This window comes from Eschscholzia californica, unplaced genomic scaffold (assembly GCF_041429995.1).
Source record: "Eschscholzia californica isolate CP2 unplaced genomic scaffold, dmEscCali1.0.p SCAF_6, whole genome shotgun sequence".
Classification (NCBI taxonomy): domain Eukaryota; kingdom Viridiplantae; phylum Streptophyta; class Magnoliopsida; order Ranunculales; family Papaveraceae; genus Eschscholzia; species Eschscholzia californica.
In genome coordinates, this window is record NW_028238483.1 from 5,209,596 (window position 1) to 5,337,711 (window position 128,116).

General features: G+C 36.1%; 6 protein-coding genes and 2 long non-coding RNA genes across 12 annotated transcripts in view; 4 read left to right on the forward strand and 4 right to left on the reverse strand.

The window, feature by feature from the left end:
• LOC147530952 (phosphoenolpyruvate carboxykinase (ATP) 1-like) overlaps positions 1-6,911 on the forward strand; it is a 7,710-nt gene extending 799 nt beyond the window's left edge. The window contains exons 3-13 of the mRNA XM_086647191.1: positions 457-635; positions 1,813-1,966; positions 2,068-2,152; positions 4,497-4,597; positions 4,826-5,124; positions 5,264-5,437; positions 5,550-5,615; positions 5,703-5,881; positions 6,008-6,177; positions 6,254-6,422; positions 6,538-6,911. Coding sequence (XP_086503317.1) covers positions 457-635; positions 1,813-1,966; positions 2,068-2,152; positions 4,497-4,597; positions 4,826-5,124; positions 5,264-5,437; positions 5,550-5,615; positions 5,703-5,881; positions 6,008-6,177; positions 6,254-6,422; positions 6,538-6,681 — 1,720 coding nt within the window. The 3' untranslated portion in view covers positions 6,682-6,911. The remainder of the gene's footprint in view (positions 1-456; positions 636-1,812; positions 1,967-2,067; positions 2,153-4,496; positions 4,598-4,825; positions 5,125-5,263; positions 5,438-5,549; positions 5,616-5,702; positions 5,882-6,007; positions 6,178-6,253; positions 6,423-6,537) is intronic.
• Positions 6,912-46,917: 40,006 nt separating this feature from the next.
• Positions 46,918-50,358, forward strand: LOC147530953 (glutamyl-tRNA reductase 1, chloroplastic-like). The gene is made up of 3 exons (XM_086647153.1): positions 46,918-47,614; positions 48,332-48,573; positions 48,853-50,358. Exons 1-3 carry the CDS (start codon positions 47,344-47,346, stop codon positions 49,981-49,983), a joined length of 1,644 nt encoding a protein of 547 aa, XP_086503279.1. The 5' UTR covers positions 46,918-47,343; the 3' UTR covers positions 49,984-50,358.
• Positions 50,359-53,760: 3,402 nt separating this feature from the next.
• Positions 53,761-58,275, reverse strand: LOC147530954 (uncharacterized). The gene is made up of 4 exons (XR_015227962.1): positions 58,137-58,275; positions 57,340-57,620; positions 57,086-57,226; positions 53,761-54,954 (listed from the first exon to the last, which is right to left on the reverse strand). It is a non-coding gene; the product is annotated as an uncharacterized LOC147530954 (long non-coding RNA).
• Positions 58,276-74,031: 15,756 nt separating this feature from the next.
• On the reverse strand, positions 74,032-81,318 carry LOC147530955 (myosin heavy chain-like protein). 4 transcript variants are annotated; one of them, XM_086650988.1, is made up of 6 exons: positions 79,015-81,318; positions 76,590-76,651; positions 75,823-76,031; positions 75,355-75,717; positions 75,044-75,104; positions 74,032-74,428 (listed from the first exon to the last, which is right to left on the reverse strand). In XM_086650988.1, exons 1-2 carry the CDS (start codon positions 80,005-80,007, stop codon positions 76,604-76,606), a joined length of 1,041 nt encoding a protein of 346 aa, XP_086507114.1. In that variant the 5' UTR covers positions 80,008-81,318; the 3' UTR covers positions 74,032-74,428; positions 75,044-75,104; positions 75,355-75,717; positions 75,823-76,031; positions 76,590-76,603. The 4 variants fall into 4 exon arrangements, with proteins under 4 accessions (XP_086507114.1, XP_086507113.1, XP_086507115.1 ...); XM_086650987.1 differs by lacking the exon at positions 74,032-74,428 and having other exon boundaries at positions 74,782-75,717; positions 76,860-81,318; XM_086650989.1 differs by lacking the exons at positions 74,032-74,428; positions 75,044-75,104 and having other exon boundaries at positions 75,513-75,722.
• A 3,379-nt stretch (positions 81,319-84,697) lies between these two features.
• Positions 84,698-85,137, forward strand: LOC147530956 (uncharacterized). Its single transcript, XR_015227185.1, has 2 exons — positions 84,698-84,783; positions 84,863-85,137. It is a non-coding gene; the product is annotated as an uncharacterized LOC147530956 (long non-coding RNA).
• A 1,605-nt stretch (positions 85,138-86,742) lies between these two features.
• Positions 86,743-87,333, forward strand: LOC147530957 (uncharacterized). Its single transcript, XM_086649699.1, has one exon. The coding sequence runs from the start codon at positions 86,743-86,745 to the stop codon at positions 87,331-87,333; it is 591 nt and encodes a 196-aa protein (XP_086505825.1).
• A 20,208-nt stretch (positions 87,334-107,541) lies between these two features.
• On the reverse strand, positions 107,542-108,525 carry LOC147530958 (uncharacterized). The gene has a single exon (XM_086649700.1). It carries the CDS (start codon positions 108,523-108,525, stop codon positions 107,542-107,544), a length of 984 nt encoding a protein of 327 aa, XP_086505826.1.
• Positions 108,526-110,216: 1,691 nt separating this feature from the next.
• On the reverse strand, positions 110,217-113,415 carry LOC147530959 (protein RMD5 homolog). 2 transcript variants are annotated; one of them, XM_086649371.1, is made up of 3 exons: positions 113,185-113,415; positions 112,739-112,779; positions 110,217-111,761 (listed from the first exon to the last, which is right to left on the reverse strand). In XM_086649371.1, exon 3 carries the CDS (start codon positions 111,754-111,756, stop codon positions 110,602-110,604), a length of 1,155 nt encoding a protein of 384 aa, XP_086505497.1. In that variant the 5' UTR covers positions 111,757-111,761; positions 112,739-112,779; positions 113,185-113,415; the 3' UTR covers positions 110,217-110,601. The 2 variants fall into 2 exon arrangements, with proteins under 2 accessions (XP_086505497.1, XP_086505498.1); XM_086649372.1 differs by having other exon boundaries at positions 110,217-111,757; positions 113,185-113,400.
• Between the last annotated feature and the right edge of the window lie 14,701 nt (positions 113,416-128,116).

Consider the following 128,116-nt stretch of genomic DNA (forward strand, 5'->3'; position numbering starts at 1 on the left):
TGCCCTAATTTTTAGCAAGTCTGACAATCACTTACTTTTGTTATTCTTCTTCTAAATCTACCTTGGTAGATGTACTTTTGACGTCGCCGAGTTGTTGCGTAAACAACAAAATCGTAGTATTATATATAAATAAGGAATATTAATTTCCCTTAATTCAGGTTAATTAATTAATTAATTAATAAATAGTACTAATAAGATTCCTGGTTCATCAAGAAAAGTACAGAATCTTGAGTCTTGTCTCTGAAACCACTGTAATTCGTGAAAGGTAGGCCCCACCAGTGTTATAGGCGCCCCTTCCTTGACAAACTCCCTCTCAAATTTGCCTTAAGGAAGGCGCTTATAATAGTTATAGGAGGCGCTTTAATATCTTTTTAATGAATAGGACGTTATATTGAATGATATATTTGAGATTGATTTAACGTTTTTTTTGTTATTGTTATTTGGGTAAAAAAACAGTGCGTCATTGGCATCACTAACAAGGGAGACAGGACCAAAAGTGGTGAAAGGAGATCCAGCAAAGAAATCTGAAACCCCTAAAGTTTCAAATGTTTCTCATCACCATTTTACTCCTACTCTTAGCATAAGTGACAGTGCTTTGAAGTTCACCCACATCCTTTACAATCTCTCACCTGCAGGTAAATTACCTTTTTTTTTTTTTTAATGATATTTGGGAGTCTAAGAATGTCATAGGCATTCAAATGTGGATATCTAATGAAACTATGTAAGAAAAGCCCAAGATTTGGGCCCAAATACGAAAAAAAAACCACTCGGGAATAATAATGTAAAAAAAACCCAATTTTTAAACTGTTGGCAACACTTTTGAAACTATTACAACACTTTTGAAACTGTGACAACATATATAATTATGTGTGAACAAAAACAAATTTGTTCATACATTTACAAAATTGTTGAGAGCAAATACAAAATTGTTGAGAGCAAATTGTGTTTTGTTCCGAAATTTTCATAAATGTTTTGTAATTTCAAATTTTGGGTTTTTTTGCATTATTATTCCGGGTTGGGCTTCATTTGCTATTTTGATCCGAATTTTGGGCCTTATAATTTTCCTCTCATATCTAATCCCTACTAAGCATTCAAATCCAAAAATACGAGAGTTCATGATGTTTGTGTTTGAATCGAAACATTTGAAAGTCCACCAAAATGTTAAGGACATTCAAAGATTTGGACCAAATGGAACTAAAATATTTAATTTAATTTGCATTAATCAATATTTTTAAAATCATTATTTATTAATCAATATTTGATAATCTTGAATGAGTTTAGGGGATATCATCTGATTTGACTTTTAAAAATCCACGTCATATCTGAATCATTTGGATGTTATTGACCCAATCACTAATCTTGTAATTAATTAGGGAATTTGTTTTTTCTTATGTCTAATTTAGAATATCTTTTTATGCATGTGTGACAAAAACTAATTAACATATCTGGTAAGGATCCTGTAAGAAAAAACTGTTATCTTTTTTATATTTTTAATCTTTTTCTCTCTCGCGTCTTCTTTGTCTTTCTTCTTATCAATTACGTTACCTTCTGGCTCCAACTATTGAAAACGAAAGTGTGAATATTTATGTTAGTACAACTTTGATCCGATGTTTCACGTCAAATTACATTATGGGATGTCTAATGTTTGTCCTCTTATCCCTTCACGGATTGTCCGCTTCGAACTTGTTAGTAAAACGTGCCTCTTTGTAAAGGACGCCTATGTTTATTCTCATTATGAATTTTGGAGTGTGAAAGCATTAAACATAAGTTTTTTTTGACTAAAATACCCTTTGATTATTTGGGTTTTTGTAGAGCTTTACGAGCAAGCGATTAAGTATGAGCATGGATCTTTCGTAACTTCAAGTGGAGCGTTGGCTACCCTATCTGGAGCCAAAACGGGTCGATCTCCAAGAGATAAGCGTATTGTTAAGGATGATACCACCGAAGATGAACTCTGGTGGGGAAAGTAAGTTCTCTCTCTCTCTCTCACCGTCTATCTCTATCTAAATTTTTTCTTTCGTGATTGATTTCTTATAGAATTATTATTACGTGTTTCTTTCTTTGTAGGGGATCACCAAACATTGAAATGGATGAGCACACTTTCTTGGTTAACAGAGAAAGAGCTGTCGATTACTTGAACTCTTTGGATAAGGTAATATTCATTCTTATCCACCGTCTTATTTCTTTTGATAAATATTAGATTGGATCCTCGGTAATAAATAGTTAGGCCTTTTTATCTCCTCCCAAAATTAGGGGTAACGTCACCAAATGACTTCATCTGCAATTCATCTCCCTCTGCTCTATTGTTATCTTTATATTTTTGCGAGGTTCTATATGCGCCCAAATCAATAGGTTCCTCCATTTATTACTATAGGCGCCCCTTTCATGGGTATGTTCCTTCTAAAATTTGGAAGTATGGGGCGCCAAGAACAATATAGAGAAGCGCCAATAGAACTCCCTTATATTATAGGAGTATTTTTTTGGCTTTTAAGGTGATGGAATCTTTCTTGTCTCTTTCGAAAATGACAAAAATACCACCACTCCTTTCTTTGTCATATTTAGGACGCTTGTTGACGAGCTAAAATAGGCCGTTGAATAATGCGCACTTTACCTCCTCCATGATGTTTGTTATCTATTCCCCGTGTCTCCAGGGTCCCCAAAAAATTTAATTGAGTAGAAACCAGAAAAAGGTTGAAGAATTGTTTGAATTAGGTCAGAGATTAGAGATAGAACTGTTGATAGGTAAAAGGATATAAGATAACACTGACTATTTTGTTCATATCCCAACAGAAGCACAAGAGAACATACATATCTCTCTCTCTTTCTCTCATCTTTGTACATTGTTTTGTGTGCAATCTAAGTAGCCAGACTGTTATTTATGCCTCTTCTGCTTTGTCAAAGTCACCTTTTGCCATGCCTTTTGAGTTATCCAAAACAACCGTGATGGACTGAGTCTGAGTGCTCCAGAAGTGGGACGAGTTTGGATTCTAATATGACGAAGACGATCTGGATTTGACTCACTCTTGAAGAGAGAAAAGTGGAGGAGTGAATACAAGTCGGTCGACGTCATATTCCAGCCATGATTCGTTCCACTTTTTCTTTTTTTCCTATCCAAAATCATTAGAATTCAACGATTGACAGTCTTTTTTGAAATAATTCATGAAAAATATAAATCTAAATCCTATCGGTCTAAATATCATAATGTCAAAAAAAACTCATTTTTTAAACTTTTTGAACAATTGGACACCTTTTTTTTTTTGTTGAACTAACTGTTGGACACCTTTGGTGTAACGGTTGGACATCCCTTTCAATTTCATGAGGTTGTCATCCAAATTTATCCTATGTAATTTAGGTAATATATAAAGTAAATATTGTAATAAATTTGTTGAGCATTAGGCCTCTTTCATATTGTCGAGCTTTAGGCCAAGACAGTCATATTTTTTTCATAATCTTCTTTTACCCTTCTACGTCAACAACGTATATAAATATGTTGTTATAAATTGTTGACAACATATATAATTGTGTTGTATAAACGGTTGACAACATATGCAATAATGTCTTGACTTGTTATAAATTGTTGACAACATACACAATTAGGTTGTTAACAATATATAGAGTGCATTAGCCAAAATGTTATTTGTCCGTTATTAGGTTTGTCCAATACAAAAGGTAATATGCATAACATTTTAGTTTTTGTGAAAGACAAGTAAAAAAATGCATTAATTTAAATGTTTCTATCGAACTAAAAGTGTGGAAATCATTTTTTTTCTTTACAAGACAAATCGAAAAATGTTTTAGCTAATATATAAATATCAATCTGTGTTTGTCAAATGCAAAAGACAAAATCCGAAACATTTTTCCAAAATAATTTTTGAGCAAAACCGAATTTGTTCAGAAATTTGAAAATTGTTTATAGCAAACTACGATTTGTTCAGAAATTTTCAAAATGTCACGTTGATTTTGAGAGTCGAAATTGTACTTTCACAAAATGTTTTTTTTTCAAATATTATTTAGATTTGGGCTTGATTCTCTATTATACCCAACTTTTAGGCATAACAGAACCAGTGATCCCCTCAAATCACAAGAGTATCCTCAAAGAGCAAGATGCCCCCATTTACCAAAATAGAGGAAATTATTTAACAGTCTAAAATGATTTCACTACTTTTCCTTGTCAATTTTTTGTTTATTTTCTTAACGTATTTTTATCCTAAACTTTTAGTAACAACGAAGGACCAAACCGGACCTAAATACCAATTCAATAAAAAAAGGACCGACCATTCTAAAGTGGGGTTTTTTGGTCCGGTTTTCTTTGGTTTGGTCTGGTTCGGTTTTCACCTATCTTCGCTTGTCTTTTGTTTCAGCCCTACCAAATTCTCAGCCATGCCACTATCTACTTATGGTTTTATGAATCAATGTCCATATTGACTGGGTTTTCAATTAATCACTAACTTGTATTCATTTAACTTGAGCATGTCTGTGTCTTGGATTGGTTTCAGGTGTTTGTGAATGATCAGTTCCTGAATTGGGATCCAGAGCACAGAATCAAAGTCCGTATCGTCTCAGCTAGAGCTTACCACTCCTTGTTTATGCACAACATGTAAGTAAAAAAAATCAATAAACATGTCTCAGCAAAATCTTCCCTCAATAGAAAGGCCAATGGCTATCCAGATAAGTCATCCTAACATTAAAACTATTATGGAAAGCTTGAATCTAAATCAGTAGCAAAAAGAATAGTCAATCTGAAATTAGTAAAGAATTTCGAAAGCCATGAGCCCATGATTGTGTGTATGACTTAGTGTACAAACAATAACTGTGTCGGTGGCAGGTGTATTCGACCAACACCTGAAGAGCTGGAGGATTTCGGTACTCCGGACTTCACCATATACAATGCCGGGCAGTTCCCGTGTAATCGTTACACCCACTACATGACTTCTTCGACTAGTATAGATTTGAATCTTGCTAGGAGAGAAATGGTTATCCTGGGTACTCAATACGCTGGGGAAATGAAGAAGGGTCTTTTCAGCGTAATGCACTACCTCATGCCTATGCGTCAAATTCTCTCCTTACACTCTGGTTGCAATATGGGAAAAGATGGCGATGTCGCCCTCTTCTTTGGATTATCAGGTGAAGTATCATCAGCCAGTAACGTCACCCCATCAATTACTACCCTCTGATATGCCTCTTTACTCTCAACTCAATCAACTTCTTATACATACATACATATTTAAATTACAACCGGGACCTAATACCATGTTTTTTGTAGGTACCGGGAAAACGACCTTGTCTACTGACCACAACCGATACCTGATTGGAGACGATGAACATTGTTGGAGTGATAATGGTGTGTCAAACATTGAAGGTGGATGCTATGCCAAATGCATCGACCTCTCGGGGGAGAAGGAACCTGATATTTTCAATGCCATTAAGTTCGGAACTGGTATACTATATGACTTCCTCTCCTTTAAATATTTTCTCATCACCACCATACAAATTTGTGGCCCATTATGTTCTTACGGGGTTTGTTGGTGACAATTTTCTGTGTTTGGCAGTACTGGAAAATGTTGTGTTTGATGAGCACAACCGAAATGTGGCCTATACGGACAAATCGGTTACAGGTGAAAATGATTTTGGAAATCAATATTGTTACATACTAACATATTAGAAAGGTTTTCTTATCATCAAAAATGTTGTTTCTGTTACAGAGAATACTCGAGCGGCATACCCTATCGAATACATCCCCAATGCTAAGATACCATGTGTTGGCCCCCACCCGAAGAATGTCATTCTTTTGGCATGTGATGCCTTCGGCGTGCTTCCGCCCGTGAGCAAACTCAACCTGGCACAAACCATGTATCACTTCATCAGTGGTTACACTGCTCTGGTACAACTCTTTAATACTTCCTCTCGAGTCCAACTATTAAAACTAATTAAAAACGGATAAACTGATCAATATCTGTGCAACTAGAAGGGACTTTTTCTAATCTAATGACTTAAATCATTTAAACAGGTAGCTGGAACAGAAGACGGCATCAAGGAGCCAACTGCAACATTTTCAGCTTGTTTTGGTGCAGCATTTATAATGTTGCATCCTACTAAATATGCATCTATGCTTGCCGAAAAGATGCAGAAGCATGGTACTACCGCTTGGCTCGTCAACACTGGATGGTCTGGTGGAAGGTGAGCCTCATTTTATTTTTACCAACTTGAAAAATCATATCCCCAAGAGTTAGTTTAACTGAAACATCTTCTGCAGCTACGGTTCTGGTAACCGTATTAAGTTGCCATATACCCGAAAGATCATCGATGCTATTCACTCTGGTAGTCTCTTGACTGCGAAGTATAAGAAGACAGAAGTATTTGGACTTGAAATCCCTACTGAAGTTGAGGGTGTTCCTTCCGAAATCCTGGATCCCGTTAACACTGTTAGTTCTTCCTCCCTTTCTCTCTTTCCCTCTTGTATTGATTTAACACTTATCTAAAACACGATTCTTCAAGATCTTTACAATGGAAATCGTTGTTTTTGATTTGGAAATGCAGTGGACAGACAAGACTGCATACAAAGAGACATTATTGAAGCTTGGTGGGCTATTCAGGAAGAATTTCGAGGTATTTACGACCTACAAGATTGGAAAAGACAGCAAACTAACTGAAGAGATCCTTGCAGCTGGTCCAGTATTCTGATCATCCTCTAGTAGAGGAGAAATGAAAGAAGTGATATTGAAATCGAAAGAGTAAATAATGATGATGATGATAATAAAAATGGTAGGAAAATAAAAAGATCTTGGTACTTGGTTGTGGTTTATATTAGGATGGTGTTGGTTTATTGTTAATGTTTTCATTTATGTTGTGTCTGAAGTTGATTATGTTAGTCTTTAAGTACTTTAATATTTATTGGAAGCATTCTTCTGTTATCTTTCCTTTGTCTTGTTTACTATTAATAAGTTTACATTCTTTTGTGAAGAAAAAACATTTCAATCTCAACTTACAAAAAATAACAGAACAATCCACTTGATCTACCTCTCATAGAGCGAGAGATTCTCGAAACGAAAAGTTAGAAAAACAATCCCTCAAGTTTACTGTAACTACAAAAAGGTCCTTTTCATAAACACCAACACAGCAACACAGCAACACAACAGCTTGTTTCTCCCGTATCTTCTTTTCACGAGTTTTTGCCTTCTGATGAGTACGTACGATCATTTATGAACAGCTAATGAGGTCTGCTGGGTGAGCATAGCTATATGAGTTCCTCAGCAGACAACTACGCGGTAACCGACACGATAAAACAGCTCAGGACGTGGATCTCGACTTACCTTCCTTGGGCTGGAAGTACTTCCTTATCACATGTCCTTCCCAATTTATGTGGCCGACTCAACAGCCTTTAAAAAGAGGACCAATCTTCACCTCAAAGGTACGCTTTAATTATGCAGGATTCGTGAAACTCTCCCGAGTCGTTAAAGAACATTAAACTGTTCATCACAGTTGAGAGGGAACCCCGAAGCACACCTCGTGTCCCTTTTTTTTTGCAGGTCATCAGAGCACTACATAAACAACGTTCCTTTCCTTTCTGCCAACTTATGGGACGTACATGTTGAAATATCTTTCTATATGTTAAGATATCCCGTATAATAATATTAGGAAATATCAAATATTAGTAACTAGTAAGAATTAGGAACTAGTAAATTAGCATAAAACTATTAGGAACTAGTAAGATATTAGGAAGTAGTAAATTTAGAAACTAGTAGTATTGTAACTCTATAAATAGAGTCTTATATTTCTTTTGTAAACCGTCAAGGAATAAAACAAGTTATTTGATCAATTTCAACTTGGTACCAGAGTCAACGGTCTTAAATTTGTTTTGTGAATTTATATTGATTGGAAGAGAAAGAGCCTTCATCTTCATCTTCATCTTCATCTTCATATTTTTTCCAGTTCAGTTAAAGTGAAGGGCTATTGATGCTTCCGTAGTAATGACTCGCAATAAGGCAAAGTCAAATTTTGCTAAAGTTGTAGGTCCATTTGACAAAACTACTTATAAGTGAACCCACTGCAATAAAATTGGTCGTACCAAAAGTCATTGTTATGAACTGTTAGGCTATACAGAATGGTGGGATTATAATCGAAAGAGAAACTCTAAGAAGACCCCAGATCCGACTGTTAAGCAAGCTTCATCGACAGTAGCCACTACAGGTAATGTAGGCAAGACTTTAAATATGTCTACACATGTTTCGAATAGTACTTGGATAATTGATTCTGGTGCTACAGATCATATGATTTTTATTCTAGACAGGTTTCAACCATTAAGCAATCTTCACATAAATATGTTTATACTGCCAATGGCACCTCAGCCCCTGTTGTAGGGGAAGGACCTATAACTCTAACAAATACATTAAACTTAGACTCTGCTTTGGTTGTCCCATCTTTAGATCATAATTTATTATCAGTGTCTCAAATAACCATTACTCTATATTGTGTTGTCATCTTTTGGCCTGAATTTTATGTATTTAAGGACATCCGGACAAGGCAAACAATTGGTCATGGTGTTAGGCGAGGAAAGTTGTATTACTTGGATTTAGTATCTGAAAGCTCTCGTAATTTGCGTCAGGCATTAGCAATGAACAATTCTGAAATAAAAAATAAAAATGAAATATGGTTATGGCATCGGCGTCTGGGGCATGCCTCCTTCGGTTACCTTAAGGAATTATTTCCATTGTTATTTATTAAATGCTATGTTTCAAGTTTTCAATGTGATGTTTGTGCACTTGCAAAAAGTCATCGTGCATCGTTTCCGTTAAATTTAAATAAAAGTCCAACTCCTTTTATAATCTTACATTCTGATGTCTGTGGTCCATCTACGGTTCCTACTTTGGGTGGGGCACGGTGGTTTGTTACCTTTATTAATGATTGTACTAGGGTGACTTGGGTATGTTTGATGAAATCTAAAGGTCTTTGGTAAAGGGACTTGTCTCTACTTTATTGGGACACGATTAGTAAAGGGACATTAGTCCTTTTGGTAAGTAGACATTTTTCTCTTAAAAACAAATAAATCATCATATATTTACTTTCAAATGACAATATTAATATTACTTTATATTTAAAATTAATCACAAAAAGATAAAATATTTTAATATAAAAAATTTCTTTTTGTATCGAAAAACACGGAACAAATAGTGAAATAAAATTTGACAGAAAAAATTGGGCGAAGTAATCGAAATATGTCCAAAATTTCGACCGATATGGTCGAAATATGCGCAAAATTTCGACCATTATTGTTGAAATATGAATATTGGTCGAAATTTTGGGCATATTTCAACCACGATGGTCGAAATATTAAAATATTTCGACCACAGTGGCCGAAATTTTGGCGACAAAAAAAAAAGGTGATCACGGTAGCCGAAATATTTACTTTTTGAGAGAAATGTTCATCAACATTATACACTAATAGGATTAAATAACAAATGTGTTACATAGGAAAGAGAGAGATGGAAACCACTTAAATGTAAATAAGAATGTAGTGTTTATAAGTGATGGTTAGATTTATATAATATGTTGTCTATAGGTCATCGTTGTTTCTAGGTTACAAAAATGATTTTGTTTTAAGATATGTAGATCTAAGGAAGGACATGAAAATAAAAGAAAACTTCGATATTTGTATTAGTTCAATCTTAGTTTTTATTCAAATAAACATTAATTTATTCGATTTAAATATCTAAAAATAATGTCTATTTTCTAATTGGTAAAGGGACCTCGAATCTAAAAATATGATATTTTGGCCATGTCCCTATACCATGTATCAATGTCCTTATACTAAATCCCAATCCAAAAGTGAGGTAAAGTTATTGTTTCAGAAAGTTCATAAACTGTTTAGTACTCAGTACAACGCAAATGTCCAGATACTTCGTAGTGACAACAGAGGAGAGTATATGGATCCTATGTTGTCAAAGACGCGCTTAAGCGCGCCTGAGGCGACCAAGGCGCAAGGTGTTTGAAGCCATCGACTCGATTCAAATACTCTTCCCTTGGTTTCCCCTGGTATTGACTAAGCGCGCTTAGTCGATCGACTTAGGTCGACTAGGGGAGTACTTAAGTCGATTGGGAGGCGACCTGGCTGCCTTCAGATTTTTCTGTTTTTTTATTGGGTTGAAGCCAAAAAATTAGGCCCAAACCCGACTTCTTATTCGCTGGTAGACCGAAATAGGAAAATCTAGGGTTTTCAATGTTCAAAACTATCGAAGAAGACTCTCTCTCTCTATCCACCATTATTGAAGACGATTTTCTCTCTCTGTCCACCATTACTGAAGACAACCTTGGAAGTAAAGCTCTAAAAGGTACCATCTCTCACTCTTCTCTTTGTTTTTTTCTTTTTCTTATTCATTATATCGATTGCAACAATGCCCTTTCTCTATTTTCTTCTTCTTCAGTTCTTCTTCAACGATTTTCTCTCATTAATTGTTATATTTTCTTCTTCTTCTTCTTCTTCTTCAAAGATTTTCTCTCTCTAAAGCTTCTTCTTCTTCTTCAACTAAAGCTTCTTGTATTATAACTCTGTTTTCTCTGATTTAGAACTCTGTTTTCTCTCTCTAACAATAACTATAAGTCTATAGCTCTGTTTTCTCACTCTAACAGTATGTTTTCTGTTTTTATGCTATTCAATTTATGTTTATAGAAAATTTATGTTACTGTTTTTTTATTAGCTTCAACTAAAGCTCCTTGTTTATAACTCCGTTTTCTCTCTCTAACAGTAACTATAAGTCTATAACACTGTTTTCTCACTCTAACAGTAAAGTTTATGTTTTTATGCTATTGCATTGATGTTTATACTTTATAGAAATTTTATTCTACCGTTTTCTCTCTCTAAGAGTAACTATAACTCTGTTTTAAGCTAATGTTGTCCACTTTTTCGACTCCTCGAGTGAAACGGTCGAGTGATCCGAGTTGGAATTACGAGCAACCTGTGAATGGAGATAAAAATAAGGTAAAATGTGACTTATATGGTGTGACTTCTAATGGTGGAATTACAAACAAAAACAACATTTAGCCGGTGGGTATAAAGATGTTAGAGTATGTGCGAAGGTTCCTAAAGACGTACAAGATTTGATAAAGAATTATATAGCCGAATTGAAGAAAAAGAGAGAGGAAACGAGTCTTATGAGAAAGACTTTAATTCAAGGGATTAATATATTTAGTTCATCTTGTAATCAAGGGTTTGAAGATGTGGAAATCACAGGAAGTGGAAGTGGTACACCAACATCCAGAATGCCACCTGGAGAGAAGGTAAAGGGACCGATAGATATCGCATTCCCACCTGACTTCTCAAAGTTGGTACAACAACAAATTGATGCGAAAGATCCTGATAGGAAGATAGCGCAAGATAATGTTCATGATTATATAGCTAGCTACTTTTATGATAATGGGATTGCTTTTAATGTGATAAAAAGCACTAGTTTTGCCATGATGCTTGTAGCTATTGGACAATATGGACCGAAGTTGAAGATTCCTACATATCATCAGTTGGGCGTTCCGTTGCTGGTTAGAGCAGTCAAATCTACTAAGGGATGGATAGATTCATTCAAAGATGAGTGGATTAAGTTTGGGTGTTCTATCATGACAGATTGGTGGACAGATGGAAGAGGTAGAACACTCAATAACTTTCTTGTGAATTCTCCAAAAGGAACTATTTTTTTTGAGGAGTCTTGATGGTTCCGAACATGTCAAGGATGCAAAACTGATCCTCAAATTATTGAAAGAAGTCATTGAAGAAGTAGGCCCTAAGAATGTTGTTCAAGTAAGAACCTTGATTAATTTTCAATTATTATAATTTATGTATCCTTCTTCCTTATATTTTTTGTTTGTCGTACTTGATTTTGTAGGTTTGCACTGATAATGCATCAAATTACAAGCTTGCGGATAAATGGTTAATGGAAGATGAGAACTACAACTTCTATTGGACTCCATGTGCATCACATTGTGTGAATCTTATGTGCCAAGATATTTCCAACCTTCCAAGGGTGAGTGGAATCATGAGAGATTGCAAGACTATTGCTGTATACATGTACAACCACGGTCAGGTACTGCACATGATGAGAAATTTTTGTAATAATCGGGATTTGGTAAGGCCTGCAGTAACTAGATTTGCTACTAGTTACTTGTCGATGGAAAGTATTTTCAATCAAAGATCGGGGTTGAGAGCGATGATGATATCCGAAGGTTGGACGAATATCAAATGTGCCAAATCAGTTGATGGAAAGAAAGTTACAAAGATTTTGAAACGGTCAGGATTTTGGAACAACTTGCATTTTTGTCTACAAATCATTGGACCATTTGTGGATGTGATTAGGTTAGTTGATAAGGAGGAAAAATCTTGCATGGGCTACATCTATCTTGCAATGAATCAATGCAAGAAGAAGTTAAATGCTCATTATCTCGAGAAAAATGATGAGGTGATCATCAAGTGATTAAGATTTTTGAGAATAGGTGGGCTGATCAACTCCACCAACCTTTACATGCCGCAGGCTTTTACCTCAATCCTAGCATCTACTGTGATCCATCACTGGAAAAACCCATGGAAAGAAATTGACAAATAAAAAGAGGGTTGATGAATTATATTGATACTATTATATCGGATGATGTTATTCGTTCTCTCGTTATTGATCAACTTGCAGACTATCGGAACGAAACTGGATTACTAGGCTCGCCTGCAGCAAAAGTGAGGAGAAACACACAGTCACCAGGTATAGTTAACTTGGTTTCAATTAGAATTTATAGTTAACTTGGTTTCAATTTATTCATCTACAAATGCAGTTCAGTGGTGGCTCTAATGGAGTTCCGATACTTTCGAGCTTCAAGATTTTGCCATGAGAGTTCTTGGTTTGACTTGTTCCGCGTCTCCATGCGAAAGAAACTGAAGTGCATTTAACAGCGTAAGTGAATGATTATAAATTTATAACTTCAATTTTATAACTAGTCAGTAACAATGTTTTCTTTTATGTGTAATAGCTGCATACAAAGAAACGTAAAAAGTTAGATCATCAAAAGTTGAATGATCTTGTGTTCGTCCAGTACAACAACAAATTGAAAGCTCGATACTTAGATCGTACTAGCCTTTTTGGAAGAGATGAAGACCCAATCATTTTGAAAAGTGCCGAGCTCGATGAGTGGATTGTTCCTTTTGATGCTGTTGATGATCGTGTAGGTGACACCGACCTAACATATGGTCTTGTTGATGAGGCTGAAGGAGATGATGATGATCATGTTGGTCCAAGTAGCGCACGAGGACTTATAAGAGAAGAAGGGCACAAAGGCAAACCCATAGTCGGAGGAATGGACCAGTGCTTCGAATTGTTGATGAGGATTCTGAAACAAATGAAGACGTAAATTTTAGTGAAGAAGTTGCTCAAGAAGGAGATAACAACAACGATGAAGATGAAGATCAACTATCAAGAGATGAAGATATTGATTTCTAGATTTATTAAGTTTTTCTTAAAAGTTAGAATTTAAACTTAATCAAAACTCAACTTAACTTCAACAATTCAACTTTGTTTGATTTTGTTTAGTTAACTTAGTTGTTTGATTGTGTCATGTTATGTGTGAACGGGGTGCTTTATTTTACTTTGTTTTGCTTTAAACCAATCAATTTGGATGAGTAGTTAATAAAAAAAAAAAATTGTAGCCGTACTTGAGTATTTGCAGGTTGGCAGGTTCTGCCAAAACCTGAAGCGCTCGCCTAAGCGCGCCAAAGCGAGCTAAGGCGAGGCGATAACCTTGTCGCCTCGAGTCGCCTCTCGCTTAATACAACATAGTATGGATCATGAACTTCAAACTTATTTGGATTCTCATGGTATTGTTCATCAAACTACTTGTTCAAATACCCCTCAACAAAATGGGGTCGCAGGGAGAAAGAATCGTCACTTGTTAGAAGTTATCAGGGCTATGTTGATCGAAGCACATGTGTCAATATCTTATTGGGGAGAAGTACTTCTTGCTAGAACCTATTTAATTAGTAGAGTACCTTTCTAGTACTATTGAGTTTAAGACTCCTTTTCAAGCTCTATCGGATGTTACAACCTCTCCGACAGTTTCCAATTTACCTGCCAGTGTCTTTGGGTGTGTAGCATTTGTTCATTTTCACGGGCACCAACGTACAAAATTAACTTCAAGGGCATTAAGATGTGTATTTGTTGGATACGCTGCGAATCAGAAAGGCTACAGATGTTATCTCCTCCAACTAAACAAATATTTGTTACATTGGATGTTATCTTTCATGAAGATTCTAAGTATTTTTCACCTGAGTTTGAACTTCAGGGGGAGAAAACCAAGCAGGAAGTTCTGGCTCTTGATTATGAAGAAACGGATAATCATGTAGAAGAGAACAACATTGGATCTAATATTGAAGTAAATTTGATTTCAGAAGAAATAATTAGAGCTAAACTTGAAATTCCAGAATTACCACCACCAGAATCGGTAATGGAAGAAAGTGTTAATGAATTCGTTGGACCAATTGTGGATTTATCTCCAATTGAAGTTGTTGAACTAAGGGTTAGTAATACACCAAACCAATCAGTTGTCGCGTTTCTTCGGATGATATCATGGGTCAATCATTTGCTTCATTGGTTCCAACGGTGGCAGCTGCGGAATCTGTTATTGGGTCAGCCATTTTCGTTATTACTTTCGAGGGGTGAACATTCTGTATCCGAACCGACCAATCCAAACCAATCCAAACGGTTTTGGCCGGTTCGGATACTGATCCAAAGGGGGTCTGGATTGGCTCGGCTGTTTAATTCACAAAGCCGAGGGGTTTGGATCGGTGTGTGGATGAGGGTTATAGATAACCGCTATAACCGAACCGAACCGAACCATTTCACATCAAATAAATACTAAAAAAATAAACAAACAAACCCTAAGTAACCAAATATCCCAAATTTTCCAAACACGAACAACCACCATCAAAATCCTCTCAGTCTCTCACCGTCGCCGACTCGCCCTCTCAATCTCGATCTCGATCTCAATCATCTCTCTTCCTCTCATTCTTTCTTCCATTCGAAAATAAACAAACTCAAGTGCAGTAGTACTCTCTCAACTCTCAAGCTAAGGTAAGACAAGTAGACAACTCTCTCTCTAGATTTTGGTTTATTTTTTTGTTTAGGTTTTGGTGTTCTTGATGAGTTAATTCTGTTTAGTTTATACTTTCTAGGGTTTGATTATGTATCTTTATGATATAAATTTCTTGATGAGTTAATTCTATTGGATTAGTGATTACTAAATCTAGCCATCTAGGGTTCATTTAATGGTTGTCTTTATAAATGATTTGAAGAAATAATTTGCTTAAATTGATTACTAAATAATTTGTTTAGCTTTTTAGGTTCTGAATTATTGATTACTAAATCTAGCCATCTAGGGTTCATGTTCCTAAATTGATTAAATTGAATTTAGCTTTTGGTGGTGGTTAACATCTAAAACTTCTTCCTTTTTTTTTCAGTTCATTGCACTTTGTCAATTGTATGTGACTGCTGACAAGGAGATAAATATTGTTCTTGCTCGTAAAGCCAGTCAAGAGGTTGCGGAACTGCTGAAATGTAAGTGTTACTATTAGACGTTGGATAACGAATATTGGTTGAAGTAATTATTGGTTGTTGCTTTGTTTCCTACAATATTGCTCAAAGAATTTGAACTTGCTTCAAGTATACATCTTTAAGACTTCTTTTTTTGCCCAAAATACTAAAGGTTTTATGATGTGGTTTTCCTTCTTAACAAGTTTGTCACTGGTGAGTTTATTATGAATCATCTTAGTTTTGGTTAATTGAGTTGTAGTTGAATGAGATTTTTGTATTTGAATGTTTATTATGAATCACCTTAGTTTAGGTCATAAGGTAAGATGAATGTTTGATTGGTTTCATAGAATCATAGTATTCAATGTCACAGTATTCAATTTCACTAAACATGTTGGAATGGTTTCATAGTATTTAATTTCACTAAACATTGTATTATAGTAGATCAAAATTAGGTCATAAGGTAAGATCAATGTTTGTTTATTCCTTTGGATAACTGATAAAGTAATGGATAAAGTTGTTTTTTCTTCGAATCCCATGTCACAAGAGTTGGTAGCTGTAGCAATCTTTAGTAGTTTAAAAGGGAAATTGGGTTTTTATAAGGAGGAGATGAATCATGGACATTTATTGAAGAAGCTCAATTTGATTCCCAAGATGTTATATATTATAATAACTCATTCTATACTGTAGATGAAAAAGGATATCTAGCAATTTATGATGTTATTAGTGGTGTTCCTTCATTAGTTTCGACAATATAATGTCTTTGTGTTTGTTTATATTGTAGCTTAATGAATGTGGAAGAGGAAGTAATCGACGTGGAGATTGGAAGTAACATTCTTAGCACGAGGAAGGAAAGGATGGAAGAACTGAAAAATCTACGTCTGAACTTTTTTGTTGATTCGCATATATGTTTATCATTTTCTTTATCTTACTCGAATGTTGAACTTATGTTAGATCCTAAACGTAATAGTACTCAAATGTTGAACTTATGTTGAACTAAATTTCAGTATGTTCCTAGTGTATTCAGTATTATTGCTGCAGGTTTATCAGGAACTAAAAAATTTATGTACAGAAAAGTACATCAGGTGGTTCGGTTATCCAACCGAAGCAAACCGTTCATGTATGGTTCGGTTGGATAACCGAACCGCTCGACCGACGGTTTGGCTCGGCTTTCCATTTGAGATAACCGAGAGGTGCGGTTCGGATTATGGATAGGGCTAAAAAATCGGTTATCCAACCGATGTCCAGCCCTATTACTTTCCGTGTCCGAGGGACTATTGTTGTAGAATTTATTAATAGCATTCAAGGTTAAACATGACTCTTAGAGAGTTTCAAAATGCGAAGTTCTGTTCTCGTTTCTTTTTTTTTTTTTTTTACTGGGCGGGGACAGGGCCTTTAGAATGTTCCTGAAGCACCTTCTGAACCACCTAGAAAAATATTATCGTCGCGTCAAACCAGAGGTATTCTTAAACCGACATATGAACCTGAGTTGTCTAGTAGAGTCAAATATCCTATGAGCCAGTATGTGTCAGATCATCAGTTGTCAGAATCAAATAAGTCATTTGTAAATCAATTCTCTACTGTATATATTCCTAACAATGTGCAGGAAGCCTTATCTGATTCAAAATAGAAAGCAACTATGAATGAGGAGATGAAATCCTTACAAAAGAATGACACTTGGGAGCTAGTTGATCGTCCAGTTGATAAAAATCCAGTGGGATGTCGGTGGACTTATTCAGTGAAGTATAAAGCAGACGGTACAATTGAACGTTACAAAGCGAGACTAGTGGCAAAAGGCTACACTCAAACTTATGGAGTCGATTACACAGAATCATTTGTTCTAGTTGCAAAAATCAACATTGTTCGCGTCTTGTTATCGTTAGCAGGAAATTTAGATTGGCTACTACAACAATTTGATGTAAAGAATGCCTTTTTGCATGGAGAACTATTAGAAGAAGTCTATATGGACCTTCCACCGGGATGCAAGATACCAGAGATACATAACCATAATGTATGTAGATTGAAAAAGTCATTGTATGGATTAAAACAATCACCAAGTGCGTGGTTTGAAGGTTTACAAAGGTTATGAAGGAATTCGGGTATCGCCAAAGCAATTCTGACCATACCTTATTTATAAAAAGGCAGAAAGGAAAACTCACAACACTTATTGTATAGGTTGATGACATGGTGGTTACTGGGGATGATTTTGAAGAACAGAAGGCTTTACAGAATTACTAATCTAAAGAGTTTGAGATGAAAGACCTTGGTCCGTTGAAATACTTTCTTGGAATTGAAGTATCTCGATCTAATAATGGAACTACCTATCCCAAAGAAAGTATACTTTAGATTTGTTACATGAGGTGGGTATGTCAGCGTGTGAGCCGATTGGTACACATGTTGAAGAAGGATTAGAGTTGTTCGTGGAACCTAATCAGATACCGGTTGATAAAGGAAGATATCAACAACTGGTTGGAAGGTTGATGTACTTTGTGCACACGAGGTCAGATCTTGCATGAGCCTATAAAGTTTCCTAAAGAGGTCAACCCCCCCAAGTGCACGGGTGTCAAGTTGTAATAAATTCCGGTAAGACCGGTTCGTTCCTCAGGGACTAACTGAAATCTATTCTAAAACTTAGAACTTAGACGTTTTCTTTTGAAATTGATTTTGTTTTGGAAAATTAAAATAACAAACAAAACACTAAAGTGAGAGAATTGATGGGGGAGAGGTCTAGAGATCAGAATCCACCTAAAACAATCATAAACGATTTAACTCTTTCCTAACATGATTCTATAACCTTATAACTCAATATCTAGAAAAATAACCTTTTCTGAAACATCAGAAAATCAAACCTTTTAAACAAAGATACCCGAAATGAACTATACTAGATTGAAGTCCTAAATAATCCTATCCCAACTATCGTTTATCAAATTAACAAGTATAAACCATCAAAGAAACATAATTCTAAGTATGACTTATCAAGCTCTATAAGTATAAGCGATGAAGTTACTAGACTTATTCGATCAAATCAACTAAGCATAGTTAAACAATGATGCACGTTGGTGAGAATCATGACAAGAAAGATAAAAATATTTACTCATATCCTAAGCTTCATCTTCTCTCTAGAAAAGAAAACTTAGCTACTCATGTTTATTGAAGAAATCATAAACATTTACATGAAATAATGATTGAGATTAAAAGAAAAGAAATCACCAAAATGATAGCTTTGTTGTTGGTGATGAGTTGATGGAGGACTTTGATGGTACGATTCTGAATTTTCGATCAAGTCTCTCTCACAAAGACATAAGGAAATTTAAAGAAACACCATTGTACAATATGCTCTGGTTCTTCCTCCCTCTCTACAACTTTTCCTGATTCCTTCTAAAATATTCTCTCTTTAAAAGTTTTTCAATAATTCAGAAAAGAAGAACAAAACAACATCAATCCAAGAGAAGCTCTCTCACAAAGAATCTCTGGACAAATTTTTCTGTAATTTTTATTTCTTCCAATCAAAACTACAACTTCCTCTCTCTCTACAATCACTCTCTGTAAATTCAGAAAAGAAGAAAATGAAAAACATATGAAGAGTGTTTTGTTTCTATCACTCTACTCTGTTTCTCTCTAATATAACAATAAAAGAAGAAGAAGATAACTCCTCTCTTAATTCTATCTCTCTCTAAAAATTATAGCATTGAAGCACAAAGAGAAAGTATCACGGATCATATATCTGACCCACATGGTCGGATCAACAACCCGGTCGAACACCCAAGAGAAGACCCATAGACTTAGTCAAATAACAAACTTAGATTTGTATCTTGTGTATCTTTGAATATCTTAAGTATATCTTATCATAACATAAACTATAAATACTTGTAACCATAATACATTTTTGAATACAAGAGAAACATTTCTCACTTATCTCTTTCCTTCTTCTCCTCTACTCGGTTTCTCTCTTTCTCACCATTAACAGTAGATAGATCATTTGATCTATCTCCCTCTCTCGGTTTATTAAACTTCACATGGTATTAGAGCAACACTAAAACTTTCGATTTTTTTTAATGGCTTCATCTACGGATACTTCGATCACTCAAACCACATCTCCATTGTTCGATGTGCATCACTCCGATTCCCCGACGACCATACTTATCACCCCACTTCTCTCGGGTGATAACTATCCGTCATGGTCTCGAGCAATGAAAATGGCACTACGTGCCAAAGATAAGTTTGCTTTTGTCGATGGGTCCATTCCTCGACCTACATCTCCAACCGAGTTACACTCATGGGATCGTTGTAATGATCTCGTAACTAGTTGGCTTCTCAACTCCGTTGATCCCGATATCCGCCAATCCATTTTATATGATGAAAGTGCGGCGGATATATGGCGTAATCTCCATGAACGTTTCCACCACACTAATGCTCCCAAGATTTTTCAGTTGAAACGTGCCATTTCGTCTATGAAACAAGACAACTCCGATGTATCTTCATACTTTACCAAGTTGAAATCAATCCAGGATGAACTTCAATCATTAACTGCAGTCGAACCATGCATATGTGGCCATGGGAAAACAGTTCTTGATCGTCTTAACCAAGACCGTGCTATGGAGTTCTTGCAGGGCCTCAATGATCGATTCTCTGCAATCCGTAGTCAGGTCTTACTTATGGAGCCATTTCCCTCGATTTTGCGGATTCACAGCCTCATCAAACAGGAAGAAGTCCAGCAGAACTTGATGATTGATTCCTCTATTGGATCGGATGCTACTGCCTTAGCCGTCTCTCACTTTGGTTCAACTAACACTATTCGTTTTGATAAGTCCTCGGATAGGTCTATTCGATCTGACCGTTCAGACCGATCAAGACCCAAACGTCCAAGACCATTTTGTGATCACTGCCAAGTTCATGGACACACGGAAACCACCTGCTACAAACTCCATGGATATCCACCTCGCCAACGAACAACCCCTGTTGCTGTTACTGTCCAGCAGGTACCTGCCCCTAACGCGGCGCCTTTAGCCACTTCGATGACAGCTGAACAGTACGCCCACATCTGCAACTACTTGGCCCAGCAACGTCCGATGCCTCCTGCCTCCTCTAAAGGCACCTCTGTGAGCTCACCAACAGCACCCACGACTGATCCAGTGGTCAACCTAACAGGTACTTCCTTTTCTCCTACTCCTTGGGTCATTGACTCGGGAGCATCTCGACACATTTGTTCCGATCTCACTTCGTTCTCTGCTTATTATATTGCTCCTCCTGACTTTTATGTTCGATTACCCGACGATACTCGTATACGAGTTTTACACATTGGTTCGGTAATTTTCAACAAATCTTTTTATCTCAATGATGTTCTTCACATTCCATCATTTAAGTTTAACTTAATCTCTGTTTCTCGTATCTCTCGTTCACTAAATTGTAATGTAACTTTCAATTACTTTTCTTGTGTCTTTCAGGACCTAGTGACGGGACAGAAGATTGGACGTGGTGATCCTCGAGATGATCTCTACTTTCTTCACACGGAGCCTTTAGTCGGTCTTTCTAATTTTTCTAGTAGTAGTGCTAGTTCGAACATATGGCATTGTCGTTTGGGCCATCTTAGTGTCTCTCGTTTTAAATTTTTAACTAGTAAATTTCCATGTATTCCATTTGATTCAATGAATAAAGCTCCGTGTATGATTTGTCCTTTATCTAAGCAAACACGTCTACAATTTCCAACTAGTTCTTCAACGACTAATAAACCTTTTGAACTACTACATGCCGACTTATGGGGGCCCTTCTCAATCCCATCTTTTTCGGGTTGCCGATATTTCTTAACTCTCGTGGATGACTTCTCTCGATGTACTTGGGTATTTTTCCTTTCATCAAAATCCGATACAAAAAATTACTTATCCAATTTCTCTACATTTATAAAAACTCAATTTCATTCTAAAATATCAACTCTTAATACGGGAAAAGGTGATGTTGTTTTTCCTCCTATTCAAACCCTCCGTTCCGATAATGGAACCGAATTTATGAATAAAGAAGTACAATCTTGGATCCAACATAATGGAATTATTCATCAACGCTCTTGTCCTTACACACCCCAACAAAATGGGGTGGTTGAAAGAAAGCATCGCCATATATTGGAAGTGGCTAGATCTCTACGACTACATGCTAACTTACCACTCGAATTTTGGGGTAAATGCGTCTTAACGGCCGTATACATTATTAACAAACTTCCCACACCTCTCCTTGATGGGTTGTCACCTCACGAACGACTACTTGGTTCTCCACCTTCTTTCTCACATTTTAAAGTCTTCGGTTGCTTATGTTTTGTTCACGATCCCCATCCGAAAACAAAACTTGATGCACGTTCTTTACCCGGCATTTTCGTCGGCTATCCTCACGGTAAAAAAGGATACAAAATATATTGTCTTTCTACCAAACGAATCATCGTCTCCCGCAATGTTATTTTCCACGAACATCACTTCCCATTTGCGTCGGCTTTTCCATCTTCATCCTCACATACTACTGTCCACCCCTTCATTAATCTTGAAGATGACGGTTCTTATAAGCACCCTCCTGTTTCTATTCCAACAGTGTCCCCCACTTCCCTGGACAATCACACGCCTGCTATAGGCACCCCAAATTTGGATAACACCTCACACATGACCTCTTCTGTTTCGGGCTCCTCTGTAGGCACTCCCACCTTGCCTCCTGAATCAGCCGACACTAATCCTTCTCCACTTACCGAATCTACGTGTCCTGCTGCCACCTCATTAAACTCTCGGCCTCGGCGAGATCGCCGACCACCATCTCATCTCAATGATTATGTATGTACCGCCCTTCCTTCTTCCGCTCCTTCTTCAAATAATGATATCACTTATCCTCTTTCCAATTTCATTTCTTTTGATTCTTTTTCCGCTCCTCATCGTGTGTTTCTTACTTCAGTACTCACTACGATAGAACCTCGTAATTTCACTCAAGCTATGACCTCGCCTCATTGGCGCGAGGCCATGGCCAAAGAAGTTCAAGCCTTGGAATCTAACAATACTTGGACATTAGTCGATCTTCCTCCTGGAAAGAGACCCATTGGTTGTAAATGGGTCTACAAAATCAAACATAAATCCGACGGTTCGATCGAACGTTACAAAGCCCGTCTAGTGGCAAAGGGATATACTCAAATTGAAGGTTTGGATTATAATGACACCTTTGCTCCAGTTGCTAAACTAGTAACAGTTCGTGTTCTTCTCTCTATTGCCGCCATTAAAGGTTGGTCTTTACATCAATTGGATGTTAATAATGCCTTCCTACAAGGCGATTTAGATGAGGAAGTCTTTATGAAACCACCTCCCGGATTTTTGCTTAAGGGGGAGAATCGCGTATGTAAACTCAACAAATCACTCTATGGCCTCAAACAGGCTTCTCGCCAGTGGTTCTCTAAATTCTCTTCTGCCTTACTCACACGTGGGTTTGTTCAATCTCTTGCAGATTATTCCTTATTCACTTATTCCAAGGGCTCTATATCTCTTTACGTCTTAGTTTACGTTGACGACATTATCATAACGGGAACAGACACAAATGCTATTTCCAATCTAAAAATGTTTCTTGACACTACGTTCTCTCTCAAGGACCTCGGAAAACTTCAATATTTTCTTGGAATTGAGGTCTCCCGTTCCTCCAAAGGGATTTTTTTATGTCAAAGACGATACACCCTTGACATACTTGAAGACTCTGGATTAACGGCTGCCCGTCCTTCCGCCTTCCCGATGGAACAAAAATCTCGTCTAGGACCTGATCATGGAACTCCATTACCAGACCCAACAATTTATCGATGCTTAATTGGTCGTCTCATTTATCTCACGGTAACCCGTCCCGACATCACATATGCTGTTAATAACCTCAGCCAATTCATGCAATCTCCTCACAATACTCACCTTGAGGCCGCCCATAGAGTTCTCCGCTACCTAAAAGGCTCTTTAGGTCACGGTATTCTTCTTTCTTCTTCTAGCGCTCTTCACGTCACTGGTTACAGCGACTCTGATTGGGCTGGTTGTCCCAGTTCTCGTCGTTCTACAACCGGTTATATCACCTTTTTAGGTTCTAGTCCACTCTCGTGGAAATCAAAGAAACAATCCACTGTTGCAAGATCTTCGGCCGAAGCTGAATATAGAGCTTTGGCCTCTCTTACATGTGAACTTCAATGGCTTAAATTTCTACTTCATGATCTTGGTTTTGATCATTCATCTCCTATGTCTGTTTATTGTGACAATCGAGCTGCCCTACATATTGCCGACAATCCTGTTTTTCACGAACGCACGAAGCATATAGAAATCGATTGTCACCTGGTCCGTGAGAAGATCAAAACAAAGTTGATTGCTACCAATTTTACCCCTACAACGAAACAACTAGCTGATGTCTTCACCAAACCATTAGGTGCAGATGCCTTCAAGAAGATCATTAACAAGTTGGGCATTCTCTCCATTCCTGCTACAACTTGAGGGGGAGTATCACGGATCATATATCCGACCCACATGGTCGGATCAACAACCCGGTCGAACACCCAAGAGAAGACCCATAGACTTGGTCAAATAACAAACTTAGATTTGTATCTTGTGTATCTTTGAATATCTTAAGTATATCTTATCATAACATAAACTATAAATACTTGTAACCATAATACATTTTTGAATACAAGAGAAACATTTCTCACTTATCTCTTTCCTTCTTCTCCTCTACTCGGTTTCTCTCTTTCTCACCATTAACAGTAGATAGATCATTTGATCTATCTCCCTCTCTCGGTTTATTAAACTTCACAGAAAGAATAGAGAGATGATTTATCTATGAAGTTCTCTGTTAATTAGTTCCTGTCCCTCCAAAGATGACCTCCAAAAATGAGATAATCTGCCTCCTCTACATTTCTCTGTTTTATACATGAAAAGAGAAGAGAGATCAAATCTTCTTCCTATCTTAAGCTAACTCTTTCTCTATCTACTATTTCTGATTTCCAATAGCAAGAAATCTCAATTGAATCTTCTTTAAAATCTCCCATCACTCTCTGTCTGATCTCCATTGGTTATTTTGATTTCGAATTCCATCTTCAGCTCCATCTCTCTCTAGATTTTGTTATCTTTGTAAAAATCTAGCATATCTCTCCAGCCAAGCTCTCAAAATCATCTTTGAAAAATATTTCTTTCTCACTCTAAAATCTGATTTTGAATTAGAGAAAGAAATTCATCCAGCTCCTCTACCATCTTACTTTCCATCTTCTCTGTTATTTTATGTACTCTCTCTCTCTATATATTTCTGTAATCTCTCTCTCTCTTGAAGATATAACCCAATCAGAAGAGGAGAAGAAGAATAGCAACAATATCTCATCCATCAATCTCTGTATAATCTTCTTTGATTTCTCTCTGTCTCTTGAATATGTCCAGCTAGATCAAATGAGAATTCACTTTCTCTATAAATCGATTTATCGGAGAAGATAAGAATTTTCTTGATCTCTCTCTCTCTAAAAATAAACTCAATTCAATCAATTTCGAAATCTTTCCATCTCTGTTTTTGGGATTGATATTCTCTCTCTACTGTAATTTTTTATATCATAGAAAGAAAGACCGACCTGCTCATCTCTCTTATCTTCATTCCTTAAATCTTTAGGTTAGAGAAAATCCTTCCATAAATCTCATTCTTCACTTTCTCACTCTACTGGAGTATTAATTTGTTTCCTCTAAAAGAGATAAAGATGGGATATTTGACTAAATAAATGAGTGAGAATATTACCCATAAATCTGGGCACAATTCCATTAAGGACTTGCTGTCAAAAACGTGAATCGATTCAGGTGTATCGCGGGCTAGATAAGTGAATCCGCAACACACTCTGTAATAATACCACGTGTCTTTTGAAAGCTTTGACCGTTAGATAACAAGGGGCTACTGAAACTTCACGCGCACAATACACTGGATCCAGACTCACCGAAAATTCCAAAAGTCATCCCGCACAGCCTGAAACAGTATCGAAAATTACATCCCGGACGTTGGATTGCATGCCACGTGTCTTTGTTGACTTGATTTTTGCCCGAACTTTGACTAGCAATAAGTCTCTCATCCGAACTCCAATTTGACTTCCGTTTTCACCCACGAATTCATCTTGGGTTCTACTTTTCAACCAAGGACCAATGTTGACCAAAATACCCCTAATACGTCTTTCTCTTGATTTTATCCGTTTTATGCATTGAACTTCATAAAAGACACCTGGAGAGAGAAACAAACAATTCATCATAATAACGGCTCGAACTGGACTAACTAACCCGAGTTAAGAGATTCAGATGGGACATTTTCATGTCTCATCAATATGCGTTAAGTATTGTTAGTCAATTTATGCACAATCCCGGTGAAAAACACATGAATGCTGTTTTACGCATTTTGAGATATTTGAAGGCGGCTCCTGGAAAAGGTATTTTGTTTACTAAAAATTCGAGTTGTCGAACTATCGATGTATATACTGATGCAGATTGAGCCGGGAAAGTAAATGGTAGGCGATCAACTACAGGATATTTTACCTTTGTTGGTGGAAATCTTGTTACGTGGAGAAGTAAAAAACATAATGTTGTTGCACGCTCAAGTGCAGAGTCTGAATTTAGAGGTATGACTGATGGCATATGTGAAGCGTTATGGTTAAGACTCCTCTTGGATGATTTAGGATATCCTTCTGAAAGACCAATTCAATTATATTGTGACAATAAAGCAATATTGCTCACAATCCAGTCCAGCACGACCGAACAAAGCATGTTGAGGTGGATCGATGTTTTATTAAAGAAAAGTTAGAAGACAACATTGTAGAGTTACCAAAGATCCGATCTGAAGATCAATTGGTTGATGTGCTTACCAATTTGAGGGGCATGTGCGATATCTATGCACCAATTGATCGATGTTTTATTACCGAATATTTTTCAAACTTGGTAGACAAGTTGGGCATGTGCGATATCTATGCACCAATTTGAGGGGGAGTGTTGAAATATCTTTCTATATGTTAAGATATCCCATATAATAATATTAAGAAATATCAAATATTAGTAACTAGTAAGAATTAGTAACTAGTAAATATATTAGCATAAAACTATTAGAAACTAGTAAGATATTAGGAATTAGTAAATTTAGAAACAGGAGTATTGGAACTCTATAAATAGAGTCTTATATTTCTTTTGTAAACCATAAAAGAATAAAACAAGTTTTTTGATCAATTTCAACTGTACAAAGGTTTTGTCATAGGTAATCCAGTTTCCAGCTTCATCAATTTGGCGACCACAAAGGGAGATCTGAATCTCCCTACTTTCAACAATAGCTGCTACATTTTCACAAACTGAACAAAGTAGGCAATTAGAAGCCCTTAACTACCCTCACCCTCATGTTGACATCGTCGTTGCTCAGGCCTAGTTCATTGAACTTTCTCAACAGGTCAGGGAGACAACCTAGGCTCTTAAATAAAATCGATCATTATGTTTAATAGATCTAGTTCAGAACAAATCTCAAATCTACAATGAGAAAAAGTGAGTTATGAGTCAGAATTATTCAAAAAAAAACTGCAGAAAAAAGAGCAAACATAAGAAGTATTAGGGGGTAAACTTGTCAAAAGACTAAAAGAAGCATCCCCATGTCCCAAAAGTTTAATGACAACCTCTTCCAAATATCCTTGTTAGAATAATATATATAATAGTTAGAGGTTGTTTAGTAATTTGCCCTTTAAGGGCCTTTTAGTCTTTTATCTTTACTATATATTTGTTATCTTGTAATCCTAGTTCAACTAATGAATAAGCCTCCATTAGAGTGTTTCTCTCTTCTTCTTCTCTTTGAATATTGGTATTTATTTCTACATGGTATCAGAGCCTTTAAGATCTTAAAAGAAGGAAAACTTCATCAGCATTAGAGAGTATTAGAGAGGATTTGGTTTGGTCGATTTTTGGAACAACAAGACGGGAGGCAGAGAGAGTGGTTTTGATGCTGGCGATTTTTGGAGGTTTTCTTCACGTGATTTTAGGGAAAGAAAGGGGAGGCGATTTTGGTTGGATTTGTTGGGTGGTATATTTGGGTTGTTTTGATTTTTGATTTTAGGGGGACTTAAAATAGGGTGTTTTTAGGGGGAATCAGAAAGGCAATTTTGGCTGGGATTTATTGGCCGTTTTACTGTTTAGGCGATCTTTTATAATAGTAAGACTAAACAAATCCATCATCACCATTAAAAGTATGATAATTAATTCCTGTACGGACATTCTACACCTAAAAGTATAATCTAAGTATTAGTTCAGCTTATATTTAAAAAGTATTAGTTCGTCTTATAGTATCGAGGGGCCGCGAACAAAATTTTGCACCAGACTCTGTTTTTCTAAACAACGCCACTGGAAATAGTACAACTCTTTCCTTGTCAAAATATGTATTGGTTTATGATTTATGATAGATACCTAGTGATATTATTTTGTTGAATTTAGGGGCGTTGGTAATTTAAGGGTACGAAACAAGGTGAAATTACTTGGTTAAGAATTTAAAAAATCTTGTAAAGCCATCATAGGTGTGAAATCTCTAGAATTGAATAGTCAAGAGATAAATATTTGATAACAAAACAAAGGAAGAAGAAGAATAAATAGTTGTAATACTTTGTTATGATTTATTATACAAGTTTATATCATATATATAATGGATTTTAGATGGCTATTATAGCAACTTACAAAATAAGGAAAGACTAAATTACAGTAACAATATTTAAGTTGATTCACAAGATACCTAAACTTGATATCCGTGAAACTTAAACCCTATCTTGTAGCCGCCGGCCAAGTTGTGGCCGTCGTGGGCTAAGACTCTGCTCTCTAATACTCCCCCTCAAGTTGGAGGGGGAAGTGATTTTACCCCTAACTTGCCAAGTATCTTTTGAAACAAATCTGCACCAAGGGGTTTTGTGAAGATGTCAGCAAGTTGCTCCGAAGTTGGTGTGTATCGAGGAGCAACGAGACGAGAATGAATCTTCTCACGTACTAAGTGACAATCTAACTCGATGTGTTTGGTATGTTCATGAAAAACATGATTGTCTGCAATATGAAGAGCATCACGATTATCACAATGAACTGGCATCGGAGAACAATGGTCAATGCCAAAATCGTGGAGGAGATACTTTAGCCGTTGCATATCACAAGTGAGAGTAGCTAAAGCCCGATATTCGGCTTCAACAGAAGATCTAGCAACAGTTGGTTGCTTATTGGATTTCCATGAATTGTGACTGAACCAAGGAGAGTGAAATATCCAGTGGTGGAGCGTCTGGAGTTGGGACAACCTGCCCAGTAAGAACCGCTATAACCTGTTATAGTAAGAGGGAACTAGAAGTTGAGAGGAATATACCCATGCTAATAGAGCCTTTAAGGTATCGTAATACCCGATGAGCCGCGTCAAGGTGAAAAGACACAGGAGACTTAATAAATTGACTCAGAGTATTGACCGCGAATGAAATATTGGGTCGAGTAACGGTAGATAAAAGAGACGACCAATGAGGCGGCGAAAGACCGTTGGATCTGGAAGTGGGTCACCATCAGTAATGCTGAGGTGGGATTTTTGTTCCATCGGAAAAGGGGAAACCCATGAGGCAGTCATGCCGGAGTCCTTGAGGATGTTAAGGATGTATTTTCATTGGCCAAGAAATATGCCTTGAGGAGAACGAGAGACTTCAATACTAAGAAAGTATTGGAGATGCCCCAAGTCCTTGAGGGAAAAGGTTTGATCAAGGAATTTTTAAAGCTTGGAAATGGCAAAGTTGTCATTTCCAGTGATAATTATATCGTCTACGTATACAAGTACGAAAACTGAAATTGATTCCTTGGAATAAGAAAAAAGTGAATAATCAGAAAGGGATTGAATAAATCCTTTCAAGATTAGGACAGAGGAGAATTTAGTGAACCACTATGGCGATACTTGTTTGAGGCCGTAAATGGATTTATGTAGGCGACAAACGAAATACACCCCCTCTTTGGAATATCAGGGAAAGGTTTTCATGTAGACTTATTCTTTAAGATCTCCATGTAAGAATACATTATTGACATCAACTTGATGTAGTGGCCAACCTTTGATGGCGACAATAGAGAGGAAGACATGAACTGTTACTAATTTGGTAAGGGGGCGAATGTATCATGATAATCAAGGCTCTCTATTTGGAGAGCCTAACTTAGACTAATTAGTCTTTTTCAAGTGTTATCAATAATATTTTATGTGTTTTTTCATGTTAGGTACTTATTTTGGAGTTAAGCGTGTGATTCGGAATAAAATGAGCGAATTATCACTATCATTTCATGTGCCCAAAATGAGAGAAAATGACTTCAAGCAAATCAAATTACAAGTGGAGGCAATGACGAATCCGACGGTGAAAACGAAAGTCAATTCCGAGTTCGGACGGGGAAGTTATGAAAGAAAGAAGTCCGAGGGTATTTTAGTCCTTTGTGACAATTTGAAGATGTAGAGACAAGGATGGAGGCACCTCTTGGTTTCTAAACCAAACCTAAATCCCACACAAGCCCAAAGAAGAATGACAAGGAGGAATTATATGAGCACCCTCTCTTTGTGGATTAGAGTCAACAAGGTCTAAATGAATTGACTAAGTCAAGGGACTCTAGGATTTTAGTAGTTTAGGCTACTATTCATCATCTTCTATCTTGGAAAAGAGGAGAGAGAGAGAAAAGAGGCAAGAGGGTTCTTGAGTTTGAGGGTTGTTCGTGAAGTTTGAAAGAAGGGACAAGAGAGAGAAAAAGAGAGAAAGCGGAAGGAGCAGCCGGCCAAGCAAGGCCGGCACAAGAAGCAGCCCGGAACAAGCAACTCAGGTCAGCAGCTTGGGAGTGCTTGTCCGGCTCGGGAGGAGTAGCAGCACGCAACAGCAGCCCGAGCTGCACCAAGAAGGCACGGGATGCTGCTGGACGGGTGCAACAGCAGCTCGGGCTGCACATCTCCAGCTCGGGACGGTCGCGGGTGCTCGGGACAAGCTCGGGAGTGCTTGGAACATCAGCATCTTGGCCCGAGAGATCCACATTTGGCCGGATTTGTAGTGTTCTTGAGTTGGCCGGATTTCTCTCAACTTTGGCCGGATTTTTCTATGGTTTCCAGCCATAATCTTGGCCGGAAACCATAGGGCTTTTACTCCCCATCACTTTGTCTAGCTTCCCATGTTGTTTGATTTTGGTTTGGGTTGAAGATTGCTAGAGAGAGAAAGCTAGGGTTAGCTTTAATGGAGGTTATGTTTTAAATGGAGAAGATGATGGTGGTCGCTATGGGAAACCCATAAAATTGCTAAGGGAGATCGGCTGCAACTAAAAACTCATATTTTCCGACGATCTTAGCCTCGAACCACATCGAAAAAGGGGGATTCTCTCATCATTTTCTTTCCATTTCTTATTCAATCACCATATTTAGCTAACTTTAGTGTGTCGATTATATGACATGAAATGTGATGAATTTGTGATTATGTTTAATATGATTTGATGTTTTGATTATAAATTGATGTTCATTTATTTCGATTATCGTTCTAAGTCGTATTTTCATGTGTCTTGTCAAGCACTTCACATAGTTAATAGACGAAACGAAGTATTTGATATCGATCGTAGTCTAAGTCATAATTTCATGTGTCTTGTCATGCATTTCACATAGTTAGGCGACTAGACAACACTTTCGTTGACTCGGAATAAACCGATTTAGACGTTTGTCTGACTAAGTATGATCTCCGGATATACGTAGTACTTAGAGACATCTACTTTAGGAGTCGAACATCGATTATACTTTGAAACATTATATCGGACTAAACATAGTCGTAGGTTTATCATTGTGGATTCCCGGACTTCGACACCTTGCTCACTTATTTGTCTCCCGACTCTTGTTGCCTCCCGACTCTTGTTCCTCCGACTCTTCTCTCGAGTTTCTCTCGCCCATTAACATTAGATTATTTAAGTAGTTTTACTTGTTTTCCTTTTGTTACTCTTTCGATCAAAACCCCCATTTATCTTTATTTCCTTTCCTTTTTAGTCTAAGTTAGCATTTGATATCTAGACCGGGGGATAAGACCCTTCGACATCCAAACTACCTTCCTATCCTTGGATCGTTTCCGGTTTTACCGGTTACTACTTGATACCTCCGCTTGGGTGTGCAACCTTTTCGGGTACATCACGGATCCATTTTAATTTTATGCAAGTATTGTGTGAGTAATAAAGACAACCAAAAACTCAGAGGTGGTGAAGAGATGGTGGGGATCCTACTAACATCTCATGGGGAGAAAACCCTTTCAAAATCGGAGAAGGGAGTTTATTAATCAAATAGATGGCGGTGAGAACACATTCATCCCCAAAGTCTAAGGAGAGATAAGCTTGAATTCGTAAAGCTCTTGCTACATCAAGAATATGTCGATGTTTGCGTTCAACAACTCAATTTTGTTGGGGGTGTGTAAGGACAACTCCTTTGATGGATGACGCCTTTTGATTGGAATTAATTTTAGAATTCGTTGGAAAGAAATTCGGTTCCATTATCGAAAAGGAAGGTTTGAATGGTTGGAAATATAATTGAGCCATTTCTCGAATTAAATTCATGAATTCTATAATTGGATTGAGTAATCGTTAAATTATTAAAATTGATTCCAACAACTCTTAGTTGGAGTGGTAAGAGGTATAATCTTCCACCTTAGTGGTTAAGGGTTCGAGGCACTGACCAGTTCAAAATTTTTTTTTATTAAAATTAACGATGTATTTAAATGTGTCAGATTTGGACATCATTAAGAAAATCCAAGTACATCGTGAATAATCATCAACTAATGTAAGGAAATATCGACATCCGAATGGAAAGGGGTTGAGAATGGTCCTCATACATCCGTATGTACTAACTGAAAGGGTCTAGAAGACCGAGATGTACTATGTGGGAAAGACAAGCGAGGTTGTTTAGATTGAGGGCATACATCTCATGAAATTTTTGAATTTTAAATAGACTTAATAAAAAGGACTTTATTCATAATAAATTTTAATCTCTCAAAACAAGGATGGCCTAATCGCCAATGCCAACTATCAAAACTATTCTTACTAGAAATTGAAAAAATATTAAAATTAATGGAATTTAAAAAACTATCTCCTAAGTGAAGGAAGTAAAGCCCATCTTGCTTTCTGCCACTCGCTATTATCTTTGACTTTTCCTCGCCCTGAAAAAAGACACAAGAGGATGAATTAAAGTTTACATCGCATGGAAGTTGTGTAGTAATTTCAGAAATTTAAATTAAGTGAAATTTAAAAGATGGGATGTGGAATACATCCTTGATATAAAAGTCTTTATTAAAACATATGAATCCGATATGAATAACTTTGGATCTTGATCCGTCGGGTAGACGTACACAAAGATTTGGTTGAGCCAATCTATATGAGTGAAAAGAGGATAAATGGGCACAAATATGTTTTGCGGCGCCCGAATCGACAACCCATGAATGAAAAGTAAGAGACGTACCTGTGGAGTTGATATAAGGGATAGAATCATCCATCTCCGTATCGGTATGTTGATTTTGATGTTGCTTCATGAGGCCAACAAGGAAGCTATGTTGTTCTTTAGTCATATAAGAAGCTCTAACATCGTCAGTGGTGGTGGAATTGTTTTGACGATATTAAGGATGTCCCTTCGGAAATCAATGAAGGAAGTAACAATTCTCAACAAGATGCCGTAATTGATGGCATTGATCACATTGAGGCCTGGGCCTCTTTCCTTTTGACCTTTGATTTTAGGCCAATCGGCCACTTGAGAACTCCTGTTGGGTGGTGGGTGCGGTTTCTGGAGGGTGCCCCGGGAGTATTCAAATCGCCCACCAAACTGCGACCTATAGGTGTTGTTCTTTGTTGCTAAGCTGCCGATTCATGGTGAGAAGCATAATCAAAGGTTAGCATTTGTTGTGTCTCTTCTTGCTTAGTAAGGTTATGAATTTGTTTAATGGAGGAAATGGTTCCATTGTGAGAATTTGGCTTCGAAGAGCCGAAAAATTATCATTAAGACATTGGAGGAATTTGGTCTTGATTTTCTTTTTCAAGAAGTGACTCACCTTTTGCACATATGCACAGAGAGATTTGATGTAGGAGTTGAGTTTGAAAAAAATCGCTCTCTTCACTTGATATATTGCGAGAGCGTTAGTTTGAAAAAAACGCTCATTAAGATGATTCCATATATTGGAAGCATTATCGTAGTAAAGAGAGTCCTTTATTTCAACGGATACGGACTTTGTAAGCCAAGAATGTACCAAGGCATTACACTTCTCCATTGAATAAAATCGATTGGATTATCGGGTTGTGAAAGTGACCCATCCACAAAGCATAACTTTCCTTTTGCTTTAAGAGGTTTCTTCATAGCACGAGCACATGATGGAAGTTTCTTACATCCAATGTTGGAGTAATAACAATGTTAGCGGGTAATTCCGAAGGATGAAGCTCATAAAGAGGGTTGATAATCGTCCTAGTAGTAAAGTCACTAGATTCGCTAGTCATGATTGATAAAAAAAAAATTATGGCTCTGATACCTTGTGAAATCTCTAGAATTTAATAATCTAAAAATAAATAATGATAACAAAACAAAAGAAGAAGAAGAAGAAGAAGAAGAAATAGTTGTCATACTTTGTTATGATTTATTATAAAAGTTTGCATCATATATATAATGGATTTTATATGACCGTTATAGCAACTAATAAGATAAGGAAAGACTACGCTATAGTAACAATATTTAACTTGATTCCCAAGATACCTAAACTTGATATCTAAGAAACCTAAACCCTAACTTGTAGCCATCGTCCAAGTTGTGACCGTCGTGGGCTTGGGTCTTGTTCTCTAATAATAATTGGCCCGTTGCATATTACCAGATTTATTCCTTGGAGATGAAAGATGAGAGATGAGAGAGTGAGAAGCTTTCATGTAAAACTTGAGACCACTAAAGAATCTGAAAAGTATTGTGATATATATAGGATAAATGAAATAAATATTAGCGGAGTGAGGGTACCAAGATAAATGTATTATCTTTTCCCAAATTATATCAAAGCTATTCCAATTTCAAGTATCAAACTAAAGAGGGAAAGAATAGTATTTATAGCCACTTCCATATAACCGAAGTACACCACATATGGGTATTAGGTGTAGAGAATTGGGATGATAACAAACACCTCTTGCTTGCATGGTTGAGGTGGAAAGTAGACTATCTTTGGTGTAGGCACCTCATGTAAAGAATAGGGAATACACCTCCTGCTTGCATGGGTGAGTGGACTATTTGTGGGCACCTCATGTTGTTGATAATATTTGCTATGGGTAGCCTCTTAATGTCCCATATGCACCCATAAGATATGTTTGTGGGCAAACACTATATTATAATACCCCACCTTGGATGACCACAACGCAAAATAACTGTCTCAATAAAATCTTGAATGACGCTGGATACGTAAAATGCTGCCTCGTTAAAACCTTGCCAGAAAAAACTCATTGGGACAAAAATTTGACGAAAGAAAAAGAGTACAGAGCGTAGATATCCAGTACTAGTGATGTGGAAATCTTCACATGATAATATTCTCCCCCTGATGAATATGATACCGTGGATCGGTGTACTTTACACCATTTGATTATTCAAGCTTCGCATTCCGATACCTACCATTAGTTTTCTGAACGTTGTAGTAGGCAAAGAATTGTTAAACAAGTCAGCATAATTCTCACATGATTGTATCTTTTCAATATCAATTTCACCATTTTTTTGTAGATGGTGTGAGAAAAATAACTTTGGCGAAATGTGTTTCGTTCTGTCACCTCTAATATATCATTCTTTGATTTGAGCAATGTAAGCCGCGTTGTCTTCATTAATAGTGGTAGGTGACTTGGTAATTTCAGGGAGTTCACATGAAATTCTAATATGATTTACAATAGACCTGAGCCATACACATTCTCTGGTAGCTTCATGAAGAGCTATAATCTCTGAGTGGTTAGAAGATGTAGCAAGTATACTAAGCTTACTTGATCGCCATGAGAAACTTGTACCACCACTAGTAAACACATAACCTGTTTGTGAAACTCCTTTATGTGGGTCAGAGAGAAATCCTGCATCGGAGTATCCTATTATTTGTGAACAATTGGATGAATTTTTTGAATAAAATAACCCCGTGTCAGTAGTTCATCGAAGATATCGAAGAATATGCTTTACTCTCATCTAATGTCGCTTTGTTGGTGCCTAACTGAAGGTGGCTAATAAATTTACTGCAAAAGAAATGTCAGTTTAATACATTGAGCCAAATATAATAAAGTACAGATTGCACTTAAATATGGTACTTCAGGACCAAGTAGTGCTTCATTATCTTCTTTAGGATGATAAGGATCTTTTACGATATTTAAAGATCTGACAACCATTGGTGTACTGAGAGGGTATGCATTGTCCATGGAAAATCTTTTCAAAACATTTTCAGTATATAAATTTTGATGGAAAAGAATATCATTTGTACTTCTCTTAATTTGTAAGCCAACGCGGAATTTTGTTTTTCTAAGATCTTTCATCTCAAATTCTTTCTTTAAATATTCTGCAGCTTTTATGACATCTTCAACTGTCCCGATTAGATTTATATCATCGACGTAGATTGCAATGACAACGAATCCATTATATGAATTTTTTAATGAACACACTGGACAAATAGGATCATTTACATATCATTCTTTGATCAAATATTCACTGAGGCGATTGTACCACATTCGCCCTGATTGCTTTAAACAATATAAAGCTCTATTAAGTTTTAGTGAATACATGATACGTGGTTTTCTCTCAGGTAATTTGAATTCTTCAGGGACCTTCATATAAATATCCGTATCTAGATTGCCTTATAGATACGCAGTAACAACATCCAGTAGATGCATATCGAGTTCTTCTTGAGCTGCCAGACTGATTAAATATCTAAATGTAATGGCATCCATAACAGGAGAATATGTTTCCTCATAATCTATCCCAGGGTTTTGTATAAAACCATATGCTACATGTCGTGCTTTGTAGCGAACCCAACTAGATTTACATCCTTAGGTGTGAGGGCCACTGGTCTAAAAACTCTACGCTTATTGAGTGAATCTACTTCTGCCTGAATTGCGTCTTTCCATTTCGACCAATCAGATCTTTGTCGACATTCCTCAATAGAGCGTGGTTCATAATCATCATTCTCTTTTATAACTGAGGTTGACACCGTAAAAGTGAATACCTCATCGACAACTGTTTCATTTCGGTCCCACACTTCTTTCGAACATTCATAATTTATATAGATTTTCTCATTGTTAGGTATTTCAGCCTCATCAAGGGTTCCACCATCTTCAAGGAGTATTTGTTTAGAAAGTGTGGGTGTATCAATAATAATCTCTTGTAGAGAACTATTATTTTGTAATTGGTTCTTCCTCTTTCTAGGGATAGTATCTTTAGAACCAATTGGTCGTCCACGTTTCTTACGTGCCTTATATGACTCGTTTGCTATAGTAATTTCTCTTGATCCTTCAAGAATATTAATTCGTGCACGAGCATTAGCAGCAGGTATATATATGATTCTGTTACCCTTGATGTATCATTAATGCATGTGGTAGTTTATCTGCAATGCCTTGCAAATGTATTATCCTCTCTACATCTAGTTCTGATTGACTAGTGCAAGGATCTAGATGAGACAAACTTTGGGTATGCCAACACAAATCATTTTGTTTACTATCTGATGTAGACAGATTTTCTACCCCTTATGTAGAAATATTGTCTCATCAAAATGACAATCCGCAAACCGTGCGGTAAAAGTATCACCTGTCATATGTTCTAGATATCTTATAATAGATGGCGAGTCAAAACCAACATATATACCCAGCCGCCGCTGGGGTCCAAATTTAGTATCTTTTGGAGGTGAAATAGGGATATGCACCGCACATCCAAAAACACGTAAATGTGTAATATTTGGTTGATGATCCAAAACATGTTGTAACGGCGAATAACCATTCACTCTGGGACGAAGCTGGATCAAAGCTGCAACATATAATACTGCATATCCCATGCCGAAACAGGTAACTTAGTTTTCATTAACATTGGTCTTGTAATTAGTTGTAGATGTTTTATGAATGATTCTGCTGCAAGACCATTCTGGGTATAGACATAGGCTACAGGATGTTCAACATCGATACCAACTGCCTGACAATAAGCATCAAAAGCTTTTGATGTAAATTAACCTGCCCCATCAAGACGTAACATTTTGATAGGAAAATCTGGAAAATGAGCACGTAGTCTAATAATTTGAGCTAGTAACCGTGCAAATGCATTATTACGAGTAGATAAAAGATTAACATGTGGCCATTTGGTATATGCATCAATTAATACCATATAAATATTCTTCATTATTTTCTTCTTTAGTCTCAATGTGGTAACCATTTTGACGAATATCTTTTGACTTCCGTTTTCTCCGTTGGGTTCATCTTGGACTCTACTTCCATCCGAGCATCAAGATTGGACAAAATTTACCAGCTTACAACAACCTCCAAATGACCAAGATTATGTGTGGTTGAAGGTTTCGTTTCTTGAAGAAAATCTATCCTTAATATAGATTTCTCTCTATTGCACTTTCTAATTCTCGGTTTCTTTCTAATTATTCTATCTTCTAACCTTCCTTCATTTATCTGTGCTAAGAATAGAAAATTAAGGAAGGACGTGAGGAAGAGATAAGGGCAAAGAAGATTCTCCCCAAATCTGGCGCCACTAGTACTGCTCACGTGAAAGTTGGCTAAATAGATGATTGTGTGTAACGCGGCTGAGTCAAAGTACTTACAACGTAGTCCCACGATGATGACTTATGCGCGGGATAATACTCAAACGTTGGATCTCCCAAATGTATGCGGTGGTATACGGTACTACACTGCTCCCGTGTGCACGGGGATCGTTGTCCACTGGGCATCCCAAAGTACACCTTCTTGTGACCGAAAGTATCCCACAATTTATCTACACCATCAGATCTGCGTCTACGTGCACGCCACGTGTCCTTTACCTGACTTGCTCAAATGATTTTGACCCAAACTTCGACTTAGCATAACTTTCTCGTCCGACCTCCGTTTTGACTCTCGTTTTTGCCGCTGGGTTCATCTTGGACTCTACTTTCATCCGAGCATCAAGATTGGATATACCAGATTACAATAACCTCCAAATGACCAAAATGCCCCTAACATCAATTTTTCCCGATTTCGCCTGTTTTACACACTAGACCCTGTCAAGATACTTGAGAAAGAAAAAAAAGTAATTCATCAGAGTAACTGCTCGAAATGGACTAACTGACCCGAGTTAAGAGATTCAAATGGGACCTTTTCATGTCTCATCATCTTTAAAACTTAATAATTTTTTCAAAGACTTGGTTGAAAACAAAGCGTCATCAATGATTATTTTTGTACCATGCGGTAATATTATAGTAGCTCTACCAGAGCCCTCAATGAGATTAGATGAACCAGCGATTGTTATCGCATTAGCCTTGTATAACCTCAAGGTCTCAAAATACTTATTGTTTCGAAAGGTAGAGTTAGTATTTCACCACACATATATCATGATCATCTTTCGATATTGTCTTTCTGCAATCCACACATGTACACAAAAATAAGACATAAGATAATTATAACATATTTACAGTATATGAACATGATAATATTACATTAATTATTTAAGAAACACCAGTATGTACAAATATAACACTATTCTGAGAAACATCAAATTTGATAAAAAACTTTGTCAAATTCTTCATCAAGTAGTTTATCAAATTCAGCGGAAGATAGATGATCAAAGCTACCATCGTATATATCTCGTTCGATTGCTGGGACACAATCTTTTGGAATTTCAAGATTACTGCCGTAATCAATGGGAAATAACTCGGTTTGTGATTCAGTATGATGAATTTCCACTTCATCAACTAGAAAATCAGACACATCCAATTCAGTGCTATAGGAGAAACCACCTATCTCCATCTGGTTTTATGTACCGGTCGTTGATTTCTTTAACGATGCTTGGTAAAGATCTACCAGATGTTTTGCAGTTTTACAGGTCCGTTGCCAATGACCTGTCATGCCACATCTATAACATGACTTAGTTTGCATTTCAGATGATTCATTTAATGTTTTTTCCTTTGTCTTGTCGACTAAATGGATGAGGTCTAGTACTCGAGTTATTGTAATGTCCTCGATGACCACGGTCGTAACCACGTCCACCAGAGTGGTAGCCACCATCTTCGTTATTCAAATTTTGATTGTTCCCGCGTCCGCGTCCTCCAGAATGGTAGCCACCATCTCTAGCATCTATTTGGTGATCGTTACCACGACCACGTCCTCTAGGGTGGTAGCCACCACTTCTATTATTTCTATTGTGATCGTTGCCACGACCACCTCGCCATAAGATGTCACATAGGTTTCAGATACTCCTGAATAACCCATTGGATGAGCCTCTTGATTTTTCATAATGACTTCCTTATTTTGTTCCCCAACAAGTAGGCAAGAAATTAAATCAGAATGACATTTAAAATTCATATTTCTGTACTACTCTTGTAAATTCATGTTAGATATATGAAAAGTAGAAAATATTTTCTCTAACATCTGTTCTTCAGAAACGGGATACACAACGTCTCAATTTTGTAGTTATCTTAACTAATATAAAATTATATTCAGAAACAGTTTTAAAATCCTGTAATTCATGTTAGATATATGAAAAGTAGAAAATATTTTCTCTAACATCTCTTCTTCAGAAACGGGATACACAACGTCTCAATTTTGTAGTTATCTTAACTTATATAGAAACAGTTTTAAAATCCTGTTTCTGAATAAAATTCATATTTCTGTACTACTCTTGTAAATTCATGTTAGATATATGAAAAGTAGAAAATATTTTCTCTAACATCTGTTCTTCAGAAACGGGATACACAACGTCTCAATTTTGTAGTTATCTTAACTAATATAGAATTATATTCAGAAACAGTTTTAAAATCCTGCAGCCGCAGGTTTATCCAGTCATTTTGGACCTTTGGTAAAATAACTCTTTTTAAATGATCGTATCTTTTTTCTAAACGTTTCCATAATACAAGCGGGTCTTTTTTATTTAAACATTCTGATTTAAGTTCTTCACACAAATGTTGGCGGATCACAATCAGGGTCGCTGAGCGTCTGTAAAGAGGTTCATTATTTCCGTCGCAAATTATCTTCTCTAGTTGTTTGGCTTCTAGATGGGCTTCGATTTCAAGCTTCAAAGTAATATAGTTTTTCCCCAATAAATCAAGGGTTGTAAAATCAACACTTGTTAGAGTCGACATATTGAACTTGAAAATTTACGAATTACCTGCAGTTTTGATAGTCTTTTGAGGTGAATGGAATCTCCTCAGTTGGTTAGAGCGTCGTGTTGATAACGTATTGTGATATATATATAGGATAGATGAAATAAAAATACAAAGTGAGGGCACCAAGAGATATGTATTATCTTTTCTTAACTTATATCAAAGCTATTCCATTTTCAAGTATCAAACAGAAGAGGGAAAGAATGGTATTTATAGCCATTTCCATGTAACCCAAGTCCACCACGTATGGGTATTAGGTGTAGAGAATTGGGATGACGCCTCTTGCTTGTCCCATAAGCACCCATAAAATATGTTTGTGGGCAACCACTATATTATAATAAAAAGTAAAAAAGGTAAATTACTTTTAAAAAACATTATTTTGAAATAAGAGTTAATCATGATGATTAGAAAGAGAACATGAAAATGATGATAAAATAATAACAACAAAGAAGAGAAGATGAGAGAAACTAATGAGGAACTTAGAACACGGGTATCTTTGAATTTTTTTTTTTTTTGCGTGAGAGTAGTTTGATGTGGGAAAATGATGAACAATGTTAATCAAGAACATAATGTCTAGATTCCCTCCACTGGTTGTTAATTGGTATTGAATTGGATGAACACAAACTTAACATGGTATCAACATTAGGCCTACACGTGATAAACTAAAAAATGCATGTGCTCCAAGTCACCCGAAAAAAATCTTTTATTAAAGCATTTGTGTAAGTCTGATTGCAACAATTACAAGTTAATGAAGCAAATTTTGTCATGGTTTAATTATACGAAGTTTAGATTATATAAGAATTAATGTACTTTTTCTAATGTTAGAGTGGAACCACATTAACTATTTTTTTTGTCTTACTTCCTCCACTTGATTTTTTTTTTCTTTTTTTTTTTGTTGAATAACCTCCACTTTGTTCATCAAAAAAAAAAAACCTCCACTTGATTTAGTCACTGGATAGAAAGTTCGTACATGCATTTCCTTTTACTAGGTTTCAACAAAAAAAATAAAAATAAATTAGTTTACTAGAATAAAATATGTCAATAATTTGTCACATTTTTCGGAAGTGTATCTTGAATTGTTGATTTGGCTTGAGAGAGAATTTAAATGATACCGGTTGTTTGGTGCTACCATCAAAATTCTCAAAAATGAAAGCTACTTCTTGTCACACACTAGCATATTTTTCTGACAAAGAAAAAGATACAACTCTATCAAGAATATCTCTTGGGGAAAAATAAAGAACCAAAAATCCTTCAAAATTCCTTCATCTCTAAAATTTTGAACAGGGATGTTGTTTCCACGGTTACTTATTATGACCACATTTTGAAAGTAGTGGTTGAGAGGGGCATTGAAATCCAAGAGAGCAATCTCCATCACAAACCCTAAATTAGACAAGAAGAGTCTGATCACAAGCCTACCTTATCCTTTCCATTTTTATTCTCTCCCTCTTGCTTTTAAAGTGTTGAAGATTTTGAGTTATCTTGCATTAATACATGATTGATGAGAAAGCCTGACTGGATTTTAAGGACTAAATCCGTAATTTTAATAGGTGCACTTCATATAATGTGAGAGTTTAATTTTTTTTGGATAAAATTTTTTAGCCCCCAGTTTCTGACCAGCTTCTTTTATCGTCTGATACAATTTTTTTCCAATAGCTACCCTTAGGTTCAGTCTCACCAAAATATGGGTGGAGCGCAACTAACTGCATCTTCAGTAGAATAAACAGTAACACCATCATTATTCTAATTCCAACAGTTCCTTTAGTATCGTCTCATACAATTTTTTTCCAATAGCTACCCTTAGGTTCAGTCTCACCAAAATATGGTGGAGCACTAATAACTGCATCTTCACTAGAATAAACAGTAACACCATCATTATTCTAATTCCAACAGTTCCTTTAGTATCTTCAGCTAAATTAAATGGTAAACAGGGCGGAACTATTAAGAGACCAGGCGGTGCAGCTGCCCGGTCTGAATTTTGTAAGTTTCTCACTTACCTAGGGGTAATTTTGTAGTTTCGATACACTATTTTTTCTAGGGAGATTTTTGAGGAAATTGGCCGACTTTGAAGAGAAACGAGAGGAAGAATCGGAGCAAGAAACTGGAGGAAGCCCTATCTAATAACACAAATCGATTTCTTCATGTATATTTTACATAAGTTTGGTAACTTTATTTTACATAAAATCTGTTTTTCATTGTTTCAAATCATGAAATCATAGTTCGAAGTTGTTTTGGGGGTTTGGTTTTGTTAGTTTGATGAAGATCTTGTTTTTTACCAAGAAAACTAATTTTATTCATGGGTTTTCTTGTAGGATATGGAAGAAGCATATCTTATGAATTTTACTACCCATTGAAGTACTGAATAGAATATTGTGCTTTAAATTTCATCTACCAATTTCATGAACATCTTACGAATTTTTATCTGCCTTAATGAGGGTTTGTGTAGTTCCAACTTCTGCTACTTCATCTTCTTGCTGGCACTGATTTGCTGATGTTATAGCGTTAATAATTTAATCTTAAGGTGGATTTTATCTACTCTTAAATTGAAACTTTAGTAAAAGATTATATATCATGGGAAAAAAATTACATTTCATTCTCACCAGTATTACTTTCTTGATTTTATTTTTGGGAATTACTTAAATATGACTTTAGATTTTAATATGGTAAGTAGCAAATAATCTTCAAGTACAAGATAGATTTTGTAGAACTTCTTTACATTTCTTTTACTAACTTTAAGTAACAGGTACAAGATAGATTTTGTAGCCTTAAATTCCTGGTTCCACCCCTGATGGTAAATATTAAGAATCAACAAAAAATTTCACATAATCAAAAGGTTTTCCAATCATATCTCGAACTTGTGAATAAATTTTATCAGGATACTTGACGACGTTACCAGAAGCTTCTTCACCAACAAGACTATCACCATTTTGAAATGTGACTAGTGCTCGTGATTTCCTCATTGACATCTCATCAATGGCTATAGGAATTGGAACATGATCTGGTTTTAGATTAACAACAACAACTTTCATAACGAAGGAAGTAGTTAGAATATTTGTTAAATTCACGATAATATAAATATCGGAGATAAAGACATGAAACAAAGACACGATAATTTAACGTGGTTCGGTCCAATACTCAAGACCTACATCCACGGAGAAATAACTCTTTATTAATAATTCACCACATACAAACGTGGGTTGATCGGTTACATTGGTCAGACATAACTCGATAATTTAAATTCTGTAACCTAACTCATATTTATAGAGTGATTCGGGTTATCTAGTTTCCTAAGTTTCCTAACTAAACTTAGGAAAGAATACAATATAAGAGATATCTTGAATATATGAATATATCTTCTGATCTTCATATATCTTGGTCTCTTCTTTTATCGTCGGATCTCTTCATCTCGATCCGTCTCATGTATTTTGTATCTTTCGATATCTTCCATATCTTGTATATTAGTAGTCACCATATCCAATATATCTTCCATATCTCAATAATATTCAGTTACTTGTAGAACTGAATAAATAATTATATGTTTTTAAGAACTGAATAAATAATTATATGTTTTTAAGAAAGTGATTAAAAATTGAGTTGTTGATCCTAGGTTGTCATCGGTCGAGGTTGTAGAACTGAATAAATAATTATATGTTTATAAGAAAGTGATTCAAAATTGAGTTGTTGATCCAGGTGTTATAATATTCAATTACTTGTATAATGTAAGTAGTTCCCGGGGCATAAAGATTTATTTAATAACGATTGACGCACCAGACAGGTTTATTTTTTAGCCCAAAATTCAGATGATTGAATCCCCCCCTAATCTTCATCTGTACTATCCCATCCTATCTATCCCTCTCTCGCTTCTTTCTGTCTCACTGTTATTTTCTCTCTCCCTCTCTCTCCCTCTCACTGATTTTTCTCTATCTCTCTCACTCTCTCTCGACCAACTTTCACTTTTAGAAAGAACACCCATCATCCACACTTAGCCACATATTAGTTTACTTTGGATAGAGTTCCCTCCAAGCAACTCATCCTCTAAGCAACATCTCTCTCTAAAACTTATACAAACAATGCCCAACCCATCCCCACCATCTTCTTACCTAGAGAGAAGAAACAACACCACCCCACCGAATACCACATCTCTTGTAATCTGTTGTTCTTATCAAGTAAGTTCACATGTATGGTTGCTGAAAACCCTAATTTGTTGAATTTTTTTATGTTATGAAGTTTGATCTTCGTGGGTTGGACTAATTGGAAACCATTTGATGTACAAATTTAAATTGGATTGAGTTTGAGCAATGGGGTTCTGTAATTATTGGACAAAAGTCACATCTTTTTCCAATTAGGGTTTGATATACGATTTTTTTTTCTCTGCATCCTCTCTGTTTTTCTGAGAGAGAGAGAGAGAGAGAAAGAGACCGAGGGAGAGAGAGCAATGGTGAGGGAAAAAAGCAGCAAAGAGTGAGACAGAGAGACCGAGAAAGAGAAAATCAACAGGAAGGGAGAAAGATAAGAGAGCTGATGAGCAGGAGATAGAGGGGAAGAAAGAAGCAGATTAAGATTATTGGGCAGAGTTCAATCCAGTGAACTTGTAAGCTAAAAAACAAATACACCCCTAAGTCAATCTCGATTGACTAAGTCTTTATGCCCCGAAATTTTTTCTTTATGCCCTAAAGTCGCGACTTAATTCAAATGGTGCCCTTGGATGGAGGTGGTCAATGCGACTACACCGGTTACACCCTTCAATCCACGCTCATGAGCAATAAACATAGGTAAACATTGATTATTTAATTCATATGGTCTTCATTATAATAAATTCAAAATAGTATTTGATATTTTGATGTCTACTCTATTCTAACATTCATAATATTTTTGCTCTGGTTTTGTTACATAATGCGCAAGCCAACTAGTTTTTCTCATTCTGAATAAAATTATCATGAAAATTAGATAGTTTGAGTTTATTCTGTTTAATTTATAATGTGATGTGTCACAACCCCTAATTTCTAGACGAAGGTCGGGTTACGTTGTTTGGTTTCTAGATGAGGGTTCTAAATTAATGATGGAGGTGTCGCATGAGTTGATGGTAAAGGTGTGGGGGGGGGAGGGGGGGGGGGGGGGAGATGGAGGAAGAAGAAGCTGAAGAGTAACAACATCTCCAATGCAACACTCACTCTTAGAAGCTTTGAGAGCCACATAAGATTTTTAGAGTTTTTCTTGAAAACTCCCCCCAATATAAAACTCAATTTCGACCTCTAAGATGATATGGAGGTAGTTAAATAAAGTTATCTCAAGAGGATACTCTATTTCTAAAGGGTCCTCCTGAGATATCTTAATTGTCCAACTTATCAATATTTGAATTTGAACCAATAGAATCAAATCTTTATATTTCCAAAAGAAACTATGTAAGAAAAGCCCAAAATTTGGGTCCAAATACGAAAAAAACCCACTCGGAAATAATAATGTAAAAAACCCAATTTTTAAACTGTTGGCAACACTTTTGAAACTGTAGCCAACATTTTTGAAACTGTGATAACATATACAATTATGTTCTTAATTATGTGCGAACAAAAACAAATTTGTTCATACATTTACAAAATTGTTGAGAACAAATACAAAATTGTTGAGAGCAAACTATGTTTTGTTCAGAAATTTCCAAAAATGTTTTGTAATTTCAACTTTTGGGTTTTTTTTGCATTATTATTCCTAGTTGGGCTTCATTTATATTTTGACCTGAATTTTGGGCCTTATAATTTTCTTGCCTTTCCAAATTAACTAATTATTTCTGTATAAAAATAACTATACCACATTAATAAACAAACAAGTTTAGAGTTTTGCATTTGAGACACAAAAAATGAAGATCTCTATTTTCGTCACATAAGAATGAGAATTTTAATTGATACTTGACACAAGAAACTAATGGAGATTTTGGTGAGGTATGCATCAGAGATGCTCTTAAGGGTGGTGTTGTTTAGAGGAAACAAAATGTTACAAATTATTTTTGTTTCCACCCAGAAGTTTACTTCGATAAATTTTGTTGCTTCTCTTAAACAAGTATTTTTTTTGTCTTAGTTTAAGAAGTGTCTCATTAAGATTTAACCAAAAAAACAAAAAACAAATATGTTGTTTGGAGATGGACAACAAGAAAAAACTTTGTCACTAAGTCACCACCCCATCTCCTTTTCTCTATTCATAAAACTCCAAAATTTGAAGTGGGGAATGGGGAGTGTGGATAGATTGTGTTTTCAACCCGCCAATCAGAATTCTTAAAAATCCAACCTTCTCTCTCCCACTTAGATTATTGATTGATCTCCTTCTTCCACAAACCTTTCAACAACTCCTCTTCCTTTTTCCAACTTCTCCACAAAACCCTTTGAATAAAACATCAAAACTCAAAATACCCATATTTTAATTTAGCTTCATTTCCCCCAAACCTCCTCTAATTTGAGTTTCTAGGGTTAGGGTTTTGAATATTTTATCTTAATGATGGCATCTGCAAGTGGATTTGCTACCTCTGTTGCAGGAGTGAAAACTATGGAGTCCTTAATTTGTATGACTTCATCAAAAAGTTCTCATTCTCAGTTTCGAATTTCTTGTTACCCAATTGGGAGTACTAAGAGAAGAATTATGAAAAGAGAGGTTTCTATGAACCCTAGATGTAATTTGGAGGTCTTGGTTAATGATGAGAAGGACGATGGTTCTAGGGCTTCTAGCGTTTCTGCTCTAGAACTACTCAAAACTACATCTGTTGATAGTAAGACCATTTCTTAATTTCTTTTTATTTTCCAGTTATTTTGGTTCTTATTTTTCGAAAGTAGGATAATTATTCCCTTTTCTATTCTTTTGTTGCATTTTGATTTTTTTTACTTGTTAATGAATCCAATGAGGATATTCATTTGGATCATTATGATTCCGAAAGTTTTCGACTCACTGCTTATTTAAAATTTGTGGTTGAAACAAGATTGCTAAATTTCAATAAGTATTTAAGATTGATTTTGTTAGGTTCTGAAATTCTAGAATGAACGATTTTCGTAAGATGGTCTAAGCGATTAAATAATTTAAGTTAGCTCTACAAGAAGTTGTGATGTTGTCGTGATCTCCTGCTTCCTTATAATGAGTTACCATTTTTCTCGCGAAGGATGTCGAATTTATTTTCGACAGGAGTAGTATTTCAAACATATGATATAGTGTTACCATGTAATTTCCTCTATCATAGATTGATTTGCTCTGCCGTAATAGTTCAGTGCCTGCTCCTGAGTTGCTACTTGTGAAGGGTCTTGATCCCTTGTTCTCTAAATAATCAACTTCGCGATGTTGTCAATTGCTTATATTTCGTTAATGAAATCTAAGATTCCTTCGTTCTTTTCATCTTCCATTTCTGTCCGGTTCTTTGTTTGACTTCAATTCTTTCGTACCAAAGCCTGCTGGTTGTTCTTTATAAATTTTAATCTTAAAGTGAAATTTTTATCAGGGTACACGAAGGAAAAGAGTAGCATTGTGGTTGTTGGGCTTAGTGTTCACACGGCACCAGTCGAAATGCGTGAAAAACTTGCCATTCCCGAAGCTGAGTGGCCTCGGGCCATTGAGGAACTTTGTGGGTTAAATCATATTGAGGAAGCTGCGGTTCTTAGTACTTGCAACAGGATGGAAATATATATGGTAGCTTTATCTTGGCATCGTGGAATTAGAGAAGTTACTGAGTGGATGGCAAAGGTACTCTCACCCCTCATCCTATTTCACTGTTTCTAATCCATTTTAAATCGTATTCATTCATCAACTTAAACATTGGATAAGCGTGACCATCTGACGTTTGTTGAGGTTTTTGCTAATTACCTCATCTACCGCTTCATGAGATTCAAGTTTATGTACACATATATAATCACTACTTGAGACAGTTTTTGTTGCCACGAATATGAACACATATATATGTCATTGCTTTTTGTCACTGTTACAAGTATTTGTATATAAAACATTTTTATGCTTGTTTGGCAGACAAGTGGGATTCCGTCTTCAGAGCTCCGTCAGCACCTATTTTTGCTACGCGACAATGATGCTACTCAACACTTATTTGAAGTATCAGCTGGGCTTGACTCACTCGTTCTAGGAGAAGGACAAATTCTTGCACAAGTTAAACAAGTTGTCAAAGTTGGGCAAGGAGTTGGAGGGTTTGGGAGAAACATAAGTTCGTTATTTAAACACGCTATAACTGTTGGTAAACGTGTTCGAACCGAAACCAACATTGCAGCTGGGGCAGTTTCTGTTAGCTCAGCTGCTGTTGAGCTTGCATTGATGAAGCTTCCGGAATCTTCCTTCGGTACTGCCAGAATGCTACTGATTGGAGCCGGCAAAATGGGAAAACTTGTAATCAAACACTTGGTAGCTAAAGGGTGCACTAAAGTGGTTGTCGTTAATAGATCCGAGGAGAGAGTTGCTATAATCCGTGAGGAATTTGACAATGTCGAAATTATCTATAAGCCCCTAACGGAGATGCTCGCTTGTGCTTCTGAAGCCGACGTGGTATTCACCAGCACAGCGTCCGAGACACCATTGTTCATGAGAGAACATGTCGAGGGGCTTTCTCCGGTTGGTAAGGAAATAGGTGGTTCAAGGCTTTTCATCGATATTTCGGTCCCTAGAAACGTGGGATCTTGCGTTTCAGATCTAGACACTGCGAAAGTTTACAATGTTGATGATCTCAAGGAAGTAGTGGCTGCTAATAAGGAGGATCGTCATCGAAAAGCAATGGAAGCTCAAACTATTATAGCCGATGAATCTAAACAGTTTGAAGCATGGAGAGACTCGTTAGAGACGGTTCCTACCATTAAGAAACTTCGAGCTCTTGTCGAGGGAATTAGGCTTGGAGAGCTAGAAAAATGTTTGTCGAAAATGGGTGATGATATTCCAAAGAAAACAAGAAGAGCAGTCGATGATCTTAGCCGTGGTATAGTGAACAAAATCCTTCATGGACCAATGCAACATCTAAGATGTGATGGAAGTGATACTAGAACTTTATCCGAAACCCTCGAAAATATGCACGCTCTTAACCGAATGTTCAGTTTGGAGACCGAGATGTCTGTATTAGAACAAAAAATTCGTTCCAAGGTAGAAAAAACACAGAAGTAAGATCTTGCTACCTTCACATTGGCTTATAACTTCACAAATTTCTAATAAGAGGAAAAAAGAACTCATCCTATATTCATGTTCATGCGTTTGTATAATTCGATTCGTTTGGAGAAATTCTGGTTGGGTAAGTAAAGGGCGTTCCATTCCTTGAGTAATTACTGTACCAGCTTCTTTCAGACTCATAAGCGGGTTTCTTCGTTGTATGTCTATATTTACGTCTAGTAATAGTCATCTGGCAATTTTTTTTGTAGGTGAGTTTTATCTACGTATTTGATCGATATGTATACACTCCCCAAAGTTGCTGGAACTGCTGATTTCTATGAAATGTTTTAACGAACTTGAAATTTGTAATTATTCTGCTGATTTATTTGTTCATGTTCTTATTGTTCTTCAGCTACATTATGTCTTCTTTCTTTCTTTCTTTCACACTAAGGGTATCCAGTCTTGAGGACAACCATGCCAAGCCAGAGACTATTGCAAATGAATTGTCAAAAACTTAATAAACTACAAAAAACTTTGCACGGTAAAATTCAGGTTCTGCAACATAAGTAGTTATAATCATCTCGCTTCAGCAACAGAAGAAAAAATTTCTTGAATATGGCCCGATCCGTTTTGCTGATGATCGCTCTAGTTTTATTTTTGCGGTTATCAATCTGAGGGGTATTCACGTCAACAAAAAATAAATCTGAGGGGTATTCATCTATTTCGGGAATAAGAAAAAGAGGTGGTGAGAGGGTGGAATTAGGGTTCTTAGTGAGCTATACAAACTGAAACCCTAGAGACATTTTTGTAACTTGTCATTTATTCATAATGGAAATCATTGCTTATGGTTTGCCGTGGATAGGTTTAATAAATCGAACTACGTAAATTTCTTGTGTTGTGTGATTTATTACTTTCTTTAGTTCTTTGTTCTTCGTCATAATACATCTCAAATTGTTGCTTCAATTGACATTTGTTGAAAAACAACTGTAGCGATACTGGCCCATAACCATACACTCTAAATCTCTATCTTCATCAACTTCCTTCCTCATCAACTCCATCTTCTTCATTTATGTTTTACATCACCCATCATAATCCAGTGAAGATGACTAGAGCAAAGAAAACCAAACAATTCGCTGTTCAAGACCGGTCGTAAGAAGAGATGTATTTTTCGATTTTATGATTTTTCATCAAAGTCGTCTCCCAAAAATCATTTGATTTGTTTTTTGGATTCGACACATCCATTTTTCGAACTTCATTATCCTTATTAATAGGCCCCAACCAATTAATTTTTTGTCGATTGATTTTTAGGGTTTGTTCAAAGCCCTAAAAAACCCAAAAAATAAAAAAGTTGCTCCTGTTTCGAGAGGCTCCTACCTGTAGGAATTCCTTGGGATAGCCAATGAGAAAAATTTCTTTGTGAGGACACATTTTCTTATAATAGACAATTGTAAATTGTCTAAAAAGTATTGACGTGACATTCAAATGAGTAATTTGTACATTTTATTGTGATATTCTCGATCACAACAGCTACTTCTAACTAGTGAATCTTGTTGACTGCACTTTCAATATAGTTGGTTTTATATATATTTAATTTTTATGACTAAAGAATGAGAGTCATTAAAAACACCAATACAATTGACGATCTTAAAGAAGTTAAGAAAAGAGAGAGCATAGTGATTTCTGAAAATATGATAAGAATATAAATATGTATATATATATGAAAAAAACGAAAGCATAAGAATAACATTTGAAAAAAAAAATCTGGAACAAAATTTGTTTGTAATCTTATCTTATAGTATATAAAAACAGGTCAATCGGTTATTTTTGATAAGTCTGACCGTCCATTTTTGCTGAGAGTTTGACAGAGATCACATCCAACGGATGATATAAAGTCTTTTTTATGTATATATACTACATAAAAAGAATATCCATTCCCTAATTTCTCCCCACAACTATCCACCTATTTCTTCTCCCTTACCTTTTTTTTTCCAAAAGTATATTTGTAAGGGTCCATGGGTTTTAGGTCCAATATAAAATCCTAAAAGGGAATAGAGTCCTATCTTCCCCGAAAAAGGAATTTTAGTCCTTTTCTCTTTTGGACCTTATTACCTTCTTATAGATGAAACATGTTCCATCCAAATCCTTCCTCAATTTCAGCCTAAAATTTCGTGAGAGTCGGACGTGAAAATTTTACAACACAACGAAATCGGTCATTTAACTTTAAAATTTAGAAAATATCTTTTAACTTTCTCTCTCTATTCCAAAAAGTAGAAAGTATTTTTTCACTTTCTCTCTCTTCATAAATTGATCGTCCCTAACCCTCAAAACCCTAAAATCTCTTCAATCCAGCTCGTTCTCTTAACTCGAATTATTACACTCTCTCTCTCTCTAAAACACTTTACATTGTAAAGCACAACCGGAATCCTAAAAGTCAAAAACAAAACGTCATGAATGATTCATCATCTACATCTTCAAGCTTCTTCATCTTCAAGCTCCATTAACGATTGGTAATGTTTTATTAAGGTTTGGTAATGCTCATGAGAAGCTCTTGAGAATATTGAAGCTTCGTTTTCTTGTTTTTTTATGCTTTCATTTGTACTAATTCATCTTCAAGGTTATGTTTTGTCATCTTAACTTTTTTGGCCTTTTATTTTCAAACTTATGTTTCAGCGTTTGTACCATTTCACAAATTGTTTATTACAAAATACATTTTGTATCATCCATTTCATATATTTTTTGTTCATAAACATGTTATTTTATATTATGTTTTGTATTATGACTAGAGTATAGACCGTGCCTCCGGCACGGCAAAATTCGTAGACCGTACTATTATCTAAAGTATCCCCAAGTAATTCAACTCCTCCAAATTCAAAACATGTCAACAATAAAGGTCATATAATGTATTTTTATGCTACACATGGAGAGGAAGAAGGTAGAGAGACAAAGATACTGACTTTTTGTAAGGTTATAATCATAATGTTAACAATAATCAACAAAGAAATAAAAGGTTCCCAAAAGATTGCAGAATGGAAAATAAGACATCTAACAAAACCCAAACCTTTATTTTGTCTAATTCATGAATATATTGCACAATATTAGGGCCATACAACTCTCAGTTTAAGGGTAGGACCAAATGAATTATTGTGTAGACCTAAAAACATATGAAACACCAATCCAATTCAACGGGGCAGCAACAAATTTTTTTAACTTGAAGCGTAAGCACTTCAGTTGCAAATGGTTTGGATGCAACTGAGAGTCTAGATCTCTTCTTTGCTTCAACATGGAAGAAAAAAAAACTTTTACTGTTATGTTGGTTCAAACTTCATGATCACCTATTCACCTTCTCTTTCTCTTCATTTCTTGTTTTTTTCTAGAACCAATACAGCAACCAATATTCGAAATTTTGGACTTTCACAGACTTTCTTCACTGTCAAAGATAAACATAAGATTCAACTCCTATATTATATATTGTGAAACCGGATGAAAGAGTATACCTCCTATACCAATAAATTCTCTCCGTTTTTGATCTTCAAGTTTGTACCGTTATGTGTCGACATATTTCTGACATTGTCTTCTTTGGAGTGCTTAAAACGTTCTCCTTATCAGTTAGACCCAGGAGATCATTTACAATCTTCACAATCCTTAAATTAGTAACAAAGAGGTATCGACTGTGCATCCGCAACCTGATTTCCTTTTTCTTTCTCCACTTATACTTCCAAAAGAAACAACCAGATTGTTAAGCCACAAGTTACGGTTATGAATTAGACCACTAAAAAAATGAATGAACGTCACCGATGCAGCATATAAAAGAACAGATTTTAGATAGATATAGAACTCACTAACTGTAGATGAAAGAAACTAGGTAATAATCAGAAGGTTGAAAGAGTCCCAGTGAAATGAAAGAGCCAAAAATAAGAAAACGCATAGCAATCTAAAAAACATAATTAGGTCAGGGTGCTACTTACTCATTAGGCTGATGAATAAAAAATGACCATTTACTAATTTTAAGTAACAACTTGCAACTACAATAGAAGCGACAGTATCTGGTAAAGCGTAAAATATCACATATTTTCTTTTCCTCTGTTTAAGTGGCTTCAAATGGGAACAAATAGCGGTGTATGCATTCCTTGAAATTAAAATTTTGCTGTTCAGAGATTCGTAAAAGTTATAACAATTAGTATCAATAAGCTTATTTAGTTACATCAAATCTCGTCAACATTAGCTTTACAACTTTAAAGGGCATCACACCATAGAAAACATACATAAAACTTTCAGTAAGAATTAACAAATGAAATTATATGCTTATCATGTACATTACACAGACAACGATTGTTTGTCGTGGCTCATGAAGTTGGCTCCAACTCTGCGGGTCATAGCGCTTCCAGCTGGAGTCTAACCCCAGCTAACTGTAGAGAAGCAGTTCATGAAGTGTTGAATCTCACATCATCAAAACTAATTTGTTTTTCTCATTTATCGTTTGATGGTCTTAGATCGATTGATGAAATTCCGTGAGCAAAATAAACAGTAATCAAAATTCAGAAAAAAAAATGTATTTTTCACGAAAAAGATTCGAGTGGTAGATATGATATTGAGTTACAACATATTTCAAATTCATTTTGAGCAGAAAACTACAGATGCATACGTACTAAGTCTAAAATGAAAACTGATGTGCTAGGAAATACTTGTTTAGAGATACCTGTATGAAACTGAAATCGGTGATCTTTTGATCTTTATGATAGGATAGATTTCCATATGCGCATAAACTCAAGTCCTCATTTGATGGGTGTAATATACTCTTGATCTCAAAAAGGTTATAGCATAAAACATGAGAAATTGGCGACAAAGATAAATAGAGATGGAGGGAGAGAGCATATAAAGGACTTACTCAAATATACATCCAACTTGAAATTGAATCTTCGACATGGCAAGTCTTAAAAACTACTCTTCACGGCCATACATTAATTAAAAAGCCCTGAAGAAAGTTTTCGCCTACAAGAACATTATGAAGATGTAAGTGATGAGAAAAAATGTTCAATGGCTTGAGCCAGAGTAATATTATTCAATGAAATAAACGTTAAAATTCAATCAATGCAAAAATGAAATAGAAGGTCCGGAGCAAAGTTTAAAATCAGTTCTTTATAGCCTTTTGATATAACACGAAGGTAGAAAATCAGGAAAAGAAACTAATCCATTCTCAATATTCAATTTGAACACTTCGTCGAAGGCATTGCTCATGAAAGACTGTAAAATGGTGCATCTTCTGATTTATAAACAATATGTGTCAATCATCTACATACCATTTGCATTAATAAACCATTGGTAATACAATAACAAGAAATTCAAGATATGAATAAACAACCAGATCAAGAAAATACAATTTTGCTCAATAAGATTAGTGCTTTTGATTCATACATCATTTCTTTTCCCCTGCCAGTTGAAGTTATCTTCTGGTTAGATTATTCCGTAGAACATGCTTGCTAGTGTATTCTTGACCTAAGAATAAGGATGCTTATCTTTCGACAGTTCTCCATAGTTTAATTCAAAAGGTATTATGTGGGCAATTTATATTATCTTGGTTACTCGAATAGGTGCAGGTAAATGGTATTAGTCTAAATATCTAACCTTCACTGCTGATAGAACCCATGTTATGGTTTAGAAATTTAAGACATTTAAGTGCTCATTACCCACAAATGTTTCGACGGAGCCTCTTATTATTTGATATATCATGGAGTGTGAAGTATAGCACTACAAAGTCATTTCTTAGATGTCTTGCTATTCGGATCTAACTATTGTGTTTCTGTTGTTGCTTGGGACTCTCGCTTGGTGACTTATTGGTATCTATAGTGTAAGTTGAGAAATTTCTTACTTGCATTTATGTTCTCGGCTAGCATTCTACTACGAAATAAAGAACATTACTGCGATCTTAATCTATAATAGGCCAATCCAGACTATATTTATGTTCAAAAAAAAATTAAGAGAATTATTTTTTCAGAAAAAATAAATCTGAACTGCTGGTCTTTCCAGTAGAGAAAGAGACATCATACATGTTGGCACTCAACAGAAGTGAGGTTCTGTTATGTATGATGACTCAAAGCATAAAATTGAATATAGTTTGTTACGAAGCCCAAAATTGAGAAGGGGCTAAATTGAACATTATTAGTTACCAAGCACAAAACTGAGAAGGGGCTTCTAGTGAATGCATTCTTTCTATAAGACATTTCATCAAACACATACATGCAGCATCAAACACATACACAAACACAAACACATAAAGAGGTAAACCACATTTATGACACTTTTATATTAAAATCAAAACCTTTTGCTGAAAGAAACATTCACATAGATCAATTCGTCATTATCTAATCCATCAATCTTCTCAAAATAACTAAGGGTCCGTTTGATACGTTTGAAAATGTGAGTAAGAAAGTCGTTTTCCCAGGAAAACCAGTTTGCTGCTGTTTGGTTGGCCACTTCGGGTAAGAAAATCGATTTCCTAAGAAAAAAAATGTGCAAATGGTCTAATTTTTTTTCACACCTTTTAGATGGGAAAGTTGATTTCTCACTCTATCCCTCCTTCCATAACTCTCTCCTCCCATAACTTTCTCTCTTATTTCTCTCCTACTGTAACTCTTTATGTTCATCTATGTCCAATTAATAAATAAAATTGAATTAATAAATAAATTGAAATTCTAAAGGCACTCCCTTAAATTCTAAAGACACCCCCTTAAAATTCTAAAGGCACTCCTTAAATGCCTAACATTTATATATTGGTTAAAGACCCAATTAATAAATAAAACATAATTAATATACATTTGTCTAAAGACACTCTCTTTCTCACCTTCTTATCAAATGCCTAAAATTTGACTTTGAGTAAGAAATCCCTTTTCTTTCTAATGGGAAAGAAAGCCATTTTCTTACCCATACATTTTCTCGCGTATCAGACGGACCCTAAATTATGACCTACCAAAGCCAGACCCTAACTAAATTTTGATTGGAAAGATAACAAAGGTGGTGAAAATCATCAATAACATAAAACAAAACGATTCAAATGGGAACAATTAAGAGAATAAAAGATGAAGTTGCCATTAAACAAACTTATGATCAATGAGAAAATACTAACCTTTGTCTTGAATACTTGAACACCTGAACAACCAACCCAGAAATGATGAAACAAATCGTAAACTGTGTATGATTCCAACCGAGAAGATATGCCCACTGAATCGAGAAGATGCTTCGTTGAATCGTAAACTCATCGAGGAATCTAAAAATTTCAACATCATGACGTATTTCATGGAGGAATATAAAAATCATAAGTCACCAAATCCAATAAAATAATCACTATAGGAAATAAAATAATCACTTCAGAAATTGTACCTCGATTGTTGAAGACATAAAGAATGATGAGATAGGAGATCGATTAAAAAGCTTGAAGACATAGAGTATGATGAGATAGGAGGTCGATTCAGAAGCTTGAAATATTTAGAAAGTCATCGTTTTATGGAGGATGGGAAATGAGAAGGTATGAACCGAGAAGATGTGTCCATTCATTGGCTACTGGCTTGGAATCAATCAAAGGAGTTCGTGTACACATACTACGTGATTCGAACTGTTTCGTATATCATAAGTCAAGGAACTATCTTCTGCATATCCGTCTCCTACACAGTAAGTTTTTACAACAATTACTGCTACATTAAATTAATTTTTCAGTTACCCTATATGGTTCCAGTACCATTAGCATCGTAACTATAGTTTTTACCAAAAATTATTGAGACATTTTATCAAACAATGAGAATATCTTCCCATTCTTGATTGCAAATTAACATAACTTGGATTTTAAAGTGTTTGAGACATTTTATCAAACACTTTGTGAACATATGAACTCTAGTCTAACCAACAACAGTAAGATAAACCATAACCGAAATTAGAGAAAATACAAACCTCAAACACAATCAAACCCGAAATTGGATAAAATCAATGGTACGTACTACATATTCATTTCTATCATCTCACATGGAAGATTTCAAAAAAAAAAAACAGCAGCAAAGATGAACAGATGGATAAAATTAATGCTACTACATATTCATTTCTATCATCTCACATAGAAGATTTAAAATGAAATTGAAACAGATATTTTTTATTTCAATTTAATTGATGAACAGAAGCAAGCTAACCTTTCCTCAGTGCACTGGAAAATCTGAGAAACCAAACACTGAAAAATCTCAGAAACCAAGCAAAAAGATTCTCGAACGTGAGAAGCCATTGTTTTAATAGAGAAAAGTGAGAAGAGATGTATCTGGCGGGAAACAGATGTGTCGGTCTAGGAATCTAAATTTCCTGGGAAACAGATGTGTGTGTCCAGATATGTTAATTTCCTCAAATCACGTGGGTGAATCCAAGGGTGGGTAGGAATGCTGATGTGGGACGGACGCCAAGATTTATCTGAGGGTTTGTCCCAGTCAGCATCCATCCACCTATTTTATTATATAGACTAGGGTATAGCCCGTGCCTCTGGCACGGATAATAATATAAAGACTAACTCGGTTAATTTTTTATTGAAATTGAAATAAATAAAAAGAGAAGAAATTCTGAAATAGCATAATGCATGGATGCTTTTAAAGTTGTTTTTATTCTGGTAGTTGCCCAGTTTTTATGTCGCCATTTTTCTTCTTCATTTGTAACCTTCAAACACCATATCTAACTTCCATTTCATTAAAGGTATAGCATGTAGCCACGTACCCTAAGCCACACATTCTATTGGAAAGTGAAATTCTAAAGAATCACAACATTGTAAAAAATGTAAGATATAAACATGAACATGAAAAATAATTTCTCCCCACCATCACTTAATGGATATTGGATAACTTATACGTATCAAATTCCACATCTAAGAAATTTACTGCATCAAGGTGTCCGGACTTATATTTTCCTTCACTACATTTTAGTAATAATTTGCTTGGTTCAATTAAATAAAATCTTTTCAACAAAAAGAAGATTAAATAAAATCTAGAAAATGTATATGGTTAATGAACCACAAGAATGATCAAACTCTGTTTACTCTTCATTTTTTGCGAGAGGCTGGTGGGTTATGATATGTACCTCCCTAGCTGTTAACAGTTTGAGTTATATATTAAAACATATATGTTAGTAGTTACAGTGTTACACTATATGGATGACTCCACATTACATAAATTTTATAATCTATTATTGTACCGGCCCCTGCATTTGGTGTATCGCAAACCTTCTTTTTACCATACTTGGGTAGTATTTTTTTTTTGTTGAACTACCATACTTGCGTAGTAGACCTGAAGAAAATTATAATCGAGTCTTACCACTTCTAAAATAAAGCAAACCCATTAATCTCATTTTTTTTTTGTTAAAGATGTCAAACGTTTGTATGCGTGAAACAAAAACAAATGAGCATAACATCAGTAAAACCCTAAATCTTACCCATAAAAATCATCGTAATCCATGAAACAAAAACATATAATTGAAATACTCATATTTGCTGTTTCGTAATCCACACATACCCACTCTCCCTCATCTAAAGTTTTTTTAGCAACATCAAAAACCAATAGACTGGATGTCGCTTACGTATGTAAAACGATTACCCGTGATTCTATTAAAGCCAGGTTAATCAACACAGCTGTAATTTGTTCTCTGGTTTCTCCAGGTTCAAGGGGAATTGTTGTTTCTAAGAAATTCTTGAACATCTTTCTACAAATTTATCGCCCGCAAAGACACCATTACTTGGACATCATCACAAAATTAGTTTCTCCAACCATAATAAGAAATCATACCGATCAGAAATTGCAGTCATTTTCAAAAGATCATTTGGAGTTGTCTGGATAAAGAATGGAACTATAAGGCAGACATAGCGGGATCCGATGCATTCAATAATGAAACTTGGAGTTCATTGCTAGATGTTGTCATAGGTGACGTTGTGGTTCTCGACCTAAATTCATCGAAAATGGATGCTTACTACGACAAACATAAAAAGAATCACCATCTATTTTTAGATGGGTAGGTTGTTTTGGATCGATACTTACTCAATTAGAATTGAATCCAAACCAACATAAAAGTGATTCATCTGTAGAGGAGATTTGTGCTTTCTTTTGAAGTAAGGGTAACTGAACATTCATATCCTACTATAATTTCCCTGTAGAGAATTACATCTCAAATTCATGAATTTACTTTTCTAATCTAACACTTCAAATTGTCTTCATGATAATATTAAGTATATCTCAACAGAAGATGATCACTCATGGTCGGAGCCTACCGTTCGACATCTAATTCATAACTCCTGAGCAACAGTAAAAAAATACTGAAATAAGATCATCTCACTTGTTTCTTTTTACAGATACACATAATGACCAAAACAAATCATTCATTTGGGACTCGATACTGTCTTTGAAAACTAAGACCTTTTTCTTCAGATCAAGACATTATACAGTGGATCCATGATGTCATTTCATACACATATAATTGTATATATATATTCAAGAGGAAAAGATGGAGAGAATATGAAAGGAAGAGGAGTATTTGGATACTAATTTACTTACACAGAGTTCATAGGCTGAAAGGAATTTATCACTTTGAGCTTCCATGGTGTTGGAATCGATATGCCACAGCTGCACTGTTAGAACTAAAAGTCGCGGAAGCTATCGAACCTATCCTAGAAATTGATCCGATTATGAAGATTAATCGAAAAGCTAAGTCAAAATCTAAATATGCAAACAGAATTTACGAGGTTCGGCTTTAAAGCCTACGTCCTCGGGCGAACAAGAAATCTTTATTGAAGGATAGATGAAGACGACTCACACAACCCGCAAGTTCGTCCCAAGATGGTACCATATAGAATTTAACCTTCTATACTAGATCTTCGACGACCGAGAAATTCAACACCGCTCAAAACTATGAACAAAATCTCTCTCACTTGCTCTCTCTCTAGCTCTCTCTAAAGAGTTGTTATTGAGTTGTTTTTGATTGATGATTAGTACAAGCACTCAATCCCCATATATATATACATATAAGCCGACAATTGGATGGCAAAATTTGGAAATCCAATTTGGAGAAGGATTTCCAAACCGCCTCTTCAAAACCGCCTTAATTTGAGAAACTGCCTCTTTAATTAGAAACCACATCTCTAATTGAAACCGCCACTCACAATTCTCCACCTCGTACACAATTTGATACTCTTCAAATTTTGGACGAACACCAGGATACTCCTTGTAAGATATATCTGCTTCTTGTAACTTCATCCGACTGCACCACCGGTCGTGAAACATACTTCTATTCGGGTGCTATTGAGTATTGTTGCTTACAGGGATCTTGAGCTGGAACAACTCGATGTTAAAACTGCCTTCTTGCACGGTGATTTGGAAGAAGAAATTTATATGGCTCAACCTGAGGGATACAAGGTTGAGGGCAAAGAAAATCAAGTATGTCGTTTGAGAAAGTCTCTTTACGGATTGAAACAATCCCCTCGCCAATGGTACAAACGATTTGATTTTTTCATGCTAAAGCATGGTTTTCGCAGAAGTGACTATGATTGTTGTGTATACATCAAGAAGCTTCGTGAAGGTGACTTTATTTATCTCCTTTTGTATGTGGATGACATGCTTATTGCTTCTCGAAGCATGGTGGAGATAAATAAGTTGAAATCTCAACTCAGTCAAGAGTTTGAGATGAAAAACATGGGCGCGGCAAAGAAAATACTGGGAATGGAGATTAAGAGAGAGCGGTCAAGTAAGAAACTGTACTTGAATCAGAAAGATTACGTCGAACGAGTAGTCTCTCGATTCGGGATGCAGAATGCGAAGGCGGTGTCAACACCTTTGGCACCACACTTCAGGCTCTCGGGAAAACAATCTCCAACTACTACGGTGGAGAAGGATCATATGGATCGTGTACCGTATGCTAGTGCAGTTGGCAGTTTGATGTACGCTATGGTGTGTACTCGTCCAGATATTTCACAGGCAGTCAGTGTGGTTAGCAGGTTTATGGCAAATCCGGGGAAGACACATTGGGAAGCTGTGAAGTGGGTCTTGAGGTACTTGAAGGGTACTACTGATACGGGTTTGTGCTTTGGTGGAGACACATGTCAGGTAAGCGGTTATGTTGACTCAGATTATGCTGGCGATCTAGATAGAAGACGATCTACTACTGGTTATGTATTTAGGGTACATGGTGCTCCAGTTAGTTGGCGATCGATGTTACAATCTACAGTTGCGTTATCTACTACGGAGGCCGAGTATATGGCTATGGCCGAGGGTGTGAAGGAAGCATTGTGGTTGTGGGGTCTTCTGGATGATCTAGGGATTAAGCAGGAGTGCGTGGATGTATGGTGTGATAGTCAAAGTGCAATTCACTTGGCGAAGAATCAGGTTCATCATGCTCGCACTAAGCATATCGATGTCAGGTATCACTTTGTACGAGATGTCATAGAGGAAGGTGATGTTTCTCTCATGAAGGTACACACAGATGAGAATCCCGCGGATATGTTGACTAAAGTGGTGACGTGTAGCAAGTTTCAGCATTGTCTGGAATTGCTGCAAATCGGCTCGTGTTAAGTTGCCCGAAAGGGCGTAATGGCGACAAGATAATCTTTATGTGAAGGGTTGGTAGAACTACGGTAGGCTTGATCCTATAAAAGGGTACGTAGGCAGCCATGGTCATATGGTGCAGTCGGATGAAGCTACAAGAAGCAGATATATCTTACAAGGAGTATCCTGGTGTTCGTCCAAAATTTGAAGTATATCAAATTGTGTACGAGGTGGAGAATTGTGAGAGGTGGTTTCTAAGTTTCTAAAAGTGGACATTGGCGGTTTAGCTTGGAATTGGCGGTTTAAGCAATTTCCAAATTGAAGGCATTGGCGGTTTGGTGCAGCCAAATTAATGAGGCGGTTTGTAATTCAATTTGAGTTTCTAAATTGGATTCACAAAGTCGGCTATTATTATTATATAAATAGGGGGTCTTGGGTCCAATCTAAAACACACCAACACAAGCAACAACAACTCTTCTTTAGAGAGTTAGAGAGAGAGAGAGAGAGAGCAAGAGTGAGAGAAATTTTTCATAGTTTTTTGAGCGGTGTTAAATTTCTCGGTCGTCGAAGATTTAGTATAGGTTATTACTATACGGTACCATCTTGGGACGAACTTGCGGGTTGTGTTAGTCGTCTTCATCTATCCTTCAATAAAGATTTCTTGTTCGCCCGAGGACGTAGGCTTTAAAGCCGAACCTCGTTAAATTCTGTTCGCATATTTGATTTTGACTTAGCTTTTCGATTAATCTTCATAATCGGATCAATTTCTAGGATAGGTTCGATAGCTTCCGCGACTTTTAGTTATAACATGCACCAACAATATATAACTTCACAAAAATTATATCTAACACGAGTATTTCAAATTAATCAAAATGGATGTAAAAATTTAGGCAAACCAAGTTCTCCAACTCTATACTTGTGTTTTTTAACCGCAAAAAAGTAAACCATAACCATAATTGGAATACTCGTTTCTTTATCAATGTTTTGGACATCATCACTATCTTTGCTATGAAAGATGATGCTCTAGGGTTCCTGCTTAATCTTCTAACTGTCAATCTAAAAAATTCTCCTCTAATTCATTTTTCACCATTCTTGCAAAACTTCCTACCTTGAAAGTTTATAACAGACTAAGATAGTTTAAATCTAGTATAACAAGAAGCTGTTAACACCAATAGTGCTAGCATTTGTGTTAAGTGTGAGTTGAAGGAAGCAAAAGAAGAAGCTATTAACACCAATAGTATATAAGATTAAATCAACATCAAAATACAACGAAATCTGTGTGAATAAGATAAATAAAAGTCTATATTTGAGAATCAATATCAACATATCTATAAAGGTCTCTCTACCTTACAACAACAAATAAGTCCGCTACAAGTTAAATCTATGAACATGATATGAGTTGCCAGTTTAAAGCATTCAAGGTCTGGGAAAAGATTACAGTCAATTCATTATTAGATAATACAAAACCAACAACAAAGTTTCCGAAACTTACACCATGAACAAATTAGGGGTTTCAAGATTCTGTAATGCACAAAGAAATGTAAATCTTCAACAAAGAAATTTAGAGAGGAACCCTAGATTTCAATTAAAATACAGAAGGAAGAAACTCAGAATCCTAACTGAAAAAGATAAGAAAATGATAAATAGTTAAAGAATAAGAATCCTATATCAATGTAATCAATAAGAAAGTAGAATACAACCTAAAGGATGGAAAAACCCTAACAAAAATGAAATTTCAACAAGTAATAAGAGAATCCAAACAAAAGAACAAATAACTGCATAAATTTAGTCTGAAAAGAACAGTAGAAAAATACATACGTCTTACAAGAAGAAATATAATGGATGAGGATGACAATTAGGATCTTTTGAGAGAGGAAACAGAAAATGCTCCATGAGGGGAGTAATGGGGATGAGCCGTAATGGAGAGAGGTAATAGTGGAATACCTAGTAACCGGAGAGAGATGAAGAAGAGGATTTGGCGAAGATAGATTAGGACAGAAATTCCAATGTTGTTCACATTAATTTCGGACGCTGAACCAAGGAGATGTGTCCGTGAACCGAGAAGATATGTCCAATCAACCGAGAAGATGCTTAATTGCCTAGTTGAGCAAACAGGAAATCAGACGGTTGGGATTGGTGGTGATGTGGGACGGACGGCTGGATTTATCCGGAAGTTTGTCCCAGTCAGCAAACATCCACCTATTTTATTATATAGATTTTTCATATTGTGATTTAGAAAATGAGATTTCCACTCATAATAATGCGCAATTTGATGTGTTGTTATCCACTAAAAGATGTATTTTGCTACATTATATTTTTGTAATTGTAACAAAATACATTTTTTAAGCAAAATGATAAGTAATTATCTGGAAACAATACCAAAAAGCGAAAATGAAAGATTATTAGCAGAAGAAATATATGTGTTTTATCAGACATTTCCTATTTTGATAGATAATATTAATTGGATAATGTTGATTTCAGAGAGCTAAATCAAAAAAAAATTCTGCAGATTATTGGATCAAGTTCTAAAAACAAAGAAGATAAAGGGAAGTCAATTGGAGGTGCATGGTTGATGCGGTTGGAGATTAAATTTATACCAGATTGTAAATCGAAATGGAAAATCTTTTGATATTTTTCACTAACAAACAATGTATTTTTGTTTTTTTTTTGTTGAAATTTATCTATTTTGTTTGTAGCAAAATGTGTTTTCATCTACTTAAGTATGCTTTTCATATATAAATGTTTTTCTGTAAACAACAAAAAACTGTTATGTTATATTTGCAGCCAACGATCGATAATCTTCAAGTTGAAAAGTATAAATTTTGTTGGCGAAAAAAATGAATATTTTCAGTTCCCAAACATATATTTATTACTGAAAGTAATATAAAACATACACAATAATGAGAATAAGTTGGAACATAATGTTACTATAACAATAATAAAAAAATTGTTTTGCATTTTAATGGTGCCCAACTATGGATTTTCATTGCAACGGTGCCCAACTATGAACTTGCCAATTGCAATCTTCTATAAGGTGAACTGCAGTGACACACTTTAAATCATTCTTCATCACAAAATTGAAATCGTGGGCCGTGTTTATACTTTATTGACGAAGGACAAACCCAAATGCCTTCGCACCCTCAGGGAATAGCTGACCAACGTGAGTGGAAATTTTATCGCAACCATCAGATTTGAAAGTCTTCTTCTCTACTGAGTTTGATGATTGCGTGGGATAATCCATGAGGACTATTGTAACTGTCAATATTAAAATGAATTATTATGATAACAGAAAGCATTATGACGAATGCAAAGTGAGTTATGTATCATACAATATAGGAAATGTTGAATGAATTGTCCAATGTTTATGGTACATAAATTGTTTTCAGCTAAACAAACTGAATTGTGTTAATTGCCTTTATCATAATGTTTATGAATACGAAAGATATAACATTGTTAATACAAAATGCGTTAATACATTAAAATGTTAGTCAAAAATGATAGTTGAGAATAAATAATTTCTTTTTTTATGGTTTAAAATGAGTTTTGTTTTATACAAAATATGTTGTGTATCATACATTTGTTAAGAAGTGTAATCTGTTTATAGATCTGACATCAATAACTATAAAAAAAAATCTAAACAAAAACGTAAAACGATGATGGAGAACAAAATGCATTTTGTTATGTACAAAATGCGTTTTGTTATATTCAAAATGCGTTGTGTTATATATATAAACAACAATATGTGTATACAACAATATGTGTTTTGATTTATACAAAATATTATTTTATATAAAATTGTTGTTTTTCATAACCTAATAGTACTGAATGAAACTTACCAGAGATAAACTGATGATGAAGATGATGACGAAAATGGAGATTTATTTAAGATTTTTATCATAAAATCTTAATCAAAAGTGAGAAGATTATGAAAACGATTTGGAAATCGAGGATGCATTTTAGAGACAGATAATACGACTAATAAAAACTTACCTGATGAAGGGAAACGATGAAGGAATAAAGATACTTGATGAAGATGTTGAAGAAAAACGATGAAGATGATTCCCAGACGAGTTCTTTACTCAGCTGGGGTTGGTTTCAGAGATGAGATTCCGTTTTAGATAGAAAGATGAAATGTTCTTCGTTTATGATAAAGATGATGAAGAAACACGATGAAGATGATTCAAGTTCTCTCCTCCACTCGGTTATAAAATAAGATGATGAACAAAGACGATGAAGAAGAAAAACGATGAAACTGAAAAATCGATATAGAAGAGGGTCTTTAGTTTTAGAGAGAGAAAGTAAGAGGATTTCAGTTATGGGAGAGAATATTGGAGAGAAAAAAAAAGAAAGAGTATTAATTTTGGGATTGGTTTTCAAAATTGGGTTTTATCTTATATATAAAAGGTTATGAAGGGTATTATGAAAGGTATACATCATACAGATTTGTGTTTTCTACGGATATTGGTCCATTTGAACTAGATTTTCATTATAATTTTCATTTTAGTTTAACCTATATTAATATTAGGGTGGACTGGACGTGGGTTTAGTTGTTGTTTTCTAGACTATAACCCCAAAAATTATATTTTTATTATGTTTCTTCTTCTTCCTTGCTGATAAAAAATTAACATCATCTTCTCCCTTTGGAGTAAATAAAAAAAATATGATCTACCAGCATTAGCCAAGAGGGATCTGCTGCGTCTGTATGACACGACGGAAACCTAGTTATAATAAAAATGGTGAAAATCAGATTTATAAAGAAAAAAGGGTATAATAATAAGTGATTTAGAAATAGGGATAAAAAAGAAACAAACAAAGAAGGCAAAAACGAGTTTAAAATGAAAAAGTCATAGCGGGGAGTCGCACCCTGGTTGTGTTAATAGGTAAGAAGTTATCTAACCAAAAGAGGAATACCTATCTACTGTTAGTATTTGTATTAAGACCTTTTTATCTACTACTTTGTCCCTAATTAAAACATAACTTTACTACTATTATTAAAGGAACACATCGTGGGGCGTGGGGGCAAGTGCCCCCATGATAAAGCCCAAATTGGGTTTACACCCGCAAGTATACGGGTTCAAGCAACAATAAATCTGGAAGTCCAGAATCGATCCTCAAGGATAAGAAATTTTTCTTTAAATCTTAAATTAATACCCTATTCATAAAATTGATTTTGTTGTTGAAAACTATTTTAATAAGAAAACGATAATTGACTAAGAAGAATCAAAGCAATAAAAGAAGAGATCTAGGATTTTCGACTCTACCACATAAATTGACTACCTAAAGCATGAAAATAATTAGCCAACCCTTTTTCATTATAACTCGAAATCTAATATAATTGACTATTTAAATTTTGGAAGATATTCTTGATAAACTCATTTCATAATCATGTATATCTAATTGACTATCATATAAAGACTATAATCTTTTAATTATCATTCGTCATCTAGCAAGCATATTCCATCTAACAACTTAACGAAAGCATGAGATATCTAATTATGAAGGATGAACAATGAAAAGATTATAAAATCTATATGGAAAGACAATTAATAGACATTTAAGCTCAATTAAAGGATTCAATTAATCAATAACATATCTTAAAAAGATCAAGTATGGGTTTCCTCTACAATCCTAGATGTGAAATTAGCTACTCATTGAATTTAAAGACATACTCATTCATAAAACAAAATACATGGAAATAAATGAGACAAAGAAAAGAAGTCACCCAAGAAATCAAATCTTAGCTCCAATCATTCTCCAAATATGATCCAAATTATGCTCCAAATCTAAATAATAGCACATTTATTGCTTGAAAATAGGTGAAAGAAGAGAGGTTTAGAAGAGAAACTAGAGAGAAATATGTTGTAGAAAAAAAATGAGAGAAGAAAATAGGTTAGAAATAGAAATTAGAAGTAGAAAGAAATTAAGAAGAAGAGATGAAAGTCTCTAAAGAAAGTAGAAGAAGATAGATTTTAGGGTTAGAACTAAAGAAGAGGGAAAGAGGGAGAAATGAGAGGGATATCAAGCCTCCCCATGATTGACATTTTTAAGGTCTTTATATAGCGTCAGGGTTTTTAGTTGGGTTTTATGGTAGAAAGTGAGAAATGAGAGGGTTTTTTTCTAGAATTTCAGATTTTAAAAACCCTAAAATTGGTTCAACAAGGAAGTCTGGCGGCTGGATTTATTAGTAAAGGAGGGGTTGCCAATTATCTGCTGATGAGAGGGACACAAAAATTAGGGTTTTACAAACATGACTCTAAGGTGAAGAAAGTCATGCTATTGTGCTCCGCGTCTATTCACGGTCGGTGCGACATCAGGCAACAACCGTCAGATCTGGAAAGCAAAGAGGCAGAAAAGCGGGATTGGTCGAAAGCACAAGAATAAGTTGTGTCTGGGTGCACTGGATTGGGAACTCCGAATCACTTGATTTTCTGTTTCGCAATACAAAGTACTAAATTGCTTGCGCCTCGATATCACGCCACGCCATTCAATCTTGTCCCACCAATCAGAACCGTGATCGAAAGTGCCCCACTGGTCAAACTTGCTTTGACTTGGCTAATTTGTTCGTCTGAGCCCCGATTTAACTTTTGTTTCGTCCTACAGGTTCGTCGTGGACTCTATATTTCACCCATATACTTTTATTGGTTTAATTTCTCAGAATACTCTTGACACCAAAATACCAACCAAAGTACCCTTTGTGTACATTTCACCCGTTTTTATCTGTTTTTCGCTTTTAACTCCACAAAGACACCTAATCAAGCAAACCAATCATTTTATAATAATAAAGACCCGAAATGGACTAATTCGCCTAAGTTAAACGACTCAGATGAGAAATTTTTATGACCCATCAACCCACGGGTCCCAACGTGGGTCCGCCCCTAGGGATAGCCACATCTAGACTTGCAAGTTAAGTGCTAACCGAAAACCTTCAGTTTGATGAGCTTTGTTCTTTTACTAATATAAAAAATCGTGAAAGATAATGAAAAGGATAATGTTTTTTTTTTTTGTTGAAAGGGGAAATATGTCAATACTTAAGTGTAGCATTATTACAATACCTAGAATTTATAACTGAGGGAATATGTCTCTAAATCTTGTCCTGACTTTGCCTTCTTGTCCATTTAGCTAGTTTGTCATCTTGAACATTAATGTCTCTATCGGTGTTCCGAATTGGATGCTAGTGAATGCGGGAATGAGCTTCTCAATTTGCTTGATCTATGGGGAAGTTTTCCACTGAATGGGTTTCTGCTTGTCGTTGAGATGGTTAACAACGTTCCCATTGTTGCTTTCAATGCAATAAAATGGTGTTGATGGTCCGTCGCACATCGAAGACCTGATAGTATAACTTTTGCCTCGTTTTCTTTACTGGTTCTTACTATAAATGTAGAAGTTTTCGCAATAAATTTAGCTCTATGATCATGAACAATGAAGTCGTTACCTATGTTTGTCTCTCCTTTTTGATGCATCCATGTTGATTTTGAAGGATGGTCGAGCTGGAGGAGTTCATATACTACTAGCCTTATTATTTATGGGTATGCTTGGTCTATCTGAGGTGATAGGGAATGCCCTAATTTGGTCAATAACCTCGATATGGTCAGTTATAGTACATTGAAAGCATTGATCACACCTAGCTTTCCAAATGTATCATAGGATAGTTGTTGATTTGATAACATATGAGTCATTTCGATAGTTAGTGCTATCTTTCCAAGTTAAAATACAATCCATGACAGAATAAATGTTACTGAAAATAATATTAAAGTAAAACCATACGCTTTTAGCAAAGGTGCAATGTAGGAGCGCATGGTCGAGAGATTCATCAGAAAGACATGAGGGGTAAGTAAATACATTGCCTATGATCTTACCTATGCGTTGTCTTACCAGGAGAGCCCCAATACAACATTTCCATAAAAATAAAGATAACCTTGGAATAGTTAGGGTCTTCCATATAAAGTTCCATGAGACCTCTTCTGGGCCGTTCATACGGTGAGTAGAAGTAATATGGTGAAGCATAAAGCCTACAATGTATTTACCGAAGTCAATAAGGGTCCAACTTTTGGTGTCTTGACCATCAGGAGACAATTCAAGGGATTTAATGTGATGAATCACCTCCTGGTTGTAGGTAGTATTAAGTAAGTGATCATTCAACCAGTTGTTCTGAATAAGTTGAAAAACCTTGGTGAGAGTGAAGTTATTGAAATTAATTAGGGCAAGGATGTTTAGAAATCCAATAGTCAGTCCAAATGTTTATATTAATGAAAGTGTGAACCTCCTATACTGTCAGAGGATCGACAAGATCAATTTGTTTGCGAATAGATTTCCAAATTCAGGAATGAGACTGTCGCGCTGGCCCTGGATGGGTGGATCTGTGGAGATATTTAGCTTAAGGATCTTAGCCCAGATGGAATTAGGTTCCAACTGAGACGCCATGCAAGTTTACCCAAGAAGGCCAGGTTATTAAAATATGGGTTTCTAATGCCCAAGCTGCCCTTTTTCTTCGGGACGCAGATATATGACTACGCCTTGGTACATAAACCTTTGGATCTTTACCACCAGAAATACTTATGTGAAGTCGATATGCTGTTGCATATGCCTTCGGGTAAGGCAAAGCATTGCATCAAGTATCGGGGAACGGTCTCAGCGATCACAGAGATTACCACCGCGTGGCCAACTCGAGAGAGGAAAGAGTATTGCCACTTAGAGAGTTTTGTTTGGATTTGATCTAAGATTGAGTGGAAAACCTTGGTTTTACTGGCCCCAACGAATAATTGAGCTCCAAGATATTTTTTAGAGGGGGGTTTGTTTGACCTTGAGACTTTCTTTTGAATTTAGGATGGAGTTCTTGAAGAAAAATTATATTGGATTTGGTGTAGTTGATCATCTGACTAGAGGATAGACAGAAAATCTCAAGACGTTCGGGGATATGAAGGTTCTCAAGAGAGTTTTTTGCCAAAAACAATGCAATCATTAGCGAAGAGGAAATGCTTGATGACTAGATCATTATTCCGATAAGGAAACCCAACAAAATGTATAACTTCCTGATTGGAATCCAGAAGTCCACTAAACCTTCCAAGGTTGTAGTGGGAGAAAGGGAAACACACCTTGTTTGATTCCTCTAGTAGGGTAGAACGAAGGGTCGGGTTTACCATTGATAAGAACAACCATAGATGAAGTGGAATTACATGTGAGAATCATTTTGATCGAATTGTTCGCAAAACTAGTTTAGTCATAATGTCTGACAGAAAGGACCACCCGATCCGGTCAAAAGCTGTGGACATATAAACTTTGAGGCCAAAGTACCCTTTGGCCCCCTTGAGGTTCTTATAGGAATAGATAATTTCTTGACCAATAATGATATTGTTAGTAATATGACGATTTGAAATGAAAGTCGCTTGAAAATGGGACATGAACAAAAGCTTGGTGGCTAAGATGTTGGTGATGATTTTATAGATAGACTTTAGTAAACTGATAGGTCTATAGTCAGTTGGGAGTCTGGGGAGCATGAGTTTTGGTAAGCAAACAGATATGAGTATGGTTTGTCATAGGCGGAAGGGTAATCGTGATGAAGAAGGAGCGGCTCATATCACTGACATCGCCATGTATAATGTTCCAGTTCTTTTGGAAGAAAAATGGAGGGAAGCCATCGGGGCCATGGGCTGCTTCTGCTTTTAAACTCTTAATAGTGGAATCGTGGAACCGATCTCATCCTTAGAAGGATGGCAGTAAGCATGTTTTCTTGTAAGCTAGTGATCATCGTTTCAAACAACTTGAGAATCTGCTCCCCAAGTATTGGTGTTGGTAGACGTGGCTATATATCTTGAGGATGTGATCAGTGATGGTATGGGACATCTCATTTTCATGGGTAACCCAGACACCATTATTGTCTTTAACTGCAACGATCTTGTTACATCTATTTCCGGTAATGGCAGAGAGTTAAAATACTTTGTGTTCTTATCACCAAAGGTAATAAAAGAGTTTATGGAGTTCTCCTTCCATAAACTCAACTGATGACGATATATCTATCTCTCTCGAGCTCTAAATATATCTCCCTCTCCAGCTCTAGATATCTCTCTCTATTTCGCGATTTTTGGTGGTATAAAATATTGAGATAAATATTGGTCAACTTTGATTAGCCATGAAATCTAGAGATTGACCTGAACAAAACGTGTCTGAACCCCAGATAATGTACGAGCAGATTTTTGATAGGACCAACAAAGAAGTGGGCCCGAAAAACTTCTGCCATCTGAGTCCTAGATTAGGGAGGTCAGCACGAGTCTCTTAGTCACTTTGAAACTCTGTTATAAACATAAAGGCAAGCAAAGAAGTGGCTTCGAGTAAACCTTGCCACATGAGCCGAGATTACAGGGGTTGGCAGATGAAAGCTCGTCACTTTGAGTTTTGCTATGTTTAAATAGCAATGACGAGAAGGCCAGATAATGCCTACTATCTGCTTTCATAACAGACGATCTTACGATCATGATCATAAAGATTCTATAAATGGCTAAACCATGAGGCTAACCACAGCAAAATCATTATCAGTGATTGACCACCACCATGCCGACCAGTATAAGTTGTCACAAGTTTGCCTTGAAAATGGTTCGAACCTTATTTCATGATTCATTAAGCTCGAATCACCACTTTGGTGCTAGAGGAAGGAGCAGTAACAATTAAGTCAAAACTTACAAGAAAAAATCTTACGGATATCTGAGAAACCACTTTTCGACGTCACCACTTTGGTGCTACTTTGCTAGAGGAATGGGCAGTCAGTTCAGTAACCCAGACATTTAATACCTTCCGGAACATCTGACCATTCGGATCCGCTATTACTATGTTCGAAGATGGAGATATAGTAGAAGATATAGTCCGTTTAAGGGAAGAAAAGAAACAAGATGCGGATACCTTCACCACGATGCAAGCAACCCTTTTGACGACATAAGGGAAGTTAGACGTGATAAGAAGGCACAGAGAGACTGAGACAAGGAGAAAACCCCTCCAATCTCTCGTAAGGAACCTGTTTTCTGCACTTACTTCTCCTATCACACCCTATACTAGTAACGATGGGGATTTAGAAGCCTAAAAAAAACTCTGATAGAAAGAAGAAGAAAAAACGAGAATGAAGAGGTAACCGAAAAGATGGAAAAAAATGAAAAGGCTCCGCAAAAGAACACGAAGAAGCAGTTCTGCTACATAAAAAGAGGGATGCATAGCTCCGTTAGCTCCTACTATGGGAGCATAGCTCGAAGAAGAAGAAGAAGAGGATCGAATTTTCAACTTCTTGATGGTACAACAACTGGGAGAGATGAAAAGTTTTTCTTGGAATATAGTTCTTCCTTCTCTTCATATAATGACTAGCGTATGGCCCGTGCCTTCGGGAACGGTAAACATAAGTAAATCTGAACTATTTTTCTTCTGAAAAAGTAAATCTGAACCTATTGATAGAAATTTGAATTGGTTCAAAAGAATAGACTAAAATTGTACTACAAACTAACAATTATGAAAATGAAAATTTCAAGGAAGAAATAGAACAAATAATGGAGGTGAATAAGAACCCACTGTGATTAGTAGCAACCTGATTGAACAAATCAATAAAACTACTTCAAACTGATCCTAGTCACTGTGACCAGACAAGACCAGAACCCAAAATATGGGATCGTTGAAACAAATATAATTCTCAAAATTTGCTATCTAACATATACCCACATGTTAAAAGTATGTTGACTATATAATTATGAATCAAACCAGAATTTCTAATCCTAAATCAGAACTTATCTTCTTTGGTCCATTCTACTTGAACAAGCACTTCTTGCCGTGGATTTGATGTTTATCTCATGTCCATGTACTACTTATCGCGACACAGGCATGATCAAGGTATTTTGATGAAGTTTGCGTTATTCCTTTCCACTTCAATGTGGCGCAATACCAATGTAATTCTATTATTGAAGTAACATTTTATTGAAGATTTTCAATGTTTAATACCACAAGATAGGTAATTTAAAGATAATGCATAAAGATTTTCATAGCTTAATTAAATCAAAAGAAACATGGATTGTATAAACAAAAGTAATGCATGAAGAGTATCGAATATAACTTGCATGGTAGTAATACATAAGCTCTGGCAGAAACCTCCCGGTTGGCAAGCAACCACCACAAACCACATACATTTTTTAGCTTTAGAAAGTTAAGTTTGTTCTCATGTTGCCTGGGATCCCAGTAAATATATTTTTTCGCATTTTGTTTCCTTAATTTCATTATCAAGTTTTCCAACTTTCCATAAGATCCATATAAAAAAATAACATGCGAGTAATTTAGTAGAATCAAAAACGTTATTTCTTCCATAATCAACAATGACTTTCTCAAGTTTACTTGGACGTGTATAAACCCATATTTAGACTTTGATAAAATTAAGTCATACTACCACTAAACCGAAATAAGTAGGACACGTGTAGTGTAACAATGATCATAATTAAAAGATACGAAAATTTTGAAACATATTGAACAACAATGACATAAGAAATTTTAGAGAAAGACGTGATTAGAGAACAAACCTAAAAACATAGATCTTCGACCTGAGTTGGCTTTGTTAGATCTCCAGTGAAGAAGGGTTCTCTGCATTTGTCCCAATTAGTTATATGTATATATATTGTGTGTGTGCGTGCGTGCGTGCGTGTGAAGTATTGAATAATCATAAAACTACCAGTTATTGAGTTGGAAACATCAAACTATAAGAAGAAATTGGTTTTCGTATTAGATAGATTAAAACCTCATTTATTATTAAAGTTGTATAGGGTCAATAACATTGACCAGTAATTGAAAGATTAGAAAATTGAATATGTATAAATCTAAAATATATACGTACGCTGATTTTGTATCTTCTGACATCCATGACTCGCGATAATGCAAATCCTGAAAAAATATGTCTAGCCAAATACCACTTGAGATAATCTCACAACTTTAATCAAATAGTCAATCTTAAGAGGAAGAGATTACCAAACATCTAAGTTGGATATAAACAAATGAGACCACTGAATTTCAATTTAATTTATCTGAAAGAATAACTTCAAAGAAAATTATAGGAGCTTACAGAAGTTTCAAGTCTTGTAAATCGAAACATAGCAAGATAAAGGATATATTGTAGTCCAAAAGTTAAAACCGACTTCAATGAAACACCACATACATTTTGATGAAGCCATTCCTGCCATCACCTTCATTCCATAATAACCTAAACTTCAAACCACAAAGAAAGAGTTCTAATGGTTTTCAACAAAGATTAGGATTTTTTTTACTTGAAAATTAACTAAAGAGAACTTAGGCTTTTAGGGTTAACCTCTTAATGGAAGAAGTGCTAATCATCGAAGCTGAAGAGATGTGATTGTTTTCCTCGCTGGACAATTTTCCCACCATCTTTTTAGTCTCCACTATTCCATTTATGGTTCAACCGCTCGATCTAACATTGAATGATAGAAAAGAACTGGTGGCATACGATGTCAATTCCATCATCTTCAAGCTCTTAAAAACAATGGTTTAAGAGCTCATCTGCAATAAAAAATAGACTCCCATCATTCATCGTTTTGACAATTCAAAAGAGTGCCTACCGGAAACTAAGAATCTGAAACGAAACTCATGACAACTAAATCCTTTAGTAGGTGCTCCAAAACCATGTATACATGTATCCTAGAAATCTTCACTAAAAATGAAATCTCTATTCCTAAGCAAGGAAGGATTGAAAAGAAAAAAGAGCCGCTCAAAAACCATGTATATTCGTATCCTTGAAAATGAAATCTCTATTCCTAAGCAAGGAATGATAGAAAAGAAAAAGAAACCCAAACCTTTTTACAAAATCGACTTTAGAAAAAATCAAGATAAACGCAAATTGAAAAAAACAAAGGTAGGAGGTTATCCTATTTTACGTTCTAATTCAAAATTTCTATTAAACATCTAATCAAATACATATATGGCAGCATCAAACACAAACTATATTAAATTCTATTTGACACTTCATCAAACACATACACAAAGTAGATTAGAATATCCCTCCAAATTAGATTAACCTAAAAGTTATATGTCTATTGTAACGAAGATAGAGAGTGTCACCTCCAAATCCTGATTCACCCATTAGAGAGCTTCAATTTTATTACAGTTTTCTGACTAGCTCCCTGAATATAAAATGAGAAGACGCATTAGTTTTCCGATTCAAAAAAACTACTTCGTAAATCAATGTGTGAAATTCAGTGTAATGATTTCATTAACCAGTTTAGAGAGATGAAGCTCTTATTTATAGAGTAGACTTAACGGCTAACAGAGATGTCCGTTAGTCTAACACACATCCGTCATAACGGAGTCAAACAAAACAAAAGTTCACACCTTACATACACCCCAATTATATCAGTTGTTCTTATACTCCCCCTCAAACTGATGTGGGAAGATACACCATGAGTTTGCTTCGAAAGTAGCTGAAAGCAGCAAAGGGAAGACCCTTGGTAAAAATATCAGCTAGCTGACGATCAGTGGAGATAAATCGAGGAAGAAGAACTCTTTGGAGGACTAAATCCCGAACAAAGTGAAAATCAACCTCAATATGCTTCGTCCTAGCATGAAAAACATGATTGAGGGCAAGTTGATTGGCACTCTGGTTATCACAAAAGAGATCAAATAGGGTAGTAGCAGTAATGCCAAGTTCAGCCAATAAAGAAGTAAGCCAAACAACTTCAGAGGCAGCGGAAGACAGAGATTTGTACTCAGCCTCAGCAGAGGACTTAGCAACAGTATGTTGTTTCTTAGAAGACCAAGAAATCAAAGAATCGCCTAGAAATATGCAGAAGCCTTGCGTAGAACGACGAGAGTCTGGACACCCTGCCCAGTCAGAGTCAGAGAAGGCAGTAATGGAGGTCAGATCTCCTGAAACCAATGTGATTCCAGAGCCAATAGTACCTTTCAAATAACGTAAAATCCTTTTGACCAACTGAAGATGAGATGTGCGAGGGGCATGCATAAACTGAGCTACATAGTGAACCCCAAAAGCAATATCAGGTCGAGTGAGTGTCAAGTATTGAAGAGCACCCACGAGACTTCGGAAACTAGTGGCATCGGGTAACAAATCACCCTCAAGAGAAGATACCCGAGGACCAGAAGGTATGGGTGTGTCACAAGGCTTACAATCTCTCATATCAGCTTTGTCAAGCAGATCCAAAGTGTACTTTCTCTGAGTTAGCAGCATAGAAGAGGCCTCCCTATGAACTTCAATGCCCAAAAAATAGTGAAGGTCGCCAAAATCCTTCATTGCAAATTCTAACCCCAAAGCAGCAATCAAAGAATCTATAAGGCTGGAGATGAACCAGTGAGAACAATGTCATCAACATATAAAAGCAAGATGATGAAATTAGAACCATGTTGATGAATAAACATAGATGGATCAGCCTCACTCTTACAAAACCCAGCCTGAAGTAGATAACCAGCAAATCTCTGAAACCAGGCTCTTGGAGCCTGCTTCAACCCATACAAGGATCTCTTCAAGTGACACACATAATTAGGCTGAGATGGATCAACAAAGCCCTGAGGTTGCTCCATGAACACATCCTCCTCAAGAGTGCCATGGAGAAAAGCATTAGAGACATCCAATTGTCTCACACACCACCCTTTAGTAACTGCCATAGTAAGAACCACTCTAATGGTAATAGATATCACCACAGGGCTAAAGGTCTCATGAAAATCAATTCCATCTTGTTGGTGGAAGCCCTTAGCAACCAACCGTGCCTTATACCTCTCAATTGAGCCATCAACCTTCAATTTAAGTTTAAAAACCCATTTACACCCTACAACATTCATAGAAGCTTGAAGAGGAACCAACACCCAAGTTTGATTCTTTTCCAAATTCAAACTCAACCTCCATAGCGTGAATCCAATTATGATCTTTGATTGCCTCCTTAAAGGTAGATGGTTCTTTGGAATGTTGAATTTCAGAGAGATAAGTAGCAGGTAGTGGGTGACATATGGAAAAATTGCTCACAAAATTAGGAAGGTACTTGGGTTTGGTTATACCTGCTTTTGCTCGAGTCAACATAGTGTGAGAAGGAATCGGAGGAGGAGAGGGAGAGGTAGAAGACTCTGAAAATGAAGGAGAATGGTCATGTGCAGGAGAAGTAGCTGACTCCGAAGATGGGAGAGGTTGTACAGTTGGAAATGATGGGCTAGGCACAACAGAGAGCAAAGGTAAAGAAACCAAGGGTGGGTCATGTGAAGGGGATTCTGATATATCAGACATGTGAGCATAAAGAAAAACAAGTTCATCAAATTGAGCATGTCTAGAGATGTAAGTTTTGGCAGTTTCAGGTTCATAGCATTTGAAACCTTTATGATAAGGAGTGAAGCCGAGAAATACACACTTTGCAGTCTTTGGACTCAGCTTATCAGCCTTATAAGCCCCTAGGTGGGGATAACACAAACATCCGAGGACCTTAAGGTTTGAATGATCAGGTTGCACAGTGTAAAGAACTTCAAAAGGAGATTTAAGATGAAGTACCTTAGTGGGCAAACGATTAATCAGGTAGGTGGCATGTACAAAACAATCCAGCCAAAATGTCTTGGGAAATGAAGCTTGAAAGGATAAAGTAAGACCCAGCTCTGTAATATGGCGATGCTTTCTCTCTGCCACACCATTTTGCTGAGGTGTGTGTGGGCAGGAACATCGAAGAAGCGTACCACACTCATCAAGAAAAGCCTTAAATGGTCCCTTAGACAATTCTGGTGCACCATCTGTTTGAAACTCCTTTATCTTGACTTCAAATTGAGTGTCAACCATAGTTTTGAATGTTCTAAAGCATGCTAAAGCATCAGACTTGTTTTTAAGAGGTAAAAGCCAATGAAACCTGCTATAATCATCCACAAATATGATGTAGTATCTGAAACCTTCTCTAGACACCACATGTGCTGGACCCCAAATATCACAATGAAGTAATTCAAAAGGTGCTAATGTGTTTGTGATGGAGTCTTTAAAAGGCAATTTCTTATTTTTCCCAAATTGACAAGAAGAGCAGACTCCATCAAATTGCAGAGATGAGAGTTGAATTTGCTCAGTATGATGAAGACCTTTTATGATCTTGTGAGCTGGATGGCCAAGTCTCTGGTGCCATAAGGCTGATGTACCTGTTTCAGCTAAAAGACCATAGGAGTCCTCAATGGTGGGCAGCAAGTTTTCATCAGTCAATGAATATAAATCATTGACTACTGGTCCTTGACCAAGAATAGCTTGAGTATTAACATCCTTAATGGAGTATCCCCAAGGAGAAAACTCAATTGAACAACTGTTATCTTTAGTAAATTTAGAGACGGATAACAAATTGCGAGATATGTGTGGTACCAGCAAGACATTATTTAAGTAAAAATTCTTTGAGGAGGTAGCAAGAGTAGAGTAACCTGTTTGAGTAATTAAAAGTTTCTTTCCATTACCTACTCGTACTCCATTGGCACCAGTATAATCTCGAACTTGACTAAGACATGAAGCATCAGGTGTCATATGGCTTGTAGCACCAGAATCTACTAGCTAAGGAGTTCCAGATTCAACTTCTTTACTCACAAAATTGATCTTTTGTTCAGTCACCAGATCATCTTTAGTAAACAAGCACTCATCATCAGAACTTATATCATCAAAATATATATCATCATGAACAACCAGATTACATTCTTCTTTAGAACTGGATTCATCAATATGAAGGCCAGCAAATTTAGAACTTATATTGTTCTTGAATGAACTTTGATTTGAAGTAGTATTTTGATTAGACTGAGTAGTCTTTGGTGGAGTATACCTAAAGCGAAATTTGTTAGCTTGGTGACCCCATCTACGAAAAATTCCACAAGGAATTGTCGAAAAATCAAAGTTTTGTGCAAGTTCTCCATGAGAAACTTGATTGGATTGTTGTTGTTGTTGATGTTGTGGTTTATGTTGAGAAACCTGGTTGTTTGAAGAAGTACTCTGGTTATTGTAGGTGTTTTGAGAGTAATTCCTTTTTTGATTAGTTTTCTTAGTGAAAAATGCTGAAGCATTATCACTTGATGTTGTTTGCTTCTTCAAAAGCCATTGTTTGTGGTGAAGAAGAAGAGATCGAAGTTCAGCAAAAGTAGGTAAATCATCACGATTATGCATAGCAATAACAAATTGATCATATGAATCTTCAAGACCTTGTAAAGTTAGACTTACTAACTCTGAATCAGGTATTCTAGCATTATAGAGGTTAAGGAGTCGGCTAATACCTTTATTTCTTGAAGATACTTTGTGATGCTCGATTCTCCTTTCCTGATATTTTGAATCTGATAACGAATAAGTGATTTTTTAGCCTCAAATTCTTCAGTATAAACTGTTTCAAGATAATTCCAGATTGATCTAGCAGTTTTCAATCCAAGAACATCTGAAGAAACAGAATGAGACATTGTTGCCTTTAAAACTTGACAACATGATCTTCCTTTCTCCAAATTTGATATTGAGGATTCAGAATTTGTTTGTTATCTTCTACTATGAATTGATCTGGTTCAGATATTGATCCATCGATGTATCCAATAAGATCAATTCCTATCAACATAGATTCAACCTGATCTTTCCAGATCAGAAAATTACTTTCATCTAACCTTTCAGAGATGAAATTAGTAACATTAGACACTGAGATTTGTTGATTTCTAAATTCTTTTGCGGTAGATGAAGTTGTAGATGATGATGATGATGAGTTTCGAAACTCCATTAGAGACAGAATTGAAGGTTTTTCTCTCTCTATCTTAGTGAATTACAGAGACGAAGGCTCGGATACCATGTGAAATTCAGTGAAATGATTTCATTAACCAGTTTAGAGAGATGAAGCTCTTATTTATAGAGTGGACTTAACGGCTAACAGAGATGTCTGTTCGTCTAACACACATCCGTCATAACGGAGTCAAACAAAACAAAAGTTTACACCTTACACACACCCTAATTATATCAGTTGTTCCTATACAATGTGAGAAGAAATCTCACTCTGTTTCCAGTTTCTAATTCAAATAAACAGTATTTCATCACCCAAATTAGAAATCCACAACAAATAACATTCACAAAGATGAAGCAAAAGAATACTAACCTTTCTTCCGAAGACACAGAATGAAGCGAGAAGCCACAAAATGAAGCAACATAACTGATAAGATGACTATCTCCCTGAATATAAAATGAGAAGAAACCCTAGTTTTAAAACGACCAAACAAACCATAGTTTCTGATTCAGGAAACCTACTATGTAAATTAGTTTGAGAAACCCGGGTTCCTGTTTATTTGAATTTCCTAACCCAAATAAGCAATCAACAACATATACACATTCACAAAGATGAAGAAAAAAAATTCAACCTTTCCTGAGAAGACACAAAACGAAGGAACAGAACTGAGAAGCCACAAAATGAAGCAACAGAAGAAAATATGTCTTTCCTCAAAAGACATGTCAGATGAGAAGGAAGAAGAGGAAGTCACGGCTATAGGCTGGATTTTGTTGAATCTATTATATTAAAACAGTTCAGTCAGTTATCCACGAGATAAGTCTGACCGTCCATTGCTTTTGGCAGATTTAGTTTTCGTTAAATCGAACGGTTCATATAAAATACTATAATGTAAATAGAATAAAAATAAAAGGGCATTAAAGTAATTTTATACATATCCCTACTATCTCACCAACCTCCCCACGATTCTCGAACTCGCACGATTGTGAAACTCCCTAACTTCTTCCGAAGAACTCTGGCTATCCAAGAATTTGAAGTCTATCCAAAATCTTAGTTTGATTTCTCAGGAGAAAACCGTGGAGGTGGAAAACGTAAAACCTATAAATCAAAACCCAAAAGATATTTCAGCGAAAAGGGAAGAAACCCTACGAATCAAAACCCAAAGTGAAGGTCAATAGTAGATTGCTATTGTTTTCTTACTTTTATACTTCAATAAACTTTTATGGCACCAAGACGAATGTGCTTAATGGGTGAATTTGAATTATAGGTTTGTCTTTGTCTATCTCCTTTCATTTTCTCTGGCTTTCTAAGTCCATTCGTCTACTTGGTTAGTTTGTGATTTCTTAATTTAGCATTTCATTTCTTTGTACTAGATTAACTTTGGGGTTTTTGTTCGACTTTTGATCCTTCAACTGAAAGCCTTAATTCGTATCACTATTTTTTTATTTTTTTGTTGAAGCTCCAGAAGCACACTTTGGGTTTGAAAGTGTCTGGATTGATTCAGAAAAATGGATATTTTTTATTGTTATCATCATAATGATTTGAAATCGAATTGTTTGAAATCTGGTTTATTATCATCATCATAATTTAACCTTTCAAATCGTATCAGTTAAGGAACGGTCAAATTAAGGAATTTATCATATATATCACTGTAACAGTTGCGTATGCTATTGTTGTTAGTGTATGGAGTGTTTCTCTATATCACATTACGAAGGTTCTAGGTTGTTTACATATTCATCATACATATATCTTCCGAACTTTGATTAAATTCTTCAAAATTGCAGAAAGAAATCGTATTTCAGATTTGGTTTTTTTGTTCGTCTATTGTTTTTGTTCATCTTCGTGCCTAAGATCTCTTTCAAGCTGGAGGAGCCTCTCGATTTTGTAAGAACTTGGTGCTATATATTTATAGATCTTTTGATTTTTGTTCGTCTTCGTGCCTAAGATCTCTTTCAAGCTGGAGCAGCCTCTCGATTTTGTAAGAACTTGGCTATAAATTTAGATTGTTGAATTGCTCACCAAGTGTTTGAAAATATGCCTCACTGGAATATTTTAAGCCGAGTGTTACACGAACCTTCACAGGAATCTTCACGGGAAATTATTTTTCGGTAGTTATGAGCTAGGTTGGATTTCAGTATATAAGGATGGTTTCTTTCTTACTTTGTTTACTTTTGCAATATAACTAATCCCATTGTAGTTACGAGCTAGGTTGGATTTCAGTCTACAAGGATGGTTTCTTTTTTACTTTGTTTACTTTTGCAATATAACTAATTACATTGTTTACTTTTCCAGGAAAACTTCTTGCAACGTATACTTTTGCCTAATAGACAAACATTATTACAACTTGAGGTTAATGTCTTTAATTACTCCAAAGTGATCGAGTCTATATATCTTTTAGGATGTCTTTAATTACTGTATTTCTTGATCCATGATTTGACTTGGAAATTACACGTCTACAGTAGAATAATGCTCCTTGGTCTTGCTTTCAGAACGTATAGATTTGAAGTTCCTACAGATTGAATCTTTAGGTTTCAAAGATATCAACCAGATCAAGAATACAAATTGGATAGATTACGCAAAAAGATTATCATACCAACCTCATCATTGCATTTGAAAAATCATTAGTATCATTATACTGACATTCATCAGCATTATTACGTGATGTGACTTCGACAAAACATACCATAATCCTTCAAACATTACAAATCATCATGAGTGTGCAAGAACTTTGACAATGTACTGTATTTGAATACCTCGAAACCAATTGATCTTTCAACTTAAGTGTTTTGGTAGATTGTTTGCAGTTTGGGGTTGATATCATACCGAAATTTCTTGAAATCATTGTCATATTGAGAATACAATATCTACTGTAGATATTGATTCATAAAATATCTGTAGATATTTGGATAAAATAATATTACGTTGTTAATGTCTTCAAATTTGCTTATATATTTCTCATATATTTGTAGTTGTTTCTTTTCTTCATCAGTTTTTTGAATTGCAGGAAAGTGTTTGTAACTTTGAAGAAATGCTTCACTGAATCTCTATTCTGTCCAAAGTCGTCGAAATCTTCGGTAAGTTGTAAATTTCACAACTTTTATACTTTTAAATCAGCACCTTCAAGTTGTTTCATAACTTCAATTTGCTTATACTTTCTTTAGTCTTCCGGCTTATTTTATTTACTATATTCTCTCTCTCTCACACAAAGACACACACACAGGTTACTATATTCTTTTGGTCTTCATGAATCATTTTCTCTTTCTTCTCGGTTTGAGAGAGACAAAGTTTAGTGACTCTAATCGCGAACAAAGAACTCATCCGACGGAAGAAAATGAAACATATCCAAACCTAAGTATTAGCATCTCTTTGTCTATCTCAAACGCATACAGACACTCTCTCTCACACACACACTTTTTCATTTTCTGAATTATTAGTTGATCCGTTTCAATTTCGACCTTTACGAGCTTCCAAACTTGGCAGTTTATACAACGTCTAATCAAGTGCCTCAGGAAAGAAGAAGATTCACACGAGAAGAGAAGGGAAAAAGAAAAGCAGCAGATTTTGATGTAAGCATTAAATATCTATGAATTTTAATAAATCACAATTGTAGTATGTGACTTAATTTACATTTACACTTTTTGGTAGGATACTCCGTTATCACCATGCACATTATCCCAACGGGCGCGTAGTGAAAGAGAGATTTTACAACGAAGATATCGTTCATCGTTGACAATTGGTGAAAGAAGAGAAAGATCGGAAGAGGTGCTTAATTAAAATTGAGACATTATATTTTAATTTATAATATCTGATTATATATTTGTGGATAACATGAATATTTGATTGTAACTATCAACTTTTGTTGATTTCTTAATAGATTGTATGTGAATCTCACATTCATAATGTTATTCCTGAAGAGGTTAGTGTGTGTTCCGTCATTCCATTCTAAATTTAGAATTTCAATTTAGAATTTATAATATTGAATTATGTCTGATGATGACATGAACATTCGATTATAATTTTTATTTCTTTCTAAATTCTTAATAGATGGAAATTTCATCTCACGTTCATAACGCTATTCCTGAAGAGGTCAGTGGGCGTGTTGTCGTTCTATTTTAAATTCTTTTGAAAATTTATAATATAAATTACAATTTTATTTTTGTGTAATAATCATTTTACTTTTTGAATTTAAAGTTCCAAGTATTATTAAAATTTGATTATTTTTTATATATTTCATTATTTAGCCGACTATCCATAATTTTCAAAACTCCCAACGTCAGAACGAAAATAATGAAATATCATCGGTTGTACCTCTGAATCAAAGTCAAAATAGTGATCACTCAGTGCCAAATTTGATCCAAAACAACTCTCAACTCTCAATTGAACGTCATTTCCTCGGACTTATGGATATAGTTTGTCCGAATTGCGAAGCTTTACTTTGGATTGACGAAAAATTGGTGAGGTCGTCTATTGTTAGACCAAAATTTGGAAGGTGTTGCTTGCAAGGTAAAATACGTCTTCCTTGACTGCTGGAACCATCTCGAGGTCTAAAAAAATTATATGAAGGAAATAATCATCTTTCATCTTCGTTCCGTTCAAATATACGACGTTACAATGCGGCGAACGCATTTACAAGTCTTGGATGCTCATTGCAACCGAGGATTTTAACGTCAGGTGGTCCAAATTCTTTTACGATACATGGAGAATTGCGTCATTGAACAGGGTCTCTCTTGCCAGATCGTGGCACAGAAGGTTCATACGCTCAACTATATATTCATGATGATGCATCTGCTACTATAAACATTCGTTCCTCAAGAAATGAAGACCTTAATGTGGATGTCCTGAAGATTATTCAGGATACTTTGTTAGAGTTTAATGTATTTTATCCCAAATATCGCCAAACTTATTCTATTCTTAATCAGATGAACATAAAGTCCGACCAAAATATACCTGCCTATCTACATTATAATTCGGTGACTGATAGAAGACGTTATAATCTACCAACTGCGGACGAAATAGCTGTTATATTGCCTGGAGATGGTACTGAAAAGCATACAGTGAGAGATATTGTTTTACATTTAAGGGGTAATACAGAACTAATGCGGATATCTGAATGTCATCCAGCTTATTTACCGCTCCATTATGTATTGTTTTTCTATATGGTGAGCTTGGATGGGAACCTGATCTTAAGCAGTGGGAAGTTCAAAATGATCGACAAGGTAAGGTACGGATAACTCAAATGGAGTATTTCAGTTATAGACTCTTTCAGAGGCCTTCAGAATATTCTACTATTGTAATAGGAGGAAAATTATTTCAAGAGTTTTTAGTAGATGCTTGGGCTTCAACAGAACAAAGTCGATTGATGTGTTATCAGATGTGGGCAGGATGTGCTCCGTTCCAAGCTTTATTGTGGTCTTACTAATATAGCAGGAGATGGATTGCCTCCGGATCAAATTGGTAAAAAACTCATTCTACCATCTTCATTTACAGGTAAAGCAAGAAATATGTTCGAAATTTATTAAGATTCTATGGCTATTACTCGATACAACCATCACCCAGATATTTTTCTCACCATGACTGCAAATCCGAAATGGCCAGAAATAACCAGTGTTTTACTGCCACATCAAACGGCATTATATCGTCTAGACTTGGTCGCACGTGTATTTGAGCTAAAACGAAAACACCTGATGAAAGAGATAAAAGAAAATAATGTTTTTGGTGAAGTTGTTGCTCATGTCTACACGATTGAATTTCATAAACGTGGTTTACCACATATGCATGCTCTTATATTCCTTGGAAAAAAAGACAAGATTCGGGATGCAGACCAGGTCGACAGAGTTGTTTGTGCAGAATTTCCAGATCAAGAGGAAGATCCCTTATTATTTAATACTGTTAAAAATTGTATGATTCACGGTCCTTGCGGAGAAGAAAAACCAAATGCACCATGTATGAACAAGGGTAAGTGTACGAAAGGATATCCTAGAAAATTTGTAGATTCTACAGTTCTGGGTGAAGATGGTTATCCACTCTATCGTCGTCGTAATGATGGACGTGTTTTTACTGTACGTGGTCGTAAAGTTAACAGCCTAAATGTGGTTCCATATAATCCGTACCTCTAAAAAATGTTTGATTGTCACATCAACGTTGAAGTGTGTGCAAGCGTCAGATGTATGTGAAATATATCAACAAATATATTTATAAGGGGGGAGATCGCACGACTAGGGTTATTGGGGGGGGGGGCAGATGAGATTAAATAGTATCTTGATTCAAGGTACATTGCTCCGCCTGAAGCTGCTTGGAGACTCTTCGGTCATTCATTCCATGAAGAAAATCTTTATGTTGTGAGATTGGCAGTACATCTACCGGGTATGCATAATGTACTGTTCGATCCTACAGATTTACCTGGAGTTGTTCAACAAAGAGCTGAACTACAAACGTCGACGTTGATGGGATACTTTTTGTGTTGTAGAGAATTTTCAGATGCAAGAGTTGTAGGGATTTAAACCCTTATACTAGTGTTTATAGCGGAAATAAGACATCTAATGTCTACACTAGTATCCCCAGGATCACATGCAAAACTAGTAATTAAACTAACGGAGATAGTAGATTACCTTAATCGCTTTTCCCTCGAACTAGTTGAATTGATTGAAGAAGACCAAGAGCTTCAAGTGTAGCTCCTCTACTTGGGACACGAGCAATCAATTTGATCTCCCACCTTGTTGTATAGCTAGCACACCAATGGTGGTTGGAAAGAAGAACACCTTCTTCTTTTTGACTAGATAGATAGTTAATGGGAATTAGCTCACTTTCTCCTCTCTACTTGATGTGGTAGAGTAAGAAAGCTTAGAGAGAAATTCCACACCTTATTCTTTGCCCTAAGAGTGTTTATATAGAACCCTAATAAGAATACACCTCCTTTTAGGTTTCCCAAAACACCCTTTAGAATAAGATTTAGGGAAATAGTCGAAAATAGCAACTATTGATATTTTCTCAATTCCCTAAGGAGGAGGTGTCCAAACACCACGAAAATTGGCAGATATAATGTTTATTATATCAGCAACTAACCCTCCAAAATTCAGCCCAATCCAAGTCCTAGAAGTACCCGAACCGGTCTAGGCCCAAAAACCCTGTTTTTTGCCTTTTTGTACTATCTTTGCCTAATTCCTTTTTAGGCCTATGAGATATGTTTATGGGACACTCCCATGATTATATCTCACTCCCACTAGTCATATCCTAGATCAATTTGTCACTCTTATGTGTAACCCGTTGTAGGATCCGATCGAAGTTAGCCGCGAATTACTTCGTAATTCGACGATCGTAGTTGGTCTCTAGCTACAACTCTACGATCCCTAAATCAATCGGACTTGATGATCTTCCACATCAATTGTCCTATCCGACAAATTGTTCGCATTGTCACCTTGGTCGAAGGACATCTCCTTCAACTCCTTCAGACTCCCACTTGGACTTAGAACAAGTGCAATGCCTCGATTCCCGTGTCAATTTAGTATCCCATCTGATACGTCACGTCATTCAGACTTTCTTGATATCCGAGTACAACTGTAAAAGACAAACGATTAAATTTTAATCCGTTTGAGCGCGGCCACGCATTTTCAGTTGCTACTCATCAAGTGGCCTTGAGACACTTTGTACCTAATGTGATAAGGGTGACACAATCCATTCTTGCACTCCCACTTAACTTCATGTCTATCCTGTCCTTCCCAGTATCCGTCTTTATAACCTCCTTTTACGGCGCGGCGTTTGACGGAACCAAAGTCGGACATTCCTTTCATAAGATGAGTGGAGCACTCATGTTTTGAGGAATCTCTCCAATTGTCTTTATGAGAAGTATTGACGTTCATCATGAGTGATGTACTTCTCATTTGAGGGTTATCCAGTGTATAAACCTTTTACACACCCACGTAGTCGAATAGAATATACTATTCCTATAGCCCATGAAACTGCGCTATCCCATCGACTCCCGTGCTAGTCTTCGTGAGTCATTGTTGTCCATGCAATGACCTGGACCAGGGTTTTTGATAATAAATATTCCAAGTTCACTTAATAGGGTTTCATTCATCGGATCACGTATCTGACAAACCTATTCGGAATGTTTTATCATCAATGGACTGTCGTTTAAACACTAAACCAAATTTAGACGACTTGTGAAATAACTCTATTATTTCTGATAACGAGAGTTGTAAATCTGAGCCTCTTCCGTAAAACTCTTTTTACCCACTCAGTTTTACTCGTCGAGGTTTATTTCAAATTTACCTCATGCCTTAGACTGTGTATGAGTCTCATACTATGTCTTAGGTGACAGTTTAGTTTGACTACCGTGGTAGTCGGTTTTAAACTTTGCTTATTATCAATTAATTTGAAGATTGCTATCTTCAACCTTGATAATATCTAGTAATCTTTACTAGAGTTAAGGCCTTTAATTCTTTGTGTAGTATTTGCAACAGTTCCCGGCTTAAAACACTTTTAGCCTACTTTCCTTCCATGTCTGGAAGTTTGCTACGATGACATGTTCAACTTTTGTACTACTTCATCCTTTAGCCTTCTAGGATGTACTAAGTAGTGTTTCGGTTTTCCAATCCGAATTCGGATGTTTAAATGCTAATCATGTCCAACATGATTGACTTTATGTTTTCGAACATAAATGTCTCTCTCATGCGTGCTAGCTCATCGGTGTCTTTTCAGACTCCGAGTTTTGCAACGCCCTCTGTCATGAGTTTTTGGGTCGAAATTCTTTTAGACTTTCCGAGTCTTAGATTTTCTGTTTCGGATCTCAAGCATCTCAGCGTACTGAGTCTCTCCAATCCTATCATCCTTTTGATCTATGCTATAGATCTTCAGATGCCCAAAATGGCATTTCATCCTTGTATGTGGTCCTTTTATTTAGTCAGTGTGTTCACTGTTACACAACATCTTATGTCGTACTCAATCTTTTGTATGTACTCAGCATACGGACCCGGAAGGTTTGTTTCTCCCACTTACCTTCTTGAAACTCGTGATTCAAGATTATCTTCATTCCTCAGGAATCAAACTTCTTTGATTGCCTTTTGAATCGAAGATTCTAACTCTTGCGTGCTTTTAATCCGTCGATAGATTTCTGAAGCATGCCTATGGACATAACTTGATTGGAAGAATCTTATTCTTCTTGTCTAGTTTCGGGAAACATGAATGTTTCCATCCTTCTCAGTTTTCTACTTTGGAAAACCAATTTAGGTCTTCTGTTGACTTAAATTATCAAGCTTCATGTCTTGACGAGATATGGATTCCACGATGATTTTGGCTTCTAGCCAAAATCTAGAGTCAGTTTCCGTTTCCGCGCAGGTCTTTTATCTCTTCAGAAATAACCTTTATTTTCTGAGTCTTTAAGATTTTATTTTGACCTTTCTAGGGCTTTTGAACAACAATTTGGAATTTTCTCAACTACTTTGACATATTCCTTTAGAGACACTTTCACTCGCTTTGAGAGTTCTCCTGCGAATGACATTCGCTTTTGTGCGGTGGGTTTACAACATCATATCTTTAACCTTTCCTTTTCCGAGGCGCCGCAGTTTGTTGCTCTTGGTCGAATTTAATCGTCTTGTACAAGTTTCATGATTGTTCTTCATGACCCTCCATGATTTTTCTCATGATCGAATTAAATCGACTTGTACTTTTCTCCCACTTGTTCTTGTAATAATTAGTGATTTTCTCCCAGACTACTAGGTGTGCTAATTATTAGAAGAATACTATCATGAGCAACAAACACTTTGTTCTCTTGATTGGTTATGGAAGAAGCCCAAATTTTTCTTCTAAAGAAATTGCGTCAGACTTTAGCTAATTTTGTAATGCTTTTACAAGCTTAGCTGTTAGACGGACTTTGGTAAGTGTGAAAACAATCGTTTCTAGAATATGTCCAAAAATATTTGGAAGACTAGCTTAAACCCATCTTTGATCGAATTATGCATAGCAATGTTCGATTACTCCCACTGAATCCACCATCCCTCAGATGTGTTCCATGGAGCGAGTTGGGAAACGGTTTCTCAACTCCTTTGATGGTTATCAAGTATTTGACTCAAGTTTTTACCACTCCAATCTAATTGGATGACTTAAACTCTCTTGTCAAAATGATTCTTTTACTTCGGTTTGTACTTTGTTTGAACCTTTCAAACATTCCGACTTATACTTTATGATTTGTACGTTTCCATACTTCATGAAGTTGTCAGAGTACGTATTTGAAGTTTCTCTCGTTAGCTTCTGCAAGTAAACTTATAGGTCTGCATAACACTGTATGAGTCCTAATAGATTACCAGTCTCTATGCCTTTTGAAAAGGGTGACTTTGTCAATTCAGTCCTTAAGACCTAATTGACAATGCTGAAGTTTAATGAGTTTGAATCTCTTTATTTTAGCCATTATCAATGTTAGCCTTCAGTTAATTTTACCACTGGTTTAAAACATCATATGTTTCTAGAAGAACAAAATAATCACTATTAAGTTCTAAGCTAGATCAGTGTCTAAAAGAAGACTTTGATCCCTTTCAGCATCCCTAGCATTACTGCTTCTGCTCCCTCTTGGATCTTTACTTCTTTTAGTCAAGTATGTAATTCCCTTAAGCTCCCACTGAGCCGCTCATCTAGTCTTAAATACCTGATGAAGGAATTTTACGATACTTGTTTTTAACTTTGTTAACAAGGATACGGAACCGGAATTCATAATTTCATTCCTTTTTGTCCTCCAGGTGCTAAAGGTAGTTTCCTCTTAAATGGTCTAGCCATTGTTTAGAAACATTCACAGTAATGAGAAATACTCTTGATCATGTACTCGACAACTGCTTTTCTTTGATCAAATGTTTGTCTCACTTGACTGATCCTTTTGCCCTTTTGAATCTCAAGAGCTCTTTCTTCGATTCTTTGTACCAAATCTCAAGAACCTTTCTTAGATTAGATATTCCCGTATGTTCTGCTCAGTTTGTTCGTAACAATCTGAGTGACTCTTTTAAGGTCTTATCTATCTTTGTTCAATCGATATTGAATTTGGGTGATAGATGTATTCTGTTGTCTTCCGTTAGGATGACTTTCAGATTGCCTTGGAGGTCTCGTACCTCTCCATTTATGACTTCTGTGGGAAATTCTTTCTTAGTTTGTCTTAATGGTTATGCTAGCATCCATTACTCTTCCAAAGAGAATGTTATAAGATTGCTTGCAAATGGCTTTTGACCTTCTTCGGTATGAGTCAACATTGGGATTGGGTATTCTAGTAAGCTTTCCTTTTGAATCTGAGAACTATTCTCGGATTCATTCTTCCATTCTAGGAAGTGGATCATCACCTCTCTTAGGTGTGATTTTAAAGTTGAAACCGTTTTCATGTGTCATCTTAATTCTACATAAAGAAATGGCAAAGTCTTAAAACTCGTTATCGTTTTTGAAAAACTCAGTTTTCCCACATTATTCAATAAAAATCGTCCCCGATTGAATAAGTGATTCCAAGATCTCAGTTCTTCGGAGTAAAGCGGACGAAGGCCCTACCCTTTGACTCCGTCGTTCCGGGTGAGTGAACTATTTAGCCTAACTAACATCCACGACATAAAGCGTAAATAAGTAAGTAAATGCGCGTGAGAAAGTAAATCAAGCAGACATGGATCCTAGTATGACCCCTAACCTAGAAGATCTAATCTCCTTTGGTTTTCTTCTTGTTTCGCCTTTCGGTTCGTCTTAGATCACCATCTTTGAACCTCCATTGATTTCTCCCACTCGCCTTTGGATTTCATCCTCGAGTTTCTTCAATGGACTTATAGACCCTTAAACTCTAATTACAAGACTCTAACGATTCGCAGATCGTATAAACTTGAAATTAAAATTAATTACAAAGCATGCACCCATCCGTGCTTAAAACAAGAATAAAGATATAAATCTATGGCCATACTAGTTTCCCGCATTCACATCATATGCAATCATATAATATATCAAGGCTAAGAATTATATATGCATGATTATCTTGGGAGATACTTTTGTTGATATCACATGTCACATTACGGACCTTAAGTCTAAATTCGAAGAATTCAACTAATGGTGCGTTCCGATTTTATCTTTTATGATTTCTAAAATCAACTTTAAGAAAAACTCCGTTTTAGGCTCGAGAAAGCCCGGGTCAATTTCGGAAAAATATTGGTTCGATTCTTAATGATTTCATAATTCAATTTAAAGAGAAATCCGTTTTAGCCTTTTGGATGGCCCGGATTGATTTTGGAATTATTTGGTTGGAATCGGAAGAAATTTTGGCAAAAACTCCCACTCGAATGATGGTCCCTTTTTGTGGTCCGAAAAGCCTCGAAAAGCCCATATGGGGTCATGCGAGTACCTCTCATTTGAAATCATGTACTGATTTCGAATGAAATCACGTACTGATTTCAGATGATAGGTAACCACATGTCACCAAAAGATGTAAAATGAGCACAATGTGCATGCACTTCTTACTGTAAGATCGACCCGACTTGATGTGAGAGGGTGTGATCATATATCCCACAGTACACTCACAATCGGAGAATAATCATGAACACTTTACTCGTAAAATTGAGATGTAATCAACCACAATGGCGTTAGCCAAGAGCGATCTACCGCGCTCGTAAGGCGCGGTGGGAACCTAGTCCACATCTAAAGCAACGCCTAATGTGGATCGGACGACTGGATTTATTCAGGATTTTTTCCCAGCCAGCACCCATCCATCTGTTTTATTATATAGATGGAAAAATCAATTCACATATCATATAGGTAATTAAGAAAAATTCATTTCTTTCTCTATCTTCAGCACAAAGTATAAATTTAGGAACCACCCGCTCGATTGAGGGTTAACTGTCTTAATCGACACGAGACCGACTAGTACACATCTCGTGGTCGATCGACCACGAGATTCTTGTGTGAGTCTCTTGTCAACCAACCACTAAATCCTCGATCGATGGTTTTAGGGGTTCTCTTGAAATCTTTCCCCTTCGCCTAATCTGCGGAAATAAATTTCTCTTCTTAGGAATCGTGATGATAGAGAAAGAACGAGAAAGATTTAGCCAAAAGTGAGGAAAGTGAGAAATAGTGAAGATAGAGAAAGAAAATGAGATTTAACCTAGAAAAAGGAGAAAGATGTGAGAGATAAAAGGAGATAAGAGAAATGGTGGTGACGGTGTTGGTAGTAGTAAGTGGAGAGAGAATTTTGAAAAAAAAATGGGTTATTTCCCTAATGGCCCCAACATTGTGACCAGCTTCCCGCTTGGCCCCCTACTTTACGAAAAATACCCATATGGCCCCCTTCTGTTATAACACCGTCACTCTCTCTCCTCCATCATGTTTTCTCTCTCTCTGCCAAGTCATGCAACATCATCTGTTACGCCACCTCATCACCTTCTCCGGCGAGAGTCGCCTGCCGGCCAATTTCCGGCCGGCGACTTCAAACCTAAAAAAAAAACTTTTTTTTTCTCTTCCTCTCTCTCTCTCTAAATTTTTTTTTTCTAGAGAGAGAGAGAAGATTCATCACGAACAGACCTGTTCGTGATGAATCTTCTCTCTGTCTCTAGATCTAACAGTTTTAGAGAGAGAGAGAAGAAAGAAAAAAAAAAAAATTTAGAGAGAGAGAGGAAGAGAAAAAAAATTTCTTTTTTTTTATAGGTTTAAAGTCGCCGGCCGGAAATTTGCCGGCCGGCGACTCTCGCCGGAGAAGGTGATGAGGTAGCGTAACAGATGATGTGGCATGACTTGCCAGAGAGAGAAAACATGATGGAGGAGAGAGAGTGACGGTGTTATAACAGAAGGAGCCCATATGGATATTTTTCGTAAAGTAGGGGGCCAGGCGGGAAGCTGGTCACAAAGTTGGGGGCCATTAGGGAAATAACCCAAAAAAAATAGCTGATAATACCGGCGTGGAGAGAACGGTTGTAGAAGTTGGCAGGAAAGAAAAGGGACCAAAATATTCCATTTGAAATTTTGTAACCTGAAAATTTTTATCGCAAAGGAAACCTGAATTTAGTTATGTCCAAAATGCAAGGAAGGATTTTTTATACATGTATGAACGAAAAGCAATGACATTTTATCAGGCATTTATTAACCGATAACATTTTAATGGAAAAGAAGGTTTATTTTAAAAATCTTCTAAGACAAAAACAAAAATAATGGTGAAAACCTAAATTCTTACTCTCTTCTACTTCATTGTTAAGAAAAACATAGACTTCCAAAGAAAAGAACGTTGGGAAAAAATTACTTCAACCTCGTTTGGATTTATCTCTGTGGACGCTATTATACAATTTTTTTTTTTTTTGCTCCTGGTGAAACTATCAAACAAAAGGTATTTGGTCTTAAAATGTCTCTTATTATCGTGGAGAGGAGTAGAAATTTTATTTATAATTTTTTAGTTTGTAGTCCAAAAACCTACACCTAAACACACTTTTAGTCCACCATAACCCTAATATGAAATATTAAACCAAAATATTAATTTAAATGAAAATCTAGTCTAAATGGTTCCATCTCTGTAGAAAATACGAATCTCTAGGTTTCATACTAAATTACGATACCCATAATGACCTTATATATAAGACAATACCTTCTTTTGAATATAAATCCCCAAAATTCTATTTCCTTTTTTATCTTCCACTTTCTCTCTCCAATCTCCTCCCAAATAACAGAAATCATTTATTCTCTCTCTCTAAAACCGAAACCCAAACCCTCTATTTTCTCTCTCTAAAACCGAAACCCTTTCATGATTCAAAAACCATTATTCATTCTTCATTTTTGAAGCTCAAAATCTTCTTCCAATCTATTTCACCAACTCAATCCGCCATCGTTTATTTCGAATTTCATCATCAAATAAACAGGTTCGTATTCATGAGAAGATCAACAACTGCTTGTAATGAATAATGGTTTAAAGATGCATCTTTTTGTTTAATGTTCTTCATCATCATCTTTAAACATATCCATGGGTTTCATTGTAAGTTGTTTCATCTAATTCGTTTGAACGTTAAATCTGTGTTTATATTTCATTATCTTCGATTATGATATCATTGTCTCTATCTCTTTTGTTAATTTTCATTAGTTTTAGGTTTTAGATTTGATTGTTAAAACCTCTGTTGTAATCAGATGAAGGTTTCCATACCATTCGATTGTAACAGATTTTATATTATAATAATTTTACCAAACATTATGTGTATTTTATTACACATAACATGTTATGCCAATTGGGGTTTAATGTGATCCATACGAGTAATCAAGCAGAAGCAATAGGAAATAATGAACAATCAAGAACAGAACACAAAGATTTACGTGGTTCGGTTGGTGAAACCTACTCCACGGCGACAATGACGCGATGATTTCCACTTTGATAAGCAAACAAGTTTACATAAGAGATTTCGTGAGATTGTGCTACTGATATCTCCTTAGGGTTTAGTTTATATAGCCACTAAACCCTAACCCCACCGCCTCAACCGACTCTCTCTCTCTACAACCGACATTAAACATGGAGACGCTAACACTAATAACCGACATAAGTCTAGCTTCGCATTCCAGCTCTGCCTCGGAGCCCTACTTCGCATACCAGCCCTGTCTCTGTAATCAGCTTCACATACCATTGCCTTGTAAGCGGGTTGCGGGTCGTAAACTGGGTTCGATACCAATCCATATTCGAGTCACTTCTAACAATTCTCCACCTTGACTTGAATATGCTCCTCTTGACTTAAATCTTTCACCATCATAGCTCAGCGCCTCTAAGCCATCTTCGCTCCAACCCTCGTAGGACTAACATCTGGAGATCCCAATCAAGTCTAAGCAATGCTTAAACTTGAAAGTTGTAACTGCCTTGGTCAGCATATCCGCTGGATTATCTGCCGTTGAAACCTTCTTCATCGTGATCTTCCCTTGTTCAGTTACGTCCTTGATAAAGTGATACCTTACGTCAATGTGTTCAGTTCTCTGGTGAAACATCTGATTTTTGGTCAAATGAATAGCACTCAGGTTGTCGCAGAAGACCTCTGTCACATCCTGCTTCGGGCCCAAATCCCGAACTAGACCACTCAGCCATATTCACCGCCTCTGTTGCTGTCATGTACTCAGCTTTCGCTATAGACAGAGCTACTACCGACTGCAGCACTGCTCTCCAACTAATGGCACTCCCGTAGAGTGTGAAAGTATAGCCCGTCAGCGACCTCTTCCTATCAAGATCCCCCGAAAAATCCGAATCTACAAATCCAACTATCGAACCCGAAGTGCCAGCCCTTCTGTTGTAAACCATCCCAAGCTCCGCCGTTCCTCCCCGATACCACAAAATATTCATTTCATAGCCTGCCGATGACCTCTCTCAAGTCTGCCCATGTATCTGCTTACTACACTAACAGCCTGTGAAATATCAGGCCTTCTGCACACCATAGCATACATAATGCTACCTACTGCATTTGCATAAGGCACCTGATGAGCCTAAAAGGTTACCCTAAATAGGTCACCACCCGCAAGTGCACGGGCGTCAAGTAATAGTTCCGGTAAGACCGGTTCGTTCCTCAGAGACTAAGTCAATCTATTCTAAAATCCTATAACTAATAAGGTTTTCTTTTGAAATTGATTTTTGTGATGAGACGATAAAAATAACAAACTTGATTAAAACAACGGAAATATAATTAATGGAGAAACTTATGAGGAGAAAACCTAGGATTTCAGAATCCACCTTATCATGTATGTAAAATGACCTAATTCTTCACAACTTAAATCTTTTTATAACTCAAGAGAAGGTAACCATTCGTACCAAACCTCGGATAATAATAATCTTTCAAAACGACATACACATCTATTATTTTAATTTCGAGACAAATATTTAAGAGATGCTCCAACTATTGCTTATCAAACCCTAAGTATGATACATTAAAGACACTAAGTCTAAACATGTAACATCAAAATGTAAGCATAATCAATGAAGGAGTTACTATGAAACAAGTGCAAAGAAATTAAATTTGTCTATCAAAGCACATCAAAGATTTTTATCGTGAGAAAAATGTCATTCCTTCATACAAAACTAAGGCTTCATCCTAAACCTAGATTAGATGATTAGCTACTCATCACTAAAGAGATCATATTCATGGTAGGAGAGATAAAAATCAATAAAATAAGTGAGGGAGAAAGAATCGGAGAAGAAAACACCTTTTTTCACGCAATTTTCCCTCTGCGCAGCTAAACAGACTCTTAGGGAAGTGTATTTTCCTTCTGGTTTTGCTGAATTCTGCCAAACAGACCCTTAGGAAAATAATTTTCTCGTCTTTCCGGAAACGATTTCCTGATGAGAAAATTATTTTCCTCGACTGGTTTTTTTCTCTCTCTACTGTTTTCTCCTTCTTTCTCTCTAAACTTTCTCCTTCTTTCTCTAATACAATAATATAACTCTCTCTTTCTCTCTCTAACCGAACAGTAAAGAAAAGAGAAGAAAAAGATAAAAAATAATGAAATTTTATAATTGATTCAATCTCTCTCTCTACAAATCAGTAGCCTTCTCTCTCTAGTTCTCTTTCAATCTGACCTTCTCTCTCTCACAAAGAGAAGGATTAGAAGAAGAAAAAGAAACAAAGACAGAAACTCTAACTCTCCAAATTCTCTTTCTCTCTCTAGCTCTCGGCTTTACAGTGTTTTAATGGCCGAGATGTTTTTCTCCTCTCTCTCTTAACCTCTGTCTCTCCTTCTTTAGTCGTCGAGAGCTGTCCCAGCCGAGTTCCCCTCCAAAATGTCTCTGTTTCTCTTTATAAGAAACCGAGAGTTCCCAACTTCTCTCTCGGTTTCCATCTCTTTCTCTCTTCTTTCTGTTTTTAAAAACTTTCTATAACTCTTCACTCTCTTTCCTTTCTTGTTGAAGAGAATATCTCTTTCTATAATTACTTCGATTTCTATAATTACTTCGATTTCTTTCTCTCTCTGTTCTTTATCTCTCTCTACTGTTTCTTAATGAAGAATGGAGAGGATAAGAGAGAAAGAGAAAACCCGTGATTTGATGTGGCCCAACCAGTAAGCACAAGCTGGAGCTGACGTTGGTAGTTAAGATGGGACGATCGAGTGAGTTGCAGCCGAATAAAGCTTATGTAACACGCCGGATAAGATGAAAACACACGGTGGAGATTACATAGGTCTGTTCAAACTGAATGGTCGTGTGATCAAGACCAGTGGTCCCGAGACGAAACCGAAGTTGTACCGAAATTTTGAATGAACGTTCGGATTTGTGCCGCCTGTTATTGAAAGATGTATGTTGACCTTATTTTGACCCGAACTTTGACTTGTTATAATTTTTGCACCTGAACTCCGATTTCACTTCTGTTTTCACCCACGAGTTCGTCTTGGGCTATACTTTTCACTAGAGCACTAATGTTCACCAAAATAACCAGAATCTCCAAATGACCAAAATGCCCTTTTATGTGTCTTTCTCTCGTTTTTATCTGTTTTTCGTGCTCAATTACTTAGAAGACACCTGAGTAAGAGAAACAAGCAATTCATCAGAGTAAAGGCTCAAAATAGACTAACTAGCCCAAATTAAGAGATTCAGATGAGGCATTTTCATGACTCATCAGCACCCGAGACATGTACTCCGTTTCGTCATCAATTGTCGGTGACAGTTCACCCGAAAGCTTGAAGTGTGCTGCTAATGGAGTACCGATAGGTTTTGCCTCAGTCATACTAAAACGTTCCAACACCTTCTCGATGTACGTTTTCTGAGACAAGAACAGTTTCTCAACATATCTGTCTCTCCGTATCTCCATACCCAGTATCTTACTTGAGGCACCCAAGTCTTTCATCTCAAACTCACCCTTTAACTGATCCTTTAACATGTGAATTTCCGACATATCCTTGCAAGCTATCAACATGTCATCCACATGTAGGAGTAGATACACATAAGAACCATCTGATAGTTTCATGTGGTACGCACAACTATCGTACCTGCTTTTATCATTGCCGTTTTCAACGATAAACGTGTCAAAACGCTTATAACACTGCCTGGGAGACTGTTTCAGTCCATACAAGGACTTCTTCAGCAAACAGACATGGTCTTCTTTCCCGAGAATCTCAAACCCCTCTGGTTGACGCATATAGATTTGTTCCTTCAACTATCTATGTAAGAACGCAGTCTTAACATCAAGTTGCTCCAATTCCATATCATACAGAGCAACCATAGCAAGTAATACTCTAATAGAGTTATGTTTAACAACAGGAGAAAATACCTCATTGAAGTTTATCCCTTCTCGTTGTGTAAACCCCTTAGCTACTAACCGTGCTTTGTATCGTGCATCTTCCACCCCTGGGATTCCTTCCTTCTTCTTGAAAACCCATTTGCTACCAAAAATCTTCTGACCCTTAGGTTGTTCGGCTAATTCCCAGGCCCGGTTCTTCCGAAGAGACTCGATTCATTCATGGCAAAGATCATTCCCTAGATTCATCACTCCTCATAGCTTTTTCGTAGGTGCATGGTTCACCTCTATCAATGCTTTCTCCCATATTAAGTGCAAATGAAACCATATCTGCCATTCCATACCTTTTCGATGCCTGAATGTCTCTTCTTCCCCTATTCCTCGCAATACTGTAGTGAACCACCTCTGGTTCATCTTCCTCAGCTTGCTCATCTAACCTGAGGCCGAACCTCTTCCGAAGTGTCTATCTCAAACTCCACATGTTTTCCACGATCTTCCTGCTCCACCTGTTTACCAACACCCTCTCGAGCATTTACAGGCGTTACCTTCTGAGTTACCATGGCAAACTCATCAAAAGTAACATCTCTACTGATAAGAGACTTCTTTTATTTTCCATCCGTATTCCACAACCGATAACCTTTCACCCCGGGCTCATAACCAAGAAACACACATTTCTTAGCCCTCGGATCCAGCTTACCTTCTTTAACATGTGCATACGCCGGGCAACCAAAAATCCTTAAGTTCTCATACTTTGCAGGATAACCAGACCACACCTCATCAGGAGTTTTACACTCAATAGATATACAGGGTGAAATATTTACCAGATATGTTGCCGTGTTCACTGCTTCAGTCCAGAACACCTCCGGCAACCCTGCATTTGAAAGCATACAACGAGCTTGTTCCAATAGAGTTATGTTCATACTCTCCGCCACACCATTCTGTTGTGGTGTGTTTCTGACTGTATGGTGTCTCACAGTCGCTTGGTCTACACAGAACCTATTAAACTTGTTTCCAAAAAATTTCATGCCATTGTTAGTCCTTAAGCGTTTGATCGATTTTTCAGTCTGCTTCTCGATCAAGGTCTTCCACTGCTTGAACTTGATGAATGCCTCACCTTTGCATTTCAGTATATAGACCCATACTTTCCTGGAAAAATTATCTATCAAGGTTAACATGTATCTACCCCCACCATGTAAGCTAACCCGGGAGGGACCCCAAAGATCTGAATGGATGTATTCCAGAGTTCCTTTGGTAGTATGAACCACTGTACTGAACTTTACCGGACACTGCTTCCTGGAGACACAATGTTCGCAGAATTCTAATTTTCCAACCTTCTGCCCACAGAGTAAACCCTGTTTGCTCAGTATAGACATCCTCCTTTCACTCATATGCCCTAACCGCATGTGTCATAGCTTGGTAGTCTCAACTTTCTTGTCTGATGATAATACTGCTACAGATCAGTAACAGTGTTACCCTATAGCACATATAGACCATTCTTTTTCAACCCCTTTATAAATGTAAGACTCCCCTTAGAAATCCGAAGAACACCAGCTTCAATAGTATATTTGCAACCATTATCATCCAGAGTTCCCAAAGAGATTAGATTCCTCTTCAAATCTGGAACATGTCTGATGTCGGTTATAGTCCCCACAACACCATCGTGGATCTTGATCTGAAAAGTACCAATCCCAACCACCTTACAAGGAGCGTCGTTTCCCATTAACACCTTACCTCCATTAATGACTGTGTAAGTGGAAAACCATTCCTCATGAGGACATACATGGAATGTACAACCAGTATCCAAAATCCACCTATCTTCAGCGAAGCAGGCATTGATCGCCAGAACCATAGCTTCATCAACTCTTCAATGATTGCCAAGACACTAGCATCATCTTCTTCGATGACTGTTGCCTCACCTAGCTTCTTCCTAAGCTCAGGAAAATTCTTCTTGAAGTGTCCCTCCTTCTTACAATTATAGCCTCTGTACTTCTTATGTTTCGATTTAGACCGTGAATGACCCTTCCCATCGACCACATGCTGCGACCTTCCCCTTACAACCAAACCATCTCCTGAGCTGTTTTCATCCATTGACCTTAGTCTCAACTCCTTCATGTTCAATGCTGCTTTAACATCCTCAAAGGTTGTGGTTGTTTTACCAGACATAAAAGAATCAACAAAGATTTCATATGATGGTGGCAGGGATGCAAGCAATAATACTGCCTTATCTTCTTTTTCGAATTTGACATCTATATTTGCCAAATCTAAGAATACTCGGCTGAGTTCATCCATATGGTCGTTCAATGATTCCCCTTCTAACATCTGTAAACTAAATACTTTTTTCTTCAGATACAAACGATTAGTTAGAGATTTCGCCATGTACCTTTGAAGGAGTTGAAGGAGATGTCCTTCGACCAAGGTGACAATGCAAACAATTTGTCGGATAGGACAATTGATGTGGAAGATCATCAAGTCCGATTGATTTAGGGATCGTAGAGTTGTAGCTAGAGACCAACTACGATCGTCGAATTACGAAGTAATTCTCGGCTAACTTCGATCGGATCCTACAATGGGTTACACATAAGAGTGTCAAATTGATCTAGGATATGACTAGTGGGAGTGAGATATAACAATAGGAATGGCCCATAAACATATCTCATAGGCCTAAAAAGGAATTAGGCAAAGATAGTACAAAAAGGCCAAAAATAGGGTTTTTGGGCCTTAGCCGATTCAGGCACTTCTAGGGCTCGGATTGGGCTGAAATTTTGAGGGAAGATTTATGACATATCCAGAAGTATGCATGCAAAATTTCGTGGTGTTTGAACACTTCCTCCTTAGGTAATTGAGAAAATATCAATAGTTGCTATTTTCGACAATTTCCTTAAATCTTATTCTAAAGGGTGTTTTAGGAAACCGAAAAAGAGGTGGATTCTTATTAGGGTTCTATATAAAAACTCTTAGAACAGAGAATAAGGTGTGGAATTTCTCTCTAAGCTTTCTTACTCTACCATATCAAGTAGAGAGGAGAAAGTGAGCTAATTCCCATTAACTATCTATCTAGTCAAGAAGAAAGGAGTTCTTCTTCCAACCACCATTGGTGTGCTAGCTAAACAACAAGGTGGGAGATCAATTTAATTGCTCGTGTCCCAAGTAGAGGAGCTATGCTTGAAGCTCTTGGTCTTCTCATAAGCAATTGGAAAGGTTCGAGGGAAAACTAGCGAATAAGGTATTTATCTTTCTAGTTTTACTTAGTATTATTATGGGCTTATGCATGTGATCCTGGGAATACTAGTGTAGACATTAGATGTCTTATTTCCTCTATAAACACTAGTAGAAGGGTGTAAAACCCAACAACCTTGTCTCTAGCTTACTCCATATCCCATCGATTGTAGTTTCCGTCACTACTTCCCCCAAGAACTCATTGCTCAAACAGAGTAGAATCTGACCATGAAATCTTCCTTCTCTGCTTTTGAAAGTGGTTCAGCAAGTCCAGCCTTCCCATCCAACGTCTTCAGCAGACACTGTTGAACTATTACTGCTTGCATCTTAATCTTCCAAAGATTAAAATAGTTACTTCCATCGAACTTCTTTATCTCGTATTTCGCCATCACAGAAACCTCAAAACCTCAGCTTTGATCCCAGTTTGTTATGCCAATTGGGGTTTAATCTGGTCAATACGAGTAATCAAGCAGAAGCAATACAAAATAAAGAACAATCAAGAACAGAACACAGAGATTTACGTGGTTCGGTTGGTGAGACCTACTCCACGACGACAACGGCGCGATGATTTCCACTATGATAAGCAAACAAGTTTACACAAGAGATTTCGTGAGATTGTGCTACTGATATCTCCTTAAGGTTTAGTTTATATAGCCACTAAACCCTAATCCCACTGTCTCACCGACTCTCTCTCAACAACCGACACTAAACATGGATACGCTAACACTAATAACCGACATGCCTAGCTTCGCATTTCAGCTCTGTCTCGGAGTCCAGCTCTGCCTCGGAGCCCTGCTTCGCATACCAGCCCTGTCTCAGTTATCAGCTTCGCTAACGGGTCCAGAATTCGGCGCCGAGACATTGCCTTGTAAGCTAATGGCGGGTCGTAAACCAGGTTCGATACCAATCCATATTCGAGTCACTTCTAACATAACACATATTATTTCACATAACAGTAGTCGTCTTATTCAAAATAAAGTACAGTTTTTATTGAACATATCATGTTTTCCAATTACAGAGAATTGTTCATAAATTATACATTATTTATGAATAAAAACACATTATTTCTAGTGGACATATATCTACCTGAACACATTTTAGATAAGTACTAAGCAAGTTATTAATCTATTATTGTTACATAGGTACACTGCTATATTTTCACAATTATCCGAGTCATTCAACAACCAGATCCGATATGCTAGGGTACTTTCAATTACGACGATAGTGGATGCAATTCGTATGCTTATAATGGAGCTGATGAACTTCAATCGCGAGTTAAATCAAGAACCACCTACTTCAACAAGTTTATTTCATGTTCACTTTCTTCATCAGCAACTCTATCACTTACCTGTATCAAATGAATAACATTAGTAAATATATTCTGTGTAAGATGTAAAATATCTAATAAATAACATATTATTTATATATTGTTTTAAACAAAAACATTACCATAATGTATTTTGTGTCAAACAATATACATTATTTACAATGGACTATATATTTATGTCAAAAAATTTCAATCAATATGTATTATTTCATATAAAAATCATGTAATGGTTCCATCAATATATATATTTTCTAGTTCAACACAAACCAGATCTTTCTTCATTCCATCAATCTCCTGCACATGCATAAACAAGTTAACTTTTTTTACATTATTCGAAATTTTATATAAATTACCAGTATTTCAATATTAAATACACTGTATGAAAATCAGAAACCCATTTTTTCTCTATAAACTTTCATTCTTACAAAAAACATATACGAAAAATAAGAATAAAAAAACTAAATCTGAAAACCCTAAAAAATTCTGGTCGATCGATCTTTCAAGTAGAGAGAAAGATAGATTTTGATTTTTGAAACTTAGAGAGAGAAAGTAAAAAGAAATTCCTTTTTCGTAGCCTGAATCACCGTTTATAAGGTGTTGTTTGGATTTTTAGAAGAGAGAGAAAGATATATTATGTTTCCTAATCTGAAAGTAAGAGAGAGAAAGTGATATATACATTACCTATTTTAAACCCCAAATCACGCTGATTTGTTGTCGTAAATTTTCTGCTCCAGCTGGGCTAAAAAATGAGTGGCAATTTTTGTGGGATATGGATGGAATTTAGTTTATCTAAAAGAGGGTATTAGGGTCTAAAATGAAAAAGGACTAAAAACTTTTTTTCCAAGAAGATTGGACCTTAATCCCTTTTTAAACTTTATTTTAGCCTAAACCCAAGGAATGAAACTTCGGTTTCGGTGGAAGTTTCGGTGGGTCCAAATGTGGAAACGTTTCGGTCTGTGTGGAAATTTTACATTTTTGCCTAAATGTTAGAAATATGATAAAATTGTATATAACAAGTCTTTTTAACCATAACTAAGCTTAAACAGATGTAATCTTCATTTGAACAATAGTTTATAATGTAAAACTGTAAATTACCTCCATTTTGTTATATTAGACATTAAAACCAAAATGATCTCCTACCCCCTTCATCACCGTCGTTTGGACGTACATGAGATTCATTTCCCATAGCATTGCAATATTCATCCCATGACATTCGACTTCGGAACCAATTCCGATATTGTTCAATCTGTGTCACGTATTGCTCTTGACGAATTCCGCATAGTGGTCCAATTAAGGGATATTGATGGTAAACAGGAAAACTTGGTTGTTGAGGTATAAACATTGACGGTCGTTCATCTTCACTAGTGTTCCAAGAAATATGACTTGGGTAGTTATATCCAACTGATGCAGATGAACTATCGTAACCATAAGAGCTATTGTCGATACCCATACTACTAAAAGTATCTGTAACATCGTCAACATTAGTTCTCCAAGAAGTATCTACGACATTCATACCAGTCAATTGGTTTTTCCTTCGACGAGAATATGATACAGGTTTAGTTGGTCTCGGTGGGACTCCGTGATCATGATCTTGCGTTGCATGATCAAAGTTGTGTTCCTCCGTGAAAGGGACATATCCTTCATTTCTCTCGTTACTATCTTCCTCAACATCATTACTCTCATTATTTTGTCTTCCATCCCCGTTTCCACTATCTCCTGACGACCTAGAAGGTGAATTAGTACTTGACGAACTTGTGTCCATCAAACGATTAACATTTTCAGCATGTGAGTTGCTCGTGTAGGAATCAGTATTTAACCCTAGTGTAGAAGCAATTTGAGAGCTTGGTCTATTGTTTGGCTCATCCATTTCAGGTTCTCCCACTTCTCTAACCCATTCATATAAGGAGTCTTCTTCACCTTCTTCACAGAATATATATGTTAGGTCTATAGGACCTGAATCTTGGTAGTCTTCTTTTTGGTGCTTAAGTCTTAGTCACATGTTTGTGAAGTCGTTCATGGCCAAGACGATATCTTCTTTGGCTATGTATAAGTCCAAACGTGCTCCAATTTCTTTCGCATCCGGATGAAGATGCGGTCTAAGCTAAAACCTGTATAGCAACTGATCTTAAGTTTAGAGCATCATTTCCATACAAGAGCCAGCACTCAGCTGCAAACACACGTACTTATTTAGGTTTGATTAATTGAATTATAATGAATTGTAAACGTTTGTTCCATTCACTACAAATATTTTACCTGGTTGAGTTATTTTACTTCCATTTATTGCAGTTTTTAGCTGTAATTTAATGACTCGGACAAAATGAATTCTTGTTTCCTCATGTTAAAAACATTTCAAAATATATGTGCACTAACCTCTAGTAGACAAGTTGCTTGTTCTTCTGGTAGTACCAGTTTTTCTATGACTTCCTCAACAGCGTTTAACAGATCCCCTCGAATCGAAAGACCATGTTCGTATTGGTAGCTAGGGTTAAGGTAATAGGCTACATTTTAGTTAAATAAATTTCATTAAACATTAAGTGAAGTAATTAATATTTAAAAAAATGAGAAGAACGCATAATTACCAGCTAGATGGAGAGGGTGTGTGAGATGCTTTTTCAAATGATCTTCAGATACGCCCTAGGAGAACGAGCAGCTTTTTCAAATTGTGTTTTCATTAGTTCCATAGCATAGTAGATGTATCCCATAGTAGGCTTTTTGTCGCCATCTACCAATCGAAAGACTTTTGCGATTGGCTCTAGTATATTGACAACAATATGCACCGAATCCCAAAATGTGTGTTTGTTTATTACTCCTTCTACTACTCTTCCTTCTGAACTATTAACACCCTCAAAAGCATGCCACTGTGGAGAAGCAACCATTTCTTTCAAAGAATGTTTTTTTTGTTGGAGAGACTCCAAAGCAATATAATTTGTGGCAAATTGTGTTAGCCCTGGACGAATTATATCGCCTCCACACTTATCTCTCATCAATGCAAGGATTATCGAATGGTTATATATAAATTTTGTTATTTGTCTTGCACGTTGCACAACTTTTTGTACCGTCTTCGTCTCTCCGATATCCTTTAGAATTAGATCGATGGAATGAGCTGCACATGGTGTCCAAAAAAGGTTGTAACGCCACATTAACCTTCTGACGGCCTTAACGTAATTGCTTCCGTTATCAGTCATAATTTGCACGACATTTTGTTCTCCTACGGACGGTACAACTTCTTCCATAAGTTTTTCGATGTAATCCGAATCTTTTTTGTCTTTTGATGTATCGATGGATTTGTGGAACATCGATTTTCCGTCACAATAAACCATGAAATTAATGATAGACAATCGAGTTGGTCCTGTCCACCCATCACACATGATGGTGACACCGTACGTCTTCCAATTCTTCTTTAGACCATCCATATACTCATTTAATTCTTCGACCTTGTCATCGAGAAATGGTCCCCTCAACTCATATGCAGTAGGAGGCTTTACACCTGGTCCAGCTCTAGCAATAGTATCAACCATGTTATCGTAATAAACATTGTTAGCAACATGTGGTGGAATTCCGTTAAAATGTATGAACTTCGAAATTGCTTTTCCCATCTTCTTTCTAATATTCCCGAACCCAAATGCCTCTTTATCCTTTTTTGTCTTCCACCTTGAGGTTCACTGAATGTGGGTCGACTGGTAACTCATCTCTTGGATTGTAAGTAGATGGTTGTCTAACACTCTGTGTTCTTGCGAAATCCCGTTGTCGTGACGTTGAACCCATGTTGACATTAGAGCTACCTCCTACATCGCAAGTGGATTGACTAAACGAACGTCTTTTGTCACCACTGCGACTATCGTGCAATGACCTTTTAACTGCTTTCCGGTATTGTTGATTCTCGACATCGTCATCGTTGCTATCAAGATCAACTGTTTCATTTTGTCTTTCTGGAAAAAGTCCATAACAGACTCTCGAAACTCCAAATTCATTCTGTCTCTCTTATTTTTTTCTTCAACACCGTGTTTTAGAATCCTGTTCATCTGAAGTCTAACTTTTTTTGGACACATCGGGCATTGAGCGACATTACCAAAACCGCCAGCTAGATGTTGTTTCAAACGAGTGACCCCTCCGGATCTTATAACTTTAGCGCAATAATTGCACTGAGATTTTTGTCGGTCGTTGTCTACTTGCGACCCATGCTGTCATCCTATGTCGTTTGATCTTCCTTTACGTGACATTTTTAAGAAAGAAATAAAAAAAATGTCAATAATAGGGCTAATTGGCAATAGATTATGTTAGTTAAATAGCTAATCTGTAACATAGTCGGTTAGTGAGAGGGGCAATTTGCAATAATAAAGTTAATCTGCAATAAAATGTTAATTTAAGGACTAATCTGCAATAATATCAGATATTTCAGGGATTAAAATAAAACAAAATAAAAATCAGGGGGTCAAAATAAATGAAACATCAATTTTGATATACCTGTTAAACAGTAAAAAATCAGATCCCTTAAATCCCAATTTCTATCGTCTTCTTCCTATTTCTTCTGTTTAAACGACTCGTCTCTCTCTAGAATTAGCTTCAACCAAACCTTATTCCTCTCTCTCTCTAGATTTTCTTCAACCCAACTTTTTTCCTCTCTCTTTATAGATTTTCTTCAACCAAACCTATTTCCTCTCTCTCTAGATTTTCCTCCAAACAATCAAATGAAGAACTAAATGAAGAAATCAAGAACAAGTAAAAGTAAAAACCAGAGAAGATGAAGAAGAAAAAACTAAGGTATGAGTTCAATAGTTTTTTTTATAAATAGAACTCATCAACCCCGACAAATAAATTCGAATCTTGTCTCTTGGCTGTTCCTTCAATAATTTCTGCTTTTCTTTAAAGGGAACAGTAGATCAACTAGGGTTTCTGATTTTTTTTTTTCAGTTTTCGAAATTTTGGTCAGATTTCGGTGACACGAAAAATGTGTAGGTGTATTTTCACGTCGGTAGGGTGAAAAACCGAAAAATTTCGGCCCTGATTTTTCGAAATTTCGTTCCTTGCCTAAACCCCATGAACCATATTTATTATAGAAAAAGATTAAGAAAGAAAGTATTTGGTCCTAAAAAATTTCTTACTATTGTTTTTTATTAAATGTTTATCAACTGAATAATTGTGTTTTAATGTTACATTCATTAACAAGTTAGGCTTTCAACAAAAAGGAAAAAACACGTTTTTTCAAACTATTTGACAAGAAACAATTTGAGCAATTTTGCAGTTTTGTTTGGCATTTGTCGTCAACCCTCCCCTAAAGATAAAAACGTAGCAAAACAACTGTCCCATTCAAATTGATAACAATCTAAGAATACACCTAACTTAAAAGCTGTACATCTGAATTCCAACTCCAGAACCAAGTTTATGTTCTACTTCCCAGGCAGTCTAGACACTGCTTCTAAAATGGAAAACAAAACGAAACTGGTTCATTTTAGAAGTGGGCATACAGAATCATCATTAAGACAGAATTTCTATTTACATCTAAAGGTTATATTCTTCGTCCTTACAACATTAAACCAACATCCACCCACTCGTCCTCCCAACCCACTAACAGATAGTTCATGGAGAGAGATAGAGAGTCAGAGAGAGAGAGTTCACCAAGAGTTTATCGAGAGAGATTAGGAACATCAGACGAGAAAGATTCAGAATCTTCGTCAGAAATGGAGCTGCTTACACTGTGCCACTGTTGCCTCCTGGGGACAATACGGACACTTGAATGTGCGGGTACTGCTTTTCGAGAGCTTCACAATCGATTGCTTACACAAAACATGACCACAAGACATTAACATTGGTGGGTTTTCCTCACTCCCTTGATCTCTTGAGACAGGACATACAAATATAGAGTGAAACTGAAATTCCTTCCCGAGATCAACCGGCACTGGCAACTGCTTCATGGTTTGCCAATCTTGCTTCTTCGCAGCCATCACATTTGCGAGCTTTAGTAAAGTAGGCAACCCCTGAATCCCAGCTGATACTGCTATAGTAAAAGGGCTCTCACTGGACTGTCCTAAGAGACTGCAGAACTGCTCTGTCACTTCCTCAGATAATTTCTCCCAATGGGCAGGAGAGAGAAGCTCGGAATACGGGGAGTTGTTGAGTCGGCCGGCCCATAGTAGACAAGCCATTAACTTCTGGATTTCGGTTAAGTGAAGTGAAGCAAATGGAGCCAAGTAAGTCCTAGCATACTTGAGGGCATCACTTCTACTTCTGTTTTGCAGTATCTCCACAAATTGTAGTCTGCGAAGTTTCAGTTCTAGACTAGACCCGTTCTGTATGAGACGATCATGATTTGAAGAAGCCCAATTCAGTGCTGGATCAAGATTTCTCGAACCCATTGCTTCTAGTATTTTGTACATTTCTAAGAATGAGGATTTCAATGTCGTTATTTCTGGTTCTTTGGCTTCGTCTATGAAGCAATCACCGATATCAAACAGACCGAGACGGTAGAAGTGACAAGCAATGATTTGATTTATTGTGTGGGTATCAAAGTCAATACTCCTATAAGCTTTGGATATGTCAGGATTGAAAGACTTATCGAGAAGTTTTGCATACTTGCTTAATGCTACATTAAGCTCCTTCTGTGAACCTTCAAAACGGTTAAGTGGTCCTATCTCATTCAATTTGTTGTTCAATTCAGCTAGTATTGATTTTGGATTCACGAGAGTAGGATCTTGGATTGAGTGAATTCTTGCTAGTGTCTGTTCAATTTCTCGACCAACCTGATCAATAACTTCTTGGGCTACAGAAGAACAAACCCTTTGCTTCTTTGTGACACGATCAAAAGCATCTCTGATGGTACTAAGCTCCATTCTAGCTATCAAAGAGTAACATATCAATGTGAATAATAACAATACGCAGAGGCTAGAAGCCTAGGACACAATAAATCATACCAAACGACTTATGAGCACATATAAACATTAAAATAAACAACTTAAGACACCAGCGTCATAAAATATTAAAAGGACTTTGCATCTAAGTCTCCCAAAGACAATTACATGTAACTTAATTGATCTTTTCAGACCTTTAGGACAGGTTAACTAGCCACTTCATTTGGAGTTCAATCAGAGACAATCAGCTACTATGAGGAACAAATATTTTAAGGCCATCACATGTTTACAATTTAGATTGAATGAGTCGCCACAACAATCTCCTAATTGAACATGGGGCAAATTATAAAACGCAGATGCATTTCTAACATTGGGATCTTAACCCAAAGAGCTCCAAAACAAATAGTCTATAAAGGAGGACAGATTTTTTCAAATATAGCCGAATGACTGATTTGTTGGCCTATATACGCACACGTTAGTAGTGCATCCATGTAGAGATACAACAATCAATATCACTTTTTATCTGAAAAGCAGGTTTATCGGGGATGTGGTATGATCTCACGCGACGCGATAAACTACTTGGCCTCTAGCAATAAGTCAAAGGTGAATCTACCAGTAATAATTCTATGTCCTTGTTCACTTGCGAACTCTTATTCTGCAACTATAAACACAGACAAATAAGGGAAATGCACAATTGAAGTATAAAATCTTTTCGCTACATCTTTTAAAATGGTTGAATAAGCAAGGCCTCTCTCTAATTGAAAGCAGGCATGTCAGATACTCCAATAACTATAAACTACAACTTTTACCCCATAAATACTAGCCTCAGGCCTCGTAATAGCGGCACCTTGTACTAGTGACAGATTACCAATATTCATACTAATGTACATGTTATATGCTCGAAAAGCTACGATAACGAGTCAGAATATAACAGATGCTACAAAAATGAAAGAAACCAAAGTACCTTTCTAATAGTATTAGTCCCTTTGTCTTGACAATCACTTCCTGTAATAAACAAGCAAATTGTACAAGATATTAAGTAAAATCATAAATTCCACATCCTCAAAATAACTATCTAAATTTACACAGTAATCTAAATACCCAAACTAAGATTCTTCATATAAAGAAGTCAACACATAAGAAAGAACTCACTGCCAATTCTAATTATAGTACTCTCCTATCTAAAACCTATAGAGATCTAATTTCAATTTCCCACATACCCAATTAAACACATAAGAAAGAGTAAATCATGAAAACTTCAAGTTCTTGAGATAATTCAGATGGATGAAAAAGTTAAAAAAACAAACCACAAGTTCTTTATCAAAATAACACCGAGTGAAAGCTCACGAAACAAAAGAAGAAATTAACAACAGAGATAAAAGTTAGAGAGAAATTGAGAAAGAGATATACCTATCCAACGAAACCAATAAAGAAATCAGACGAAAAATCAAGGGTATATAATCAATAATTAGCACACAGTAATACAGAATAAGATGAAGGAATTTGGGTAAAAGAGGAAAGGCGAAAACCTAGAGAGAGAGAGAGAGAGAGGAGAAAGAAGAAAGAGGGATCTGAGGGAGACACGTTAATAGAAAAGACGCGAAGCGAAGGGATCTGATGGAGACCTTTCTTGTGAGGCTCAAAAACTTCGTCTAAAGGCAATTGATATTCTATAGGCACACACCCACTACCTTGAAGGCGGTCCAGCTTCTTTGACCATGCCATCTAAATGACTCGCCCTTAGAGCATCTCCAACGGGACACTCTAACAAACACCGTAAAAATCTAGTTGTTAAGTATCAATGAAGGTTCTCTTTCTTAAGAGCATCTTCAATGGGACACTCTAAAAGTCTAGTTGTCAAGTGTCAATGAAGATTCTATTTCCTAAGTGTCAATATAAATACTTTCTAAATTTTTTTTTGTCTCCAATGAAGATCTTTAAAATACATGTACTTAATGCACATGTCACTCTTTAATTCAATAGATAAAAAGTAGTTAAATAGTAAGAATTTATGTTGGTTAGAATTTTAAAGTAGCACTTAGAGGGTCTCAAGGATACGCTCTAATTTTAGATTGTCTCTCTTGAGAGTCTCTATTAATAAATGATCCACATCATCATAGAGTGTCTAGTAGAGTGTCCCATTGGAGAAGGTTTTTTGACAAAATCTCTATAAATCCTGAGTGGCACTCTAAGTTAGAGAGTTTGAGTGGGCCATTGGAGATGTTCTTAGAGCTAAGTATAAGAGCAGTATTTAAACATCAAACTTCCCCAAATGTAGGGTGTCTGCATCTTACTTTTTTACCTCCTTAAAGGACTAATCTTTGATGTCAGATCTTCAACAGAGCCCACGATAGATTCAAAGATGAATTCAATATAGGTGTTGAATCTGGTGGATATGAAATGTCAAATCTGAGATATATAGTCGAATGCTTTTTAAGTTAACCTAATTTCCTCTAGCGCAAAATTGATGATATTGAAGTGATTTTCTCGATTATCTTTTTGATGACAAAGATCCACGGTCAGATGATGAATATTCCTTCCGTGATTGATGAAACAAAGTCTAAAAAAACTTAGATACCACTTTGACGCTCAATTCAGTGGGGTGTTTGTAGTTTAGAAAATGAATTTAGAGGTTGAGTTTCGAAATTGGACCTTCTAACCCTTTATAGGGCAAACTGGTATGCTTATATAGGTTTGGTAGATCTAACCTAATGCTCGGCTGAGATGATGGGCTGGTAAAGCAATGGTCTTGATGAGAGCCACATGTTAGTGGTCGTTAGGAGGATAATAATCTATGATAGCGTATCTTCTGATATTGATACATCTTTTGTGTATGAAAAGTGGGGTGTTGACTCTTTTTATCCTTTCACGTCATTTTGCTCTGTTCAAATTGTTTTGGAGCTCGAAATGACTGAGCTCTTCTTGGTTGATTTTTCTGCCCCGAGCCTCTGATCAGACCAGGGCTAAGGTTGGGTAAGTCTCATTCTCAGATCTACCCTCCCGTGCCTCTAGGCAGTACGGGGCTCCAGGTGTCGAGTTGATTTACGCATACCTCCCTTACTGTTTAGAGACTCAAGGCAGAACTCTTATAAGAAATGACCTGGTTTTTTTTCTTGGCTTGTCCGTAAGCCAGGCCATGGTTTACGCACGTACTTCGTCAATCTGTTGACTTTGTGACTTTGTAAAAGCTGGCCAATATTTAACTCAACAACTACATTCAAAGTTTTAATTTCTCAAATTTTGATCATTCATTATGTTTATGAAAATTTAGTTTTTTCTTCGATAATTTTATTTCAATTTTCATTATTAGCTACAATATGAAATTTGCATTTTTTACGAAACGCCACCCCTTTGCTTTTTAAGATATAAAAGTACTTTTATGTAACGTATGAAATGACTCAAAATTATTATACACAAAACACAATGTTTTGTGCTGATTGGACAAACCCATGACAAATCTCAATAATTAATTGCATTTTCTATAATGCCTTTACCTTTTGATCTATTACCTGCCTTAAACCCACTCAATGCAAGAAAGTAAATAAAACGCATAATCTGGGTCATCGTATGTTCAACCTTCCTCATAGAAAGCATTCCCGCGTTATAGACTTTCCATGTCCAACACCTTTCACTCGTTATAGTCTTCCTCTCTTCAAGCGTTACAAACTTCAGACACATATAATCTCTAACTTCAACATCAAAACACTAAAATCTTCATTATCTCTTTAGGTCGACTATGGATGTTACGAAATCTTCATTCATGCCCAAATGTTCATGCTAGAAAGTCATGTCCAAATATTCATAAACATCTTCATTCTTCCCCATATATTCATAACCAAAATGTTCATGCCAAAATATTCATGGTAATTCTTTCTGGGGAAATTTTTTTGGGTGAGAAATCACTACACTTCATTATCTATTTAGGTTTGTGGGTGTTACGAAATCTACATGGTAATTCTTTTGGTAAAAACTTCTTTCCGTAAGAAATCACTCCCCTAAATCATTAAAGAAATCTTCATAGCAGAAATTATCACCGAAGGGATCACGCAGAAATCTTCATGGGAGAAATCTTTTAAAGGTAATTTTCGTCTACCTCTCTATAAAGCCCGTAATTTACTTTCATGTTTTAGCAACACACAAAAATATATAAAAAATGTTAGAAGCATGCTTATTTTTCTTCACAACCTGAACATCTAAGTATGATAAATTTGTGATTGTTTTCTGTAGCATTGTTCAGGTTGCATTACTTAGAGAAAAAAAAAGTCATATTATTTTATTTGTTTTTCTGTTTGAGGGGTTAATAGTATATTGGCATGTTAATTATTTTTTTCTAGATACTCAGATGTTCATTATCGTATACATTTTATAGCTTGATAAACATCATGGTTCAGGCATGTCTACCTGCTCTGAAATGAAGGTGCATGTTTCCACCTTATTAATAACTTCAAGATTCATATTTGTATATTTAACATGAATATGAATAACTTCAAGATTCATATTCATATTCATATTTGTATATTCATATTCATACCTATAGAAAAAAAAGTCATAGTATTTTATTTGTGTTTCTGTTTAAGGGGTTAATAGTATATCGGCATGTTAATTATTATTTTTTCTAGATACTCAGATGTTCATTATCATATATTTACATTTTATAGCTTGATAAACATCATGGTTCAGGCATGTCTACCGGCTCTGAAATGAAACTGCTCTGATACCAATTGATAAGAACCTAAGTCCTTCTCTAGACCAGCCAAAGATAAACGTAATACTAATAGAAAACTTTATTAATAACTTCAAGATTCATATTCATATTCATATTCATTAACTACTATGAACTCAATATTTAGAAATATAGAAATATACAAACTCAACCATATATATATATATATATATATATATGCTACAACTAGACAATTTAGACTCCAACTAAGACTCAATATTTAGAAATATAGAAATATACAAACTCCTAAATTACTTAGAAACTCTAAAATATGGAAACTCCTAATATTAAATAACTATAGAATATCTTCCAAAATATAGAAACTCCTAATATTAAATAATTATTGAATATCGTCCAAAATATAGAAACTCCTAATATTAAATAACTATAGAATATCTTCCAAAATATAGAATGTCCTAATATTAAATATAGAGGATATCTTTCTTTATCAATCCTCCTCCCTTGACAACATCCTTGCCCTCAAGGATGTTCTAGATCACAGTTAACACCGGGTTTCCCTCATCTTCGACAATTGGTATTTCATCATCAATCGCAATATTGAGGATAAATGCCTTCTTCAAAACAGAAACATGTAAAACATGATGAATTTTAGTTCTCGTTGGCAATTCCAAACCATACGCTACTAGACCGATTATTTCCAGTATTTTATATAGACCACAGTACCTTGGAGATAACTTCAGAGACACCCTTCTTACTGTAGAACTTTGCCGATCCTGTTGTAACTTTAAATACACATCATCTCCTAATTGAAATACTTCATCCCTCCGCCCTTTGTCAACATATTGTTTCATCTTAGTTTGGGTAATATGAAGATGACTCTCATGGTAATAAAGATTTTGACACAAAATTCTCAATAATCCTTGCTTGAGGAGTCGTTACATGGCATGGCTGCTAGCGGTCTTCACTTTCCTTCTTCCTACACCTTCCAAACTAAATTTGTTACCTCTTATAGTGAATTTCATTGTTAAGTACTTGAAATCCCAAGTTATTGGCTCAAGTGTTTGTAGCCAACTTACTCTCAATACCATATCACAACCCCCCAAGTTTCATTATATAAAAATTTTCCGTGAAGGCATACTAATTAATTTTATACTCTAGATTAACACATTGCCCTTCACAAACAATTCTTGATCCATCTACTACCATAACTTCAAAAGAGTTGTCAAGTACAATTTTAATACCTAGCTTCATAGGAATGGAAGCGTCAATAAAATTATGTGTACTACCTGAATCAATTAAAACGATAACTTGAGCTCTTTTAATTTCTCCTTGGACCTTCATGGTTTGTGGTGCGGGGGAGCCGTCCAATGTATGCATAGAGATCTCCACATGTTCTTCTTCTTGTGTCCGCATCTTTTCATCAAGTTTCTCGTTTCAGTTTGATTTGCACCGTCATTCGCTTATTCTTTCTCAATGAGAAATAAAGTTGTGTCTTACATCGATGGCCACGATGCCACTTTTCATCGCAATTGTAACATAACTGTTGTTTCCTTCTTTCTTCGACCTTAACTGATGTGAGTCGGCGAATTACTGGTGCTTCATTATTAATCTGGTTTGGTATTGCTGGTGGTCTTGAGTTCAGTGGTTCTGCGTTGATAAAGGGTTTTTGGTCTTGTAATATCTATATAACTTTGGCGCCTCAAAGAGACTTTTTTCATCTTGTAATCTAGCTATAGACATTGCATCATGTAAGTTTACTGGATTAAAGGATTTAGTTTCTAGTCTGACCTCATCTTTCAATCCACTCATGAAACAACTCATTAAAAAAGTGTCTGGTAAATCATTAACCATGTTTGAAAGACGCTTAAACTCTTCTTGATATTCAAAGTAGGACCCTGGTTGTCATAATTTTACTAGTGCATCCCCTGCATCTTCATACATCGTTTCCCCGAAGCGAGCTACAACCGCTTCGACAAACTCTTCCCATGAACGAAAATGGTTACCTCTTTTAGCCCATCAATACCATTGTAATGTTTTTCCATCCAAGTAACTTATTGCAAACTGAATCTTTTGGTTTTGTGCAGTACCATAGAACTCAAAATATTGTTCATCTTGAAAAATCCATCATTCCACATCTGATCCGTTAAATCGTGTAAAATATAACCTTTCGCCTGTAAAACGATCACTTCTTTGAGAAACAATATCTCTATTTTCGACCAATCTTCTCAATCAATAATGATTGATTTACCATCATCTCAGTCATCTTCTCCGCCAATTCACCTAATTGCTGCTCCATTCTTTTTTTTTTTCAAGTTTGTACCAGAAACGAGGTTCTCTAACGAAGATAAAGTAATGCGAAAGCGAATGATAGGAGCGTCTGCTCTGGATACCAATTGATAAGAACCTAAGTTCTTCTCTAGACCAGCTAAATATAAACGTAATACTAATACAAAACTTTATTAATAACTTCAAGTAGACTCCAACTAAGACTCAATATTTAGATATATAGAAATATACAAACTCCTAAATTACTTAGAAACTCTAAAATATAGAAACTCCTAATATTAAATAACTATAAAATATCTTCCAAAACATAGAAACTCCTAATATTAAATAATTATAGAGTATCTTCCAAAATGTTGAAACTCCTAATATTAAATAACTATAGAATATCTTCCAAAATGTAGAAACGCCTAATATTAAATATAGAGAATATCTTTCTCTATCACCATGATTGGACGATTCATGAGTCTTCGTGAGTATGAAATTAAAGGGCTTCCATATCCTTTTATTTTGGAGGTATGTTCGATTAGTTTTGATGAAAAAGTAGTTACTGTTAAGCTTGGAAAGTTCAAAAATGTAGATGTTGTTAGTGGTGAAGAAGGTGAACGTAGTAGTGGTTTGGATTCTCTAAGATGTTTCTCAATGGGATCGTATGTGTATATTATGGATGAGAGTTCATCTTTGCAGGTAAGGATTAGACCAAGAAAACAAGCAAATTGATGGGTCATGAAAATGTCCCATCTAAGTCGTTTAATTTAGCCAAGTTAGTTCTTTTCGAGCCTTTATTATAATAAAATGGTTGATTTTCTTGATTAGGTGTGTTTTGCGGAGTTAGGTGTGAAAACGGTTAAAAACGAGGAAAAGATGCATGAAGGGTATTTTGGTCATTTGGAGTCAAGGACATTCTGGAAATTTGGCCAAGGTCAGTGCGTGGTTGAAAAGTAGAGGTCGAGACGAGTCCTAGGAGAAAACGGAAGTCAATTCGGAGTCCGGATGAGCGAAAAATGCAAAGTCAAAGTCAGGTCAACATTTGGTCAGCATTCGGTACAATGTCGGGCAAGTTTCTGGCCTGCGGTATGCCTAAGGACACGTGTCGAGATCGGAAGGCCGTCGCATCCAGTTCCCGTGTTTCTGCTGAGCATCGAAATGGAACTTATAGGCCGGATCCTGTGTAGCGCGTCGCGGCTTTCTTCGGTAGCCCCCTTCTCACGTTATAATCTCAGCCGCTACCTTCCGCGTCCTTCAGATCAACGCACGAGGTTACTCTGCCGGGCACCGATCCAATGTAGGGCGTTATATCCTATTTCAGTAGTCCCGTTCCTACGTTTTAATCTCGATCGTTGGCTTCCGCATTTTCTAGATCCAACGGCTGCCGAGATTCAGCTCTATTTCTTTTAATCCCGTGCTCCCGAAGCTGTTTAGTCTTCATGCTCCCGGCCACGTGGCTCTCTCCCGTCCACCCAGATCCCGCGCTTTCTTCCATCCAAGGGCTGCTGCTCCGTCTCACCCTATTAACTTATAACCGGCTACACCCTAGCATCCGAAATTCCCACAACTAACCCTAGCCGCCTGGGTTTTGTCCTTTAAACCCCTAGAATTCCCAAAGTAACCCTCTCTTTTTTCACTTTTTACCACTTTAACCCAACAAAAACCCTAATTTCACCTAAACCATCTTTCCCATTTTATCCCTTTTCTACCAAAAACCTACCTATAAATAAGTCTTTTTCTCCTCCATTAAAACCTAGACTTGCAAACCCTCTCAAGATCCCTCTTCTTACCTAAAACCTCTTTTTACTCAATCCCTCTTCTCTACTATTAAATCCATCTTTTCCATTCTTTTTCCATCTTCTTCTCTACCACTATTCTTTCTTCCATTAATAGTCTTCTCCTTCTTCCTTCCACATTCTTCTATCATCTTTATCCCATTTCATCTCTTCTTTCTAAATTCTTTCTACATCTAATTTCTTCCTTTTCCTTCTTTTTTCTTATTTGGGTGGCAATAAAATAGCTATTACTTGGATTTCTTGGAGTAAAATTCTTGAGCATAAATGGAGCAAATCTTGGACAAATTGGAGATACATGGGGATATGGAATTTGAACATTCTTGGTGATTTCTTTCCATTAATTTCTTAGTATTTTCAATTATTTTACAATGTCAATGAATGTTACTCTAGATTCGATGTATAGTTAATTTAGCAATCTAAGGTTGTGAATGAAACCCATTTTGGATCTTTATAATACTTGTTCTTGATTAATTAAATCCTTTGATGTGCTTTAATGTCTATTGATTGTTTATCTATATGGATTGGATTTTCTTTCCATTACTCATGCCTCATAATTAGATATTTCATACTTTCGTTAAGTTGTTAGATGGAGTATGCTTTTTAGATGATAAATAATAGTTAAGTGATCCGAATCTTTATAAGGAAGACAATTAGAATTAGTGATTATAAAATTGTTTTATCTAGAACATCATCCGGAATCCAAATAGTTCATTATATTGGATCCCGAGTAAATACAAAAGAGATTTAAGTAATTAAGTGCTTGTTTTATAAAGTGAAGTTATGCGGTGGATTTTATAACCTTAGATATACTCTTACCTCTCTCTTAGATAGTTTAGTTAGTTTTATTTGTTTTCTTACTTCTTCCAAATCAATCATCAAATTTATGAGTGGGGTGTGTGTGTGTTTTAGTCTAAGTTAGATATTGACATTTTGATTATTGGGCTAAACTTGCCGTCAATATCCGAAATTGCCTACTTATCCCTTGGGACGATACTCGATCTTATTATAAATACTATAACTTGACCCCGTATACTTGCGGGAATAGACCTATTTTGGGCCTATCACAAATAGAGGCCATTATAATATGGTCTTAGATCTTCTATGTTTGAATGTGATTGTCATTCAAGTGGGGAGGGATTTAAAGAATTTGAACCTAATTTGAAGGGCACTGTAATAACTAAAAATTCAGTTAGAAGGAACGAGAATGAGAACTTTTCTATTTCAAAGATTTGTCTTAGACCAAAGAAAGACAGATATTGCACATGATGTCGCCCTTATTAAGAAAAACAAAAATAAACCAGACGATGTATGTATGTACAATTTTAGCACCTAAAGAATAATAACAAGACAGAAGTACAATGTAAATACAGAATCATATACCACGGTCATATTTTGAAGCATTAATTATGATTGGTTCAAATGAGTACAAGAATTGTCACTAATGAGAACTGAAACATTGATCTAACAATATATGAAGAGTTATAGGATCTAACTTTTTCAGTTATACTTAGCCTCAATGTTCAATCTCATCGTGTAAATGAATTGGTAATGGAGTTCCTTATAGAAGGTAATTATCACCACTTATATTTCTCTTATGCACAAGTTTTCAACCAAATCTTGTGGTACAACTTGAGACTCATTCTAATTAAATTTCTATTGAATCAATGAAAAAAGTCAAAAGATACAAAGTTCAACTACCCTTCTTCTATTGTTGTTAAGTAACAACAATTACAAGTAAACTTGGTAGCATGTTTGTAAATTACAAACAAAATAATAATATTCACCTATATTTTCATGTGCCCTAAGTGTAACCCCTTGTAAATAAAAATCGTAAAAAACCTAACCCCAACATTCTATACCCGTAACATCTCTGTCTTCCTCACCACTATTTCTCACTCTCTACGAACTTGGTCGTAAATACTCAATAACCATCATCAGTGGATGATTTCTTTATACTATTCATTTTAGTATACATTCTGCAAGTTCTCTAATTTCTTTACAAAAATTTAAATCAGTAGATTAATTTTTTTTAAAATTAAGCTGATGGAAAAAATGAAGCTTATAACCCTAAGAACATTAAAATGGAGAATTGGATTTATTACTCCATGTTCATATCTTCGTCACCTTATCATCAATTTTAGAAATTAATTTTTTTTCCAAAAGATTTGTTAACATTTGTTCAATTTGGTCTTACAATAAAATAGGCTAATTAACAAAACCAAACTCTATATTTTTATTTTTTTTCCTTTCTGCAATAGTTTTAAGTTGATATTAGTTTAACCATTGTTGTTTTTAGTTTTTTAATACTATTTTTTGTTATTGTATTTGGAACTGAATTAACATCGTGAATCATCCTCCATCTCTTATACATGCACCAAATTTAAGAGCCTAACAAAAAAAGAATCGAATATATATTTTAAACCTCTTAGTTTTATTGTAAATCAATAAATCGGTTAGATTTAAGATGAAATTAATTATATTTTACTTTGAGTCCAATCAATAAATTGATTGTAAATCTAAATTTGTATGAATGGATAGTTTCAGTATGGATCTCGTGACCTCTCTCTCATTGTCTTTTCCTTTTCTTTTTCAGATTTAACATTTGTTTTCTTATTTCTTGCACACAAGGGAATTGACGTCACTCACACGTTTCTATTGTATTCCTCTTACATGTTTAAAATCTACTTTAATCTGATTTATTTATGAGGTGTGATCAATTATGGATTTATTTCAAGATAAAAGCTACAGTAGGTTCATCTGTATTTTAAGGTTTGAATTTGATAGTAGGTTTGATGTTTTTGTTAGGTGGATAAAATCAACGCTCTCATTACTATATGTTGTTTTTTAGTTACTAATTTGTCATGGTTGGTTGTTATTGATAACTTGGTGCCGATTTTAGTCAGTAATTTATTGTGGTGGGTTGTTTACAATCACATTCGATAAACTAATGTTGGTTTTAGACATAAAATTGTCATTGTGGGATGTTCATATTCAATTGTTTTATAGAAGTTAATATTTGTTAGAGGTCGACTACAAAAGATTAGACGTTTATGTTTCATGGTTTCTTTTAGTAATTAATTCTATCAAATATTATGTGGAAAATGAAGAGGAAAGGTTGTTCAACCCAAAGCAATAAGTATGGCTCTAAGTCCGTACCTAACAAGATGGACAGTGATGGGTCATGAAAATGTCCCATCTAAGTCGTTTAATTTGGCTGAGTTAGTATGTTTTGAGTCTTTATTATAGTAAAATGGTTGGTTTTCTTGATTAGGTGTGTTTTGCAGAGTTAGGTGCGAAAATGGTTAAAAATGAGAAAAAAGATGCATGAAGGGTATTTTGGTCATTGGGAGTCAAGGATATTCTGGTAAATTTGGCCAAGTTCAGTTTATGGGTGAAAAGTAGAGTCCGAGATGAACCCGTAGGAGAAAACGGAAGTTAAATCGGAGTCCGGACGAAGGAATTATGCGGAGTCAAAGTTGGGGTCAAATTCGGGACAAAGTCGGTACACTGTTGGGCACACGGGACATCTTTAGACACGTGGAGACATCTGAGACGGGCTGCATTTAATATCTTGCTCCCTGGTACATCATAGTAGTATTTTACAGCCACTTTAGTACCCCTCTCATAGGCCGACACGTGGCATCTTTATCAACTCCCTTATTTACCCAGCCGCCAGAGAACATTATTAGTTTAGGGTTTTTTTGTATTTTAACCCTTTAATTCCTAAAATGGCCCTTCCTTTACTTTTTTCTACCATTTAACCCTACACAAACCCTAACCCTATTTAATAACACTTGCTCCTCCATTAAAACCTAGACTTGCAAACCCTATCAATCCTCTCTTAGCCTCTCTCTCCCCTCTTAGCCTCTCTTTCCTCCTTTTCTCTCTACCTCTTCTCAACTAAAAACCCTAGCCACCATTCTTTTCTCTACCACCTTCATCTTTTCTCTAGATTTACTTTCTCCTTCTAATTTCTTCTTCTAACCTTCTAATTTCTCCATACCTTCTTCTCTAAAATCTCTTCTTCTTCTATATCTCTTCTAAATTTCTCTTCTTTTATCTTCTAATAAGCTATTATTTGGAGTTTTGAGCAATATTCTTGAGATACTTGGAGCTTAAATTGGACATCAAAATGGAGATACATGGGAATATGGATTGTGAACATTCTTGGTGATTTCTTTCCATTAATCTTTTGTAATTCCATTTATTTTATGAATTCAATGAATATTATTTTAGATTCCATGAGTAGCTAAATTTTGTATCTAGGGTGTAGAGGAAACCCATATTTGGGCTTATTTTGAGATATGTTATAAATCAATGAATCCTTATTTTGAGCTTCAATGCCTATTGATTGTCATTTCATGTTGATTCTATAACCTTATTATCATTCATGTATTATAATTAGATATTTCATGCTTTTATTGATTTATTAGATGAGATATGCCTTTTAGATCTTGAATGATAGTGTAGGAAATTAGTTTTATATGGTAGTCAATCATACATTCTTGATTTTGAATTGTGTTATTAAAGAATATATTCCGAAATCTAAATAGTTTATTATGTTAGATTTTGAGTTATACATGAGAAAAGGGATTTGTTAATTAATGCATGTTTTAAGTAGTCCATTTATGTGGTGAAATCGAAAACCCTAGATTCTTCTTCTCATCTTGATTTCATTCTCATTAGTCTATTAGTATTGCTTTCTTTTTTTCATAGTAGTTTCCAAATCAAATCAAAAGTTTGAAAGGGGGTGTAATTCGAGATTTAGATGAAATAGCTTGTCCTTTGGAACGAAACTCGACTTATTAGAAGTACTATAACTTGACCCCGTATACTTGCGGGAATAGACCTAATTTTAGGCCTATCAAGTTTTTGGCGCCGCTGCCGGGGATAGGTTTAGTAGTTCGGATATTGTTTGCTTGTTTTGTTCATTAGTTTAGTGTTATTTGTTAACTTAGACGTTTTTCTTTCTTTATTTTCGTAGTTTCTTATCTTTTTTTTTTTTTCAGGTACCACTTTAAGAGAAAAGCCAAAAAAAAAACAGGAACATAGGAGCGAAGGGGAACAAAAGAATCAGAAAGGAATCAGAAGGAAGAACGAAACGAGAGGAGCATCCGCTAGTATCGTATTCTATCTCTTTCTTTCTTACTTGTGTGTGATTGGTTGGATAAGTTTTGATTTGCATTGATAGCTTGTTTGTTAGTTCCTTGAGCATTGTGAGATCATGGCACGTTCTTATAACGGTTGGCCATTCGATGTTGATGATGATGAGCTTATTTCGAGGATTCCCCGCACTAACCGACCTGATATGACCTTAGGTGAATACCAAAGGATGTGTAGGGATGTTTCGACTAGTGAGGGGAATAGACCATTTGAGCATGACAGATCTCGTATGACCCTAGGAGAATACCGACGGATGTGTAGAGATGGTCGAATTAGTGATGGATATGGTCCGACACTAAATATGTATGAGAGACCTTATAGTCCACATTATTCTGAGACCAATGATTTTAGAGGCAGGTATGATCCTAGTATGTACGGTGGGAGTTATTATCAAGAGTCTTCATTTAATTACACTTGTGAGCCTTATCACGAAGAGACTCTTGAAGATAGATCTCAATTAGAGTCTGTAAGTCGTCTGACTGAAATGATGTTACAACATGAAGAGACACAAGATCTATTTCAACAGACGCAGATTCAAATGCAACAGGAGTTACAACAGAGGTTTGAGTCTTTAAATCATCAGTTTGAGTTTCTAAATCATCAAGTACAGATGATTACATTACAGTTATTAGCCGACGAGGAAGGGGTTTTACCACCCCAAACTCAAGAGGGTACTAGGTCCGATGGCGAGGGTAATACATCATACCCTAGTACTAAGTTAAATGTCGACGAATCAACTGAGAGGGCCCAAGAGCTTGAACAAACTGATAACCTTGTTGTCTCGTTTCCTCACCATTTGTCGTCTCACCATGATAGGACTACATTAGACGTTGATGTTCAGGGTGATGTCTCTACGAGCAAGTTTGAGGATGACACGATTCCGAACTATCCAATTTTTGACACTTGTAAGGAGTCAGTCTTAGAGGCAACGCTAGGAAGGCCTGATATTATAACTGACTGCGAGGCCCCAGATGTCTTTGAGGATATTGATGACGTAGTAGTTAGAGACATGTTGGATAGTTTGTCAGACTATTTACCTAAGGAAACCATAGACCTTGACTTGGTCCCCGAGCATACTGCCTTACCCTTAGAGTCTAGTTCGACTTTCCACATGATCTCAAACTCGGTTGTTGATCCCTTTTGGGACATTTCAAACGTCTTTCCAAAGACGTCTATGGACATAGTGGATATTCTGTCCACTAAGCTTCCAGATGATTTTTTGCCTTCGACTGATATTTTGACTCTTCACATGTATGTCGATCCTTTTGATGATTTCTTTGTTGTCGTTCCTTCTATTTATACCTACTTAGTGGACTGTGCACCCACTAAGTTTGGGGATGGCTTGTTTTCTTTTATCGTCTCATGTGCACTTCGTATTCTTTATCTTTTTTTGAGACGATTAGCACCTGCATATAGTTTTCTTTGGGTTGACCCCCAAAATTTTCGTCTTTTGCTTTATGATCGTTAGGCCGATTAATGGGTCTTGATGTTTGTGGGTATCATCTCTGGAAACCCTCCACGAGACATAACTCGTGTTCTTGTAAGAAATCAAGAGAATTAAAGGCTAATTGCATAGCTCAATGCAATCGTGTATACCCACGTTAGTGGTAGATTTGTATGTGGTCATGTCTTTTATGTGATTCATTCTCATGATATTTGTTGATATTTTAGGAGCAATTCTTATATGTTTTACTTCTAAGGCGTGGTTTGTTCCAAGTTTGGGGATGGCGCGAGCTTGGCATCAACTTGGAACCTCTTTATACATGAGCCTTGGTAGTATCATCTTTTATCTCCTTCGGTTATGGTAATATCTCTCCACTCTTCTCTTTAGATTGATGTGTCTCTTTATCTTTTGGTGAGTATATGCTTAAAACATTGAGGACAATGTTAGTTTTAAGTTTGGGGATGCGGGATATGACCATAACCAATGCATGACCATGGGTTTCAAAGACAAAAGGGTTCAAATTAGCCAAAATTTGAAAATTTTGAACATTTTGAGTAGATTTGCATGTGATTCTAGTGATAGTTTTAAGAATTTTGATGCATATGTGTCGAGTTGATGAGTTTTGTGATTGCTAATGGCCTTTGCATGAAAGTCGAGTCTTTTAGTGTTTGTGTTGTGCCATGTGAGTGACATCTTAGTGAAGAAGAAACATTTCTAAGAGACCTAAAGTAGTCATTAGTGGAGACTTAACCCATGTGAGAGCTCAAAGCCTAAATTGTCATTCGAGTGTACTCTTCTGCGCTAACTCCGAGTAGAATGAAGAGCTACTCAACCTCGTAACTTATAAAAGAGCTCATTTGATCTCGTGTGCTCAATTTCCTTAGCCACTAGGAGTGACATTAGGATAGCGAATTAACCTTGCCCTTGTAGTCCATGAAACCCAATGAGAATGCCAACTATAGGAAAGCGGATACTCCATCACCA

Coding starts and splice junctions, on each gene's coding strand:
- LOC147530955 (XM_086650987.1), bottom strand. CDS start 80,007: ATGACACCTGATGCTTCATGTCTTAGTCAAGTTCGAGATTATACTGGT.
- LOC147530953 (XM_086647153.1), top strand. CDS start 47,344: ATGATGGCATCTGCAAGTGGATTTGCTACCTCTGTTGCAGGAGTGAAA. Junction 47,615..48,331: donor CAAAACTACATCTGTTGATA/GTAAGACCATTT, acceptor AATTTTTATCAG/GGTACACGAAGGAAAAGAGT. Junction 48,574..48,852: donor TTACTGAGTGGATGGCAAAG/GTACTCTCACCC, acceptor CTTGTTTGGCAG/ACAAGTGGGATTCCGTCTTC.
- LOC147530959 (XM_086649371.1), bottom strand. CDS start 111,756: ATGGAGCTTAGTACCATCAGAGATGCTTTTGATCGTGTCACAAAGAAG.
- LOC147530957 (XM_086649699.1), top strand. CDS start 86,743: ATGGCTATTACTCGATACAACCATCACCCAGATATTTTTCTCACCATG.
- LOC147530958 (XM_086649700.1), bottom strand. CDS start 108,525: ATGGGAAAAGCAATTTCGAAGTTCATACATTTTAACGGAATTCCACCA.